This window comes from Polistes dominula, unplaced genomic scaffold (assembly GCF_049000335.1).
Source record: "Polistes dominula isolate Pdom_NZ unplaced genomic scaffold, Pdom_raw_medaka contig_20, whole genome shotgun sequence".
NCBI lineage: Eukaryota > Metazoa > Arthropoda > Insecta > Hymenoptera > Vespidae > Polistes > Polistes dominula.
The window spans coordinates 7,108,550-7,252,728 of record NW_028301147.1 but is presented as its reverse complement, the minus strand read 5'-3'; the positions used below and the strand labels follow the sequence as shown (position 1 = coordinate 7,252,728).

The 144,179-nt window shown below is 30.7% G+C and overlaps 4 protein-coding genes across 9 annotated transcripts; all 4 read right to left on the bottom strand.

Annotated features, from left to right (window-relative positions):
* Positions 1-33,470: 33,470 nt before the first annotated feature.
* On the bottom strand, positions 33,471-39,953 carry LOC107074093 (very long chain fatty acid elongase 1). 3 transcript variants are annotated; one of them, XM_015335150.2, is made up of 7 exons: positions 39,813-39,953; positions 37,398-37,446; positions 36,751-36,941; positions 35,791-35,871; positions 35,416-35,578; positions 35,031-35,170; positions 33,471-34,427 (listed from the first exon to the last, which is right to left on the bottom strand). In XM_015335150.2, the coding sequence occupies exons 1-7, from the start codon at positions 39,876-39,878 to the stop codon at positions 34,263-34,265; spliced, it is 855 nt and encodes a 284-aa protein (XP_015190636.1). In that variant the 5' UTR covers positions 39,879-39,953; the 3' UTR covers positions 33,471-34,262. The 3 variants fall into 3 exon arrangements, with proteins under 3 accessions (XP_015190636.1, XP_089033436.1, XP_089033437.1); XM_089177310.1 differs by having other exon boundaries at positions 36,751-36,869; XM_089177311.1 differs by lacking the exon at positions 37,398-37,446 and having other exon boundaries at positions 39,813-39,937.
* Positions 39,403-48,372, bottom strand: LOC107074091 (cysteine sulfinic acid decarboxylase). The gene is made up of 6 exons (XM_015335145.2): positions 47,930-48,372; positions 47,610-47,853; positions 47,336-47,534; positions 46,882-47,258; positions 42,420-42,611; positions 39,403-41,940 (listed from the first exon to the last, which is right to left on the bottom strand). The coding sequence occupies exons 1-6, from the start codon at positions 48,199-48,201 to the stop codon at positions 41,767-41,769; spliced, it is 1,458 nt and encodes a 485-aa protein (XP_015190631.1). The 5' UTR covers positions 48,202-48,372; the 3' UTR covers positions 39,403-41,766.
* Positions 48,373-48,522: 150 nt separating this feature from the next.
* On the bottom strand, positions 48,523-49,529 carry Uxt (Uxt prefoldin-like subunit). Its single transcript, XM_015335152.2, has 2 exons — positions 49,266-49,529; positions 48,523-49,094 (listed from the first exon to the last, which is right to left on the bottom strand). Exon 2 carries the CDS (start codon positions 49,087-49,089, stop codon positions 48,658-48,660), a length of 432 nt encoding a protein of 143 aa, XP_015190638.1. The 5' UTR covers positions 49,090-49,094; positions 49,266-49,529; the 3' UTR covers positions 48,523-48,657.
* Positions 49,530-51,884: 2,355 nt separating this feature from the next.
* On the bottom strand, positions 51,885-130,012 carry dsx (transcription factor doublesex). 4 transcript variants are annotated; one of them, XM_089177306.1, is made up of 9 exons: positions 129,936-130,011; positions 128,128-128,190; positions 120,463-121,003; positions 120,006-120,237; positions 113,323-113,585; positions 113,041-113,227; positions 93,081-93,224; positions 70,890-92,999; positions 51,885-55,158 (listed from the first exon to the last, which is right to left on the bottom strand). In XM_089177306.1, exons 3-8 carry the CDS (start codon positions 120,706-120,708, stop codon positions 92,845-92,847), a joined length of 1,227 nt encoding a protein of 408 aa, XP_089033432.1. In that variant the 5' UTR covers positions 120,709-121,003; positions 128,128-128,190; positions 129,936-130,011; the 3' UTR covers positions 51,885-55,158; positions 70,890-92,844. The 4 variants fall into 4 exon arrangements, with proteins under 4 accessions (XP_089033432.1, XP_089033434.1, XP_089033433.1 ...); XM_089177308.1 differs by having other exon boundaries at positions 120,463-121,013; positions 129,936-129,952; XM_089177307.1 differs by lacking the exon at positions 129,936-130,011 and adding an exon at positions 129,532-129,917.
* Positions 130,013-144,179: the final 14,167 nt, after the last annotated feature.

Below are 144,179 nucleotides of genomic sequence, written 5' to 3'. Positions count from 1 at the left end.
ATATATATTTCAGTAATTTTAAATTCTACATCAATCTTATTATAAATAGGTACACAAGTTATAAAAAATAATAAAATTGAGATCTTATCGATCACGCACGCACGCACGCACGCGCACACACACACACATTTCCATGCTAAGAAGATATTAAATTTAATACAAATCGAATATACAATGTAACTATTGCATGGCCATCCTGCTCAATCACATATCGAAAGCTATCTTTATTATCGAATATCGATTAATTCGTAATTACAGAAAAGCCAAGTATAAACTATTAATAGATATACGTACAATTGAACAACGCATTCTAATAATCCTTCTCATATTCATTAATAATTATAGAAAAGAAAAGATGCGAGCACGGCTACTTGCATGCGCAATTATTCGTATTGAGCGCATTTTCGCTGATTTTATCGTTTGCACGCTGGACTAGGACTGTGGACCCGCATTATTAGCTCGGCAAATAATCCCTGCGGATTTCCCAGTGACAAATTATCTAGGACGCGAAGCAGTTTATTCGAATAGGTACACCATGTCCTATGTGTTATTTGCATACACGTTATTCTCCTCCTCCTCCCCCCTTACCACCCTCTTCTCTATTTCCCCTGATCTCTATATAACGATCAACTAGAATTCCAATTCACCATCGAAAATCTTTATCCGTTGATATACAATGTTCTAAAAGAGAATCAAACATGATTCTTTCTTTAAAATTCCCCACTATCAAAGTATCTCTCTTGCGAAGTTTGTATAAACCACATTTTATTATACATTTATGTAGGGAAATTTATTTAGGGTGAGAGGTGCGAGGTGAACATACACCCAGTTTAATCCTATTAATAAGATTTATTTAAAACAGGTATTAGAAAAAGTACAATAATAGTTTCACAATCTTACGGTTACAACTTAGATGAGCGACTGCATTCTTACAACTGATAACGACTTATAATACAACTGCGACTGTTACGACTGATGACTAACTACGGCTACGACTGCTACTGCTCTACTTCTACGACTGAGACTGCTTTACTTTTACGACTGAGGCTACTTATTTCTTTCCACGTCTTTTATATCAGAAATGACCTACACCCCTTTTGAGAGGGAAGAAGCTTACAAATCTTACTGACCAATAGCATAAGGATCCACCCCATAGTCCACCGACAAGTACAGCCTATGGTTTTCGGTAGTGTACTTCGGTAGAATTTTACCCCTTTTATGGTATCGCATATGTTTACACAGGTATCTGAAATTCTTCAAAAGGTCCCGACACTGCACACATGGTTTTTTATTGCACCAATAAATCCTGATAATCCTTAAGGTTCGTTTATTGTTTTATGGCCTACCTGATCTTTTCTTTTAATCTGAATAGAGTTTTCCTTTTCAATAAAATAAGGTATACAGAAAGGACTGAATACTAGTTTTTTTTGTCTACAACTGTTACACTTAAAACTCTCCTATATTTATTTAACTATACATTTTCTTGAATAATAACTCAACCAAAGATAATACAGATATCTAGAACCGGTTTTGGGCTTACATTTAAACGTAAGACGTATTCCAAGCCTTAGGGCTCAATGACTTTGGGACGATAACATTGTAAAAAAAGTAATACCATGAAAGATAACCGGAAAGTCGAAGTATCAATGATACGAGCATTGATCCCCAAGCGAATTAGCCTGGGCCCCATAATAATCTCGAGCCGGGTCTGATGATCTATCTCTTAAGAGTCTCATTATCGAGCTAATTAATTGTCCACTGTAAACTTTTTGTTCATGTTAAAAGACATTGAGCAACATCTCCTCTCAAACCTATACTTGCCAATATGCTTGCTATTTTTCGATGAATACGTGTAAATAAGTTGGTCCAGAATCTCTCAGTAGGTTCGAGAACTTTACCAGCCTATCCCTCCTTCTCTTCTCCTTCTTTCCTCTTTCTCCTTTCATCCATTTATTTGTCTTCGTCTTCGTTGTCTGCTCGCCTCAACAAGTCTCATTAATTATGGCAAACAGGCACCGATTAATTAAAGTGTCACTACAGGCTTTACCTTGATCCTGCACACTGTTGTCACTATATCTACTAGGATAATTTTGCCTGCAGATGCGCCATCGCGTTTTATCAAAAAAAAAGCTCATTACAAAGAGCTTTCCTCTTTTTTTGTTTTGCATTATAAAACTTCAAAGTACATAAATAATCATTTAAGTTAGTAAAAAGTAATTTGTTATATAAGAAATTTATAAAATTGAACAATGAATCTAACTAAGCACATTATCTATTTATACTAATTCTGGAACATCAAACATGTACTTCGTATATATTTTCGTTTTAATCGGTCACGATAATGCTAGCACTACAATGAAAATCCTGTCAGCCGATGGATAATTGCAGTTATTAAACAGTAATAATTAGCGTCACATTTAGTAGCTCATTACGCAAAGTATATTCGCATGCTATATTTAGCTCATTTAACTATCGTTAAAACAAGCGTGCATTTTCATTTTAAATTAATAAATACTATGTCAAATATTCGAACCGATTCTTTAAAATTTTCATTCAGGAAAATGCATTTACAGGTCTCCCTCCAACAACACGGTAGATAGGTTCCTAGAAAAAATGCCATGTTATTTAAAACTGTGTTGTTTGAGACCCAGAGCCAATGCAAAAAGGGGCGTTACGTTCCGAAAACTTTTTTAAAATAAATATTTTTTGTTTTTTTTCTTAAATAAACAACTTAATTTTTATTAAAAATATAAATGTATGAACAATACAAAACAAAAAATATTATCCTAATTTAACGTAACTTTAATTTAATTTATTTCTTCGTCGTCACTGCTCAATTTAATCAACCGAGAACGTTTTTTTTGGTGAAATGATATCGACTTCACTTTAAAAACGTTTTTTTTTTTTCATTTAAAGTTCTTGCATTTTCTTCCCTCTTTAAAAAATTTGTAATTTTACTTTGCATGTTGTTTATTACCAGGTCATTGTAAATTTCTCGGTATGAAGCTAGACAGTTTTGATGTTCCCTTTTAAATTTTCGGCTCCTTTCTTTGGAAGGATCTGTATTCAAGAAAAATGACTCGAGATTTTCAGCTAAGTTTAGGCCTTCTTGTAATATTTTTAATGTTAACTTATTAACAATACAATCTTCATCAGTGCTAGTGTCCTTAGGATCAATTTGATTTACAGTTTCGGATACCATTTCCATCAAATCCGCTTCGTCAACTTCTTCTTCCACTAATAAACCTTGAACGTCCAAAATAGCCATATCCACAAAACTTTCGCCTCCGATTGATTTAGCAAGTTCTAATATACCATCAATTTCATTTTGTGACGATTTACGCACGTTTTAAGAAGAGAGCCATATCTTCTTCTAACACGCATTTAACGTTGATGTTTTCAGTTCACACAGCGTGAGACACTTTTGTTTTCAAGTCATGGAGATGAAAAGAAATACTTTCCGCAATACTGTATCTTTAAGACGGTAAGCCTCGCCGTGGCTGTAGAGAAATACAGTGTTGTAAAAACGTTTTTTGTAAGAAAACCGTTTTATAGGATGCCGTATTGTAGGAGTTTTCCCGCAATTATGAATCGTGTTATAGCAAAACCGTGTCATGAGATACCGTGTTGTTGGAGGATTTGCCGCAATTTGTGAATCTTATTATAGCGAAATCGTGTTAGGAGAAACCATGGTATTGAAGGGATACCTGTACTTTTATATAAGTGGGAACAAGAAAGAACGAAGATAAGTTATTAAACTTTTATGTTACAAAAATAAAAATATCATAATCACATTATTATCATTTGTAATTAAGCTTTTGTGAGAAATAAAAAATTAGAAAAAGTAAAACATATCGTGTCCGGAAATGAGGTGGTTGACAGATTAAAACTTTATTTATGACGTTCTTTGGAAAAACTCGTGGCAATTTAAGTAAGATCGGAATTACATATCGTTCTACTAATTCCAATTTAATGCTATCGTAAAGGTGGAAATCCCCTACGGTCTTAGACTCATAAAACTGTCCTCCTTTCTCCCTCCTATTCCTCTCCTCTTTTCTCCCTTCCTCCAAATAATTAACGATCAACGAGAAAGACGATTTAAACGTGGTACACCAAGTCGATCTACCACGGGGAAATCGAACGAAAAGTGATCAATGAACTAATATTTCTTGCTCTTTATCACTTTGATCAATAAACCCGATTATGTATATATATGTATATGATTTTCTCTTGATTTATACAAATTTTTTAATAGTTAAAGTATGAGAAAGAAAGAGATAGAGGAAATGATTAAATATTTTTATCATACTTTTTTTTCTATTTATTACTTTTTAGAACGAAAAAAAGAAAACAGAACAATTTGTATTCAATCGTTCCTTCTCTACATATTTTCGTATTATTTTTAATTTAATTCAAATGTAGGTGAAATAAGTAAGTATATTCGTTTCAAATGTAACCAATTCTCTTTTTTATAATACTTATTAACGTTAGCATTTGAAATAATAAAATCTGAAAGGGCTACGATAGGATTTCAAAAAAGAGAGTAAAAGTTTCGAGTAGCCATGAAAATGGTAGATTCAATGATAAAATACGAGAAAATGACGTGTATGAAATAGAAGAAAAAACCAAGAAAATAAGAAAATTGTATCGCGGAGAACTGTCATACGACAACTCGTGCTATCCATCCACTTCGTCTCATCTCGTCTAGTCTTTACTGGTGACAGTAGATACGTTTATAAACGATATATATAACATCCTATAACATATATATATATATATATATATATATATATATATATATATATATATATATATATATATATATGTTATCTCTTTCTATAAATCTTTTTTCACTATCTATTTTCATCGTCACGTTTCTTTCTTTCTTTCAAGTCGACATCGACACACGAATTTTTACGAGAAAAGAAAACGGATATTTTTTGGTATTAAGCAACGAGAATTCTACTAACATTTCGGGCTTTCTTTTAGCTTTCTTTCTTCTCTTTGTATCCTTTTTTTCTTTTTTTAGATGAAGAAAAAAGAGGTTTTCACATCGGTAAAAGAAACAAAACAAAGGTAGAAGAGGATACCGGTTTACTGCCAGACAAAATTACGACTACTTTGAGAGATGGACTTACGTTTACAAAGAAGGAACAGTAACAATGACCAAACCCAAAGAAACGGATGTATACGTCTATGCACACTGCTTTCTGTAAATTATAACGAGAGGACAATCTTCGAAGCTTGTTAAATCCTTTGTGATACTAGAAAAGGGATAAAGTACGTCAATGTACGATGCTGCGTTCTTTTTCTGTCCTTCTTCCTTCTCTCTCTCTCTCCTTGTTTTCTTGGTTTCTCTTATCCGCTAAGAAAGTAAATCTCGGAGATAGAAATTATTATATCGTTCTCTCGAGTTCCGTTTTGCAACGAGTCGTTCGTGTTTCATAAATCACAGATTATTATTAACAACGACGTGAAATTTACAGTACTAGGTAAATACCAAAAATTGAGGGAAAACAAAAAATATTTTTCTCTTGTAGGTAATATTACTTGAATATAAAAGGAATTGTTTCGTAATTAAAAAATTTTTTAAATTTGTAGTACGATCGAAGGATCCTTGAAATCGTTATTGATGAAAAACATATACACCTAAATTTACGAACTTTTATACATGGTTAACATTGTAAGAGCTCATTAATTTATAATTGAAAAAGTTGTTCTCGTAGATAGAGAATATTTAGCGTATGGATCCTACAACGATATGAAACATCATTATATAAAACAATTACAATATTACATTATATAGTAATATTTTCTTTACCGAAAATTTTAAACGAGATTATAGCCATAGTTTAACATTTAAATATGTGACATTAAGATATGTTGAAACTAATTATCTATTAATGTCGTGATTTACCTTTATAATATCTCTATAAATCGAGAATTCATATGAAACTTTATTATATACGCAAATAATAAGTATTATGAAGATTTTTTAATTTTTACGGTATGTAACATGAGATAAAATAAAAAAAAAACTATATAAAATAGAGGAAAAATTCAACAAGAGTAATTTCAACGATATCATCCATAAGTTATCGCCATGTATCAATAAAATTGCGGTCGATCGTGAAACGGTAAAGACTCAAAGGCTGAACGATCGTCTATATGCCTATATGAAATTGTTGAAAGTATCGAGAAAATCGTTAGCCGTATTGGAAGAGCCATAGGAAAGGTAGTCTCGCGATATTTAATATAGGACTGCTCGAATTTTAATTTTGAGAGCAACTTTTCAACGACACTGAACCCTCCAAACGAAATCCCCCGAGCTAGCTGGCTAGCTAGCAAACTGTCTACCCCTTCTCCGGGCTGTTGTCATTTGTCGCCTCAGCCAACCCTATAACCTACTCACACTCCTACCTACTCCCTTCTTTCTCCTCCAGTTTCCCCTTCTAGTTGGTTTATGTTTATGCTTTATGGAAGTTTCATATTAAATTTATGACGGCACTCTTCCAACGGAGTTTTATGATTCCATGGCTGTAAACGCTCCGACAGATTTATGCTCGAAATTGGAATTAAAATTGGCGCTGTGGTGATTCCTGCTCGGCCATTGGACCGTACCGTTCTACATACTACGGTTAACGTATACGAGAATATAAGACGGATCTCACGAATCTGCCGAAGCCGTATTATCGTTCGTTCGTTCGTTCGAAAGTAAATCGCTTTTATAGAGTTAGCTTACGTTTTTTAACACGAAATACGAGAAAACTGTTAAAGAAATCCAAGATTTCTTGCTATTTTCTTTTCAACTTTCTTTTCTAGTTTCTTCTTTACTTGTTTCAGTTTATTTTTCTTTATTTTCTTTTAGAAAGATATGATACTAACGAAATAAAAAGGAAAAGATAACTTCGTCCAATATAAGCTTGCTCAACAAAAATAATTAAAAAAAAAGAAGAAAAATCGTTAAGTAAAGTGCGTGATCGTGTTCTATCTAACTGTACCTTTTTATCGTTTCGTAGGGAATCGTTTAGCCGAGCGTTAACATTGTTGTTTTGACTACACACCAGGGAAAAGCAGCGGCTATCAGGTATTTAAAACGAATTTAACCAAGGGAGGGGGGAGAAGGGAGTAGGAGTCGTTCATTAGTGCGGCCGCTTGGACTAAAACGAACAAGCCACGACCGCAATGGACGAGCAGTCCAGAATGATGGTGATGAGTTTTAAAATGCTCCAATTACCGTCCGCTTCGCGAAGTATCTCTTTCTTCTGTTCTTGCCGAGCAAAATACGACAACTCATTTGTTTCATTACCATCGTCCTCCTATCTTTCTTTATATATATATATAAAGTATCGATAACTCTTCTCGAATTCGGTTATGATAGATATGAAATATTTTATTGAAATGAAAACTTCTTTAGAATGGCAGTGATTGAAAACTATGAGACGCTATAACGAAAAATGCAACGAGACACTTCGAAAGAGAGACAAACATATAGAATTTAATCTGCGAGAGAATAAGATAGAAGACAGTATGTATTTGTTTCTAATTATCTAGGTCTCTTCCTTATGCGGTGTTTCATAGTCCCCACTCCTGGCTACTAAATGTTGTATATGTGTGTATTTGTGTGCGACTGCATGCTATGAAGCATAAACTCATATTATTAAAATACACACAATTAAAAATATAAGTTAGTTATTCGACTGGCCACTAGACTATCCACGTTTCTCACAAGCAAAGCTGTTTCATAGTCTCTACATAAGACTCCAGCATTAAAAAAATTTAAGATCTTTATTTACTGGATCATATCTATAATATATCTCAGCGTAGGGCTAAGTCGGTGCAACTACGATGAAGAGTTGCAGCACTCTTTTATAACAATAACAACAATTTAGAATGTTATTAGTAAACTGATGGGTCATTCGCACCTTTTACTTAATAAGGGGGAGCTAGGAGAAGATGAGCTTTAACAGTAGATATTAAAAGAACAATTAAACTTAAATACATTTTCAATAATTAATATTATTGAATTATAACGTGTTTTATAACTCGATGAAACTAAAAAATACGACCAAAATTGTTTCGATCTTTGTCAAGTATCTAAAGGAATTAGTTGCAACAAAAAAAAACTTGGATTTTCAAATCGTTAACAAATCATCCCGATTTTAAAGAAGTTTTCACTTCAAAAATCAATTAAAAAGGAGGATCGATCGATAAATGAAACCATTGCAGAGGAAGCATCTGCATTCTGCATCGAAAAATATTATAGTTCGGTTTCGAATATTCCTTAGATTTTGTCTCTATATATTTCCATTATATTTCCATCTCTATTCATCTTATTCGCTAAAATTGCAGAGGACGATCTTCAGACTCTTCTTAGAAGAAGAAGGAAGAAACGAACGAGAACAAACGAATTCGTTATTGTTTCGTTCGTACGTTCAGGATAGCGCAATATCCGGTCTGTAGTAAGCATTGTGTTCGAAAGGTTCGTCGACGACGATGCCGATCAGAGCCTTGCAAGTACCTACCTATTCGTCCTTGGCTTAATGAACCAGCATGGGGAAAAACAAAAGACTTCCTTCATCGTCTACTCACGGTTAAAGGTTGCGTAATCTTTTGAATTTTCTCTCATTGTCAGACTTCCTCTTCCGTTTTCATTTATTTTACCGTCTATTTAAATTAGATTTTTTACTATTTATTTTTCTTCCACCATGCATCGAGAGAAGCTTTGCTCCGCGCATTTACTTTAACCTTAATTTTATTAAAACCGTTCGCCGTTGAAATCAACAACTCTCAACGAAGTTCGATGAGCTTTTATTTTCCTTCTTTTTTGTTTTTTTCTTTTCTCTAATTCCGTTATTCTTCTTCATCTTATTTTTATTCGCGAGATACTAATTAAAATTCTCCATGACACAAACTAAGAAAAATAAAGATAAAAACGTATTGTTAATATCATTAAGACTCGTTATCTCGAGAATGAAAATTGGAAATAATTATAAATAACAACTTGAATACTTATGATATTACGATACTGAAATGATCCGTTCGAATAGAAAAATGATATGATGTTATAATATCGATCGATTATGAAAGTTTTTATTTGTAATAATATAATACAATTGTGAAGTTATTAACCTTTAAAAAGTTAATATTACGTTTATGGTTAATATAACGTATATTAAATTGTAGAAGAAAAACTGATTAGGCTGTTCACTTCTTTATCATTTCTCTTTTTCTAATTCTTTGAGAGATGATTTTCTACATGAAAGCTTTTTAAATTTGCACACGTGTAGGTTAGTAGATAGGTAGGTAGGTCGGTACATTCGTTCGCACAAGTATGCAATCTCTTCATCCGAGCCCGGTCGGTACTATCAAACGGTTGGGTAAATCCGTGGCTACTGATAACACCACGGGTTTTAAGCCAATCGCGAGGCGAGAACGGATTAACTCGAGATTAAATATCTCACCCACCATTTCAACCACGCATGTAATCCTACTGGTAATACCGCGAATATCTCGTACGGTTTCGACCATGGCATTCCTAGACCGCGATTCTTCTTCCTTCGGCCGAACTTAATAATCGCAGAAGTAATCCTGGTTATTTACGTGGCAATGAAGACTTCTTTTACACCTATGATATTATTAGTATAAATTCCCGGGTATATATATATTTCAACTTGTTTTTCTCCTATCTAATAATAATTTTTTTTTAAATATTAAAACTACCTTTTATAAATAAAAAGGCAAAAAATTCACCTTTCTAATTAGTCGTACGAAATATATTAAAAAGTGCAAAAAAAATAAAATAAAACAACACATTTCACAGTTTCAACCGGTTTTATTCACGTTCAAATAAAAATTTAATAGTCACATTGTTAAATTAAAAGGTTTACTCGTAAAACAATATGTAATTAAACAAGACGAACAAATGAAAACAAAAATATAAAGAAAATAATATCATGAGTGCAGATCATACGTATTTAAAGTGAAACCTTCTTAAAACCAAGCTTCGAAAGAATGAGTCGATTGCAGAGTATCAGGAGTAAGATAATTGTAGGATTTATTTATTATGACATTTTTACCATATATATTAAAAGGCACCGGTATGATCTTGGAATGGGGGTAGCTGACAACAACTATCACTTTCTAAATTGTATCAATTAAGATAGAATGCCGAATGCGATAGCCATACATGGAACAATCATCTACATATACATGTAGGATTGGGTTTAGTGTAGAGGTGCGAGGTGAATGTATACCCAGTTTAATCCTACTGATAAAATCTATTTAAAATAGGTATTAGAAAAGACATAATAAAGGCTTCATAATCTTATGATAATAACTGATATACGAAACTGAACTTTTTTAACTGAATGACGACGAACAACGACTAATGACGACTGGCGACTCTCAACTACTCATGACGACTCAATACCCGCTCCTTTATATCCATCCATATCCATCTGCACGCGGTTCTCGAATTTTCCAAAACGTCCGGTCGATGCAATAAACAAAGCATCGGTATCGTTCGAGAACCTTCAGCTCACATAGCTTACACTACTTACACAACTTACAAAGACAGATCACACACCTTCTTTCTTTATTTCGACCGTCGGTTCGTTTCTACCTTATTCTTTTGTTGCCTACACGCTTATCTCTGTTTATTCTTCTACTATATCGCTCCTACATACAAACAGGTTTAGTATCGAGATGATTGAGTCCACGCTTCGTAGTATGCAGTCGCATACAAACACACACATATACAAAGCTTAATAGCCAGGAGTAGGGACTAGAAAGCAGCGCATAAAGAGGAAACCGAGAATAGGAAAAACTGTATAGCTATATTCTGTCTCATTATCTCGGCAGGCTCAATCCTATATGTTTGTCTCTTTTTCTCTTATTACTTCCGTTTCATCGCCACGTTATGCCACCGCTTGTCATAGCGTTATGCCGCGCCGTGTTTCATTTTTTCAAATCACCCCCATTCTAATGAAGTTTTCACTTCAAAAAGAGAAAATATATAAGAGAAAACCAATAGAATGAAATTATTTGAGAGAAGAAAGGATTCGAGTGGACAATCTTCGACGTTCAAGTAGATGAACATCTATGGTACATAAGCACGGTCCATTAATCAGCTAGCAAACGGCATTCCGCAATCTCTGAGCTTGCAACCTCAAGCTCTGGATATTGGATGACGCACCGAGTGTTCTTACTAAAAATTTATAGTTCGAGCGAATACCAACGTGGCATAGTTTTCTTGCAAGAGGAGCAATGTTTTTACTCCAGAAAGCAAAGCTCTCTCTTTCGTGCACGAGCGTAGAAGGCTTTCAATTTTTGATAATCAATGTCATTATAAAGTCGAAAGGAAAGGGTACCAAAGGAAATTTAAAAGGAATAATTTAATGTTTATCTTACTACTACTATAATAACTCATTCCTAGATAAAAAAAGAACAAAAAAAACACAAAAAAAAAAACATTGATACGATTAATTATTAAATTAAAATAAAAGTGTATAATAATTATCCAGTATCATATCAAATTTAATCTCTTTGAGTAACCGAAAATATTCTCGAAGAAATTAAATTTAATTTAGTAAATTTAATAAAAGCTAGTTTAATTCAGCATCGTGAATAAAATAAAAATGTAGAATTATTGTTATTATAATCGTACGAAAAGTTGACGGCGTGACGAACACCACTAGCATTAAATTAAAATTTCTTATCTACCGCTATAACACCAATATTCCTCGTACTGTTGGTGGCGGTGATAATAATATCCGCTAGAAAAAGATCCTAATTTCCTTATTCCCAGCCGAGCCAGACATCCCTCTCGTATGCATTACGCCGTATTACACCGAGCAATAAGGAAGTACCGTCGTCGTTTTCCAAGTCTCGCAATTCCCTCTTTCTCTTTCTCTTTCTCTCTTTCTCTCCCTCTTTCATCGTCTCATTCGCTTCCCTGCATAAAACCGCAATTTATTAGCCACCCAGTGATACCCCCGCTGCAATTCAGTTCTCTTTTCGGGCAGCTCGTTCGAACGCGAGTCTGCTACACTTTCTTCGAAAGGCGCGACCTGGAAGGAAAACGAGGTTGGTAGGGGTAAAACGTGTAAGCCAGGAAGAACGACCTCGGCAAAGCTTTTGCAGCAGTCGATTTACGCTCGTGGAAGAGCCACGAATTCTTCCAGAAGTAAACGAGGGATCCGTTGAAATTATACGGAGAAGGAGGAAACTATTTATTAAGAAGGAATAGTTGAGTAGACATTTTCTACCTAATCCACGGAGATGTGACAATGTAGAGAAGAGTCGAGAGAGAGAGAGAGAGATAAAGAGAAGCCCATGAGACCATTGTTATCGTCCTCGAAACTCTGAAATCCTCTCCTAAAATCCTCGTCTTTGTGTCCTTATCTTTTCGCTTTTATCTAGTTTTCCCCCTCTTTCTCTCTTTCTCTCTTTCAATCGTATATGCTTACCAATATGTCTGTTCCATCGTATTGTGTTTTCACAGAGAGCGAGGTCAATATGTTGAAATCTAGCGAGCTGTTCCGACAAGTACAATTTACCGATTCTTTATCTTTCTCTCTCTCTCTTTCTATTTTTCTTCAGACACGATGGTGAAATCCGAAAACACTGGCAGCATCATTGTGACGGTGCTTCGACTAAAGAGTACCTACTCCGTTCGAATCTTTGTATTGGCAGACTAAATGGGCCATTGTAAAACAGACGATTTCTCTCATTTTGCTTTTCCAAGCAGATATCCAGCTTTCGGTAGTCGAGGGATACGTAAACGGTACACCTGAATCCCGAAATTTCGGTCTTTTCTTGATAATGTATATACACTTACTAACAATGACCTTATATTTCGATATTTTCTGTTTCATCTCTCTAGTTCTTATTTTAAGAGCTTGTCACGTGTGATTACAGTTTATAACGTAGATAAGTAAATTGCAACGTTGGGTGTATATCATGAAAATGAAAAAAAAAGAAGCACAAGATACGAGTTACCTTTATGACAATCGCTCAATCATTTTTCTTATTTACGAAAGAAATAGGAAGGATAACGAAACGAGTCGTCAAGTTGAATCCAGTCAAAGATGATTTTAGAAATGTTGAAGGAACGATATAGCTGAGAGAATCGATGTAATCCCTAAAGTTTTTCAATTACCGTTGGGGAAGGAAGTTGATAAGAAGCGATAAATGGAGAGAAAGAGATGGAATCAAGTAAAGTGGGAGGAGGACAAGGGGTACATATATTTATAAAATAAAAGACGTTGACGAAGGAAAAAGGTAAGATAATCGTAAGAACGACGAAAACGGAATGGAATATAATGTATCGATCTAAAAGAAATGATGGATCGTTTGGTATACCTACGTTATGCCAAACCACTGAACTTGAGGCACCAATTACATCTTTATCGACCCGATCCATACCAACATTCGAACGCGATACATCATCGGTCACGAAACCTCATAACCGCAGGAAAGTCCAAGCCCGAGCTTAGATTTATGCCAGACCAAAGAAAGGTCAACCGAAACGATTTTCTCTCTTATCTTTTTATTCCTCTCGCTCCCCTCTTTTTCTTCTTTTTCTTCTTCTTCTTCTTTTTCTGCTTCTGCTTCTTCGATGCACGATCAAGTTACTCTTCGAGATATTGAAAACACACAATCTTCTCGCATGTATGTATGTATTTACTTCTCAAACAACCCAGACCTTTCGATTGTTCGAAGAAACTGTATACCATATCGTATATATGTCACTTGAGAAACGATTCGTCTCTCAAGTGGCATCGTTTGGTAAACGGACAGTTCCAATCGCGAATTCGACCTTATGGTAGCGTAGAGATAAAACGAATGGAAAGATTTTGATGTTCCTTTTTCACTTGAAAAAGATTCAAAGAGGCATATAGTCTGAAGAAAAAGAAATATTCGGTAAATAGTATGGAAAAGGTGAATTTTTCATTTTAATGTTAAAGTTGGAGGTATATAAACGCGACACTATATTAACATAAGATAGAAACTTTTTCAATTTTTCTGCTTGTATTTTTGTTTCTATACTGTACGCATTTAGAAAAAAATATATGTGCCCCCACGCGCAATAGAAATAAAATTCGTATTATCATATGGAAAATAATCAATTGATTTATATATACAGTGAGTTTCCCTTAAGGTCGTACACCATTACGCTTATTAGATTTTTTCTTAAAAACTATTGATAAAATGTGTTCAAGATAAATAAAACTTAGAAATAAAATAATTATAAATTTAGAATCAGTTTGTTAATTAAGCAAGAATAATGTAAACTATATTTGTTTAAAAATGAAATTTCTAATAATATACTGGAATATCAAATAATTTCGATCTAATATTTTATTAGATGAAAATTTTCAAAGTCATTACTGTCCAGGAACTTGTAAAAAAAATATATTTTAATTAAACAATCCTAAATATTAATGGAATATAGGACTGTAATAGATTTACCTTAATTGATTGTTAATTAATTGAAGGAAATGTATATTGTAATCTAAAAGCATAGAGAATAAATTCGAAGCACCGTCCTTTTCGAAATACAACAGTAGACTAATTCATCGTCATCTATGAAAGTCAGTTAAAATTCACTCATTGATTGTTGTTTATATGTTGTTATTATATCATACTTATATTTCCAAGAATTAATATGTGTAAAAAAAATAATATTTATAATGAATAAAATTTACTCTTTTAAAAATGTGTGAAGAGAGAGTGAGAGTGAGAGAGAGAGAGAGAGAAAGAGAGAGAGAGACACCATAACACTAAAACCTTCAATAATTTCATTCAACTGTGAATCTCACTCTCTTTCTTTCTCTCTCTCTCTCTCTCTCTCCCTCTTTTCATGCCGTTTCATAAAATTATATCATTACTCTCACTTAAGAAATTTCACTTAAAAAAATGTTTGAAGAAAAATAAGAAAAACCAGTTATAAAATAGTTTCAGGTTTCAACGTATTATATATGTTTAATCATCATGACCTTTTCATTAGAATACGAATTAATTATAAAACGAATACGCCACTTTTCAGGTATTGCGAAGGAAGCGAAAAAGATACCAATCCTTTTTTGACAATGAAAAATAACTATAACTATAACTGTGTTCCTCTGCGAGAACCGTCGTAATTTTCTAGCTTTCGTTTTGAATACAGCCAATATACTTGAAATGATGAGTAACTAGGAAAACTCCCGTTCTTTAATGCTCTTCTCAGTGCAAGGAAGTTGTAAGTTGCACCAAAGTAGAAGGGAATATTCGAAAGGTTCTTTAAAGTTCTGAGGTCGAGTAGAAACGGATAACACGAAGGGAGTGTAGATCAAACGAACAAGGAGACTATATCATTTTAGACTCGTCTAGGAACATGCATTTCAAATTATGTGCTCGACTCTGACGTTGGTAGCGGTAAACGTTGCTCAGAGGTGCTTCCGATTAGAAATCAGGCGGATGACATTTTGAGGACTTGGTTTCCTGCGAAGTCAACGTGCTTTACGGAGGTAGAATACTCGTGAGCACCCCTGAAGTAATCTAGACTCTATTGCCACTATCGGGAGCGGCGATCAGGGTTGCTTGCTTCCCTTTGAACCAACCGGGTCAACTGGCTGCAGTGTCAACACGTCGGAAGTATTCCTATAACGGACCCCTCTTCAAGAGTCTCAGATTTTGTTCTTCTTTTTTCTTTCTTCCTTTTTTTCTTTCCTCTCCTCTCATCTTCCATCAACCATTCTTTCTTCTTTCTCTTCTCCTAATTTTCTTCTCCACAATCCTCGCCAACTCTTTGCTCTGACAAATGGTCATCCACTGACGATCAGGAACGTGTAGATTCTTTTGTGTACTATTCCGTTTGAAGATGGAACATCGTAGATTATCAAAAAAAAAAAAAAAAGAATAAATTTTTGTTTATCAGGTTGTTTGTGTCGTAAAATAAATTATTAAGAAATGTACGTTACTTCCTTGATTAAAGACCTTTTTTTCTTATATATTTGCAGTTGAGAGATTAAGTGGAAGAAAACATAAGAAATGAAATGAAGCGCAAGCTAGTTCGAAAAGATAAGGGAGTATTTTTATCGTGTCTCTCCGCACTTTCAAAGTGAGTTCAACGAATGTGAAACTCGGTTTAACAACACCGGTAACCTGTGGCAAAATCGAGCTACTTGCTGCGAAGGAGCTCTCGCGACTATCTCGGAGGCCCACGGGAGCAACGATTTGACTCTCTCTCTCTCTCTCTCTCTCTCTCTCTCTCTCTCTTTCTCTGAAAGTAAATTCACCTAGCGAGTATCTAGAGTTTAGGTTAAAAAGAGCTTCGTGACCGAGCTTTTCGGCGTTATCGGTACTGCGATATAAGGACACGTCGTATTGTTACGTTACCAACGATAACGCTGATCTTTATTAAACCGGAAAAAGGAAAGGCAGGATAATATGAACGTACGAGGGAGAACGTTTGTACCTAACGAAATATCTTTTCTTTTTCATCAAGTGTATATTTTATACACGTAAGAGAACACATACCTATACAAATAATACCCCTAAACATTTTACTTATTTTAAACGTTCTGTTTTGAGTTAAATCCTTCAAAAGTAACTCATATCACTATTTTTTATTTAATATTTCCCTAAGTTAAATTATTTCTCGCTGCATTTCATTATGAAAAGAAGGGAACGCTATTACGAGAAAAAGTAGGAAGGTAGTCGCTTTGCGAGAGCAAAAGAAGACGGCGAGTAAAATACGAGAGAGAGAACCATTTCGTTAGAAAATAAAGAAAAAAGAAAAACTGAGCATACGAGTTATAAATGCATAATGCATGGAGGGCCTGCCTGCCGCGCTCGCACGCACGTGGGAGGTACCATAAGCAATTTACGAATATATAAACTTTACAAAGATAAATGCTTGAAATATTATTCAGACTCGGTGCACTGCGTTATATTGCCCGTTTAAATGTTTCTATGTGTGTTCTTGGCGATGTCGTGTTAGCGCGGACCCGAAAGCAACCACGTTCTTTTCCGGTACTAATTACGATGGAAAGGGTAAAGCATAAAAATTCTTAAGTAAATTTCAGATAGGATTTATAATTTCTAAAACCGATTTTCCAACTCAAACTTTTTCTTGTCCTTTGTAACGCGGTTTTCTAATATTTTATAATATCACATTTATTAGAGATCAAAGTTATCGTTAAAAATCCGACCCTTTTCTTTTTCTTTTCTTTTTTTATTTCAGTTACTTTTTGTTCCATTTATTCTCGCACTACCCTTTTAGTCTTAGAGTTCGTATGACTCTAAATCACCTTCCTTCCCTCGTTATACTCTATATCTTGACCTACCACAAAGTCTTTCCTCCAATCATGATAGTAGACTTTAGGAAAGACTCTTCGTTCTCGTCTGGTTATTCATGGAATGACTAATCTCGAGCAAACCGGACGATTCAATGTCTTATGTTTCTTTATCACTTGGTTTGTCCGGTCCACACTGCTAGTGCTCACCTAATCAGTGGAAAGAGCTTGTCGTATTTGCCATCTCTCTTTCTTCTTCCATTTGCTCCGTTTTATTTTCCATTTCCGTTGGAGACCGTTGAGCAGAAGCGTTGACCACGAGCTACCAAAGTAATTCTTGAGACTCGACTATCAGTCCAAGGAAAGAAAAAGAGAGAAAGAGAGAGAAAGAGATAAAGGAAGATGTAGAAAGAGAAAACTTCGATGCCCAGTTATAAGGAAGAGAGAAAAAAGACTGTGAATGAAATGGAGATCCCGCACGAGGAAGCTAGAACGAGTGACCCACGTTTGTATGGACTCGTTTTGAAAGAAAATGAAGCTAGCATTTTAATGAGACACTCCAAGACTCACGAGAGCTGCAAATAGATTCACTGATATCCATCTTTTTCCGAAAGACCTCCACCCGACGTTCAAATGCCTCGTTTTTCATAAGCGGTTGCGATTCGTTTGAATCATCTGTCCTGCTCCAACGCTATTGCCTTCTTCCTACTACTACTACTACTACTTCTCCTCCTCCTCTTCCTCCTCTTTTACTCTTCTTCCTTCTTCTCCTCTTCTTCTTCATCTCATCCTACTACTTCTCCACTGATATCATCCTTTTCTTTCTCCCTTTTCAGCAAGCTCGCATATCTTTTCTTTTTATTCACCTACGTCGTTCGCACGACCTTTTTCCAAGAAATTATTCCAGGAAAGCATCTTTTATAAAGCTTTTTAATATACATGAATCATTGATCAATGATGCTATTGATAATCCTTAATGAATAATGCGAAATAGGACACGGTATATGCTTTAACAAAATAAAATGATATTTTATTTTTATTGACAAAGCTAGTATTTTTAAATCTAGGAAATCTATTTTTCTTTTTGAAAAAAGTATGAACGATTTTTAAAAAGAATTGGGAAAAGAGGGAAAAGGGTATATTCCGTTTAGTGATCTCGGAACCAGCACGACAATTTATTTGATAAATCAATTGGGCGGATTCTAAATTGTTCGTTCGGTTCTATATAGGTGCCCGCGAACCAATTAAAATTCATGATTAACGACCAACTGTGTAACTCCAAGTGAAGTTTTGGATCGGCCGCAGTTTCATTCGCCGCCACAGAGACGTGCCCTATTCGCAAACCCTATAGGTAGAACTTATATGCCCCGTACTAACCTATACCAATTTAAATGGTATTATTGAAAATTCGAACACGAGGATGACTAACTTACTTCCTACGTTCTACCAATTCCACATTTTCTACTATCTCTTACGATATTACAGAAATATCCTAACAATAATTTAATTTATCATAACATTTCAAAAAAAGAAAAACAACAATTTATACCATTATTTATTTTTCAATTTATTTCAACACAAGAAAAAATTCGATTAATTGTGGGGTATAAGGATAATTTTTTGTACAATGTCTTTTGCGTCTAATGAAATAAATTCATGTAACCTGTTTGTTCCGGTTTAAATGTTACGTGATTGTTTTAATGGGTTCTAATTATTTGAGGATAGCGTTATGAAGTTGCTAACCATCCAAGAATGGTCGACAGTCGGCAATAGCAAAGAGCACTGTGCAAACTGAAAATGGATTAAGTTTGGAATTTCACGGTCTGGAAAGTACTCAGCTGACCGAGTAGAGTCACTGTAAATCTACGTAAAATACGATGAGATTCACTTTTGCTTAGCTACTGACCCTTAACGAGCTTTCTGTTTACAATAACAGTATTCATTATTTTCAAAGGAAAATGTTATTTGGATTTTCAATATATAATTTTCTATTTTCTATAAAAAGAAAAAAAACTAATCTTATATATTCTTCGTCAAAATAAACATATCTAAATATATATTAAATACATTTGAAATAACAATCGTATAAATTCGTTTAATATAATATTACAGAGAAAAAAGAAAGTTTTTGTGATGCTTGGAAAACACACACATCCATAAATCTATAGATCATTTTGAGAAGCGAACGACTTTAGAAAATCTCGACAATGTGTTTGATCGCACGATATTAGACTTTCTAGGAATAAGTTTCAGAATCGATACCCGTTCTCGAAAAACTAACGTGGCTGACTCGGGCGACAAGAGTTTCGCAAATACGCTTTTGAAAGAGCTCTAAGAATCTTGATCTTTTTCACACTTCGACCTTTTACCACCCTACCTCTAAGTCTCTTATCTATCGTTTTTTCCTTCGCAAAATTCTTGCTCCATTCTATCTTCGAATCATAATTCGAGGTCTGAAGTTAAATACGCGTCCCTTTGCAGATGGAATAAAGATGGAGAAGACATTAAGCAAACACTTTCTCGTCTCCCCATACTCGTTCGCAAGTTTCTATAACTTCCCTTTTCCTAGGTTCAACTCGGGAAAGGCAAACGTACTGATATCTCCATCTCTGTTAACTAACCATTAAAGGTGTACGTCTCTTCATTCTTGCTTATTAAACGACCACATCTTCGCCCTTTTCTAATCTTTCATCCTCATCTCCGCTTAGCCTGGAAATGTCTAGGAAAAATAAATAAAGAAAGAAAGAGTAAGTGGGAGAGACAGAAAAAGAAAAATATAATAATGTTGGCTTACCGAATGATGGATGATTTATTTCAAACACACCTTTCCCATGTATACGTAAGTGTAACAATATTCGATGATGAAATAGAAATGGTTCAGCGAAGAAAGAACAAAAATGATTTAGTTGAAAGTTAAGAGAGAAGTAAAGATAGTGAAAGAGGGGGATGAGGGTAAAGGAAGAGTATTAGTTCATAGCTCGATGCAGTTTACTTTAAATCTCACGGATGGTTTCTCGTCCGCCTTCCTGGTTTAAGATAAGCTACAAAGTCCGTCCGGAAAACGGAAGTAATGGCTTACCAGATATTACCAACTACTGCACGAGGCTTCCTCGTAAAGGGATATAAAGAGGTAGAAAGAGAAAAAGTGAGACAGACGCTTGGTATCTCTACATCACTTTTAAGGTATTATTGTACTGAAACTAACAAGCATCGTAAATTTTATCCTATGGTTTGTCGCGTTACGTGCTAGAATGTATATTATGGAAAATTCGATCCCACGAGACTCGAAATGTACAATACGAAACAATAATGTTGTCTGGTACTTTCTTTCATTTTTTTACAAGTCCCCATTTCCACACAGTCAGAAATGCGGAATATTCTAAGAAACGTGAAAAATTAAAAGAATACATTTTTTGTTAAAGCATCTAAAAGAAATATAAACATAGAATCTTAGGAAAGTTTGTATTCGAAGATTTATTAACAAATGAATATATACATTTTATAGATTTGCTTGTATCTCTAATATGTGAATATATGTATTCAGTTTCCTTTTCCTACGTGCGAATATATGCATTTTGTGGACTTGGTTGTTTTATATGTTTAATGTAGTATATACTCTGTAGTATGTACTCTGTAGATTTAGTTGTCTTATATAGATTGTTTAAATATTGTATTTTCAGAGTACACTTCCACTAAGGGATGGATAATATCCGAAACTATTTATTGTAATAACGTAGAAATTCACGACATCGCGAATAACGTGATTATTAAATTTCATTCCTTAATTTTGTTGTATCAGTTTTCGATATACTACTAAAGAAAAAGAAGAAAAACAAGGAACTTCTCTGCAAGATTGAAGTTATTTTTACGCTATTAAAATTTCATTTGGAACTCGTCAACGAATAGCCTTAATGCTTTCACCTTACAATTTGCTTTATCTTGTTATAAAAGATTCACGATCCCTATCACGTCAAATAAAGGTATCCTTTGTTTCACTGTTCGTCCGTCTATTCGTTTCTCTCATTATCTGTTCGATAGCAGGCTAGTTAGGTTGTAAAAGGTGATGGGAAGTGAGTACAGAAACGTTGATATTCTTTTTTAAGAAATCGAATCACTGATTCGTAACACTGATTTGTTTAATATTATCCTTTTTACTATTAAGCGAATACTATCATTTTTCGTTTAATAGTATTTCTGTAACATCGTAAATACTCCTTTCGAAATGAAATGGAGGTCCTAAAATGAAATCAAGTAAATACTCTCATAATTAAATGATATCCAAATGAATGAAGCAATAATTAAAATTAGATTTTCGTTTAATCTTCTGTTACTCGACTCTTTTTGTATTTAAAAAAAATTGAATATATACGAAGGCGGATTGAAAAGTTTTTAACCTCGAAAAGAAAAAAGACTATTAATTTTTTTTTTAAATAAAAGACAGTTTGACCGAAAAAATTGTTTCTATGTTAAAATCAATACTTTTTTAACTTACCCGTGTGTAATTTAAACCTTATAGTTTTACTTATACAGTAGAACTTCCAGTACTTAAATTAATAGAGGGACATAGAAATGTTCAGATAATGGAATTCTCGCATAGTAGAATACTTGTTCTTATTATGAAAAAATATATCTAATAAAGATAAAATTATAACATATTTGTAATATAAATAGTAGTAAATGTAATATAAATAAATAAAAAAGATATAATATTATAAAAGGGTATATTACATCTATTTGTTTAATTAGTAGGTGACATAAGCAAGAAAATGTATTCCCAGTATTCAGATAATCAAGCATTTCGATAGTGGATTATAAAAACAATAAAACGTTCAATTACTAAATCGTTGAATAATATTACCGACCAATCCTTCTCACAAATGCCCGATAAGTTTGACATTAAGGCGCTCATCCCACAATTATAATTAATATAATAGATTACTATTAGTACTATTAGTATTAATATAGTACTCATATAATTATACTACACATTTTACTACTATATTTTAAAAGTATAAGTTATATTCATCAAACATTAACTAATAATACATTTTGTGATAAAAATATGAAAAAGCTGAAAAAAATACATGTACATAATGTGAGTTCTTTATGATTTTTTTATCCTGATAAATTATCCTTATACATTTTTTCTTTCACGAAAACATGATAATCCACAAAAAATACTATAACACAGAAAACTTTTGACCTGTAAGTTTGAACTATACATAAAGAATATCATCTAAGGATTCTATAAAAAATGAAAAAAAAATAGGTCGACATAGGCTTGCAAGAAATATTAACGAAAAAAGTTTTTATCCTTGGGGATTTACGAGGTCACCCTTCTGCCCCATTCAAACGAACGAAGAAAAGTATTATGCGAAATATCACACGAAATATGTATATATTTTACTGAGATAAGGTAACATTTATTGAAAAAACAAGCCCAGTAACCTCACAACGTTTGCGAATTCGTTTCGTCGGTAAATGTAATCAAAACATTTATTATCTGAATACATGCGTTCGTTTTGTATATTCATTTATTTTTAGAAGTATTACTAATACGTTATCATAATACAACAATGCTATATATTATATAGTTAGATATAAACAAATATTTGCTCAATTATTTCGATATATATTACGTTTTATATAAATAATATTAAATTAACAATATAATTATCCAATTGCTATAAAGTATAAATTTTTATCCTACAAATAGTCATATGTGAATTAAAATTTCGATCGAGTTTTAATTATCCGATACACATTGAATATAAAATAAACATTAAACGTTTCCATATATTCTTTCTTGTAATAAAACAAAGAAATTTTCTCTCCCTTTCGGTTGCATGATATACTCGATTGGAAATTAATACCAATTTAGTATACATATGTATATTTATGAATTCGAAACTTGAACTAGTCTGTACAAGTAAGGAAAACGAAAGGATTCAAGAAACGAGAGATAAGGGATTTAACATCGAAACAACAATGGAACGATATCTTCTCTCTCTCTCTCTCTCTCTTCCTATTTTCAGTTAAAGTTCATTATTTACATAACTAAACTATTCCAGGGTATGTTGTTTCTGTTTTCAATGGTACGAATGAACAAATGTTTCTTGAGCTTCGGTAACACATATGTGTACATACGCGAAGATGTATGTTGATATTCAAGAATATGTAGTATATATGCAGAAAGTTAACGGCTTATGCATTTACCCTCTGTTCTGTTATCATCTCTCTCTCTCTCTCTCTCTCTCTCTCTCTCTCTCTCTCTCTCTTTTCCTTTCTCTTATTATGAGAGCGAAGGAGCGAAATTTTGGATTATCATCCATGGCTAGATGCGTTTACAGCCTCCAGAAGCAAAACAATTTCCTCGGCTCAAGCCAGCGAAAAGCCGAGGATGCACTGCGTAGCAAGTGCTGGTGAAATAGGGAAAGAGGAGTAAAGAAAGTAAGAGAGGAGAAATAGAGATAGGAGATAAAGAGAGTAGCTAGTGGCAGTGTCCCGACATCACCAGGATATCCGGGCATCGCTCGAGCATAATCGTACCTTGGAAAACTGGCTATCCGCTTTCCAGCGGATAATTCTAAACCCTTCCTGCAGTCGAATCGTCGACTTTCTCGTTCGGTCAGTGAATTGGTGGACTTTAAAAGAACACACTACAGAATGAGAGTGAGAGAGAGAGAGAAAGAAAATAATGGAAAAGATAAAAATAAAATTTACAAGAGAAAACCCGGATATAGACCCCTCTTGACGATCATTGAAAAGAAATATAAATATAGGATACTAAGAGAACACAAAGATTTTCTATTATCTTTCTCTCTTTCTTTTTATCATTTTTTTTTTTTTTTGTACTTTTTGAAACTAGTAGAAAAATTTGCCTCGATGTCAGAGACACTATGATCGTAAAGTGCAGAAAGCGATTTACGCTGAAGTGACCACTACACATCTTACACAGACTCGTTTTAACGCTCATATTGTGCAGACGTTTTCTTTATATGAAACTTTTGAAGTAGTACTTAAATGTATGAAAATTTTGTTGTAGCGAACAAAAGTGAGAAAAATTCCGAGGATTAGAAGTAAGTATGCTTACCGTCGTGGTGATGTGAGCTTTCTGCAAGAAAAATCATGAAAAAAAAACAACGGGTAAAGCTTTGATCGCACGATCGACGACTCCGTGGTACCAGAAAGCCAGTAATTGGCTGTTACATTTTAAACAACCGGCAGAGCATGAACGCTTTAATTTACTTTTATTTCCGTCCGGGGAATTTTTCGTTGCACTCTTCTCACAGAGCTTTTTAACCAGAACTAACCAAGCCGCGTACATGGACAAACATATATACGTAAACGCACAAACATATATGTTTATATATATATATATATATATATATATATATATATATATATATATATATATATAAACGTGTAAACGCAAATACAAATACTATGTGCAGTGCTTGCACCGCGTGAGATGAAGAATAAAAATAAAAATAAAAAAAAATAAAAATACAGGAGGTAAAGAGAGAGAGAGAAAAAAAAGAAGAATCCTTCGTGCTTGCCTCCTCGTCCTTTTATTCTCAATTTGCCGGTGTTTCCGAGTTTTCTAATCGTCGTACTGGGAATTTAAAACAAGATCACGCACCAATATCTATTTCGTATGATTATTCGCGAGCATATTATAGCCTACGAATCGAAAGAAATATACGTATACGCTAGAAAAATCAAGAACTAGAAAATGTTTAATGAATTACGTTAAAAAAGGAAAACAATTGTTAATGTAATGTTTTATCTTCGATGAACTTTCTTTTTTGAGGCATACTTAACAGGTTGATTATTTTAACGTACGAGATCATCAAAGTATTTGTCAAATTATCACTTCTGCCAATGCAACTTTTTATTCAAATAGAAAAAACATGTTTTACTTTAAATAAATAGTTATATCATATGTTTATCAGATATAATTATTTCAATACATTCATAAGAACTTTCTTTTACTTTATATGAAGAGATGACATGTGTACACAGGATTAATTTTTTTTCAACTTTCTTCAGAAATATTTTTTTCGAGCTTTTCTATTATATTTACTAACACTTTCTCACTTTCTTTTACCAACTGCGTCAATTCGTTACCAAATCCCTTTGTCATTTTTTGCATAAACTAACTAATAAACGTAACGTTCATTCAATCGAATTACATACGTACGTAAACTCATATACATGCTATGGAAAAACCTACTCGTATATCGAACCTTACATTTTCGTGCAAAGTAATATTTTAGAAACGTATCTTGCCAATGAATTCTGTGTTTACTTTCATTAATTTCCCAAACCCGGGGATTCGTTCACGACTTCATTTTTCTTCCACTACAGATGCAATATCCATCAATATCGTTTTCTCGTACAGACTATACTGGTAATAGAAAAATCTTGTTAGCTAATGAAAAAGGTATCCATATAGTTTTAATACTGCTTATTGACCGAAGCGCTTTTGAAGGAAATATATCAAATAGGACCATATAAAAACATCCTAACTATTCGAATCATTTTAACGCTTTTGTTTTCGTACCTATTGAAAAATAGAAATAAAAAATGAAAAGAACGAGGAGATTTAAAGGCTCACTTTCATGATGAAATTGAAGCGATTGTCAAAACTTGAAAGCTTCTATCTCGATGATTCCCTTTAAAAACTTATCCAATTTTCGGAGGAACGTGTAGTCGGTAGAAATAGCTTGTATCCTTGGTAAATGCGGTCTCTGCAAATTCAGAGGGATAAAATAAAGGCGATAAAACGTGGGACTGATCGCGAAACGTAATTCATTTCCCCCTATACCCCTCCCCCTCCCGTTACGGCTGTCTATAAAGCTCTGTCGATCCTGCAGTTCGTTCATGTAACGCCAAAAGTTGCAGAGGGAAGGATACTAAATAAAGAGAGAGAGAGAGAGAGAGAGAGAGAGAAAGAAAGAAAGAGAAAGAAATGGGGATAAATAGATAAATAGGTAAATAGATAGATAGATATAAAAAGAGTGAGAAAGAAAAAAAGAAAGAAAAGGACAAAAGGAAATGGCAGCATTCCCATAAATATTAATTGAGTCCCCATCGGTGTCCTCTCCTCGTAGTACGAGAACGCGGAATTTTCCAACGACGGATCGTTCGGTTGAAAACGAAAATCCGCAGGCCGCAAGACCATAAATTTCCAAGTTTCTGCGGGTGTCTCCGGCAAGCCGCAGGATGACGAAGAGAACCCGAAGTGAACTAGATATCCGCGACCACCGTTATCCTTCCCCTCTTTTCCGGAAACTAACCCTCCATAACCAACCCTTACCATATCTTATCTTTCCATTCTTCCATTTTCTATTATATTATACGCGTGTTGATGAACTTCGATCATTTGTAATAATATTGATAGTATCCGACGTCAGATTTTTGTTTACGTCTAACTAAATTTCAATTTCTAAAAGAATTTATATTCACGCGATAATTAATAAGAAAATAAATAAGTTGTATTAACGTTCGATATTAAAGTCAGTCTCAATAATTTTCTATATAGAATGAAGATAAGAATTTTATTTTAGTTTCGAAATAAGAACTTGACCCAACCATCTTAGCTTAGTAGGAACTTCACAATGTTTTCTCATTCGACTTTAAGCTACGCGTTTAAGACATGGCTATAAAGGAATGCACTTGGGAAATTGAGTCTGGTATATTTCTTGCCGTAGATACAATAGGATGAACTTCAACTATACCTTCACATGCGTTCGAAAAAGAGAAATAATAGAAAAGAGAAAGGGTAAAAAAAGAATACCAATAGAGCCGCATTACCATTGCAAATGTCAGTCGTTTATTCGGTTGCTAACCTCTTAAAAAAATGTCCTAATACTTTTCTCGAATATGCAATTGGAAAAAAGGAATCTCTTAGAAAAGAACAACGATGATTGCAACATTTGTGTTGTGGAAGGAGCACAAGTTCAATGCTTGTGAAAAGATTTCGCAGTTTCTTTGATAGCTAGCAAAAGGACACTTGTTCCGTGTTAAGAATTTCACCAAACGATTTTTGTTTCAAATGCATTTACAACAGCACCGAAAATAGTAGATGCACTTAAACCTCTTTTCGTGCTTTCACTTAGTACCGTTATTTGTTTTCGTAAAACGTCACGTCGTTCGTTCTAATAGCGTCGCTTTATCTTATTGAAAAATTACTATTTGAACAAAAGCAAATAATGAATCTTTTGCATCCAGTCTTTGCTGAGTTTACAATGAAAATGAGTGGCCGACATTTAGAAAAGGATGATAGACTAGACGAGCTGGATTTTCGATGGTAATAAAACGCTATCTGGCTTCCACTTGGAGTCACTTAACGTCTGTGAGATCATTTAAAATTGTAGCTAGTGCGGTATAAGTTATAAAACACTACTTTAACACCACCGTCTCTAGATACTTATTATAACGACATTATCGCCCACATTCCTTCATTAGTTACTCCATCAACGATGTTCCCTTTCATGTTCTTCTTTCTCTCTCTGTCGCTCTTATTTTGCCTTTATTTCATTCTCTTTCATCCCTCTCTTTCATCCCTACTTTACTTTAGATATTAAGATAGAACCTTCTACTTTTTCTCCCTTTTTTTCCAAGCTACAGGGTAACTTGCTCATGAATCGATACTTGAATTACATGAAATGAGACTACTAACTCGATAGAAAAAATGTTTTAAATTAAAATTTCTGTAAAAGCAACAAGAATAATACCTGTTTTAAAGTTCAGATAGAATTTTTGCAAAAATCTCTGAAGTTTCGATCGGAAAACACCCGTAATGTAACAAAATAGGTCAGCTGACTTATCGCAAACTTTCTTCAGTCCACTTCGGTGATGAATATTCATGAGAAAATATGTAAAATTTCACAAACAAATAGCCGAGTTCTTGGAACCGAAAGGCCGAATTTTATAAGGGAAATCTATTTACCTATTTAATGCGGTCTCTATGATAAAAAAGAATGAAATTATTGCAATATAATTACAAAGAATATTTTCTCAAGTCTGTATTATTTTCTTTGGGTGAATTTAATAGGTACATCTTTTTAAATTACTTCATAAATTATTAATTCTTTCAAATAGTTATTCTGTATAGAAATTATTAATATTTTATTTTTATCTTTATTATACTAATTGTTATAATTATAAGACTCACAAGAATGAAAAATCAATCTTTTAGATATTTTTTTATAAATGCTTTCGCGATTCCTTTTACACACGTATTTTAAATAGAAAGTCAATCTCGAAATTCAATAAACCTTTGCCTTTCTTTTCTCATTCTTCTTTCGATTTCTCTGCATTTGTTATTTTTCCTTCTCTTTCTCTGTTTCTCTTTCTTTCCATCGTCGTACCTCGTGTTTGTTTAATGACGCCTGAATTTCATCGATATTCGCAAATAAATTTCAAAGGACAGCATGGGAACGTTCCTAATCTGAGTATTTCAAATTTGTCTGCCTTCCGTTCAGTTTTTTTTCTAAAAATAAGTCATTTTCACAAATTAAACAAAAGTATAAAATGCCCAGCATATTTCGAATTTTGTATTCTTTAAATTTTCTTGTTTACCTTTTATCTTTAAATATATAATACTAAACAGAAGAAAAATATGGAAAAAGGAAAAGATATATAAAAAAAAGGAGTGTTCAAAGTGAAAGAAGAAAGAAACAAGTTAGAAAAAGTTTTCGATATAAGCGAAGGTCCGGGAGGAACTCTCTTCGGACTCCGCGGAAACGATCTCACGGAATTCTCGAGAGGAACGAGCTGCGGTAGATTTCGAGCGTGGCACCTGTAACAACGATGATTTACACCCAAAGTAAATCATCCAAGATTACACGTGGCTCGAACTTCACTTGTCCCTTTCCTCTCTCTCTCTCTCTCTCTCTCTCTCTCTCTTTCTTTCTTTCTTTTTTCTTTCATGTTTTTTTTTCTTCTCCACTCACTCCCTTGAAATATTGAAACGCTGGTTTGACGAGCAAGAGTAGGAAAAATAGTACGGGAAATTCCACTCATCTCCTCCCTTTGCAAAAGATTTCATTTCGAAGGAAGAGATATCTCTGTCTTCTTTCTTTCTCACTTCCTTTTTTCTCCATGCTCCTTCTTTCGTTCTTCCTTTCTTTCGTTTTTTCCTTTTTTTTATCATTCTAACGCCAAAAGGGGGAGATGTCCTTTCCATCTCCTCGTTTTCCTCTTCTTACGCTCATTAATCTTCCGGGTCCACCATTTGCTTAAGTTCCATGTGCTAACGCGTTGCTTGAGAAATTGCAGATGCATTGTCCCACCGAGGGTGAATCGATCTTATGCAAGAGATAATCGTTTTGATAAATTTCCTCCTTCGTCGTGACGTCATCTACACGAGAATACTTTAGCATCAACGTGTAGAAGTAAGAAAATATAAAAGGAAATATTATAATACGTCTTGTGTCTAATAATATTCGTTCGAAACATTTAAAAATGTTCTTTTTTCTTCTTTAATAAAAGCAAAGCTAATTTTCTACTTCTTTTTTTTCTTTTTAAACTATTTCACGTAATTTCAGAATAAAAGGTTTTTATGTACAGGTATACGTGAATTACACAAGGAACTCTCAACTCATCACATCTTCTCTTTCTCTCTCTCTCTCTCTCTCTCTCTCTCTTATCCTTATTGCTTTAATCCGGATTTTAGGTGAATTTGTGCGATTCTATCTAAGAAAGAACGCATTTTCTTTCCATCTTGTTTCGTTCGTGGACGTACCGCCCTTTTAAACGTCCAATTCGGAAAACACACAGGACTCTGATAGAACACGGCCATCGTCGTCTGAGGATATACGGTGGGAGAAATTAAATTAAATTTAGATTAAGTTCAATTAATTAAGCCGCTTCCCCCGTGGGAACTCCACTTCTGTTCCTATTTACGGTCTCCGAAACTCAACTCCCGTGGTGAAAGGAGTACAGCGGCAGACAGAACGGTAAGTGATCCTTATCTAACACCGGATACGAAACTAATCTCTAAGACTTGTATTCAAATCTAACCTCCTTCTGGTATTTTCAACTAATAATCAATATTAAACTTATTTCCGTTTTATCTGAAGGCATATGCAAATAAATTTCATGTGGATCAAAGGGCTGGAATAAAATCTTAAATTGTCAACCGTTTTAATGACAAGAGAAATCCTAAAAGTTAATTTCTAACGATCGCAATAAATGGTAGGAATGAGAGAAATTCCAACAAAATATACGATTACGAGAGATAATCCAAAGGAGCTTTCGGATCGTTCTGTCGGTATCGTAGAAAAGAGTTGGTGGCTTTTGTACAATCGATGAGTTTTCGTGTTTTCCTGTTTTAGAATGAGCACAGAATACAGGGTGTCTCAGTGACATTGTTACAAAACGATATCTTACTTACTTTTAACGATACGAAGAAATTCCAAAATAATACGATATGTAATATTAATTGAAGAAGAAAAAAGCTTCAATAAAACAATTCAAAAATCTTTTTTAAAAGAGACAATAAGAAATAATAGGATTGACATCATAATGCGTATACTCTTTTGAATAAAACAATTAATTCCTTTAGTATTTAAAGGTATCGTTAAAAATAACGGTTATATCTCTGAGAAAAAAAATTATTGAGACACCCTGTATATACAGACACACACACACACATATGTAGCTAGGGCCTATACTGTATGCGTAAACTCTGCTATTTAAGCAAGCAATTATGTCGTATACCGTGCGATCGTAATGGAAGATCGTAATATGGCAATGGCGTCTGTGCCATTACCCCACCTTATAAATTTCAGGAAATTGGCCGAGCCGTTAATTCGAGAGTTACCGGCTACGCATAGCCGGCAATAATGAGACCGGATAGAGAATTAAAATTTTCGAAAAATAAGGGAACAAAAAGTTATTCCCTTTCTACGAGCCTCCTCTACACGGCCTCTTTCGAGGCACCACGCTCGAGTCCAACTAGTTTACGTTACCTTTGCCATTGCAATTTGCATAGGCCGCACACGCTTTGGTTCGATCGTTATTTTCGCGAGCACAGCAACCAGCAGCAGCCTTGCACGCGTTGATTGCTTTTCGGGTGCAACCAAGTGCAACCGAGTTTTGCACTACCTTTTCACGATCTACGATTTGATCGAGCTTTTATTGAAATTTTTGAGAAGTACACAGTTTTTTTTTACTCCCTCCTATTTAAACTCGTTTAGAATTTTATCGATATAAAAGGCGTATATTTGAATAGAAAATAAATAGTATCCATTTTCGGGTAGATTTTATATCTCGGTAAATTACGCCGAACGAAGTTTCATAATTCGAAAATCGCTTTTAGAAAATTTGAATTTAGGATCCCTCTTTGCTAACTTTTGATACCCGGTCTAATTTTTAATTAATGCTTTGCATCAGAAAACTTTCGAATTTAATTAAAAATAAAATCAATAATTCGATAATATATATATATATTATCATTTTTGATGATATTTGATGATATTATTTTGATGAGCTCTTAATTTTAATAGGAAGATCCTCCGCATCGCAGTTTTTTATTTTTTTCTCAGTCCAATAGAATAAAATTCATACCTCATCATTAATTGATTGTACAGAAAAATGTTCTGGAAGAATTTTGTAGGAAATTTAATGCTCTACAAGAAAGGTATCTTATATTTTTTCCGTAAACCTCACCATTTGAATGACATTGAAGATTTAAGTTTGATTATTTTAAGACAAATTTCATTTTTGTTTATAAATTTTATAACTCAAAAATAAATGACTATTAAAAAATGCGCAATACAAATTTTTGTAGGAAATTAACTGCTCTATAAAAATGATGTCTTATGTTTTGGTTAAATTAAGCGTTCAAAAAATATTCAGAGACAGAAATCAGTACACATGAAAGTTTGATGATGATGAAAGTTTGATATATATATCGTATTATAAATTGTATTTACTTATCTCTAATTTGTTAAACTATAGATTCAACCTGGTGAATTGAGTTTTTTCCTTTCCTTGAAAAACTCATTAAAATTTGTTTTAAATTATTTACGAAATATATTTTACTAACACAACCATTCGAATTTTTCATTTGAAGAAAGCATTAATAAGATCTTTCAATTTTACAAAATATATCTAACAAATACTATAAAGAATAAAAAAAAGAAGTATTATACAATATTTTAGAGTAAACATATGCAATCTTTTAAATGTATAACAATATGCTGATTTGATTTTTAAATAAAATACACTTCGCGAAACTTGATACGAAAGCAGTTTTATTTATTTAATTACACAAGACAATCTGTCTTGTATATTCATATAATGATTATACTTCGTTACTGTATCCAGAAATATGTTTAATATCGTTGACTCAAAAACGTATAAAAAAATATTTATTGAAAATTTTATTTCATAATTTATTACAAAAAGAATTTATTATCGCAAATTGAAATTTACCGTCTACGTAAAGGAGTCAAAACATGAGCGCGTTTAGATGATTCTGAAGGGAAGAGTGAAAAGAAAAGGACGAAGGGTGAAGAACTTAGAGGGGACTCGCGAAACCTCAAGGGTCGCGATAAATGCACGTTCACGTTAATAAAGTCTTATCGGTGGTAAACCATGCGTGTCGACTTAAACTACTGACACACTAATTTCGCTATGCTAATTTCAGGGTGTCAAAATGATAGAGCCCTATATAGTCCGCCGGCGCCCTTCTTCTTTAATTATTATACAAGTGAATACATCGAACATGCGCTTAAATAAAAAGCTATTCATTTAATAATCATAATATAATGTTGCTTGTCTGTTTCTCCATCATATACAAAATGTATTTAGATGGGAGGTAAAGCCGAAGAGGGAGGGAGTTATTGTAGTTATAACAAAATAAGTCGAAAAAGATGAGATCTAAGATCTCATTTTTAAAAAATCATATTTAAAAATTTGAAATTTTATAGCTTACAATTATAAAATTTATTATAGTCGTAGAAGGAATCGCACTTAATTAATCTCAAAATTATATTACTTTCTGTTTAATAATAATGATTTGAAATTCATTGATTATAATAATTAGCTGCTGCTGTTGTATCATTGTCATAATTCAACTTACTTAAAGATCGATTAAACATAAGAGAAATAAGTCGTATAGTTGAAGAAAAAAAACGCAAAAATTACAGGATAACAACGAATATAAACATGTAAACGAAAGAAAATGTTTTTATTTGATAAGTTATTGGAGAGATAGTTCAGTGTAAGCGAACTTCAAAGAATTTTCAAACAATGTTATTCCTTTTTAGTATTAATTTTTTTACATGTAAAATCACCCCTTTCCCCTCAACAGAATACATCCTGTATATCTGAGAATTTTCAAATATTTTTGCATTTACATAATCGCGCGTGTCAGAATATTTTTATTCATATATATTATATATAATTATCAATTCGTCTATCTTTATTAGCCTAATATTTGTTGAAAAAATATTTATTATGATTCGTATAAATTATTTTACACGATAAAAGAGAAGAATATGTTATTAATTATTTTCGATTCTTTTTTAAAGACTTATTATCAGTACAAGCTTACTTTTCTACAATTACATTTTTTTTAAGAGAACATTACATTTTTAAAAGAATAAAACTAATGTACGAAATAATATTGTCTCATTGTATAATAAGAAGACGAAATAATATAAAATAAAAAAATAAAAGAGAGAGAGAGAGAAGTATTTCAATAATTACAAGTACCATTAAGAAAATATAAAATTACTTTATATAAGAGATTCCTATTTTTTTTTTTAAGGTAAATAAGATGGAAAAGCTTAATTTCGCAAATTTAAATCGATATACATATATATATATATATATATATATATATATATATTGCGTACGCATGTGCAAAATATATTTATCCATTTATTATCTCACGCAAGAAACTTCTAATACCCTTTATATTTCATTCATTCGATTATTTTAATTAACACAAAGAATCTTTCACTCCAGCTTCTTCTTCGTATAAGTCTTTTTGTAAAAGCGGTAAAACATATAGAAAATTATGATCACTTGTAAAGCATACATCCATGCAAAATATTTCCTGTCTGGATCGCACGAGGGCAAGAATGCTTGAGCTATATGTATCAGTATAACGGTGAATTGTATCTGTAATCATATAAACGCAAATTAGGAATAACAAAAACAATAAAATATATATGACTTTATTAATTTTTGTTTAGTTTTTTTTTTAAACTATCTTGTATAATATTATAAAAATATTCATGAAATTCAATAAAAAAAAATTATAGGTAGATATAAAGTTAAAAAAAATAAAGTCAACCGCATAAGACATTCTTTTCGAAAATAGGAAGAAAGATAACGCGTGTAAAGTGCTCTTATCACCAACAATTTCTGCTTCGCCGAAAATACACGTTGCAATGCCTAAGTATTAGAACAAAGTGCAATATATGCATCTTCCAGCCCAATATTCAGCAAGAAAAACATACTAACTTTTTCGTAAACTTCGAATCCGATACAAAAGAAAAAAAAGAAGAAGAAGGTGAGAAGAAAGAGGTGGACAAAAAAGAGAAAAGAAATAGAAAAGAGTTGAGTACAAAGAATCTTGAAACCGGAAAATCGAATATCGTATTTTTTTAAACGAAAATATTAAGCACAACAATCTGTTTTTCCGTTTATGAAATCATTACATTGTTGAAAATAAAAAACTAATAAGAACAAGATAAAAGAAGATATTACATAAACTCATACCATTTGTAGTGTCGTGATATACTTTTTCACCGGATTGATAATTTCTCTTACTTTTGGTCCACAAGCAGCCAATAGATAATAAGTGTACATGATTACATGGACTATACAATTTGGAATAACTATAAAAGTCCACATGCCACCTGAGAATAAATATAATTACTTATTTGTGTATTTTCGTCTTACTGTTAAAAGAGGTATAATAGGGGTTTTTATTAAAATTAGTAAATAAACAGATTATATAAAAAAATATAATGATCGATCGTTAATATATTCGATTAGAACAAATTAATGTTCGATAAAAATATAATTTTCTAAATAGATAAATTTGTAAATAAAATATACAAAATATGTTGGCTTGAAATAAAATAATAATTATATCACATACCTGGAATATATTTACAATTAATCCATGCGAAACAAACCGTTGAAGAATGATGATAAACGTGAAGAATAGAAATCTGATTGGATTTCTTTCGAAGAACAAAAACAATTGTGTCGCTTAATTCGACTATTTTCATTATAAAGATCCACCAAATCCAATCTACCATCTATAAATCAATAAAGTATAATATTAACAATCGATAATTTGTTATGGAAAAATTCATATCTACTTTGCAATTAATTGATCGTTTTATTAATATTTGACTGTCACTAGACATCTGATATGTATTGTGAATTCATAGATATAATTAAATATTTACATTCTTTTGCCATTCAATCACGATACTATTATTATTACTAATTATATAATAATACTTACCCTAAGAGGTTCAGGTTCATAAGAAAGACGATAAGGTTCACATCCAAGGGAAAGATTTGTCGTGTAACCCGACGTGAGTACCTATAAAAAAAAATATTTCTTTTAATATACAAGGTGCAGCAATAATTCTATTTACATTGAATGCTACTTTAAAGATGTGGCATATAAACAGGTAATAAAAAACTTTTGTATGACGCAAATAATTGTAGACATTTGTAAGACATAATAATATACCTAACTATTGACAAATCTTTAATACATTTTTTAATACCGGCTTTCGCAAAACAGTAAAAAGAAAAAATACGTCATTTCATCTAACAAAATTAACACTTTACCGACCGCTAGAGTTCCAACAGCATATGCACGTTTGATCGACAGTTTAGCCGCAGTTCATGTAATTACAATGATCTTTATCGCAATGTCAACCAATTACTAAGTTTACGATAGGCGAAAAAAAGCTGACTAATAAATTTTTGTTCAGTAAGTGTCGGTAACAAAAAGCCTATTAATAAGCTAGCGGTCGTTAAGGTTTTAAGATAAGCTTGAAATATTCGCTGTACTTTACTAAAGAAATTAGCGTCATGATATGCTCGGTCCCCTCTATGCTACTTCATGCAAGTTCTCTATTAAACATTTTTTTGTATTATTACAAATAACAGAAATTTTAAAGGTGGACAGAGTAATTATATTTAGATGTGAATATTTCAAGAATAAATGATCAGAATGATATGGTCATGCAGATCATTTGTATTCGTTTTTAATACTCTACAAGAATATTGCAGGACAAAATATATATAATTATATTTAAGAAAACATTAATAATTTTGAAATCTCTTTAAAAAAATTCTATTCTTTCCAAAAATCTAAAATAAACCAAAAATTCTAAATATTTGATTTTGATAAAATTGTTATTATTATTCTTGTATTATAATCCTAAATAAAAAATATAACTTTGCTTACTCCATAACATGTGACTCCACTTGCAATTGCTAGCAGACCGTTATACAGAATCATAAAGCTGTTCAGTTTGTAAGGTTTCCGATTTTTCATATAACGAGGTCCGATATGAAGAACGAACCCTAGATAAGCAAGCAAGATCAATGTCACAGCGAAGGGATCTTTCATTAAAGGTAAATTCGCCACTCTGGGATCTAAAATAAACATTTACTATCATTAAACATTTAAAAATCGAAAAATCTTAATAAGATATTAATTATTTACTCTGTTTTCGGTCAACAATTATTCGACTTTTATTTTATTTTTAATATGTTACTTGTACATACATAATGTACGTATTATTTAAAATAAAATAAAAAATTTATATAAAGATATTTTCTATTAATTTATTTTATAAAAATAACTTCAAAATGTAAACATTCGAAATATTTAATATTCTTCGAATATGTTATGTTAGCTAAACTAATGAAAAATAATAAAGTTAGAAACAAATGTATTGTTTATATCGTCGAGTAGTAATTGTGAAAAAAAGCTTAGACTACCGATTTCGGATCAATCTATAGAAGCGAAAAATATTTCAAACAAAGGGTACACCATTAACGAACAAAGGAATCCCACATAGAAGAAAAATATTTAATGTGTTCGTTCACCTGCAATCTCCTCGAAGAGATAATGATAGGCCTTCGCGAAGTCCATGTCCTATCATCCAAGTTAGCCAGGAAGTAAGAGAACAAAATCCGGTGTGTCCACAGAACCAAGGAATAACAACAGTAAAAACATCAACACCAACCCAATAACGGTTGTTTGATTGTTCACGAATGTAAATAAAGAAAACACGAGTAGGTCAGTTAAAAAAGCAGGATACCGGTGCAACGGCGATGGTTGTCGATGGTAGCCAAGGAGAGAATGACAGAATAACGAACTAACATATACAGATAATACATTGCAAAGTCACGTATTTATTAAACGAAATTGGAGGGGAGGCAAGAAGAGGGAAGAGAAAGGGTAAAGCAACGTCACAAAACTTTTCATCTGTATTAAATCGATTTGAATAAATAATCTTAATTATACATATACATACATATACATACACACGTGCACTCACGCACACGCACACGCACATACACACATAACAAAGATCCTGATGGAAGATAAGAGAAAAATTATTTTACCATTTTAGTAATTTCCAATTTTAATTAAAAATTATTCATCGATTTTAGTTCAAAGGAAGGAAAAATATATTTAAAAACGAAAAAAAGAGAACAAAATAAAAGGAAAGGCTTGATGTAATTTATGATTTCGAAACGATTATTTCCTACGTAAATCTTTCTCCCGTATATAAACCGAGCCGGACAAAGACAATAAATGAAAAGTAATTACACACGTACATGTAATGTATAAAGTTTCTATGTACTTAAAAAAGAGTTGTGTGTTAATCGTTTTATTTGAAGTTTTTTGTTTCTATGAATCTTAACAAAAGTTAAAAGAAAATAGTTTTACCAGAATAGCTATTACATCTCCTACTAGAGTGACAAGACCGAGGACGTCGAAGCATACATATTGACAATGATAACTGACATTATTAAAATTTGTGCAAATTCACCAAAACAATTATCCGTTAAAGATAAACATTGTTCTAAAAATTACTTTATATGTTACACTCTGCATGTATAAGAACAAAAGCTAATACTTTATTGACGAAATCTTTCGTGATACCTACATATAAATATTATATTTGATCCTTGAAAATAACTAAAATAATAGAAATCCACGTAATGTTATCACGTGAAGTTACAATATAGCGTAATATAAAGAATTAAAAGATTCGAAATGTTACGAGATATTTCGATTATATCTTCTGACGTAACAAGGTAATATCTTCAATTCGTTACGTAACATGCTCCTTAAAATTCATTTTATAAAATAACTATTGCCATTATTTATGAATTCATGTGGTTAACAATCACATTATCCTAAATTATCTTCAAGAAAAATGCAAAGATGACCACATTTAAGCACAAGACTAACAATAAATTTCATTATAGTTATAATAATATATTTTTAACACGAATGCATAAGGAAAACAGAAAGTTTACTTAGTTATGTATCTTTATTTACAGTTATGTATCTAGATACGAAAAAAAATCAAAAAATAATAAAATATTTTAACCGTAATTTAATAACGATTTATGATTCTTCTACCATTCATCGACCATTTCAGCAAAGACTATAACGATTCAGAAATATAGATAGCTACTATTACAGAAGTAGTTCCTATCAAGAACGATATAGTATTCACTTAGAATAATTCAGAATATTATTAAATTTGTTATTCAATTTCTAATTCCTTAACTAGTTTGTAAAATATTTTAATATGGCGTTACATAGTATGATACGTAATACATTTGTATTACATAATAGAAATAATTATTAAAATTCCATAAGAAAAAAAATAAAACTATTTTTAAATACATTTAAATATCCGCAAGTAAAAATATTCCTTTATGTTAAATATAATTTATGAATAAGAATAAAGACAATAAAGTTGCTTGTATAGTTACAAATTACAATGGAAGAAGCACCTTATAAAATAGATAGAATAAATTAATGCGTAAAAATATTGAAGATTTTTGAGGAATAATAAAAACAAACATGTATTACGAAAAACGGATATCATCACTATTTTATTCATGACAATGTTTTATCCCAAAATTCGTCATTTAAAATACTTGTGTCCTTAAATCAATGTTAATATATCAAATTAACGCGCATATTAAATCTATTTATAATTATTTCAGAACGATTAAATTCGAGGTTGCGTCTGTTTTAGTTAACTGCAATCGATCGATGCCGTCCAATCTTAGTACACTGGGTCTTTAAATTCATCGAAAATTCTCGTGTAAAAGTAAAGATTATTGTTATATGTTAACAAAGCTACTGAAATTTGATCTAAAAACAAAATTCGGATGAAGAGATCATTTAACGATGATCTAGAAAGTCGACGATGTGCGCAGGTTTACAGGATAGAGGTAAACCAAAAGAAAAAATATATTTAAGTGACGCACCTGCGATCCGCAAGCCGGGAAACTTTCCGCATCTTGCGTTTCAAGTCTGTAAATATCCGATGACATTTAAACTATTATACGAAATATTTGACTTTCTATTCGCGTATGCCGACGTTATCGCCGTCTTTCAGGGCACTAGACTACTGTCCAACTTACGTTCATCTATAGGGCAAGCACCCCTAGTAGAGGCTTATGCTCAGGAGCGTAACAAACTGGTTCGATGCCATGTGATATACACGACTTCCAAATGATTTTAATTGAAATGTTTCTTTTCCTTTCTATCGCTACTCTATTTCATTATTATTATTTTATTATAGATTTAGTTCGATATTCGATAAGGTATCATTTTCTTTTATTCTATTTTGATTGCTTATAAAATTCGATCAAACGAATAACTGAACCGAAAATTATGAATATTAATTACACATTTGCTTATCCTTTATAAATTTTGACCAAGATAATATAATGTTTCATTAAAAAATGTTATTCTATGTTAAATCAGTATTATCAATCTTTGGAAATATGACTTATAATAATATTTGCTACTTCTTGTTATTCATAAATTAACTTTATCGTATAATAAATGTATAATTAAAAGTAGTATGAGATAGATAATTTAATTGGAACATCTGTTTTAACGCAAATCATAAGGGTTACTTATAATTGGCAATTGTGTCAAGGTTTTATATACAATTAATCTCTAAACGAGGCCAACGTATTCCATTTCATCTTCGTTAAATGATCACGTACTTCCCATACTAGAAATAATGCTTTTAATCTTTAACATTTATAATTACCGAATTATTCACGCGCATTTGTATGAGTTTAAAAATAATTAGTAATCCATCGTTTGTGAAAATCGAAAAAGATTCGACTTTCGAATATTTCACTTGTCCTAATAATTCTAATGTCGTTTTAAATAAAAAGACAACTATGTCAAAATAAGCAATTAGGCATAAATTAAATTCTGATAAAGAATCAAATAAATATTATTTGAGATATAACAACACTTTCATGAATTTTACTTGCAACAAGAACAAAATCATATTATTACTATAAATAAATTTATTAATATATTTAAAAAAAAATATTAGAAATTCGGATAGAACGTTTGTCCGAAAAAGGAGGTCGCAAATATATATACATATATATATATATATAAATTGGTACATCACTGCATTAATAAATCGTGCCAACAACAAAAATGAAGCAATTAATTGAAAGTAATATTATAAAATCCGTTTAAAACGGAACTCATCAAAGTTTATCGAAATGAATAATTGACCCAAAAGAATTCTTTCGTTTCTTGTAAATTAAATCGATTCACGAAGTTCACTGCAATTATGAAAAATGGGTCTTGCGAATTGATTATTTTGAAGCGAGTTATATTGCAATAGAAAAAATTATTTTAAACAAGAATAAAACAGAAAAGAAAAAAGAATATGAAAAAATGTTACTTCTTATTGGCACAATCTCCTTCTACGAGCACTCAGAGACCTACCATGATGTTGTACAGTCATGGAAAATCAGTACAGGCAAAGTAGTATGGATATATGGCTTCCCTGTGTGCTGTCAGTCGTATCAGGATTAGTCGGTTCATTCGCATACGATGTGGGGCCTCTAGGGCTGTAGGACAATCGCAATCACGAAATGACCTCTTACCTTGGTATCACGAATTTAATGTATGTACTATTAGCAGGACGTATAAGACTGATTCAGAATCATAATCATATATATATGTGAATAAATATATAATATGAAATGAATATGAATAAATATATAAGTAATAAAGTTTTGTCTTTGAATTATCTATCAAGATAACTTAAGAAAGTGTTTCTATAATATATTTCAAATCTAGTGTATATACCAAAAGCAGTAAGTGCATATAATAAAGAAAAAATCAAAAAAAAGCTAATTATAAAATATCTAAATATATATGACCTCATATTGGAATTCATAAGGACTCCCCAAGATTTTCGAGCTCTTCTAATACGTAATTAATATCTTGCATATCTGTTCCAGAATTTTGTACTACGAATCGAAAGAAATTTGGTTTCTCGCGTAATGGTTGATAGTTGATCATTAAACTACCTCTTTTTACCATTTTCCCCTTCAACTTAGGAGCTACCTAAAAAATAAGAAATTTATAAATAATATTTTTTTATTTCACTATAATTTTAATTAAATTTTTATTTTATAAATTTTTAGAATATATATACATATATATATATTAATCGATAAGTAATGGTATCTACTTGACCGACAGTTAACTTACAAATAAGTTTCCTTATTGACGTTTGAAGGTAACTAAATAAGAAATATTTACTGTAGATCATATACCGATTAAATCAATTATGCGTATGTTATATAGCAATAAATTTGTTTTTCTTATTTGTAAGTTATAATACCTAGCATTTTTAAATACAAAAAACAACTTATTAAATAGTATCATAATAAAACAAGAAAGTAAATTCTAAATTTTTAATTTTAAACTCTCTTAATATGTGCCATTAATAATTAATATACGTTTTAATCATAAGAAATAAAATAATTCAAAGTGACTAATATCTAAATTTCATTATAATGAAACAAGTAGTTAACTGTTACCTTATTCAATTCTTTCTCGTAATTACATATAGAATGCTTGTCTTTCAAGTGCGAAGGAATGAACCAAAAACACACATTGATAAAACATGGCTGTGTTACTAGCTCAAAGTTTTCTTTTTTCTCAATTTCGTCTTTAAAATAAGCTGACAGTGACATTAGATGATCAATGTGTTTTTCAAAGCCCAATGATCCCTGTAAAAAAAATTATATTAATAAAATACACAAATAATAAAAAAAACATCAATTGTGGGATTTAAAAAAAAATATATATATAAAAAATAAAAATTTTTGGCTTACGGTCTCGAGAGACCAGACCTCGCAACCGGCTATGCTCAACGTATAATTGCCTAAGTTACGTTTCTTGATCGAAAAGATCTTCAGGGTAGGATGATCAGTCAGTCCTACGCCGTCCCAAGATCATCGTGGCAATTTGCGAAGCCTTTTACCGGTAAAAACACAGAGCGCAAACGCTCTCATCCACGACGGAGCAGGCATGCTTTTTCGTTCGATGTCGGAGATCGGGACTCGAACCCGCGACTCCGGGTGGGAGTCGAGCGCTCTGCCGACTGAGCTATACCGTGCCCTTATATATATATATATATTATAACTGATAACTGACTGATACAGAAGAGTAACAAATAGACGAAAATTAACTAATTGTAAGACTTTAACAGACAGAGATTAACTTAATACAGACGGAGATTAACTTTTTAACTTCTCTACTTATTTTCACATATTTATATCAAAAGCAAGCTACGCCCTTCTAAAGAGGGACAGGGAACATATGAATCTTATTGGCCTCCAGTACCACTAGAGGTGGGGATGAAAATCGGAAAAAATCGCAAAAGGACTCTTTTCGGAAGCGGCAGTCTTTTATCGTCGGCATCGCTTTGTCTTGAATGTTATTGCTAACGGTTTCTCTTAAGTAAACGATACCTTTATACCCTCAATTCGCATCGGAAAGATCGCAAGGTTTTATTTAACTAAAATAAAGATCGCACTTCAAACAGGAAATAGGAAATTAAATAAATATTGAAGGAAAGGAAATAAATGTAAAAGGAAAGAAATAATATAAAAGGACAGGAAATCATATATAAGGCTTATCGTTTACAAAGGAAAAGAAAATTAAAATATGTAACATTATAAGACTTATTGCCTACACAATATAACTAAATTCAAATTATTATTATTATTATTGTTATTATTATTATTATTATTATTATTATTATTATTATTATTATTATTATTATTATTATTATTATTATTATTATTATTATTATTATTATTATTATTATTATTATTATTATTATTATTATTATTATTATTATTATTATTATTATTATTATTATTATTATTATTATTATTATTATTATTATTATTATTATTATTATTATTATTATTATTATTATTATTAATTGGCATTAGAAACTCGAAAGTTCATTGCCGCAAATACCACATTCTGGCTTTTCCCGTCCCTGAGCACGGGGCGGATCTCCGCCGCGGTACTCCCGCAGTACGGCGCTCTACACCGAAACAGTGCACGATGCACGCAACGTTCGAGCCGGTGTCGTAAGACTGATGATCGAGGCATTTGGTTTATTATTGAAGCCCGTAAAAAACAAATGATGCAAAACGAAAGACTCATGCGGCATGTTTAGAGTGAGATACTCTGTGCATAGCAACTGCAGGCGCTTATCATATATACAATTACGCGCATCTTTAGCGGGAGCGACTATAGCCGCTCGTAGTATCTCAGCGGCATCACATGGAAAGCGACTATAGTCGCCCGTAGTACCTGAGTGGCATCACATGGAGAGCGACTATAGTCGCTCGTAGTAGCGAAAGGGTTAAGATCCCTTCTAATATTGTCTTCCCATCTACGTCTCGGTCTATCTAATGGTCTTTTTCCGTTCGGTATACCGACCAGTATTTTACCGTTCGTTCCTCCCCCCACGCGCGTCACGTGACTAGCCCATCTTAATCGGCGTTATTTTACAACGTTAATTATGTCCGTTTTGTTGTACAGTCAATGTACTTCTACGTTATGGAGTTTTCTCCATTCCTCATCGCGTTTTGCAACGAAGATTTTACGAAGAACTTTGTTTCCGAAAACCTTAAATTTCTTTTCGTCCCGTAACGTAAAGCGTAACGTAAAGTTCGTAACGTAAGCGACCACGTTTCGCTATCATAAGACTACAGGTAGGATGATCGTCTTGTATATCCTGATTTTTAAGCGCCTAGACAGTAACCGCGAGCTGAGTAATTTATTGACCTAATAAAAGTATGCATTGCTTAGATTGATTCTTTTCTTAAGTTCTTCGTTAATTTCGTTCGTCTGGTTTATGATCGATCCTAGATATACCTAAAGTTGTTAACCTGTTCAAAAATTTTACCCCAGATGACCAAAGTTCCAGTATTAGGCACATTCTGAAATCTCTACTAAATTCAAATAAATGATATAAAAAGAAGTAAAAAATCATGCGTTTTGTCTTCATATACTTATTCAATAGAATATACATGAAATTTAATCCTATAATTTTTCAAGTCCTAAACTCACTTTTATATTTAGCTGATAATTAAATGAAAAAAAAAAGAGATTTTATAATATAAATTATTTACATAATTTAAATACATTCTATAATATAAAATTAGATCACTTTTAAAAGAAAATCAAAGAAAGCATTAAAATAACTATACCAGATACAGTAAAACCTGTTTTTGTGCGGTCCTTTTCTATGCAATCCTATTTTTGTGCGATTTGTTTTGTGTGATTTTTTTTGTATGCCGTATATGAATCTCAGCGGCGTTGGTACTAGGTTAATGTTTCCTATCAGTATACATATACATGTGTAGATAAACCCTGACTACGTGAACACTTTGACGATAATGGAGTCTTATACAACCATTGGATTAGGGCATAATCGCAAATTTTAAGAAACATTATGTCAAATTAACTTTTAGCTACATTCTAAAAAAAACTAGAGAACGTTGAATTAGGCCTGACTGAAGTTTGGAAAAAGTTCTCAATTTTAGACTGCATAAACCAATTGGTCAAATAAAACAACAAACATTAAATTCGTGCTGGAAAGCGATCTGGCCTGAATGTGTAATTAATCGAAATGTAATCGAAAACGCGTCCACGTTATTATCTAAAATTACACATAACATCAGCGGAGAGGGCTTTGATACTTTCGGCGAAAATGATCTGGACAAAATGATTGAGAACGAAATTGTCAATAATAGTGACATTATCAATAATTTGATAGATTATGAAGACGGACAAGAAGAACTGGAATCTATTACAGCCGATAAAATATATGCAGGAATCCAGATTTCTAAAAAATTGAAAACGCATTTTCTTAAAATATATTATATTAATTCCGAAAGAAGCTTAAAATTTTAAAAAGAGCTAAGATCATGCATTTCTTGTTATTGTGACATGTACAAGCAACTGACCAATCGACCGACGTCATAAAAAATAATCATTGACTTTATGGTGCCAAAATTAATTGAAATCGTATCTTCAAGCGACGAAAGCGATATTGAACCAATTCGTCACAAGAAGATGCGCGTTTTGGATTACGAGTAGCAGTGAGTATTTAATGTGACTTTTAAAAATTTCTCCATGTATACAATGAAAAATTAAATGTTTTTAAAATATTTCCAAGTCTAATTTATTTATTTAATTTGTTTGAAAGCATTTTCTGATTTATTTCGTAAATAATTGATGTATTTTGTAAGTGCGACTTTTTTTATACGGTCCCTATCCTCCGCATAAAAACAGGTTTGCCTGTATTCAACTATAGTAATTATATATATATATATATATATATATATATTATAGTATAATATATATTTTGAAAAAACAATGCATTACATTCCAATTATCATTAAGTTAAATTGATCGAGTTATTCACCAGTTTAATAGATTCTTACTAGCTTCTGCGAAAAGACTTCGAAAACTTATTTGACCAAAACTCCGCTATCGGCTAAACTTTTGAAAAATTCAGACACTTCTTTCGGAATCTTAAAAAGGCACTGAATGAATAAGGTATGGACAATTCTGAATCCCTACAGGGGAGATTAATATATGCATAAGTACACCGGCAAACACTTTATACAGAACATGCAAGCCTTTTACTTCAACGGAGTGCGCCTCAACCAGAACGGCTTAAATGTCAAAGTACAAGATCTACGCTTAAAAGAAGGCAGGGGAAAAAAGTGCTATGAAGGCTAGTTTTCTACATATTTGCATAAGTGGTTGCATTCAAAATCTAATACGGGGAAAGAGAGAAGCACTTCTCTGATATGCGTAAGTCTTAGCTTCGCATCGACAAAGATACTTCAAATATACCTCGAATATGATTCACATAATATACACTTATGACACTACTAGCAGCATTTAAAATATATTTTATAAAAAAAGATTTATAGATATGCATCAAACAAAACATTTAATTACCTTAGCCTGCCACATAAACCAAAATTTCAAAACATCTGCTCTGCGCCCACATTGTAGATACTTGTCCCCAGGGTCTAACTCTGCAGAGTAAAATTTATCCTTTTGAAACAAATAAGTAGCTCCCTTAGAATGTGCTTTAGTCAGAATATCATTATGCTTTGTCAAAAGTAAGGAACACTGTTGTGGAACAGCAAGTAACTTGTGAGGATTAAATAAAATAGAATCAGCTCTTTCTATTCCTCTTAAAAGACCACTGTGCTTTTTACTGAATATTAAGCCACCACCCCAGGCTGCATCGACGTGCAACCACATTTTTAAATCCTGACAAATATCTGCTATTTCGATCAATGGATCGAAAGCTCCTAATACTGTCGTTCCTAAGATTTCGAAAATTTAGTGGATGATAGTACATAGTTACTACATAATTTTATTTTTATTGTATAAGAATAATTACCAGCAGTGGCGAAGACCATAAACAAAGAACTGCCTTTTTCTTGTTCTTGTCGAATAGAAGTCTTCAAATCATCTACGCTCATTCGACCTAAATCATCCGTTTTCACAAAAACGACATTTACATTGCAAACGTTTGCCCATTTTGATACTGAATAGTGAGCATCTTCCGAGGCAAAGAGAATTGGCTTTTCCATCAAATCCTTATAAAAAATGATTAATTTTATATATCAATATACATATTTCTTTTATGCAATAAATGAAATCAGAATAATTACCTTGTTTTCACATCTAAAAGAAAATCGTCCCAAATTAATAGCCGTTCCATTCGCAAAAGATCCACCTGGACAAAACAATCCATCACCCAATTCAGATCCATTATCATTTTTATAAAACATAGACAATAATTTTTTAATCAAGGTTTTCTCCATTAAAGTTAGTACAGGTGCTACTTCGTATGTGTATACTGAAGCATTTAGGATATCAGTCAACCATTGTCCTGCCAAGCCATAAGGATCTAATCTACGCAAATAAATATAAAATAATTAATAATCATTTTTGTCATAGGTATAATATTAGAATCATAATTAAAACTCACCCAGAGAAGAGTTGATTCATAAAATATGGATGGCCAGTTTTAACGCTATATTTCAAGATCTTATTTGCTGCCAATAATAAATCATTTTGTGATTTTGGTTCTTCTAACAAATCAAAATTTAAAATTTCTTGCAAATAATTTGCATCTCTCCATCTTGAGACAGGATTATTTCGAGATACGCTTTTAAACGCAAAATCAATTAAATTAGAACTGAATTTCTCAAGAAATTCTCTATGCTTATTTTCAGAAGGTATACTTCGCCAATCAGACATGAATGATTTGTTGACTATCTCGAAAAAAATGAAAAATTATGTTGTACACAAGACCTTATAAACGTTGATAACCGAACAACGCAAAATACACTGGTTCATTTTTAACCAACCTCTGATATATATAAACTAACTACAAGGTCTTCATAAAGTTCCACAATTACACTTAACAAGGAAACAATGCAACATCTCTATACAATACTGAATCATTCAATGTCCCCAACATAATTAATTTGTACGGAAAATACAAAGTCTTTTAAATATGACTTTTTAATATAACTATATAATTTAATAATTACCAAAACAATAAATTATTACTATGAGTACTTGAAATATAAGTATCTATTTATTTTTAAAAATACATTTTATAAAGACTTAGGATTTTTAAGATATATGTATATCTTACAAGACCTAATTGAAAGTATAATCGCTAATTTGTACAATTTAGTAACACATATACTATCTTAATCCTTGTAAGTCTCTGATACCTATTAAAATTAACTTTATATGGGCATTAGTTCTTGCAATTTGTTTCCTAATATGAGTTATTTGTTTTTCAAAAAGTTTTATTCTAACATTGATTATAATTAAAGCTTCCTCTAAACTAAATTCAACATAGTGTCCTAAGCCAACATCTAATAGAATATTTGAAGCATCTTCAACATTAGCTTCAACATAAAAATTGTTTCCAATATCTACTTGAGTCTTAAAACCACTTTTATTAAAACCATTGGATTGTAAGGTAGTAATAATGGTCTTTAGCTGAATAAATTCAGCAATATCTGTATTTTTACTATTAAGTTTTTCTTCTAATTTAGCAAGATCAGTCTTCAGCACGTCATTTATAAAAGCTTCAAATTGTAGAATTTTCTTCTGTATATCTGGATTCATAGTTACTGAAATTAAATTATAAAGAATAAACAATAATCAAAATAGTACTACATGCATTGCAACAAAATAATATATAAAATTAAGCATAGATAATTATTAATTATAAATATGTTTAAAAAATGAAAAGCTTTATTGTGTATTCTTAGGTTAAAAATAAAATATATTATTATATTTACCAGTTAATAGTTTTATAAGTTGTATTAACAAATATATTACTAAATTATTTAGAGGTTAGAAAACACTTCACGGACTTGTTTTTAACAATGTAACGATAATTGTAAACGAGATTCACAATAAGAAATATATTCTTAAATTCTAATATTTTCTGTGTATTATATTAGTCACGTTAATTGCATTATAAAAAGAAACATATTAACATTTTTAAATTAAACTGGTTAGTATTAAATGTTATTAGATATTCACCGCGATCGAAGTTACACCTAGCGAAAATGATACGTAACTTGTATCTATGAACGCAGTCGATAAAAAAGATCTCTTACATTAATGATAAGCAAACTGGAGGTAATTTCAACTTTTCGTATTTACTTGTTTAAATATTTTAATTTAATAAAAAAAGAAATAAAATATGAAAATAGCACATATTATTTATTAGATATTTCTAGACAATATTAAATTTTTTACTTCTATATTATTCGCTTATACAATTTATCTTAACGTTTTACCCTATAACTAGTTTTCCTTATAAGTTTCGTCTCATAATCAACCAACTTTTACTTTTAATAGCAATTATTAAGTAAAATTGTTTTGTACAAATTTTTTTGATTAAGTAAGTATCAAATCGAAAATAACTCAAAAGTTATAGAAAAAAATACTATAAATAATGATGACTTCATAATCCAAAGAATTAATAACGAAATAAATAATTTATTAGAAATATTAAATATATCATTTTTAATCTTATATTAGTATAATAAACCAAATTATTCGAATTTTATTCTTAAAAAGAAAACACATACTTGCCTAAATACAATTGGTTTTGTTAAAACTCTGTAAATGATAGATCACATTGCAAACAATGATTCAATAGTCGAATGATGTATAGGTATATAAGTATTCTTGATGCAATGTTCTTGCTATTTTATAGTATGCTGAGTACTTCCCTTTGCTTAACAGAGTATATAATATTACTATTAAACTCGTTAGATAACAATTTAAATATATGCATTCGCGATCAATTTTAAATATTCATATTTAAAGTTTAACTTATTAACTTATTAAACTTTTTCCTACTATTGCAAAATATAAAAAAGGTCCATTTTGTAAAAAACACGTACTTACCAGTTTCACAAGTAAGATTCTGCCGATTTGCTCGAGGAAATTAATTAAATCACTGACGCCCACCAACGAGTTTGGCTGTTATCTGGCGTGTTAGACGTATCCATAATGATACCTTCACAGATTATGTAGATATTTTGCGATGTACTCGGTAACCTTGGGCTTTGGTCAATCAATGAAAGATACCGGATTGTATGACCATGCTAATTTAAAGCAACTGAGGGCTTGTAAACAACACCTTATTATAATTGGTTCTCTTATTTCATCTACACATTATACGATATAACAATAAATGCATCGAACTTTTGTATAAACTGTATCTTTTATTTTTTCCCTTCATTTTGTAATTTAAATCACATTGTATAAATTTACAAATTGATTATCATTTGTTACTTGAACGTAACATCTGGAAATACCATGTTTGATATACAAACTAAAGTATTATAATATATAACTGCATAATAGAAATTATTTATTGATAATGAGTAAGATCTCGTTGGAATAATTACTAAATTTTTTGCGACTTGAGTAGCAATAAGAGTGATTTGATATAAATCGAAGAGAATTATTGAAACAAGTTAGATGTAATGATTAGAATAAACGATCGTTGGAATATAAATCGTTGAGTTGACATAACCTTGTGTGATTTTTATTGTTAAAATATCTTCAAGTAAAAAACTCATACACATTGTAACCATAATTAGGTAGATACATTTTAACGTTATCAGATTTTTAATGCACGTGTATGTTGCCATAATTAGATTGCTTATCGGCCTGTAAAATTCATTCAGGAACGTGTAAATAATCGTTATGCAGAAACTACATGAAATAAGTAGAAATAAAGAATCTATTAATTAGAGAATAATTAAAATTACGCTCTCAGAGCATGACTATCAATCTTTCGCTGAATTTCTTGTAATTTTATACAACAACAAAATAATTTTAATAAAAAATATTCCATATACATAATACTTGCCTGTCGAGATGTTCGTGTACATAATAATAAAAGGTAGTTCATATGTTATCATGATCGTTGTGAGAAGTGGTCGCGTGCAGATGATGGCACAAGAAAGTAAGTTCAAATACATACATGCGATGAGAACCTTAATCCGTAGTGTTTCCAGTAAAGTCGCATCGCGTTTAATACTTACAAAAATTTTTTCTCCTAATATTGGAAGTCTCTAGATATTTTCTTTTTAAATTGTGTTACTCTCTTCATCCACCGACGAGGTATTAAATTACTATTATTACTATTATTGTAATTTTCCGAAGAACTATAAATTTCAGCTGTAATGTGAATGTGCAAAGAAAAAATGTTAGTAGGGTTATTTGCTATTGAACATTTTATAAAAAATCAAATATATGTTGAAATTTACTAAGAGATATAGTATTTTAATCAGCTGTAAAATGTTATGAAAAATCTTTATGCAATGGGCTTTTTATTTACATTTAACGAAGAGTAATAACATAGAGAAGGGTGTAAAAATTGAAAAATTAAATAAATTTCGCAACAATGTCAATTATTATACATAACAATAAACATAAGAAAAACTATTATCTATACTTATCTCAATTTTTGTAATTATTATAAGAGATACATTTAAAAGGTTCACATTAAGCACGCATGACACTATCAGCATTTATTTATACGCTATATAATATGTATAACAATTAAAATTACTCCAAGTAAAATCAATCTTTGAAGAACGATCAATACATGCCTCGTGATTCTATTTCTTTTTTCCATATTTATTTTCTGTCACATAAGTACATACCTATTTCAACATCTTTAGCATATTACTCTCTTTACCACGTGGCATGGATGATCTATCTCTGAAGATTTGTTGAATAAATAACTACAACGAACAAGAATGTAAGTACGAATACAGGTAGGTAAGATCGTATTAATTAGAGGTGCATGGATCGTACTTCTTTTCATTGAAATTACCATATTCTTTTCCAATTGGTTACAAGCTATAAAAAATAAAAACGGATACGGTTGTTTTACGATGTACAAAGTCCTTCTCTGGCACAACATTCATTTGCATTTCTTTCATGTTCGATGTACGTGCCGTGCAACACTTCGCTTATACATATATACTACACACGTTTCAGTGAAGAAATGAAAAACTTACCGAGCTGTATTATTACATGCCAAGGCTTTTCAAAGTATGGATCGCGATCCTATACATGAGGTCGTGTCACTAAATTTGGGAATCCTAAAAATTTGAGCAAAACTAACAAATTTCTGGATGCATAACGATTTCATATAAAACTAGTTTGACAATATTGCGCTCATAGTATGTTTGTGAATTTATGATAATAAAAGAGAAGATAATATAAAATTTATATCTCAGAGTCGCTCAAATAAAAATAATTAGTCAGTGAACAAATTTGAAAAACCCTGTTATACACTACTATCGATTCGAATTTTTTCACGATAATAATCAAATTGATAATCAAATTAATCAGTTAGACATAGATACGTTAAAATCACATTAATGTAACAATTAATTAATATTATTGTAAAAAAAATAAAGACAAAAATCATCCTTAATCTAGATTAATCCGTTTCGTGTAAGTATATATGTTATCGACAAATTCTCGTGCATATCTATTATCTCTTCGTATACAATGTATTACTTTTTTACTTTAATAACTATTATTATTTAATTTCTGTTCTGTTCTGTTCGCGCGCGTGTTTGTGTATGTATTTATATGTTGAAATATTTATTTAAAAAAAAACAAAAAGAAATTATATGTTGACTCGTGACATTATTCTATCTTCTCTTTAAAGTTTTGTTATCGGATCAATATTGATTAACGCAGAGAATTAAAAATCGTATCTAATGATAACGAAATAGAATATATATTATACATGTTTTGTATTATTCTTTAAGAGAGCTAATTCTTGCGTTAAAAGAATACGATCCTGTGGAAATATATTATATATACAGGTATGAAGAAATCTTTTGATGTAAGATTGAAACGGAAAGAAAAATTTTCTCTTGGAGAAATGTATACAGGTAACCCTTCTACAACGCTGCATCCTATAACACAATTTTGCTCTAACACAATACAAAAATTGCAAAAATCTTGGTACAGCACTGGATAACATAATTATTGCTTAATATATTTAAACACTAAATTACCTTACAAATAATGACACGAAGGAATAATGAACTTTAAATCTCATATAACACGGTTTCACTCAACACGGTATTTTCTAGGAACCTATCTACCATGTTATAAGAGGGTTACCTATACTAGTTGCAAATTGTAATCTATGATTAGGTATATTTGTCTCTATCATCCTTTTCACGTTAAAACATCATCCCCATTATTATTCAATGTTAATCCTAAACATTACTAAGAAATATTATTTTTGATGTTACACATTATTTCCTTCACAAAATTTTCATCAATAATTTTCAGAAAAAAGAGAGAGAAAAAAGAGAAAGATGGAAATCTAATTCTCATTCTTTTCGATCTTTCAATTCTTATTTCATTCTCTATAATCGTTACAAATAATCGTTATTTTTAGGCTCAATTATTTTTTTTCTGCTTTTTTATTTTAAATATTATTTTTTTTTCTTAAAACCGAATTTTCCTCGATATATGAACTTTCAGACAATAAGAAGGTGAAATTTATAATATGGATTAAATTGTTTAAAAAACGAATGTATATGGCAACGGTACACATGAGTTTATTATATATAAAATGAGACGAATGCAAGATTTACGAGACTTTATTTTTCTCAGTTTTGCGCTTCTCATTCAATTTTGCTTCTATATATGTATAGGAACATCAACTTTAAAGAATATTAACAAAATAAAGACTACTAAAAATTTTTCAAATTTAAAAATCATCAATTTTGTGAACGATAAATAATTATATAATCTATTAACATTTCAGTTATGTAGACTTTATTTAAGATTAAAAAAAAAAAGCTATATAATATCGAGTACTTGCTAAATAATAGCATTTTAGATCGAATCCATATTTTAAATTTTATTGAAATTCAGAAATTCCCAGGCATTCTTAGCATTCGTCTCTTACAATTATAAGTGTATTCCAGACATCACTTCTTGCAAACGCTCATGTAAGAGACTAACAAATTAAATTAATATTTCATGATTTTCTCGGACAATTTCGTTCCCCAACATACGGCGAAGGAAATAATTCGTTCTTAATAACTAACAGTCTCAAGACCGTGATTTTAAATTGGAGGACCCGTGAGAATCATCTCTCCGTCTGACATAACTACGCTTATACTATTAATGTATATACTACATGTATACTTATCGAATAATTTGACAAATTGCAGACAAATGCTACTTTCCTTACTATATCAGAGAAATAGAAAGAGAAAGAGAGAAAAAGAACAAATAGATCAATTAATAAGGACGTTGACGTCACTTATTATCAGAAAAAGATAACAGAAAGAAAATATCTTTTACATTAGTAACAAATATAAATTTCTCGTGTGTTACAGTTTATTTTATAACGGAATGAAAAAGAGAAATCACGCGAATCAACGATTAAAGAAAAAATTCATAAAATTTTCTTTTATAGAACATAAATCGTTCACTTTCCAATATGATAGCAATCGCGTGCATGGACATTTTCATTTTCTTGTTCTCTTGTTATCTTTTATCAAGATCACAGAGTCGAAATACATATTCTTTTGAACGAAATCATGTTGGAGGATCCTCTGGATTTGACTTTTTGTCTCCCATTGCTTCACCTTGCCGATTTAATCACCGATCAATCTGAAATGATCGAATTATAAAAATATGAAAATGTTTTTTTGTCAATGTACCCTATGCATGTATGTATTTATTTGCAATATCTATTATATTTATGGCAACAATGATTTTATTAATGTTTACCACTCAATGACAATTCAATGATCATTTGATGGCATCTGTATGATTAGAAGTATTAAAACGACGATAAAAATCCTATCTATCATGCAATGATCTAATTTCGAATCTAATTACGTTACCACGCAGTTCATTCTTCATCAATAGAACGATATATACATACAATGTTTAATAATAACTTATACAGTTTAAAATTTGTAGATGCAGCTCTTAATATAGCTAGTAAATACTTAATTGCAGTAATGCAAACAAATTGATCACACGTTTTCTTCTTACGCAATGTTTCTTTTGCGTAATTTGCCGGGCGTTTGCAAGTAGCCAGTTCATCTATAAAACGTTATTAAAAAGAACTGTGCTTTTTTAGTCGTGCAATAAAATATTAATCCTATTAATCTTGAATTTTATTTAAATTGGATAAGAAAATTTCTAAACTGTTAATATAATATATTAAATGCAAGATGTTATTGTTTTTAATTGACTGATGTGAGAGAGAAAGAAAAATAGGAAAAAATAGAGAGATAAGAAACATTTGTTTAAAAAATAATACGACATGAAAAGGCCAATGTTAGTTTACGTACGAGACAGGTGAAGGAAACGATGTCAAGAAGAGCGGGTTAGCTATCATCCTGACGTTATATTCGGACGGATATTAAATCCGGTTACGGGATGTATCTCATACGAAAAGTTTCGCGATGCTTCGCGAAATGTCTCAGGATGGATGCTCAAGAAAGGGTAGTGGTAGACGGTGTTGAGAAAACGAAGAAAAGTAAGAGGAAATATATAGACATGTGATAGAAAGAAAGGAAGAAAGAAGAGGAACAGAACATCGTAGAAAAGGACGTGAATGAAAGCTCTCAACTCGTTTTTCGTAAAAGTCCAAGAGAATGCTGGATGGAGAAACGAAATGGAGAGAGAAAAGAGAAGATGAAAGGGGAGGAAGAGAGGAAAAAGACTATAGGGGAGGAGAGGGGAGCGGTGGGGTATATTATGTTCGCTAAAGCAATGTTACCAACTCGAGAACTGGCGAACTAGCCGACAGTAAAATCCATTTTATGTCTCCCTCGTAAAGCCAGTCAAATGAAACCTGGACTTAGTTTTCATCCGTGCACCACCGACCGTCGCCGACGACGTCGTCGTCGTCGTCGTCGTCGTCGTCGTCATCGTTGCTGGCGACGTCGGCGACGGTAGCGTTTTCCTTGGCTTTCCTTTTACTATGTCTCTTTCAAGATACTTTTCTGTAGTTATAATGTTCAGTATTAGAGAATTTATTTTTCGAGGATCTAACAAAGATCCTTTTCAAGATTGAAACGTTTTTACGCTTAGCCAATCAAATGGTATCTAAGTTTATTCATTATTTCATATCCATCCATATACAATATATATACATATATTGTCTATTTGATGTGAGTAAAGTACTGTAAATAATTAAACTATTTGTATGTACATTCATCGTGCATCTTCTTTGTATATCGTGTATTTATAAATATGTAGATTATAATTCGAGATATAACAAATATACATTTTTTTTTTTACATAATGTTTTTCGTAAGATAAATTTATTATCCCTATATCACTCGTTAAATTCTATGAGATAGGAGAAAAGCTTGGAATTCGTGAATGCATAAAATCTAAAAGGGAAAAATTTCTCTTTTGCACTGTGCGAGCGATAACTTACAAATGAAGAGCAGAACGAGATAGGCCCTGAGGAGCTCGGCCAAGCGAAACCTCGTCCGGTACTAAAACGTGGGTGCATCGTAAAACATCGTAGACACGCGTGTCCCCGAAAGTATCGTCGAGATAAAGGCTGTATCCGCTTTAACGAAAGAAATCGACTTCGGAACGGATTTTTGCTATCGTTTAAAATTATTTTCTCTTATATAAGAGAAAAAGATAAAGAAAAGAAAAGAGAGATAACATTTGCTCGTTTACTTAAAACATTAAAATTGAATGTTGATTCTTTTTTTCAAGTTGATGGAATAAGTTGGAAGGAAAAAAAACAAAGTAAAATAAAAAGAAAGAAGAAACTAAATATCATATTGTTTTTCTCTCTATTTTAGCTAATGATAGACAATGTTAAATCGAAGATACAAATACAAATTGTCACTTCCTCAAACGACCCTTATCGTGATAACTTTATTGACGACCGTAAAAAGTATTCGCGCTTGGACGTAAAACGACAGGGATTGCTATTCACGGTCAGGCATTAATTCTATCCCAACCTTTTAACATACCTCTCGTTCGTTCTTCCGAATATTAATCTCTTAACAGGCTATTCGATCTCGGCTGCTGGTTGCTACCTTGAAAGACAGATAGGGAAACGGATGTCACACAGGTTATCCTATGAAAACGACAGACTTCGAAATTCCTCATAACATTTGGAACTTTAACGCAAAATTGGCCCATTAAAATGTTACACATATTTAACCCGTCAACATTGCCGAAAGTATTATTTCCTTGACAGTAAAACCGAACGATCAACGATTACTTTGATGCAAGGGTGGTAAAGACAAGAGCGTGCTTCTCTCTTAGTTTTATCGTTATACTCTCTTAGCAGTTATTACGAAAAATGAACTTCTTTAAAACGAACGATTAACGTATATAAGTAGATAGATGATATGCACAGATACATATTGGCTTTTCATTTTTCCTTTGATACAAATATTTAAATAATAATTGAAAATACTAAAAATAAGAAATAATTCTCTTTTTCTAATCCTCTCACTCACACAAAAATACAAATTTATCGTGCCTACATCATTGAAGAGAATTCTTTAAGTGGACTTCGGAGTTGAATTGACCGTCGTAATTACAAACTCGTAAAAGTCCGATCAATGTCTGGCGAACATTCGAAGCTCAAGAAAAGAAATGAAGGAAGGAAAATAGCGAGTAAGGTTTAGGAGAGAGAGGCAAGCATTGGTCCACAGTTCATGATCCACTCTTTCTCAAAGCTGTCCTGTTCTCCCGATTGACCATGGGATGCCTCATAAAAGTATAATTTACAACTATCCGCCTTGCAATCTCCTTAGCTACGTGATCTTTAAGATGTGCATTCTTTCTCTCTCTCTCTCTCTGTCTCTCTCTCTCTTTCTCTCTACCTCTTTCTCTTTCTATTTATTTCCATCTTATACTTCTAACTTGTTTTACCTGTTCACAAAAGTTCATCAATATTTTCCATTCTATTTTAATATCAAGATAGATCGTTGAATATTGTTTTATTAAACAGATTCACGACAAACCAAAGAAAAGAATAATGATTTATTATCGAGAAAAAGAGAAGGTCGTTAATAGAATACTAGGGAAAAATTTTAACTGGCAAATTTTCTCATTGGCCCCTATACATACACATATATCTTATTTACAACCATAAATACACGCGTTAGAACAGAGGATTTTCTTATCCTTTTTATTTCCTATAAAGATGACTATCAAGATAGGAATTATATAAATAATAAAAGTGAAGAATCTTGTGCACAGGAAGAATTCTGTGAGACTTCGATGGCGATACAGTCAAGAACATGCGTCTTTAGGTGTGTCTTTAAAAATACCGAAGCTTTACGATGTTTGGGTTTCCTTTTTATGCGTGGGCAACATTTTCGTCACCCGTCCCTACTGTCTTTACTTATATACAAATACATTTATATATTATCTATACATTATCCGTGTCGTCGTTGATTTTCTGTTTTTCTGTCTCCTTGGTTTTCTTTTCTGCAAGACCAGGCGCTGATGCAACATGTATTATAAACATGAAGAATTAAGATATCAATTTTTAACGTACAGCTTTTAGTAAAATTAATTCTTAAATTAAATTAAATTAAATTCTTTCATTAAAATCAATTTTTATTTTTTCGCGACAAACGTGAAGTTTCTATGAAAATGAAAAACAAATAAAAAGGTTAGAAGTAAAAAAAGGAAAGATAACATTTCAAATAGTAAGTTCAAAAGTATTGTATAGTACAATAGATGTTGCTGCCCACTTTTCCAGTGAATCTTTTCCTTTAGATGATCTAGGCGGCTTCTAGAACGCGCTCTGACTTCTCGAACGATCGTAAAGGAGGTCTAAGGAGAAAGGAAGAAAGAAAGAGACCGAAAAAGAAAAAGAGAATGAGAGACATATACAAGAACGTATCTAAAATGAAAACGGGCAGAACGTTTCCGGACGAGGTGGAGACGAAAGTGAAGGAGGTTTATCGTTTCTCGGTAAAGTGCTTCGCGGCTTCTAACACCTCTTTGGCACCTTTCCACCTCTCGCCCGAGGCTGAAGGGGTGGCTCGTAAAATCAACGTGGATACTTCGAGTAATGCCTTTCTATTCGAGAAAGAGTGAGTTAAATTTCCGATTGAGGGCGAGATACTTATTTAAAGACAATAACCAAATATTCTCAAGAAAAGAGAGATAAACAGGTTGAATTGAATAGACAAATTTATAGATAGTGTTACAATTACTTCGTTTATATTATTTTTTCAAAATTGTACGTATTTTTGAAAGATTTTATTTCTTTATAAAGTTTTAAAAAGACAATATCAAAAAGACCTTTAATTATTTCTCTTTTTCATTTAATACACGAATTATGAAGGAATGTGTATGTGTGAAAGCTCGGTATATGAAATAACTGATACAGCAATGTTCCGAAGGATTTGTTTATCGTTTACTTCATGAAATTAGTAAGAGTTTGAGAATTCCTTTTATTAACGAGACGCACGTATCTTGAGTAAAGATCCCGGTGGCTTCGTCGCTCGTCTAAGGTAGGTAGGTACGTCGTATTTCATAGAAACCGGGCTGTATTTTCGCGCGTATGACTTTAACTGTCGATGCGGACTTCGCTTGTATTTCTTCTCAAGTTTTACTGGCGCTAGGTCGACCGCACCGAGCCGTAAACGTCATTCTCTGCTAAAGTCCCTGTACGGTTGCCTCCTCGATTTCCACCCTCAGCTTCTTCTCACCCCACGACCCCCCTCCAGATCTCATCTCTCCCTCTCTCTTTACTCTGTTTCTCTTTCTCTCTTGAAGTCTTTCTTTACCTTCCTTTTTCCCTCCGTTTCTTTCTTCATCGATTTGACCGACGTCATTGTTAAACTATTCTCCAATATAAGTCTTACTTATTGTTCCTTATTGAAAAATGTGTTTTCGAATTGGACATATAGAAAATTTAACGTACATAATACATTTGAAGATTTTCGTGGTTTGAATTTAGAAAAATTACAAAATCAATGATGTTTTTTTCGGTTTTCGAGGAAGATGTATAAGATAAAGAAAGAAAAGAGAATGAAATCGCGGGGGTCGACCGGAAGACGGCGCCCGTATCGTCTTGAGGCTTCATTAAGGATGCAATATGGCGAATTTTTTGTCGGGTAAACGAAGGGAGCGGAATACGCGTGAGAGAACGGTCGGTCGCTTTTAAAAAAGTTATGACGAGGTTTATGGGGGTTTAATTGTAGCCCGTGACTGTGGTTAGAAAGTAGTAAAACTCCTTTTGCCAGAAGATTCCGGCCTGTTACTATGCTACTTAACGTTCAGCCGACTCTTGCCCGAGACATACGGAGAAAGAGAAGAATTACAACGAACGGAGCGACTAAGAAGACTGCGACGATGATGAAGCGAAAAAAGAAGAAGAAAAGGAAACTTAAACGAAAAAGAAGGAGAAGTAGAAGAGAAGATGAAGAAGAGGAAGAAGAAGAAGAAGAAGAAGAAGAAGAAAGAAGACGTCAACGAAGAAGAAGAAAAAAATAAGGAAAGGAGACATAAATGGAGAAGAAGAAGGAGAAGAAGAAGAAGAAAAAAAAGGAGACGTGACTGAAAAAGAAGAACACGAACGAGGATAAGAAAATAAGAAAAAGGAGTAGAAAAAGAAGAAAAATAAGTAACTATGGCGGCTCACGCACTTTGGTACTGCTAATTATTGCTTGGTCTCGAAAATTGCATCCTCGTGAAATAAAGCCGACGTTCGCTATCAAGGTCATAGATATTGTTTCACTCTTTTTCACCCTCTTCCTTCTACTTCTATTTTTTTTCTTTTTATTTAACTTTTTATATTTCTCCCAATATTTCTTGTAAATATATACTACAATTTAACTATCAAAAATAAACCCTTTTCTTTAAATATTCCATGTGTATTCCTTTTTTCATAAACAACAAATGATTTTGAAGTCTCCAGATCTGTAAAATAATTAAATTTAAAAATCATTCTAATATTTTGTTAAATATTTCTTTTTTGCTTTTAACTTTAAATATTTTATCTACTACCATCAAGTTAATTATGAAATAATCACAGTCAATTAATCCCTATTCTTTCCTCATTTAGTTTATTTGGTATTATATATGTATATTTAGAAATTTCTAAATATTTTTACAATTATGGATAATGATATAATAAAATTATCATAGAGTATTAATCATGCTACTGTATTAAAAGAATAAAATATTATAATTTCATTATTATCCTTATTTTCCAAGGATCGAAAAAAGTGTTTCCGGAAAGAACACTATTCTATATGTATCAGTCTATTTTTAGATTTCACATTCCATTACAGAGTGCGTGCATTTAGATTGTAAATCATAATAAGTACAGATAGGACTTTTTAAATAATACACGATGTGTAATGCTTGTACTTTTACAAATTATGCACTGTAATTAATAATAATTAGTCGGTTATCTAATTATAACACTGTCAAGTGATATTTCAAGTATATAAGATAATAATACATATAAAAAAGATTTAAGTTTCTTAAGTCCATCATTATTCTTTAAATATAATTTAAATATAAAGATTTAATTAATTTAAAATCGTTATATATTATCATTCACAATTCCTGTTACCTGTATTTAAATATAAACGATCTTTCTTATTTTCTATTATTTTTTTTATCCGATTCTTAGTAATAGACGATATAAATTATCGAGAATATTTTTTTTAAGTTTCATGTAAACGTCCCCGTTTATCACGATATTTTTCCAGTCTACATTGACTTTTAGTTTCTCTCGTTTAATATTCGTCGCGTAAAATCGATTAATTTATTGCAGGAGAAATAAAATAAAGCGAAAATAGTGAAAGGGAGGGATGGGAGACATTGTGATCGCGAGTATCTTTATGATAGTGGTAAGAGAAGAACGAAATAAAGGAGGGGATGAGATGACAAGAAGAAAGTGGAAGACAAGAAAAAAAGAAGAACGAAGAAAGAACGAAAAAAGAAAAGACGTTGAAAAATGTGCTGGTGTATCGCATTTACGAGCGTCGTTAAGTTAACTCTGAGCAGCCTATCTGATTACATTGATGCTACTTACCACATAGTCATAGTTGGAACCCTTTGACGATCCGTCAAAAACCGGTCGAACAATTGAGACGATGATTTTCGAGTGATAGTTCGGCCTACTTGAAAAAGAACTTACGAGAAAGTGTCAAATAATCATATGATTTTAATTAAATTACTCCTAATCGCGATGAATATTATTTTCCACATTATAAAATTAATAAATAATTAAAAAGAAAACAAAAAAAAACTGAGAATAAATTTAACGAATAAAATAAAAATTCCATGTGTAAAAAGGAAAGGAAGTCGAAAAGGAAAAAAAAAGATCATAGCCATTAATTTTCTTCTCATTGCGCATACTACACGATTGGAGAAAGAAAAAAAATTGAAAAGATATTTGGAATATTTATAATCGTCATCGTTAAAATGGTTTACAACAACAAGGTCCGAATAGTTAACCCTGAAACGGCTTAACGTCGTTAATTGTTTTATAGATTAATAGCCGAGCGTACAATTATTCGCTACCAGATTCCGGATCGTTAGAAGAGTCATCGAGTTGAAGATAATACACCTTAGAGGCTTAGAAAATATACTTTCGTAAGAATTCTCTAAGATATTCTCTCATAGGGAGAAAGAGGTTGTTGTACTGCGTATGGATGCTTTTTAAGATCGTCTTTCCTTTTTAACGACTCTAATCGCTCGTAAGCTTTTGCAATCTGTATTCAAGATAACTAAGAGTGAGCAAGATGCTTTTATTCGTCCTTTTCATTTTCATATCTTTTTATCTCTCTCTCTCTCTCTCTTTCCTTCTCTTTCTTTCTTTTTTCTTTCTTTCTTTCTTTTTTTCTTTCTTTCTTTCTTTCTTTCTTTCTTTCTTTCTTTCATTCGTTCATCCTTTCGTTCTTTCTACGGTCATAGTAGTACAGTCGCTTAGCGATTCCAAACATTTTTAGGCCGCTTTTACGAGCGCATTTGTACGACGGCGACGACGACGTAGACGACGATGACGACGCTTGATACCTCTTCGACTTCAACGACTTTTACTTGGACGGATATACGACCGATAAATTTTAATTTCGTGCTTGATCCGCGAATCGCACCCCTTTTTCCTTGTGATACATCCATGCCTTGTAAAAACAATCTACCTAGTCTTAACTTTAAACATTTCCTTTTCTTTTTATTACTATTCTCTTTTACCAAAAACAATATTGCACTGTTTCTTTTTTTTTAATCCTTATATGAGGGATTGAAAAAAACACGAACAAAAATATTTTTATTGTATCGACTTAAACAGAATGATAAAGATGATGATTTTTATGATGGATTATAATCTCACTCTTTAAGCATTATTTTCATTTATGCAAATTATACATTGTTTCTTTTTTATAATTTTCTTTTCTTGATTATATTCCTTTTCTGTGATATTATAGTAAAATAAATCACGTGTTTTCCCAGTACATGTTGACATTGTGTATAACTTGCTGAACTATAGAATTATTCTCTTTAAATAGAACATCAATTCCTTTTATGCATCGAATGAGATTGATCGATTTTGTCTTTGTATAGGAAAATCTTTCGATGTGTAGCGTAGTGAAAATTTTAGAAACTTTATCTTTCTTTCGAACATTCTTTTTAGTTTAGTATTTTGTTTAGAATTTAAAAGTCTTCGAAATAACATATAAGTATTTAACAAATATTTTCGAGTAGAGAGTCTATATTCAGTTAAAATTTTTCAGTTAACTTTTATTCTAATCTGATTGTGAGTTAACGTTCCATAAACAAATTTTTTAATTGAAAAAATTAGGTTTTGGAAAAATATGTTTTTTTTTGTAATTTTGTAGCAGTGTAGATAGTAAACTTTTCTTGGATATTTTATGAAATTATAAGCAACGTAAGTTACGTAGTTATAGTGATTTTTGGCTGAACTTAGACGAAATATTGGTTCACGTTAAAAACAAAACAGTATTTCTTCAAAAAGAAAATAATGTTTTTTAATTATTGTCTGTAATATAATAATAAAAATGATATCGATAATTTTGATTATTAAAAAGTAAGAAGATTAAGAGAAAAGAAAGATATAGAAATTGCAGTTTCTTTTAATCCGTTTAATGAGCCAAGTAGTCAACCATCGATATGAACAGAGATGGGTCGGAAGATGGACAGCACTCGTATATTCGATTCTTTATGCTTTGATGAAGTTCTATCTCAAAAATTATATCTCCCTTCCTCTGCCTAATGTTTTTTTCTCAATCTTTATATTGCGCAGTCCAATTGTCGTTGGGATAATGTTCCGATTAAGGGTTTATTCTGGTTTATCATTTTGAAAAAATCAATTTTTTTTTTTTTGCATTTTTCGAAAGTATACATATGAAGAATTATCATACAAAAATTTTAGAACTATCCGAACAGTTTAAGTATATTATTTTGCGATCCAAATACATAGAGATATTACAGATACAGGAGACAAACAATCTGCGGTTGGGTAAGTGGAAATGTCTCTGCATGAATATAGCAGCAAAAAACAAAAGGTTGATGTTGACCTGACAAAAACAGAATTACTTGAAAGATGTTTAGGTGGCCACACTCAAAATAATAATGAGTGCTTCAACAAATGCGTTTGGACTATAGTGCCTAAACACCTATTTAATGGTAAAAAAAATTGTTGAAATAGCTTGTAAATTGGCATCTTGTATATTCAACGAAGGTTTTGATCCAATACTGAAAATAATGCACGTTTTGGGAATAAAACTTGGCCCTATCGCAGTCAACTACGCTAGTAACTGCGACAACACGCGTGTGCGCTCAACCAATCGTTTGAGCGGAAAATCTTTGATAGAGGCCAGGACACAACGAAAAAAGACTAGAGTGGAAGATAATGAGTATTTTGAAGAAGTAGAAGGCATACTGTATGGGGCAGGCATCGCAGAATAAGGTAAAGTCAGACTTTTTAAAAATTTGTTAAAAAAACTTTAAACGCGTTTTTCTCGAAACAACGTTTTTTCGGTTGGCGGGCATGATATCTCTAAAACTACTCAACCGATCCTTCTAAAATTTTAACCACGTACTCTAAACATGAATGGCTATCTCGCATGCTATAACCAAGTAAAAATATTAATTTTTACTATATTTTCTTTACAAAAAAGTGCGAAAAAAATCAACGATTTTTTTATTTTTCGAAAAATGGCCGTCATTTTGTTTTGTTTTCATAAAAATTGATAGTTTTAGCATACCCGATAGCCATTGTAATACTGAATTTATAACCGTTTAATTTTTTTGTTTTAGATCAACCGTTCTCAAATTTCGATGCCCGCCAACAGCATACCTACTTTTGAAGGGTTCACGTTTGTCAGCCATTTTGAATGTCAAAATATGTTAAAAACAATAAAAAAAAATTTTTTTCTCGTACTTCTAGAGTGTATTTATCATACCCTACAACTTTCATATGTATATGTATCCTACAAAGCCTAAAAAAAAGTCGTGAAAATAGCCTTTTTTTCGGCGTAAGAACCAGAATGAACCCTTAAAAAAAAAATTCATTATTTTAAATTTGCTCGAAATTTAAGCATTACGTGTTCTTGTTTCTTCTATTTTTTCCCGGAAATTTATCTCGAGCATGGGAAAGAAAGAAAAACTTGAAAGGAAGTCGTGTGGGATCGTTAAAAAATTGAAAAAAAAGAAACACATCCCTGGTAGACTACAATAGATAATTACAAAAGTATCGGTGGAGCCTCAACGTTTTGAGACTGGGATTCAGTTTGTTGCTTCAAGCGCTACTATGGTCTGACTACTTCTAGGAAAGAGGGCCATTTTATTGGTTAGAATCTGTTTAACGAGCACCAGATTTGCGATTACTATTTCGACCACGTACTTCGTCTCAAACAAAAGAAGAATACTTTAATTTGGATAATGAAAAAATAAGAAAGAGAAATACAGAGAGAAAGAAAGATAACATCTTTAAAAACAGTAATTGCACAGTTAAGAAAATCACCGTTTGATGATTTTTATAGCTTTGTGCATATAACTAAATACGAAGTATAGATATATTGCACTTTCAATCATTTGTTATAAAATAACAGATATCTGCCCATTAAACTACAGTATAATGCTATGACAAGCGTCACAAGAAACTGTTTCTAAGCAAGTGATTGATGTAGTTAGTATAACTTATTGATAATTAAATAACTTATTGAACTTACAAAGAGATTTCTATTCTAATATCTATCTACATTTATTTTAAAATTATGATCTCCGTAGATACGAGATGGTGCTCCGTATTGAGTTTCAATTTTATCGGTGTAGCGTATACGCAATTTCCGTACCAATCAACATAGTATACATGAGCCGCTTATTTTGAAAGTGGCCTACCTCCATTTATGTTCGAATCGAAATACTGAAGGGTTTGTGTTTCAATGCAATGAAAAATATACGTACAAGATACTAACGAGTTATACTGCTTAAGTGTATCTAAAGGCTTTGTTTATATTTCCTATTAAAATAGTGGCAATTATTAAGCAAATAATATGCGTTTTCTAACCACGAATGGAGTTAGGCCATTGTCAATATCAACAATTTGATTTGTTATGAAATTTCGAAGGGACTTAACTTCATTCAACATAATTTAAGATGCTTCAAATTGAAAAAAACAATACTCAATTTATTTATCATACCTTTAAAACACTTTAAAAACATAATTTATACGATTCAAAAAATTTTTTTACTACATAACGTACAAAATAACAAACATAACCTACAAAACTATTTACTACTCATTAACATTTTGTGTGTGTGAAAAGGATTTGAAGAAATCATGATGTTCCGGTGGTATATATCATTATAAGTCAATTATGTCCTTGAATTTTGCTATTGTAATTTGTCTGATATTTTATATAGTGGTATCAATACAATATTTTCGAATTTTATTGGTTTACCCCGACGTGGTAATAATTTCAGGACTTAAAAATTTTCTTTCTCATTCATTGATGTCTTATAGAAAATTTTATACGGTTCATTTCTGACAAAACGCATCCAACATATTTTTATCAGTTTATTGATTCTTCATCAGAATTCTTTACCCTTTTAAAAATTTCGTCTTCTAATAATTTTGTTTATACAAAATTTTCTTTTCTCCTTTTATTTACAATTAAGTATTATCATATTTACTCGAAATATAGCAACCTCAAATGTTTTATTAATACATTGCATGAAGTTGTACAATAACCTGATGCAACCGGAAAATAATAATTGACGAATGGAGTTATGCCACTTTTACAATAAACTTTTCATCATTTTGTTGATCGGCAAATTTTCTTATTACAATATCTTCATGATTTTAAATACGTATATATTTGTAACAAATTGCTTCAGAATGAAAGGATCATGTAAAAATGTAACTATTACGGTAGCTAACTCGATGTTTTTAGAAAATGAAGTTAGGTTACTTTCAAAATAAGCGGTCCATATAACAAAAACTAATATTAAACTCATAAAAAATATTTTCAATTGTCTTGCAACGAAATTGAACCATTTATAATGTTTTATGAATTTATTTGGAGATAAAGTTTTTTTGCGATGCAAATAGTTAGATGTCATCGTATACGTAACACAAAAATAATAAATTTTTTTAATTAATTATATAAATTTCATTATCTGATCGACATAAATTATGAATTGATAAATATAACTAATAAATTTATAATAGTATAAAATTAAAATTAAAATCTCTTTTAATTTTCTTTAAATTTTGTGACACTTTCTATAATAGCGCAAAATCATTTAAATAATCTTCTTTGTCGTAGATTTAATTTGTTTCAACTAACATTTCCGATATCATAAAATCGTGTCGTCAGATGAAAGAAGGATACAGATGTTCCTTCGGAATATCCTTGAAAGAATTTCAATTCGGATGAAAAAAAGTCTCGTGAAGGGAGACAGAAGCACGCGATTCCACTTTCGAAGAAACGTAAAAATCACATAAAATGTGATATAATAACCAATTCGGCGCGGCGTTTTTGATCATGTTCGTTCCATTGACAGATATCACACCTATTAAATGTTTAAAGCTACGGAGCAATCGTTTTTGTCGTTGATAGACTTTTTTTTACTATTATTATCTTCGATGAATATTACTAAAAAATATTTTTATAGGTATATCCTTAGAAAAGAAATAGGACGTCCCACCATGATGTCTCGATAAAAAAAAAGGGTAGACATTTCAAATTTATGACTCTCAAGTATTTTTTATTAATTTGAACAAAGAACCATTTTAGACATGTTTAGTAAAAATATTGTTCTCTCTAACTTTTATATTATCTGTAGAATTTAATTTATATGCCGATAAAAGAATAACTTTGCATTAGAAATATTGATTAGAAATATTGATGCAAATGAATTCTTATTAAAAAAAATATAGAAATATTTACCTTTCGATTAATAAAATAAAAAAATAATTAATGTGTGGCCTCCTCCTTGCGATAAAAGTGAATCTCATATTATCACATGGGAACTATTTTTCATTTCAATTGATTCACATATACAGTCATGAGTTTTCCTTAAAATTATACATCGTGTAATGCTTATTAGATTTTTTCTGGAGAACTATTATTATGATGTGTTTAGGTCGAAGAAAATTTCATATATGACAATGAGCCAGTCTAAAGGTGAATTTTTAAAAGAATAGGACGTCGATATTATACTCCGTGTATTATTATACTCTGTGCTTTGAATAATCATTCAAGCTATGTCACATATGTCATAACTATTGATACACATACACCACACACTAACAGTAAACAAGACTCCTAATGACAATATAAAATCATATAAATTTTAAAGAATGACAAAAAAATATTTAGTAGAAATGATGAATCAAAATGTATGGTAAAAAAAACATCGTTTTTGAGAGATCATAAAATCAGCTATGTAAATTAATCCTCTATGGGCCAAATTTTTTTTTCAATACAAAAAAATTGAGGAAACGAAGAATCAGCAATTATAAACATATATATGCAAATGAAAAAAAAAATTTTTTGTTTAAACAATTTTATTGCAGTATATTTACTATGTGACTTTCAGGTAACAACGGCCTATAATATTCGCACTTCTGTGTATGAAAACTTAAGCGTAAAACTCAACGAAACAGTTTTCACTTGACGTTACACATAAATAAATATAAATATACTTCATCTTTTCGCACGTTTTTTGATGGAAGTATTGTACTTGGTCTTCTTTTTATATTCTTTATAATTTTTTATCTACATTGGTGGAAAAAAGACGTCCTCTTTTTTTACGGATTTTTTTGTACTCCTGACATAGACAGGATGCACACAATTTTAATTTTAAATGTTATTAAGTTATATTGATTCCTGGGTCCAACAGAATGCAATGAACAGTTTTGCTTATATAACAGCTAAGCATTGACCACCGGTCTAAATTATCTATTTTTTTCGTAAAAATTTATCTTTTTAGAATCTTCGAATCTTTCCTCAAATAAAACTGATAAAAATGGTCAAGAATTGTTTGCTGCAACGAATTCTTCAACTATTTCCAACATTCGATAGAACAAAAAAGCGTGATCCTAAATATACAGAAGATTCCTTTATAGGCCAATGTTACTTCAAAGTAACAGAATTTTATCATGAAAAAAAATTTTTTAAATGATATTTGGAATGCGAAAAAATTAATTTTTATGGATTTTCAAACTCAGAACTACTATATACATAATTTTTTATTCGATAAACAGCGACTAAAACAAAAATAGTATCAATGAAAAAAAAAGGTTTCGCTTGCTTCTACTACAGACAGTTGGCACAATATTTATTTTGTTATTTTATGTTAATTATGCTAGCAACCGTCATGAATATGGTATTAGTTGTTTAAAAAAACTAAAATTGCTTAATAAAATGCTGAAAAATGAATTTGTTACTTGACAGTAACACAGGCCCATAGAGGGATAATTCAATATTAAAAATAAATAAATCTTTATTTGGTTTATGTATATGAATGTAATAATGAATTGCGAGATAAACAAAAAATAAATTTAAGTTTTAAAAAGAGAAATTATATTTTAGATTTCCTTGATTATTTTCTAAGAAAAATAAAATAAGCTTCGCGTATAGTGGTGCAAATAACAGGAAAGAAATTTTCATAATTTGTATAGAAAAGAAAAAAGAATATAAATATATAATTCATAAATGTTCATTTCAACTTGTCAAGTTTATTGTTTTTTTAAGTTTAGTTTAATTATTAAAGTCAAGTTTAATTATTAAAATAATTAAAAAGAAATGTTAGTTACGTAGACTATTATTATAATAAATAAGTTTAATAGGTGTTAAAAAAAGGGAAAAATGAGGAAAGAGAAAATTAGATAAACTTACCAGGACTACTTGGTATAATGTTCCGAAGAGTTATTGTTTGTCGGTATGCGAGTGTTTTCGAGGTCCGGTATTAACGTGAAGTGTTCAGTAGCTTGAGAGGTTGGATCTCCAATGAATGGTGCCTCACCTTCGTAGGTTGGTGCATCAGTGATATCTGTCTTCGGTATGTATTCAGGAAAGTAGGACATTTTGTCGTTCCAAATGTTTTTCACCATGTTAAAGATTTCCAAGCTTTCTATTTCCTTTTTTGCTGTTTCAAACAAATTATATTTAATATATCTCCGAAATGTTTTGATATAGCTGTTAATAAAATGAAATAATACAATTAACAAATTTCAACATTTTCATAGAGTATTTGTTATACAGTCATAGATTAATAATATAAAGTATCTATACGTATTCAATCTAAAAGAAGAAAATTTGGACATTTGCTTATTCAAACATTGAGATATTAAGTATTTTACGAGTGGTTTGAGTTATTCAATTTTTATTCAAGGACTTATAGAGGTAAATCGAGAAAAATCATTACTTAAAGATGCCCCGATTTCCTATTTACTCCAATATAAACGGACAATATATATTTTTCACGTGTTGTGAAAAAATGTTTAACTCGAATAAAACAAAGATAGCAAATTTTGTATATACTGTTTAACTTGCTGCTGTTCAAGGAGAGAGTCCTCGTGAGTCAAACAAGTGAAATAGCCTGAATTCGCGCGAAGATATAGCCAATGGGAATTCGTCTGTTCTCGAATCAAAATGGCCGACCTTTTAAGGCGTGGTTTTCACATGACTTGCATATAAACGATAGTTGGTCGAGCGTCCTAAGAGCAACTCTTTAGACTTATTCGGTTGCCACTCAATCGCTAATAGACTCAATTAAGTTATCACTCTTTCAGTTCTATTTTTCTTTAATTGTCTGTCGATTAAATTTTCGTTGCTACTGTTTAATTCACGCATCGCACTGGTTTGCAAAAAAAAATTTTTTTTCTCCTCATTGTTTTCATGCATGATAACATCATATTTAGTGCTCTAAACACGAAATTTAACATGCAAATAAATACAGCACATAGATTTTAAATACAATGTTTATTTAATTAAAAAACGATATTATCAAAGTAACAACAATCACAAAAAAGTGAAAAAAGACTACGGTCTAAGTTTTACAGCGAAAAATGCTAATTTTACAGTCACAAGTTATAGAAATATCAGTATATTTATCTCATTATGGTAATATAATTCAAGTTATTTTGTAGTTTTTTTTCTTTTCATCGTTTCCATCGAAGTTTCTCGACGAATCGACCAACAAAAATCAGTAAGCATTTCTGCTGACCATTTTCCATTGTAGCGTCTTTCAATATGCATAATATCTTGATGAAACCTTTCACCATGCTCATCTGATACGCCACCGAGATTTTCCGGAAAGAAATCTACATGCGAGTCCAAAAAATAAATTTTGAGTGACATATTGCATCCTAAGCTTTATAAGCAGAAAGAAGCTCTCGAATGATTTGTCGGTAATTATCAGTTTTTGTATTACCAAGAAAATTATGACACACTTTTACAAAAGCCACCCAAGCTTTTTTTTCAGCTTCGTTCAACTTCGAATTGAAAACTTCATCCGTTATAAGCTCTCGTATTTGCGGACCTACAAAAATCCCTTCTTTCAATTTTGCGTCACTGATTCGAGGAAATTTTGTTTTGAGATATTGAAAGCCTGTACCATCTTTGTTCATAGCTTTCACTAAGTTTTTCATGAGTCCCAACTTTATATGAAGTGGTGGCAGAAAAATTTTGTCACTTGGCACTAGAGGTTCTTGAGATACATTTTTAAGTCCACGTGTCAAGCTTTTTCTTTGTGGTCAAATTTTCACTTTGTAATGTTTGTCTCTCGCGCAACTGTCCCACTCACATAAAAAACAGCAAAACTTGGTGTATCCTCCTTGTAATCCAGTAAGTATAGCGACAACTTTTAAGTCAGCACAAATATTCCATAGGTATTGAGAATATTTTATTTTTTCAAGTAATACCTCCAAATTTGTATAATCGGGAACAGATTCAGAGCATCAAAATCTTCATATTTATGACATAATATTTTGAAGGATTTTGTTGCAGACCAGTGTCGTTATTGTCGTTGAAAATTTCTTCTTTTTTAATCAAGTATGTATTCTATTTTTATAAGAAAAAACTTTTTGTTGCGTTTCATTAAATTCTTGAAGATTCTTTTTATCCTCTATTTTTGATAACAATACTCTTATTCAAATCGAAGGTAACATTTCCCTCGATTCGTTACCTTAGCAGAAAAACAGATACCAATACATACTGTAAAATAATATATATGAAAAATATATAAATAACAATTACGAATTAATCATGAAATATAGTAACATTTACTTAACTATAAATTCATAATCGCAGACATTAAGAGGTAATACTGGTGTAAATTTTTCAAAAAATAATTGAAGTGAAAACTTCTTCAGAATGGGAGTGATTTGAAAAAATGAAACGCGGCAATGTAGTGGGAAAAGGAAACCGGTGAAGTAAAGAATGCGAGAGAATGACACAGAATATAGCTATACAGTTCTTCCTATTTTCGGTCTCCTCTATGCGCTGCTTTCTAGTCCCTACTCCTGGCTATTAAGCTTTGTATATGTGTGTGTTTGTATGAGACTGCATACTACGAAGCGTGAACTCAATCATCTCGATACTAAACCTGTTTGTATGTAGGAGCGATATAGTAGAAGAATAAACAGAGATAAGCGTGTAGGCAACAAAAGAATAAGGTAGAAACGAACCGACGGTCGAAATAAAGAAAGAAGGTGTGTGATCTGTCTTTGTAAGTTGTGTAAGTAGTGTAAGCTATGTGAGCTGGAAGGTTCTCGAACGATACCGATGCTTTGTTTATTGCATCAGACCGGACGTTTTGGTAAATTCGAGAACCGCGTGCAGATGGATATGGATGGATATAAAGGAGCGGGTATTGAGTCGTCATGAGTAGTTGAGAGTCGCCAGTCGTCATTAGTCGTTGTTCGTCGTCATTCAGTTGAAAAAGTTCAGTTTCGTATATCAGTTATTATCATAAGATTATGAAGCCTTTATTATGTCTTTTCTAATACCTATTTTAAATAGATTTTATCAGTAGGATTAAACTGGGTATACATTCACCTCGCACCTCTACACTAAACCCAATCCTACATGTATATGTAGATGATTGTTCCATGTATGGCTATCGCATTCGGCATTCTATCTTAATTGATACAATTTAGAAAGTGATAGTTTTTGTCAGCTACCCCCATCCCAAGATCATACCGGTGCCCTTTAATATATATGGTAAAAATATTATAATAAATAAATCCTGCAATTATCTTACTCTTGATACTCTGCTTTCGTCTTATTCTCTCGAAACTTAGTTTTTTGAAGGTTTCACTTCTAACACGTGTGATCTGCACACATGATTTTTTTTTCATTTTCATTTTTTATTTAAAATATACTTTAAGATTTCAAAAATCAAATGCTATTAACAGAATAATCAAAAATTGATCATTTTCAAAATTTATAGGCTCCAGCACCAATTGTTTCTCACATATATTATATAGTACTAATCGAAACTTTATACGCGTTTATTTTAAAACTATATTTTCCAAATTTGCAAACAGTGTAACTAAAATAATTTGTGAATTATTCACCTCAAATTTAAATAATATTCTGGAAACTATATTTTTGAAATAAATATGTAGGATCTTTTTTATAAGTTAAATTTCTTGTTAGTTACAGCCAATTTTATTGAAATTTTTAACGGCAAAGCGATTTACATAGGTGTTACCCTTTTAACGTACCTGTAGGGAAAATAAAGAATACATTATAAATATAGTAAAAAGTGAGTAAAATATCCATATTTCCCTGGCAATATACAAAGCTTTAAAATTTATAAATATTAGCTATTTTACTAAAAATTGATAATATATTGTAAGATTGCTCAAATCGTATTTCATAAGAAAAATGCATATAAAAGTATAAAATTTTATATATAAATAAGAAATTTTTATATTTTTTATATTATAACTTCATTTACTATTGATTTCATTTTTTTTAATGAAATTCGCTTTGAATATGATTTTAATACGTGAGTAAAATAAAAATATTAAAGGTACGCTTTCAACAGATTTAAGGGGTACCACTAAAATGAAATTTTGAAAAAATAAAATTTTTTTTGCATATTTTGATAATCTATACTTGTAGTTCCCAAACTTTTTTGTCCTATCGCCCTCTTACCTGAAAAAATATTACCTTTCGTTCCCTTGAACCCTTGACAATCTTTTTTTTGCTAACTGCGAAAAAATTTATTGCACTCCTGACCTTTTTTTTATTGCACACTTAAAGTTCCAGTTTACCTGTGGTTATGTCAATCGTGTCCCACCAGGGCCCACCAGGCCCACCAGCGCTTTCTTAGATAACGTTTTCAAAATAAGATTTTCAAGTTCTAAACGTACTTATACAAAAAAGCCTAGATAATCATTGCTATTGACGTAGTATCGATATACTGGAGTTGTTGTGTAGCGTAGTATAGCAACGCGGGACGGCCTCTGCTGACGTTTTTTTTCTTTTAGTTATTCATTTCCCCTACCCCCAAAGTTCACCTGTGGTCGTCATCGCCCCCCTGGACCACTTCATCGCCCACCAGGGGGCTATATCGCCCACTTTGGGAACCACTGGTCTGTATCTTTAAAAATAACATACTAAAATTTCAAGTACATATCTCAAATAGTTTTTGAGTTACAGTCATCTAATATTTCTTGATTTATAACGATGAAATCAGTAACTTAAACTTTAAACGCGTTTTTCTCGAAACTACATTTTCTAAATTTGCTACAATTATAACTCGAAGATAAAACATCCGATCGATTTGATTCTTGTTGCAGCTTCTTTTATAAATATTTCTGCATACCATGAACCTCCAGTTTTCCGATCAAATAAAAAATGGAATTTTAACAGGCCAAAAATCATTAAATTTTCGCACGAAATTTTAAACTTTTTAAAACTTTTTTTGTTAAATTTTAATTCGACTGAGGTTCATGGTACGAGAAATTCCTTGTAGTTTAATAAACTTTATGGTTTTTTTGATTTCATGCACTGTGAAGGTCACTATAACTGCAGTATTGGGGGACTTTTCTTTTGGCCTTGGGAGATTGCGAATAACTCGCTTAATTTTCAATTTTTTGGTCCAAAAATTTTGTCTTATATTCATAACATATCTACAAATATCTCCTTAACCATTTAACCTACACGCTAACTTCACGGTGGCGGTGCCTTGCGCTACACTTTAACCAGCGCTACAGTGTCCCATTTTCACACTTCGCTTCGCTTCGAAGCGCTCGACGTACGGTATACGTCGCTTTCAGTTTTGAGACAGAAACATCACGACGTATGGTATACGTCATAGTAGGTCAAATGGTTAAAAAATTATAACATTCCATGCAGTAGTTTTCTTTAAAAAAAATTCTGAAATATCACCTTTTTTTCAAGCGGTCACACTAGTGGTGCCCCTTTAGCAATCTTATTTTATTTTCTAGTTACTCATGCCTTTTCTATATCAATAAAAAAATTATTTAAAACTCACAGAGTATAATCTAAATGTATACTTTGTTGTACTTAACAACTTTATTTTTAATTTTTCATTTACAATATAATCGTTTGTTGTGTTCGAGAACTCGGAAAAGATGTCAGATTAGCAAACACCAACAAAAAAATATTTCTTTAGATTGTTGTAAATCTCTGTAAGAAATAATAAAAGATAGCTGCATAGTTTATGAATTCTCTGGTTAAGAGTATCTTTTATTACTTAACTTCATGATATTTACGATTAGAAAATTTTAAAGCAGTGTTGTCATCGAGAATGTGTTTTTTCGATCATAAGCAACGAGCAAAGCAATTATTTCTTCCTTGCACTTCCGAACAGGTTTATACAAGCTCATTAAATGGAACTAGCACGACAGGGAGAAGAAAAGAGAAGTCTTCCTGAGGTTTATATTTAGCGTTGTTTCGCTCGTAAGTGCGATTTTCTTGCTCTTTCATCGACCATAAACATTCTCATATTCATCTTTTCAAAACATTGTATTTGAATATACAATATTAAATATTGTTTTCTTTATAAATTTTAAGTATTAATTCTTATGTAATTAAAGTTGAACTTTACGTTCAACAATACGAACTATTTCTTCATTACTGGATAATATATTTTATAATCAATTTTAGTATTCTTCTTGTTTATAATTATGATGTGCTTCATAATTAATATTTATAAACCAATAAAAATTTGTAATTTATTATAGAAGTATATATACAATATTATAAGTAAAATATATTAATAATTAATAAGTATATATAATACTTATAGTATAGTATATATTATTTTGAAATAATTAAGTTTTTCACAAAGTAATTAGGAGTACTTGGTAAAATATATAAAAAGAATTTTATTAATAAAGCACCAAGTCTAGTTGTTTTACGAAATAACTAGGTAATATATTAATTTACGAGAACCAAAAAGTTAAAATATGAAATTGTAATTTAATCCCTAATATAAGAAAAATATTCTTCTATTTCGTTTTAATACTTGCCGCCTATATTGAACTGTTATAAATCCGAAGACAAAAAAATTTTTGGTTTTTTGTTTTAAAACCTTTAAGCGAAGGTTATCTTCAGACTACAAAGTCTAAATTTCATCTTGGATTGTATTTAACTCGAGTAACAATTTTTAGAAAATAAAAATATAAGCGAAAATTCTCTCTCTTCAAGTATTTCGGGTATGATTTGTCGCGACGAGCATACTTGTTTCTCTGAAACAAGTCAGTATTCTGTTGTCTCGATCCAAAGCACCGTCCCGAATTTAGACCTCTGATAACACTGGTCTGTAACAAAATCCTCCTTCAAAAAATTATGTTATAAATATGAAGATTTTGATGCTCTGAATCTGTTCCCGATGGCTGATTTTTTACCGGTAGTAAATTAGTGTGGTTCCTTATTCATTATACTTTAAAGAAATATTATTGAAAAAAATTTTTAAGTGGATTTTTTTCGGTAAAATACAACGTATTCTTCGCTTAATTTATATGTAATCTATTCTTTAAATTTTGTAATATTAAACAGTAAAATATATATATAAATTGATATATTTAATTGCTTGTGCTGACTAATAAATTTGGATATTTTTTCCATAGAAAAGAAATTATATATATATACAGAATAATTAATTCGACAGATTAATTTAACATATGTTGCATTTAATGATTATGAGCTTTCTTTTACTTGCAATTTATGAGCTTTATTTTATAATTATTTTTAATATTAGTTGTATAACTAATCCTATTATAAGAAAATGGGCAATAGAATTTGAAGAAACAAAAATCAAAATTAAACAGAGCAGTTTGCATTGCGAATATTATAACTAATTGCAAGAAGAGTATTAAGATCGACTAAACGATTACAGAAATAGTATTTGCAGCTGTACAACGTCTCCCCTAGTGTACGACTTACTTCAATTACCGCAACATCCGTTTCTCTTACAAAAGTATAAAGTTACGTCCAGTCTTTTCAACGCAAAACATTTTTATTAGTATAATGCAATTAAGAAATATCAAATTGTACTATTTTCTATATAGTACATATCTATTTGAGTTGGTTTTGAAACGAGAAACTTTATAAGAAATAGTATTTTATTATCAATTTTTCGTAAAAATGAATGATCTCGGTAAATCAATTTTGTTTTATCAATATTTTTTACATGCAAACTTTTGCTTTCTATGCAAGCTCAAAATATTCGAGAATATTTATTAAATGTTATTTCTTAAAGCCAACAATATGTTTTTCTGTTAACAAATGATGGAATTCTTTTTTAGTAAATAAATTTCATTCTTCCATAAATAGATCGTATTTTTTTTATTACTCATGTGGGATAAGTAGTATCTTAGCTCCCGCTTTTGCGGTTGAAAAATAGCTAATTACCCATTTTACAATTACAACATGAGTTTTAAGTAAATCAAACGTTTATTGTGTGCGATAAGTTTACTTGTTGCCTTAGTTCGCAACTTATTTTTTTTCGATTGCAACTTATCGCACTAGTTGCACAATATACTATTAAGAGCGTATAATTACAATTAATATATTTTTTTATTTTCAGATGTTCTTTTATCACTATTGGCCACTGTTTTTTTCACATACAACTAAACGTTTTTTTTTCTCTTATTACTAACGCGTATTTAAGTAAATTTTAAATAAACGAATATTTACGCATTTCACATTCATATCTCTCTTAATGTATTTACATCTCAGTTTTTGATGTATGGAAAGCTAGTCTGACTTTTTTAATGACATTAGAAAGTATATCCATTACTTATGAGGATACTGATGAGTACGTGGTATGTTTAACGAAAGTTTGTTTTCGTTATATGACTTTTGTTTTTCTAATATGTTTCTATTTGTCTTTTCGCAAATAAAAGAAACAACACATGTGAGGACAATCTTGCATTATTACATTCGGGGGTCTTTCAAAGTAAATATCGAATGGTCGAACATTTTACGACGGCAAAGCAGCAATGGGAAACTAAGACGAACAATGGCCATAGTACCAGTGGTTATACATATCGTAAAGCTATGCACGAGCTAAGGAGCGAGTATAAATCGGTTGCCCTGCTGTTATGTCTCCTGCGTCCAAAGATCCGTTTACCATTTTATGCTCATGGTGCCTTCAAGCTTCAGCTCTCCTCTGACCCCCCTCCTCTTCACAACGTCCTTCTCTCTCTCTCTCTCTCTTCTGCTTTCTACCTGTCTACTTATATTTATTATTTTCTTTCTTTGCAAGACCTTGAAAAAAGAACTTTAGGAAACCCTGATTCTTCTTTGGAGAGCCTAAAGGAACGCAAACAGGCTTATTCTGTCAGTATCGATCCTTTCATTATGTTTTTTTTTATTAATTACTCATAAAATATTGATTTTGTTGGTAATAGTAAATAAATAAAATCAAATGTTGTTATATATTATTATATTTGATTAAAATTAATTCTTTGATTTATTTACTAGCTAAATACCATGCATAATTCTAATATCCAGTATAAGGTTGGAAAAAGTTTTTTTTTGTTTTTGTTTAAATTTCTTTTCAAATGTAATTCAAAGTTATTCGACTTAAATCGAGTAGATTGCAACAAATATTGTGACAAAAAATCAGCGAGTTTTTTTTATATGAAATTGAATAAAAAGAACAACCTTTTTCGTGTTAATCTCGAACATCAATAAGATCTAACTTTCTCTACTTATCGGTTGATTTAAAAAGTATAAAAGGACAGCTCAAGATACGATTAAAAAATGAACGGTGAAGGAATTCTCTTTTGAAACATACTTATACAATAAATGACTGTTTATATTTAATTTTGATATAATAATCCTTCAGAATACAATTGCAATTCGCAAATAATTATTTATTTTATAATAATTATTCGTACTGTAAAAAATTACGAGGAATATAGAATATATTGCATAAGCTTATGACATTTTTTTCTTGATATTATTCGATTTTAAAAGATAAGGAAAACTAAAGTTATATTAAATACAGATGCAAATGAATTTAATATTATTCAATAATAAACCTTGCATTATTAGAGTGCCAAATGTAGCACAAGGGGAAAGCTTTAGAAACTAAGTCAACCAGAAATACGTGTTTTCCCTGATAGCACAAAAAATTAAAAAAAGAATTAAAGAGTACATTACAAAAATGTACTATTCAACAATGTTTAAACTACAGTTACCCAATAAAATTATCTTGAACTTTATATTAAAATTCTTTTTTCTAAATTTATAACTATAATTTCTAAGCAATTTATGCTAGTCCTTTTCTTGAATGTCTAATGTCCAATCCGTTTCTCTTTAAACCGATTAAAAATATAATACGTGTTTTATCAAGTTTATGAGTCACTTAACATGCCAATTAATTTCATTATAGTCAACATAATTATCTGTTGTATTGATAATAATATAGATCATTATACAGACGATGTTATAACTAAATTTAATAGACCTTAAACTAATTATAAAACTTTCCGAAATAGGATAATATCTTTAAATGGTAATGAATAGAAGTTCAAAGATAATCAATGCAATAGATTTGCTCGCTATTCATCTCAAAAGCCAATGCATCGATTGAGGGAAAACCGGTTTTTAACCTGTAATGAATATGCCATGGGGCTCATGTAACAAAGTAGTAGCCACTCTCTCGTTAGATTATGTTCCTATCACTATGCTTGCTAATCATTTGCGGTATCTTGATAAAAAAGTGAATTAATCAAATTATAAAATTATTCGACAAATAATTGTATTATTGAAAAAACATTTTATAAATATAAACATTCGATTTTGTATTAAAATTTAATTTGGACTGTGGACTTATAAACTTCTTCCATTATCGGTAATGAATTTAAAATAATAACAAAAATTATGAAAAATTAAATTTAGAAATATTCAGTTTATGTATCGAAGTTTAAAATAATTGTTCATTAAATAAATTTGATTAAATAAAAAAGATTCTTTTATATCTCCGAACGAATTTTGTCTTTTAAATTATGATCGATACGAATACGTCCCTGCATCGAATGCATTCCACCCGTCCCTACCCGTATAAAATTTTTTTTCTTGTTATTTTTTATCACCCCATTTTTTTCCGTCTATCTCTCTCTCTTTTTCTGCCTTTGCAATCTTCATCGCGATATTGCATGTTAAACCATGATGTATTGTCAATGTGCACCATCGATCTCTATTTATATATTAAACAGTCTTACTTGTTGCACGATCGAGAGAACTGCCTGCATCGTGCGTGTACAGGGCCGCAGTCATCGAAAAATATATTTTTGCTATAGAACTTTCACGATTTATGCATGATGAAACGTAGGAGAGTTGGAATGAGGAAACAGAATGAGTGTATATTTTTGTGCTCGCATGTGTATTTTACGCCAGTTGTATTAGCATCGTAAGTAGTTTTAACTTCTCCTGGCGTAGTTACAAAACCGCGACATCCCTGGCCAACGATGGAAAACACGAATGTCAAGAGATAATCTTGATACTTATTAACGGAATAGAGAAAGAAAAAAAATAAGAAAGAAAGCGAAAGGGAGAGAAAAGCAGACAGATAGCCGAGAAAATAGAAACAAGTGGAAATGAAGAGACAAAATGAAGCTAGCCTCACGAATGTCGTACTCAAAATATTTAAAGCAGATGCTACAATGATGCGAAAATTTGTAGCATCTGGCATGTAATTCATTTCAAATAAATTCGTCAAGTTTCCGTACTGCGTCTTCTCTAATTCTTTCCTCTCTCTCTCTCTCTCTCTCTCTCTCTCTCTTTCTCTCTCTCTCTCTCTCTCTCTCTATCTATCTCTATCTCTATCTCTATCTCTCTGTCTCCTTCGAAGTCGTTCGTATTTCGAATGAAAATTGAATGTAAGAAAAATGATAATTAAATTTAAAGATGAAAGAAACTGTAAATGATCGAATTACAAAATTGGAATTTACAGTGACACGTGAATCCTTTGAACGTAAACGCGGAAATTGAAAAATATGTAATTGTATCTTATTTTATTTCTTTTTCATAGAAAAGATAAGAATCCAAACCATCCATAAATTTCTAGCTACGACACATGCAACGTTTATGTATATTATTATTGACGGATCAATCTATCGCCTTCGTTCCTGTAACGTGTAATTGCATTAACTTACGAGTCGACCGTTTACTTTCTATCTCTTTTTAGTCAATAACTTTTTTTCGTTTATTCCACTCTACCCGTTTCTTTTTCCACTTCTTTTTTTACTAACCGCCTTCAAGGTGTTCTCTCTTAACAACATTTACTTACGCATCCACACGACCACATTCCATTTGCCTTTATTTAAGAATTTACTGGTACGTTTCTACCTTATTCCTTTGTTTTTTACTTTTCTATCTCTTCCTCTCGATCTTACTCACTTTTTCTTTCTTTTTCTCATCTCTTCCATTCTCACTTTTGACCTTTTGCAGGGAAGCATTAAGGTAAATGCACTTATTGTTGATAAACTGCAAGTTATTTTATACATTTATTAAAATTTTACGATCAAAAATCTAATCAGGGAAAATAATATAAATATATACGTTATAACTAGTTAAATTATTACCTACTTCAATTAAATTGTCAATAATATATAAATTTATAAGAAAACGGTTAATCTCAAAGGAATAATTTGGTACATACAGTATGTGTGATTTCAACAATTGTCATAAAAAAAAAAAATTGAAAATCCAAATATGAAAATAAAAAAATTATAAATTTTTGACTTGAAAAACTTAAATGTTTTTTTTTTTTTGAAAAATCTAAATAAAAGAAAAGTAAAAATAAATTGTAAATTGAATTTTTTTTAAAGTATGGCTGCGTTCCTATATTCTTGTAATTTTCCTCAGTCGGACTATCTACCACGCATCTTTGACTGTTTATAGCACGAATGGCCACGCGGCACACCAGCGGTTTACAACATTGTGCACAAGTTGCAAGTGCCACTCATCAGATAGTTCTATATAAAATACAAGAAGAGGATCCAGAAAGCGAATAGCGGAGTACAGTCCACTGAGAAAGTCACAAGCTAGTCTAATTCTTTTCGTGACTGATCTCAAGATAAATGAGAATCGCTAAGGACCACGTTTAAAGAGGGAAAAAATAGTTAGGTAATCCCTCCAATACAAATTGGAAATAAAAAATATACCTTACATGTACTTTAATTACATATCATTTAAAAGGGGAAAGTTTTTGATTTATGACGAAAGTACATAACTTTATGCAAATGCCAATGCTTCATGTTTTTTTTATCTCATATGATTAAGTAACCTTGCATACATTTTTGGGTCATTATTTATTTTGGTCGATGTTAAAATTATTCGTATAAGTTGATATTTGTCCTTCTTGTAATATATAAAATCATTACTTTTTAATGAACGAGTATTGAAACGTATTATATAATTTTGTTTTATTTTAATATCAAGAAATCGAACTATTTACGTATAATACATTCAATTTTTCTACGCATAAAAGTATATTAAATTAATTAAGGTGTGTAATATCAAATGAATAATTTACTTGATCTTTTGTAAACGTATTTACTTAAATGACTCGTACGATTACATATTTCGAAATAAGGATAAAATATTCTATACGTCAACGGTGCACCTAAATACATGCGCACGTATAGACATGACACGCAAATAAACATAAGAATACAAAGAAAAGTGCAAAAAGTGTAGCAGAAGAGCGAAGAAAAAGAATATTTATGATTATTGCGAAACAGTTTACCACATTGATAATAATTGATCTCATTTAATATTTATTTAATTTTTCTTTAAGCGAACACTTGCCTTTCCTCTTTTTATCTACCTTTCAACTGTTTAAATGGAAATTATGTTAAATGATTAGTATGTATTTATTGATCGAAAGATCCTTCCTAAACTATAATTTATTGTGGACAGAGGTATATATAAAAAAGTGTAAAATGTAAAATACATATCAAAATGATTTCTTTTAGCAATAATTAATCGTGGATTTGTTTATGGTTAATTACGAAGTAGTCATTATTATTTTATTTTATTAAACGTTCTTGATCTTGACTTTGTGCCTATAACGTAGCGATTTCTTTATTTTATTTCTTGTTATCAACAGGAACGACGCACTATAACTATGATAATGAAAAACCTTTGGTTGAATCATTATTTCTAGTAACGTAACAACGTTTAATTGCGTTAAGATTATTTTTCACTATTACATAAGCACATAGTAACAAAAAAGTCTCGCCTGTACAAAGTTTTTTTTCATAGTATAAATAATTCAAGTAATTTTCCACAAGACGTATCGACTTTATAGCTAATTACTCTATATTATTATTATTATTTTTATCATTATTATCTTTATTCAATTTGTATCTAATGCAGTAACTCCGAGAAAAATGTAAAGATAAATGTTTAATAGAATTTTTATTGGAAAATCATTAAGAACTGATTATTAATTTTGTAAATAAAACCCAAAGAAAACTCTGACATCTTAGGTTATCTTAAATTTTATTGCAAGTATTCGTACATGTAAAAAGTGTGATACATTTTTAAACAGATCGTCGCTATAAATGAAAGGAATGAAAAAATATAAAAACAAAAATGAAAATGAATGAAAGGATGATAGAAATACAAAAAGAAAAATAAAAAGATGAAACAAAAAACAAAAAGAATGTAAGAGAATATGAGGTGCGAAATTAGTCGGAGAGCTTTCGATTATACGGTAGGTCTTCTTACAATGTGAGCCACTTTCTCGGTGTAAACAGGTTTCTTGCTCTGACGTTAATGCGTACTTCCGTTCAATGAGGTTTTCGTGCGGTTATGCACGAAAGATCTTACGTCAGGGAAGAAAAAAAGAAATAAAAAAAAGCACGGTCGATCTTTTCATCGGAAACGTCAAACACGTTGATGGCTGATGTAAGAACGCGATGGTCCAGTATCTTTGGATATCTCCTTGATACGAAGAAATAAGAAGAATAAAAAAGGAAAAAGTTCAAGAATGAGAAAAGGACAACGACGATGAGAAAAAAACGAACAAAACGTACAAATTTACGCAACATCAAGTTTCACGAGGGTTGCTACTAGTCATCTTTAAGTCTGTTTCAAGGACAAACCCGTGTAAGTGACTTGACTCGATAATCAAACGATTCGTTCCTTTGTTTTTACATTTAAAAAAAAAGGCTACATAGAAGATCGTAGTAGATGTGATCTCGATCGATCTTCTTTTTATTCTTTTTTCATTTCGATATCCCTAGAATTTTTTTGGAAACTTGTTTTAATGTTCTTCTGTTTGAATTCTTGTAGTTAAGAAGAGACCTTAAACTTTGAATGATTATAGTTACTGAATTCCTAATGAAAGGGACTATTATTGTAGGAGTTTAAAGAAGGATTGTTCTATTAAAAAAAAAAAAAAATAAAATAACCTTAAGGAAAATAACCAAAAGGATATTTTAAAAAAATATATTATAAAAAAATTTATTTTTACTATCGTGCAAGCCCCATTGAACCATTCAACTTAATATATACGTATAATATAAAGTTAATAAAAATTCAACTTTATATATAAATTAATATTTTAGCTGAAGAATTTTTTACTTTTAGAATATATCTGATCGTAGCTTTCGAAGTGTGAGTTATTTATTAGATATTAAATATTTTCTAATTAACTTGCATTTAACGACACTTACACCTCTTTCGCTGTGTACACCCGCTAATGCAAAAAATAAAAAATAAAAATAGAGAGGAAAAAGGGATGGAACGGATGAAACAAAGAACTAGATTCTTTATCTCTCTCACACACTCTCTTTTTATTAATCTCATTTTTTCTATTGAAATAACTCACGTTTCTTTACTTTATATCTACTGGATAATGACTGTGTATTCATTCTCCCAAGCCATTATTACCAACGCTAATTAGGATGCTGACGAACATTTATCGTACATAATGCATCGTGATATTTCAGTCTAGGAAGACGGATAAATATATGTAAATCGATGAACAATTTTTATTTAATTCAAACACGTTCACGTGAATTTCATGTTTCGTGACAAAGTTATTTCTATGTAAAACATCAATAACACGTCGTATGCTATTCCTGACAAACATGCCATGTATGTGAATTACAATTACGATGTTTTACCTTAATTAATGAGCCCATGGAATGATGGCAAAACCATTTAAGATGCTTATAGATTAAGAGAAATTGTTGTAAAAAAGTTACAACACTGACGAGAAATATTTCAAATATTCATATCATATATAAGATACTATTAAAACCGTTTAATCACATAGAGCAACGAAGAAGTTCTTCAAAATAATTATTGTACAACTTTATAGTTTACGTATTGGTCACCGAGAGAGAATGCATTGGCAAATTTCGTAATAGTTTTTTTTTTCAAACAGGTATAAATAAAACGAAAAATCATGGCATTGATTTAAATTGCATTTTTTGTATATAGATTGAAGTATTAGTTAGGCTCTATTTAATTCATTGAATTTACAATATTTCTCCAGGGTAAATGAGATATTACGTAAGTTATAAAATTACTTGCAAAAATAATCATATTTATTATAGTTGCTCAGGTAATCGATTGATTATGTCTAACAAAAAAAAAAAAAAACATTGAAAAACCGGTTTAATTCTATCGCTGGAAACGTTTGTTGTCTCGACAATGTGAAATTAAATACGAAAAAGTATTTTAAAAAGAAAAAAAGAAAGGAAAAAAAAATTTTGTTAATTAAAAGATACGGTAAAAAATATACGACTAAATCACGTGGGAACTGTAATAAAAAAAGAAAATATACATTAAAAAAAAAACTTCGTTGCTTACAAGCAAAGATAAGTAGTCTCATTTTAGATACTAATGTAAGTAATTTGACCAAATTATCCTTAGAGCCATCGCCTGAGGGAACATGGTTTCGTGGTTTAGCTGCATCAATAAATTCCTAGATCCCATGCAACAAAACCCTGATTCTCGTTATTAAGATCATTATTTTCTTCCATAAATTGTTCGTAAACTCTTCCATCATCTTGCCTCTCTATCATTGACACAATCTCGGTCACACAAAAACGTATATTTTTGCCTAATTTATTAACTGATGCTTTAGTCCGAATACTTTGTCGCGTTTCACCTTACGTTCGTAAATCTCGCGTGGCTAGGACTACGCATCTCAATATATTTTAGCATTTAGAGGCTATTAGTCTCTACGAAGAATATCGACCATCGTTTTTAAGCTTTTAACCTACAAATTTTGCTACAATTTGCTTCACTTAAAAGTTTATTTTTTACTTTCATTGAATTTCATCGAATTTCATTGAAATAGAATTAGTACGCATTGAGGATTCATTTTTAAAACGATTAAATACACTTGACAAACTATTTTTCAATCAATATTGATCGTACGCAAAAATAAAGAGCAATTTTGATGATATTTTATTAAAATAACTCAAAATATGTTCGATATTTTTCAATAATAATCGATGATAAATATTTTTTATTTAAACAAAATTTTATATTATAATATTATCCGTCAGTTTGATCAATAACTTTATCCGAAACGAAGAATTTACAATTTAAATTATTCATAATTACTTACAAGTGTATTGTAAGTATTAGACATGAGATATTTGTAAAATAAATTTAAAATTTTATTATCAATAAAATTAGTTTATCTTAAAAATGTATAGAATAAAACTTAATAAATTACTATTAATTAATTCAAACAATATTATCAGCCCGATATCATTTGAAATTGTTGCCTCTGTTCTATTTGATTGAAATTTATTTGAAAGATTGGAAAAGTATTAAAATTTTGATCGTCGAAGTAAATTAATTTGATTAAAAAATGTATTTGTCCCTTCCACATTTAAAGATCAATTGTATCCCGAAATATTTCTATTTTCTCTTGAGATATTTTTTTTTCTAACAATAATTCTCCACTATTTTACGTATTGCGTATGCAAAGAAACTAATAAACGGCGAATACGTATTAGATAATCATTTTTTTTGTATGACACGTCGATAAAACAACCACTCAAATACTCATTATTTTATAAATTATTATCCGGAAGAAAAGAATATTATAATATTTTCTATTATATATAATTAATTGTGTTAACTAACCGTGCTACCTAAAAACAGTATTTTCATTTATAAAATAATGTATAAGATATTAATTATAATATTAGATTTTTTATTACAGAAGAGTTCTATAAATTGTAATATAATATAAAACAATATATTACGTGGATGCAATTATTTTCAAAAAATAACCTACAATGTTCCTTTTTTATCCTCGTTTAATAAAACAATTACTCAAGAGCGGTATTTAATGATCGATTAAATTTTAGCATTAGCTAGCAGCTAACATTCACCCAGCTGTCCAAACGAATTACCCAACTATCTTCTTTATATTCTTTTAATTCTTCCTCACACGTTAATTCAGCCGATAAATAACTAATAGAGTTCGATTTTTTAATAATTCATCGTTATACTACCAATAAATTGCTTTGCATTGAATCATCAACAATTAATATTACATCATTAATTTAAATTTATTTAAAATGTATTTTTATGATAATACGCTTCAACGTCTATTTTCTCCTTCAAATAAAATTGTAAAATTGATATTAATAATGTTATACATTTTATTTCCAACACAAGAATTATTAGAACTAACAATAAGTATTCCGTTATAAAAAAAGGAATTATATAATCGTAACGTTACGAATGAAATATTATTTTTATTACGGTTATCAAAAAAAGTTATGTTTTAATGTTTTATTTGATAAGTAAAATCTCACATTGAACTTAAAATGAGTACATTGCAAAATAAATCTTTAATTCATTATTAAGATTCAACGATATATAAGCCGAGAGAAAACGGTACTAAAAATTTTGAAAAAATATAAATTATTATATAATTCGATAAACTTACAACAAAATCGAATTGAATTGATCGAATGTCATTAAAATTAAAATAAAAACAGCAAAAGAGTAAATAAATTGCTCACTTGCTCATTTGATGGTTCCAAATGTTTTTTAAATATTCGATATCAACATTTATCACTTTATCTTATAAATTAAAAAAATAATAGTTTTAGTGAAATATTTTAATTTCTTTATTCGCGCATCATATAATTTCTTTTAATCCTTAATTTTCTCCCGAAGGAGGAACTACAATAGTAATCAATAACTTTCACAGCTAATGAATCATATAATCCTGCAATCATATAAACCGTACACGTTATGGATCTTGCATTTTTGAAACAACTAATACACTTTATTTTATCAAGAATCTTTTTTTGTGCATTAGTTAAAGACGTGATATCTAATTCGCGTATCGTTAGTGCAGATATTATAAATTTAGTGATAATATTTTATGGATTTAGAATATAACCAATGCCTGATTAAATTATATGGATAAGTAAAAGAAGAAAATTAGTAAGGAGCAAAACCAAAGAACAGCAATATCATAAAAAAGGACACGGAAAGATTAAATTAGTATTAAGATAAAGATAGAGAGAAGATAGAGGTATAATATAAAGAGATGAATGAGGGTCAAGGCAGAACAATGTAAACCAAGTCACTCTACATGGCTGTACAGCTGGGAAATAAAGATGTACATATTTTCAAATTTCATTATTCTGATTTGCCACGTGAATTTACTTTCACTCAATAAAATTAATACCGCGATATGATCATTCCGATCGATGATCAAAATTCTTATTCCTATTATAAAAATTATAAAACTCAAATGACAAATTTTTATCGGGAATTATTTCTTTTATTTAATTTTGTTTGAAATTTTGCATAAATGTATATATATTTATAGCCTTTTCTTGATTATTGTAATAAACTGATTAACAAAAAATTACGAACAGTCTACTATTACGAAAAAGTTATTATTCAATTTTGATTGGATTCCTGGAAATACTCAATATCAAATGGCATTACTTTCAATAAAATATTTTAACATTTAAAATGAATTAAAAGATCGAAATGTGATCCTATTGAAATTTTATTAAAAAGCTTCTATAGAATATGAGCAATTACGTTAGATGTTATGTAAAATTAGTAAAAATGTCGTTTCAATTAAAAAAGTTATAAATTGATGTATCATATAAATCTCAATCGTATTAAATTAATACGAACATGTATGTGTGTGTGTCAATGTGTTAAAATTATTAAATTTAAATAAAATTACGAAATGGAGAGAAAGGTTTAAGTTATAAATACTGCTTTTTTTAAAATAATGAAAAGAACATTTTCTTCAAGATTCTTCATCGGAGATAGTAGACGAAGCATACTGGTAAAATATAATAATAAGTGCCAAGTAAAAAAAAAAAAAAATTTATTCGAAAATAAATATCGGCATTGCGATCATACCTGGATCCCAATGTTAACCAATGTTAAAAACCTAGTTCTTTGGTATCCACAATCTTCAAGTGTTGAAAGTTAACGATTTATGGACATATATTATAAATAGTTGATAACGAAATGCAGGTCCTTACGATGAACGAAGTAGCAGTAATTATACAAATTTATACAAAAAGAATAGAAACAATCTAATAGAAATAAATAAAATCTTCTTATAATCGAGTCTCTTCAGTGATGACAAACCCAAGTGATCAATCTTGATCGTGAATTAATCTTGGATCAATCTTGGATCAATTTTCGATCAACGTCGATCTTCAGTAGAAGATAAATCTTTAAAAATACTGATTCTTCGTCGAATTTAAAAAAAAAAGAAAAAACGAATCCGCAAAATCGACAAACGAATAAAAAGATAATGTCGTTCTCGTTTCATTTCAGTTGGCAAAGTTATAAATTGATGTAACATATAAATCTCAACTATATTGAGGTTGGCAAAGATTTATGACTAAAGATTATGACAAAATACGATAGGCTTTCTGAATTCGATCATTGTTTGTTCAATAAACAATAATTAAATATTTATAAAAAAAATAAACACTTTTACAATGTTTGTTCGTTCGTTTACAAATAGTGAAAAATGAAGAAATTGAATGTACTTTATAAATTCTTTATTGATTTAATTGTTAGCCTCATTTACGGTGACACATGTTATTTTAAATAATAGAAAGTATAGTTTATCAAATAAATTTTTTTACACGCGAAAGAACGAGCATAATGCATAATTATCGTGTAAATAACATCTTTGAATATGTTCTATTGCATATTTTCATGTACATAAATGAATAAGTCTAAACGATCAAATAAATAATGCATTTTGGTAAAATCATAGTCAATCAATCATTTTAGTAAATAGACTTGGCTCATATATTTATTATTATTTGTCGACAAATCCTCGTGAAATTCTCGCGGTGAAATTTGATATTAAATATTTGGTATTACGTTTCATGTAAAACATATAAAATATTGTCTTTTAATGATAATATAATTAAATATTATCTAACGATAGCTTTTAATTTATGAATCTATATCTCTAATCGTTTGCTTACGTTTTTATATTTTACTGCTTCTGTTAGCAATCCATGAATATGAACGATATGAAAATATAAACGAAAAAATAAATAAAAACATATTTTACATAAATGCATATAAATGTTTGTTTGTCATATTATAGATAATTGCTTATTATAATCGTAAGATATGTCATTTACATGAATCAAATCTATAAAAGCTGTTCAGTAATTATACCTTTTTATTAGCGTATATATGAAAGCGTTATTTTTTATTAACGTTAACTTACTGACTTCAATGTCTACAGACGGAATATCATAAAAACAAAGATCACGATTAAGATTATAACTAAAATCTCAAGGTGTATTTATTTATTTATATAGGAACACGACGGTTAAGATAATGAGTTTCAATGATTTAAATTATACCTTCCTTAATGCGTTTTATAAATATGATTATATTTCATACTTGATTACGTACATTAATTCAATGTTATTTTTAATGTGACAAACATGATCGTTCAAACCAGGTGAACTATTCTTTCGAAGCACAAATACGAGTTCAGAGAGAATAGTATCATTGTACGTACATGAAGATAGTTTATTATTATATACTAACGTGCATTATTAAATTTAGCCGAATAGCAAAAATGCTTATACTTCTACGCGAGTCTTTGCCAACTTCAACGACAGTTGTAATATTCTCTACTTTTAAATAATGCGATAATAAGCTAATGAAATATTATTTTATATTTTTTCAATTACTCGATTTCTTGTGTGTGATAAATTTATATACTTATTTGAATTTTAACTTTTCGAGTGAAAGTTAATTTACTTTCTATATCGTTAATTATAAACAAATTATTAAATATAAATGGTTCTTCTTAAAAATGATTTATAAATTATTTAAAACATTAGGAAAATATCACATTCCAAGTTATGATTAAATTTTGAATTAATTTAAGAGAGATTAGTATATATAATATAAAATTTATATATAAAACAAATAAAATATACTTCTTTATATATCTTTCTAGCATAGAGTGAACGTCCACTGTCCACTGTTCGACTGTCAAAGTTATTAAAATTATTCTAATTTATAGAAATTCACATTTTTCAAAATATAATCAATAAATAAAGTATATCTCACCTTCATAGATACGTTTAACAGCCTCGTAGACATTCGCACCGGCATACTTCACAGTAACATATATTAATGTTAGTATATCCCAAGGATTTTGGAATTGTTGCAGAAGAGTCATGCTGCGTGCTAATATAATTTCGACGTTGAAGCCTTAAAACAAAAACAAAGATTATTAAATTTATATCTCTTGAAAATAGTTTTACCTATACAAATAACATTTCTTATAAATAATTATTCGTTAATTCTTATTTAAAAGAAAAAAAAGAATACAAATATACATATTTGCATACAAATTTTCACTGTCAGAGACAGAAATCAGTACACATGAAAGTTTGATGATGAATATCTTTTGAACGCTTAATTTAATCGCCAAAACATAGGACACCATTTTTATAGAGGAGTTAATTTCCTACAAAAATTTGTATTGTGCACTTTTTAATAGTCATTTATTATCGAGTTATAAAATTCATAAACAAAAATGAAATTTGTCTTAAAATAATCAAACTTAAATCTTCAATATCATTCAAATGGTGAGGTTTACGGAAAAAATATATAAGATACCTTTTTTGTAGAGCATTAAATTTCCTACAAGATTCTTCCAGAACATTTTTCTGTACAATCAATTAATGATGAGGTATGAATTTTATTCTATTGGACTGAGAAAAAATTAAAAAACTGCGATGCGGAGGATCTTCCTATTAAAATTAAGAACTCATATTTGGTGAGAAGTTTTTGAAGGTGTCTGGCAACCCATTTTTCCGTGTTACTTGTAAAAAAAAAATAATTTATTTTTTCGACCCACCCTAATGTTACATATCACAATAAATTCTATGTTAAATTCGGTAAAACAGCAATAAAGGTGTTATAGTAAAAAAATACAGAGGTCGTATATTTACACCTTTCAAGTATATTGATGGATTTGTGAGAGCGTATATATACGCCTTTAGCAGTCAAGAGATTAAATCCAGGATAAACTAGAGGAAAATGATACCATTGAATTAATTTAACAACATTTATATAAAAAATCAAAAAATTTATCGCAGAGAAATAATAAAATTTACAATTACAGAATAATTTGAAGTTAAAATTTAAAAATTGTCTTTTGACAACGCTTAGTAGAAGTAGTATTAAACAGTTAAAACCCTAGTCAAGGTTTTGCGAAATTGCAATGAATATTTAAACAAAAGTAGAATAGAACGCGTTACTTGAATAGAAAGAGAATTGATAAGAAATAGAACTTAAAATAATTATATGGCTTATCGTTAGACTACGGTCTAACGTAACTTTTATTCTCCAATGACCAACCTTCCATACGAAAGGCTAAACAAACGAAACAGAAAAAAAGTAAAGCGTATATGTCACTATATCACACATTGTCAGGCGACATTTGACAATAGACAATTATTTGAATATTTTCAAGCAAAAAAAAAAGAAATAAAAGAACGAAATTTATACAGTAGACCAAGTTCTTCGTAGAACAAATACCACGTGGATTATAAAGGAGAAAGGCGTGTACTCGTCAGACGTGTCAACCTTTCCTGCGCGCGCAACTCTATTATATTCAAACTTTTACCTCTTTTTAAATAACTATAGATATACCGACCCAAGTAGTACTCACGTATCAACCTACCTATAAAGACAATTATTTTATTTGCTAATAATAATACAAAATAAAAAAGAAAACAAAAATGGAAAGGGCCAACAGAGAAAAAAGATGGAAATGGAAAACGAAAAAAAAAAAAGAAATAAAATCGAAAAAAAAGGAGACAAATAAAGTCATAGAGAGAGAAAGAGAGAGAAAGAGAGAGAGGGAATGATAGCAACAATTCTTCGATCGTTATGACATGATATATTAAATATGAGGTCGACCAATGAACAAGTAGCGTGGTGGCGTGGCTCCGCCTACGTTCATGCTCTTGCTAACCTTTCGAAAAGGCGGAAATGTTGTACTTACTCGTCGTTGGTACCACATCGAGGGGCGTCGTATAAATGACGGCGTTGCGCCAGAACGATCTTTCCCGCCCTTTTCTCTCTCTCTCTCTCTCTCTCTCTCTTTCCCCCGTTTTATATGTATCTCTCTTATTGGCTTTAAACCCCTACTCCATGTCCTTTTCATTTAGTAGGTGGAAATCTCTCTATTTCTCCCTCCTTCTCCGTCACTATTTAATCTAATTGTAAGTTTCTTAGATCCATTATCTTCCTTTCAGATAGTAAAAAGAAGAGAGATGAGAGAGAATTTACAGAGAAGGGAGCAGCAGGTAGAGAAGGGATTGGGGAGGGGAAAAGACAACATGGAGGAGACAACGAAAAGACACGAGTTTGCAGTGCGTGTATCCATTATTTCAGTATCCTCCTCTATATACTTGCTTTCTTACTCCCTCCTCTTTCTTTTACTCCTTCTTCCAAGTGTTTTACCAGTTTCTCCCCTGTCATTTCAACTACGACTTTACATTTTACGCTATGGCACGTTTCTTATTTCGCCGTTTTATTTTAACGCCTGGTGATATTTTTTAAACGTGACATCACTGGCATCGAACGAACTGTCAATATTAATTAATAAACACCGAATAAAAAAATGTAAGAGAGATACTTTATTATTCGACAATGTTGTATGTCATTAAATATATTCGATCAATTGTTCTTATAGTTTTACTATTGTATATCTCAACTTTATATAAACATTTGTCAAATAATAAGAAGGAGAGAAAGAGGGAGAGAGAGAGAGAGAGAGAGAGTAAGACTCTACTAATTCTTTCTCAAATTTGACCAAAAAGGGTAGATATTGGTAGGATAAATATTGATGAATATTAGCAATACAGTCACGAATCACATTATAAGTATGTTGATTTTCTGAAAAAATTTGAAAAAAAGAAATGAACAACAGGTGGTCATTAAAACATATTTAATATTCTTACTATGAAATTCGCCAAGTTCGAATTAAAGATGCAAAAGTCGGTGTCATTTTCTCTGCAGAGAGTTTCAGCCCCTGCAGCATTATTTGACACCTTTCTGTTTTGTAATTACGGTGTATTATGACAGTTCTCCGATATAAAAAGGCATTTTTTAAGCAGACACGACGTGCGAGTACCTTTCAAGTTAACGATACCTTTCGTCACGAAACCCGACTAACAAGAAAATATTTATCAGCATTTCGTGACTTTTGTTCCGGAATTGTTGTTTCATCTTCCTGTTTTTTTTTTCTCTAAAGATAATTTTGTACTTTTATAGTGGTACACACATATATAGATGAAATTAATGTTGAAATAACGTTGCCGCGATTTACTTTCTTGAAAAATGTTTACATCGTTTCTTTTATTTCCTATATTTTTATTCGTCCTGTCCTTCTGACTGCCATTTATTTGCTTTAGTTATAATCTACTTCTTTTTTGCTATTACATGTTTCTAAATTGGGCATGCTTTTAAAAACAACAACTAAATATGTTAAAAAGTAACTACGAACAAATACATTCGTGTCACGTTTACACAGCACGCTGACTTTATCATACATGTCGTACATAAGATCGTCACTTGCCGAACACGTTATTAACTCTATTACCGATACGAACCGATATATCAGCTTTTTCTTATTATTCCGCACCAGGTAACATTATCTTGCCGGTACTAAAGTAACAGCATATTGCATCGATAGTCAACATTTTAAACTATAAACAAAATTTAACTTAATACCCTGGCTAGAATAAAACTTGAAATGCATTTTGATTTTTATGACATAGATGCGCTTAACCGATAAGTAAATATTTTTTTCTAATTCTAGAGTGTAGGATATACTTTCAAATTATATATTCTTTAAATGATATATCGAACACAACAACAAAAAGTGAACTAATTTAATAATATTGTTCTTTTACTCTCAATTTTAGGAGGTCAAATCACTTTTTTAAGCTTATTTAATACTACCAAAGAAGTCGCGTCTTTTTCCTGCCTCTCTGGGGTCAAACAACATGTGAAATTCTTCTTTTGTTTCTATGAATGGTCTTTTATCCATGTTACTAGCAATGCTCACCTTGTTTTAACTTTAGTGATTTGCCAGAAACTAGTAATATAATGTAACTAAACCGTTGATTACCTAGTTTAATAATGTATAATATTATGGGAAAAAATACAGTTTAGTTTTCCAATGATCATTCGTATATATTGTATAGGTCAAAAGATTAAAATCATTTCGAAAAAATGTTACCATTTTTGTATACACACGTAAGACGAGCCAGTCACATTATTTGAGTATACACGCTACCTACCCTCTTTTTGCATTTCGTGTTAGGAATTTTATACCCCATACTTATTACACATTTCCTTAAACATGCAACACGAGGTGCTCACGCTGCTGTTGCCTACTTGAATACTGGTCGCTCATTATTTATAACCACGTTACGTCTCTCTCGCGTGCACGCCTCTTTCTTCTTTCGTATTTTTCGCATTATTAGTTTCATAGGCCGAACATTATTTTCTCTTTGTGCAATCCGTAAATCAACCCTCCGTCGTTTAACTTACAATAGTAATCCGTGTTTTAACCCCTTTGCAGAACATTCGTCTCTATAGAATATTCTACTACTACGCGATAACTCTCGGAAAATTTTCTAGCTATAATTCTTTTCTCTCTCTCTCTCTCTCTTCCTCTTTCTCTTTCTCTTTGCGATTACTATTTTTATTTATTTTTCCGTTTTTTATTTTTTATTTCTAAACGAAGCAACTTTATCGAAGAAAATTCTTCTATAGATCTTTAATTAGTCGAGCACACATTAATCTCAGAATATAAACATTGATTTTCTTTCCTATCGTGAAAAAAAAGAGGGCTTTGGAAAGTTTATTCTATTGCTCGTCATAAAAGTTTTAAAAGACGAACGATAAATATACCTTTTCTCCGAAGGTAAATTAAGAATCGCGTGACACCCTAGAACGATTAACTGGAAAAAAGTTTCGACGATAAATATTAAAGACTGTGAGGGTACGAGAATGTTTATAAAATACAATTGTGTCATTTATTCGATGCTTACTTTCCCAAGAAGATTATAATAAATCAATCGCATACGTTGCTGCGTTCGTTTACGAAAGATTTCTGATATGAAGATACATTAAGATAAAATCCGAGCTTGCTCCTCTTATTTCATATAGTATGATCGTGACTAAAAAAATAAATGGGACGGTATATGCATAGATATACGTATTTATGTACACATGTATGCTTAAAAAATTATTATAATAAGCTATGTGAAAATAAGCAACTATAAACCAAACGCAATCAAACAAAATTTCTAAAATAAACAGTAGGATAACTTTTAAATACTATATTTAATAATTAATATATATTATAAGGAAACCACATACCATATGTAGGAATTAAAAAATATTGAAAAAACAACGTGCATTTGTTCTGTTCACGCGCGAATAATGTTTAAGATATAAACTTTACAATTGTAAGATGATGTAATGACTCGAATAACTCAATAAAAAAATACGTTTTAACGAAGTTAAAAAAAATCGTTTTCAAGATTTGTAGATGAAACTACTCATCAAAATTTCTTAGAAATAGATAGAATAGATTTCTTAGATTATCGTTTGATTATTTTATTTCACATTTCATAATAAGAAAATGTTAGCAAAGCTTTGCAGTTAGCTTTGAATTAATTTACTGATGCAGTATGAGACATTTAAAGTATCGAAATAAAATTATTGTAATATAATGAAATTATATATTCTACAAGAATTATATGACTTAAGAAGTTTCTTAGAAAGTTCTTTCTGCATAAATACGACATAACGGAAGTGAACGGACACGCATGCTCTCACCCACCTGCCCGCGTCAGAGTCATATGTATTTACACGTTAAACTGATCGCATCGTGTTACTTTTGTTTCTGAATTGCTATGCCAAATAACTCTTGTTACTAACATAAAACTTGCTACTCGTATATTTTTTCGATAGTACATATTCCATTTAAAAAGAAAAAAAAAGAAATTTGAACAATATTTAATAAACGCTCACGGTGACCAAAAGAAATAAAATATGTATATCGACTTCAATGTGGGTCTTTTCGATACAACGGAGTGAAGTAAAACGTTTTACTCGACGAAAGGTGTCCGATAACCAAAACTACGATAAGTCACGTGAAACCGGAAGTTGGGATTTGTTTGTAATCAAAATAACAACTGAATAAAAATTAACTTTTAAAGGACATGACCTGCTGGAGAGAAAAGAATTAAATATGCTATACTATAGTGCTAAAGATCAATTATTGCTTCTATTAAAGTATATTAAACGCGTAACGTAAGAATTACATTTCTATCGGTTGCAATAAAATCATTATTATCAAGAGTTAGACGTTATTCCTTCGTATAAATTTAGATGATTATTAGAGTAAAAACAAACGAATTGGAATCGATATGCTTGAAAATATCATTGTTATTTCATTTCGCGTACAATATTTTACGATCACGTCTCATGATGTTTTTCCAACGATTATCAAGATTAAAGTTACAAAGAATAAATAATGGAATATTAAGACGAATCGTATTACATTGAAAATCAAATTAATAACGCTTTTGGTATTACATTTTAAACAGAGTTATGGGGATACTATAATACAAGATCTGGCTGCAAGATTAGTGTACCTATCGAATTTTTGCTAGAAACCTAATTTTTACTTATATTTATGATTAGGAGAATATATATCTACCAGATTTTCTATCAAAATGTGGCCGCTAGTATTTTTAATTAAATTATTGTTAATTAATTTTTGAAAAAAAATTCACTTCAACTGAAAAGCTGCGACATTATTATTCTAACCACGCTGTTTTGAAGCTACTGTTTGCACCAGTGGTTGAGAACATTAGCAATCGACGCATGCGCAGGGGCTTTAAAGTGTCGTGCGGCTGACAATCGCTATCCTCGTCTGACAAGTGATGTTGCGCAATAACTCTCTCTCATTCTACCTTTAATTTTTACCATTTTTAACAGCCGGCAAGCCTTATTTGCGGCCAGATTTAATTAGGAAATCGTATATCATAATAAACAGAAAAAAATTATCTTTAATTTGATATATAAATAATAAATGTTCGTTATGAACGTATAAATATATGAAAATCATACCTGTTTACACCTGACTGCGAAGAGGTGCGGTCAAGTGCGCAACGGCAATCGTGATTTTTCAAAGTCTTTACATATATTGCCGTGACGTGGATGATATTTTATTTAAAAACCAAGTGAGTGAATTTTTTCTCAAAAATCAATTAACAATAATTTAATTAAAAATACTAGCGGCCACATTTTGATAGAAAATCTGGTAGATATATATTCTCCTAATCATAAATATACGTAAAAATTAGGTTTTTAGCAAAAATTCGATAGGTACACTAATCTTGCAGCCAGATCTCGTATTAATAATACAAAGAAGGTTAAAGAACTTGACACGCATGTTTCTACAGTTGAGTGCACAAGATGGAGATTGCTTGTTAACATGATAGCATCGCTTGCAACCTGATTGATATACAACTTCGACTTTGTTAGGTCCTCGTTAAATGACATAACCTTTGACCTAATGATACGTAACACTTTGGTACATTAAGGGTACACTCGTAAAGGGAAAGTTCTTTAAGATTATAAGATTTATTTTTCGACCTCGGAAAATTAATATAAAGTATACAAATTTAAGATAGCCAATCATCCAAAACGTAATTTCATTTATACTATAGTGCTAAAGATCGATTATTGCTTCTATTAAAGTATATTAAACGTATTAATTCATATTATCCAAAAAGTAATTTCATTTTATATTTATATATATAATTTACAAATAAACAATGCGTCAAATTCACGAGATTACATTTTTTTTTATAAAAAAAATTAGTCTTACATATGAAATAGATTTTCTATTTTTGATTTTTCAATCAAATGTATATCTATATATAAAGATCATAGTATTTTCGTGTCTAATAGCAAATGTAATAGAATCGTATGAGAAGAGGCTGAAGTATGGGGAAAATCAGTTCCTAGTAGTACATAAAAACGTACACTCTTGGTAACGCAGAAACGTATTAAGGATCGCAGAAAAATTCGTAAAAAAGAGGGACATAAAAATAAAAGGAGTAGGAAAAAATGAGAGAGAGAGAGAGAGAGAGAGAGAGAGAGAGAAAAGAGAAAAAGAGAAAAAGAGAAAAAGAAAGAGAGAACTATTTTCCGAGGCTGGTTGAGGAAGGTGCTCGTATTGCACGAGATAAACGTAGCCAGAGACTGTGTGCCCCCTGACCCTCGCAACACTCTCCTACCTACCACGAATCTGTTCGAACAGTCTGCGAATTGCGTTATGCTAGGACAGAGGATGGATGGATGACTGTGCTTGGAGGCAGTGCTTTGTATCAATGATACTGTTGTGTACTCGAGTAATCGGAGCCTTCTTGCCTGGTTGAAGGTAGGAGAGGGATCGTTTCGATGACAGAGAAAGAGGGAGAGGAGGGAAAAGTATTCGAGAGAATGTCCCGTCATTCGCTTGCAACGAAAATTAATACAGATTAGGAAATATTTGGATTTTTTGAATTATATTCTTATACTTTTAGTCTTCGTTGTAATTAATTTATCATTACTATTTATTATAATGAAAAATAAATGATGTGTGAATGTAATACTTATATTTTTTCTACGCACCATAAGTCGTTTTAAATATTTTGAAATTTATTTTTATATGACACATAAAAATAAAAAAATTATATATATAGTAAGTACACATATATACATATATAACACTTGTGTTAGTATAAGAAACTGCAAGTAATGATGATTCTTTTAAAACAACAATTCTTTTTGGATCATAAAAATAGTCAATGTAAAATCGAAATAAGTTTCCACGGAAGTGGCTGACGAATATAGGAACGGTTGTGAAGTGTGGCCCGGTTTTTATGAGACACAACATTTCGGATGTAGTAAAATTCTATCCTGTCAAGCGTTCCCATAAAATCCTTGCTTGCTTGCTTGCTAGCCAGCAAGCAAAGCGACGCTTCATGCATGAAAACACGACGTGCAAGCTTACATATGTGTACGTCTGTGAAAAAAGGAGATGGAAAGAAAAATATACTACGTAGGTGGTCAGCAATGTGTAAGATAATATATTTTTTTTACTTATTTTCTTCCGATAACGAACTTGCTGTCAATGTGATTGCATGTATTACCGAGATAGCACTTTTATCGTTAAAAAAAAAAATGAAATAAAATGAACAGATGAAAAAAATATAAAAGAGAAGAGAAGAGACGAAACGAGACGAGACGTATCGGACCAGTCATCAGAAGCATGCATCGATTGTAACATAAAACGTTGATAAAAGTTTGAAAGGGGTTGGACGGTGATTCGATTGTGATTTGATTCGAAGGACCATCGTGAAACCCATGGAGGTTAGTACAGTATGTTGAACACGTTGGATGTTCAAGAAGAGACTTTGTTGAAAACGTGTTTTCTCTGTAATATGAATCTCCGGTCTAGAAAAAAAAAACGATGGCGTCACGCACTCTCTCTTTCTCTCTCTATCTAAATACAATTCTTCGTATTCTTGGACATGTGCATTCATGTGTCTTTATAATGAGGTAAGATGAGAGAAAAAGATAGAGAAAAATAAGCAGATAAATAGAAAGACAAAAGACTATTAACACCCCTGATCATTACTCGAGATGCCAAAGGGATCATTGCCCTTGAAGAAATTGCGAGGGAGAAAAAAAACGAATAAGTAATAAAGATTTTCAAGAACGCGAGAATAAAAGAAAAAATCTTTTTGTGGTCATGCTTAAAGATACTCAATTTAACAAGAATTTCTTTCAACTTGTTCGATAATATAAATAGTGCAATTATTTACTAGTATCCTCTTCTCTAATATTAAACATAGCAAATTTAATTATCATGTCGCCGTGATAAAATGTCAACGGTCTAGTCACGTTGGATTACTTGCACCCGTGGACAAAGTTAGTAAAATGGATGAGTGACCCGTTCAGAAAAACAAAAACCGTGTACCATTGACTCCAGAAGGACGATAAAAAGACGCGACCTCTTTAATACTATTAGATAAATATGAGAAGGTGTTCGTAGATAAGTTACTCGAGTTTGTAAAAGGAAAAGAGTAGAAACATCTCACTTTTCCGATAAAAAAATTCATTCATTTAGATGAGACAATATTACAATACGTTAACAAAAAGTACGTCAACAATAATTATTATGAGCAAATGCCGAATGTCAATATTTTATGACATTTTTGTGATAGTAATAAGTTCGTCAAAGTAGAAAGGATAAAACGAGGGGAAGAAAAATGACACATCATTTAACCCAGTGCATCGTAAAAATGAAAAAAAGAAGGACAAAGAGAGAAAGGAGCAATTTGCTAGACCATGGGGCCCCATCTTACTATTAATCCCCGAAGAACTTCTACCCCTTCTATTTGGTCTCCCTTTATTCCTTCCTCTCTTGACCTCGCTCGGTGTCGCGTAGTTGACTCACCTCTGAGATTACCTGCTTTCGTGGAAACGATTCACAACGAACATAACGAACACAACGAGAGAATTTATCTTCTGTTAAATCAACTCGAAGTTAATTTGTAATTTTATTTTTTCCTTATTTTGTATTTTTTTTTCTTTTCTTAAAAACGAAGACTAACGCGAAGATCTGCTTGTTGCGTGTCAAGAAAACGTGTAGAGAAAAAAGGTCCATCTCTCGTGATAAGTTCGAAAAGAAAATATGTATACACATCTTGTAGAAATCTCAAACAGACTATATCGAAAGTAATAACGATCCCTGGAACCAATTTTTCATTGCCTTTCGTGTAGATAGGATTGCCAATTGGAATAATTTCAACGTAAACAATTAAAAGGGAGGTCCTGATTGTATACACAGAATTTCAATATTATAGTATGGTATAAAATAACTAAATATAATATAATATAATAGTGAGTAAAAAAATATAATATAATTGATAATAATAGTATATATACATATATATGTATACACTAAAATGATTCACACTGACATAAACGTATTCAACTATCTTTGAATAAATTCTATTTAAAATCTCTTCATATATTGGATTGGAAAGAAAGTATCCGCGGAATTTGCCAATAGATAGTTCTAGCGCCGAAATCTCGGTTTGTAGGATTTGTATCAGGTTATACTATACGCCGTTTGAAAAATGATATTTCAAGTTACATTCTCTATGAAGACAGTTTCGCAATTCGTCGTGCGTGTCAAAAGTTATATTCCATTGAAACTGAGTAAAATTTCCGAAGAAATACGCTATGTGATGCTTTATTACTATAAAAAAGGCAAAAACGCTGCAAAAACATGCCGAAAAATTTGTACGGTTTACGGTGAGGATGCTGTAAGTGATCGTCACACACAGGAATGGTTTGCTCGATTCCGTTCTCGAAATTTTGATGTCAAAGATGCACGACACTCTGGTCGGCCAATCGTCGAAAATGTTGATAAAGTCATGGAATTAATTGAAGTAGACCGTCATGTGAGCACTCGATCGATAGCCCAGGAACTAAATACCACTCATACAACCGTTTTGAACCATTTGAGTAAGGCTGGATACAAAAAAAAGCTGGATGTTTGGGTGCCATACGACTTAACGCAAAAAAGCCTTTTTAATCGAATCAATGCATGCGATACACTGCTGAATCGCAATAAAATCGACCCATTTCTGAAGCGGATAGTGACTGGTGATGAAAAGTGGATCACATACGACAATGTAAAGCGTAAAAGATCGTGGACGAAGGCCGGCGAAGCATCCCAAACGGCGGCCAAGCCCGGATTGACGGCCAAGAAGGTTTTACTGTGTGTTTGGTGGGATTGGAAGGGAATCATCTACTATGAGCTGCTGCCCTATGGCCAAACACTCAATTCGGACATATCCAGTCAACAACTGACCAGATTGAAGCAGGCGCTTGACCAGAAACTGCCATAATTGGTGAATAGAAAGGGTGTTGTGTTCCATCAGGACAACGCTAGACCGCACACATCTTTGACGACCCAGCAGAGACTCCGGGAGCTTGGATGGGAGGTTATATCGCACCAGCCGTATAGTCCGGACTTGGCACCAAGTGATTACCACCTTTTCCGGTCCATGCAAAATGCTCTTGGCAGTACTAAACTGCCCTCAAAAGAGGCTTGTGAAAATTGGTTATCTCACTTTTTTGCCAATAGGGATGAGGGCTCCTATGAGAGAGGCATAATGAAATCAGACACATGAAAGTTTGTCTCTGAATATCTTTTGAACGCTTAATTTAATCGCCAAAACATAAGATACCATTTTTATATAGTAGTTAATTTCCTACAAAAATTTGTATTGTGCACTTTTTAATAGTCATTTATTGTCGAGTTATAAAATTCATAAGCAAAAATGAGATTTGTCTAAAAATCATCAAATTTAAATCTTCAATATCATTGAAATGGTGAGGTTTACGGAAAAAATATATAAGATACCTTTTTTGTAGAGCATTAAATTTCCTACAAAATTCGTCTAGAACATTTTTCTGCACAATCAATAAATAATGAGGTATGAATTTTAATCTATTAGACTGAAAAAAAAAGAAATAAAAAACTGCGATGCGGAGGATCTTCCTATTAAAATTAAGAGCTCATATTGGGTGAGAATTCTTTTAAAGTGTCTAGGAACCCATTTTTGCGTGGCACTTGAAAAAAAAAATGTCATTTTATTGACCAACCCTAATATATATATGTATATATATGTGTGTGTGTAATAAATAAATACTTTTTACGTGTATAATATTGTTAATTTGATCAAAAAGAAAAAAAGAAAAGAAAAGAAAACCATATGACAAGAGTTAAAAACGATGCTGCTGCGGTAGGTAAAAAGTAAGAAACATTGACGTCCCCGATCAGGATGTAAATCAAAAAACAAATAAAAATAAAAATAAAAAGAACGAAAGAAAAGGAAAGGTCACATCATCGTTTTCGTCATTATCATTTCCGTCGTCATCGTCTCGTGGTGTTATTCGTTATTCCGTTAAAAGCCGTGAATTTTCTTTACGTCTCGCGAATTGTATCGCACTATGCTCTGAAGGATCGTAACTTACGCATCAGTGCTAACGCCGGCGTCATCTTCTTCGTTCTCGATGCCGATGGCAAACCAGACAAAGGGTAACTCGCGGAAAAGGAAGAGAGAAAGGGAGAGAGAGAGAGAGAAGCAAAAAGAGTAAGAAAGAGAAAAATAGCTGAAGAAGAAAGACTCGTCCCGTCCCGTCCCGTCCCGTCCCGGCCCGGCCCGGCTCGGCCCGGCTGAGTGACTAACCCAACGGATTCGCATAACTACTTCGAAGCAACGTCGTAAAATTGAAAAAGAAACCTCAACGCAGGCTACGACCGTGTCTCTCACGCTCGACTGAACGATCCTGAACTATCTTACGCTTCCAAGCGAAGATACGACGCGTCTTGAAAATAAACAGACGATATTTCTAAAGACCAAAGAGAATCCAATTGATGTCTCATAGACGAATGACATTCTTCTAAAAAATATCTATTTTTAAATTATCATTACTATCGTAGACCCCCATCACGTAAGCGTTTTCGATTGATTTAAATGAACAAAAAATTAAATAAATTTAATAAATGATAAAAATAATATTATTATGTATTGTTATTATATATTGTTATTATTATTATAATAATTATTGAATAAATTATAATAATATTATTATATTTATTGAATAATTACATTACGTATGGGATAGGTTTATTAATACTTTTTAAAAATAGTTTATTACTCATTTTATTCACTTATTAGGCTTCATTGTTTCTATTTTATGAGATATAAATTATCGGTGTGGCATCTCGATTTCGTTTGAAAGCCGACGTTTGTTGAATGAAAAGGTAGATACATAAATTTAGCAAACGCGCTCAGTAAGATCGCTATTTGATCTTAAACTAAGGTTAAGCAATTTCGTTTCGGTGAACGAAAATAAGAGAGATAAATTGGAGAAAACTATTCATTAGAAAAGGAACGGAGATGATAGAATAGAAAAGACAGAGAGAGAAAAAAAGAAAGAGTAAAAAAGGAGGTGGAGCACGAAAGATAAAGAAACAGATAGAGTAAGATTTAATAAAACTTAGTGGAGTCAGCAGTTATAAACTGAATTTCTGGGATAAACCAAGTCAGAGAAGCCGAATCGTTTCACCATCGTATTGGTGAAGAGTGCTATATTAAATGCCACCGCGGCAACCAAATTCTTGTATAAATAATAACTAAAGATGAGATAGACATATTTATGTTAAACACTATGACTAGATTTATACTTTGTTATTACAAATCATAGCCAATTTTTTTTATCAGTCTAAGTTTTTTGTAAGATGTTTTTTACTTATGTTATGTATGTTAAAAAGAGTTTGAAATAAAAATATACTTTTTCAAACAAAAACAAAAAACAAATTAGTGAGGAGCAAAATCCGAGAGAAGAGGAAAACGAGAGTAACGCAATAAACTTGCCGAAGAATTCGAACGATCGTATGAGCACGACATAAAAGTCGTATACTTATATATTTATACACAAACATACGAACTAATGTATGCATATACTTATGTAGAAATAAAGGAATCTTATAATTTTTTTGTTCTTACAATTTTATCCGTGCAATCAAAGAAGATATAAATACGATAAAACGGTAAGAATTTGTATTTTGAACGGAAAAATACGATTAAAACAAATTTAAACGAACGTAGTTATTATTCATAAAAATTTTTATTTCACAAAATATATTGACATTATTTATTGTAATAAGAAAACAAGAAATTTATCGAGAAATATTTTTATTTTTTTGTTAATGATTCAAACGTCAGCTCACTTATCGCGTAACTTAGAAAAATATGATGATACTCGAAAGGATGTAGGTACTTTTTGAAAAAAATATTACATTTTTGTTTATTACATTTTTCCAAAGCCAAAACAACATTGAACAACTTACATATTATTGGTTTTGATTTTATTACAGTTCAATGAAATATTTTTACATTGTAAGATATAAAAGTCATTTGACCAGAACGATAACCTAAGGGTTTCATCTTTTAAGATCTTGACCTACCCACGAACAAACTCGTGAACTCTTTGTACAGTTCATCCCTAATTCAAGAAGACCATAAATAATACCCCATGTTATCCTGTGATTTCAAAAACGTTAGGCTATCGTATCGTATAGTACTAAATGCACTTAATTTTTTTACACTCTCTCCCTATTTTTATTTCTTTTTAGACTTTTTCTTTTTTATTCACAGAAAGTATAGTATAAAACGAACAAGAAATTTCGAAAGTTAACCGTCTGTCAACGAGAAGCTATAGACTCGATAATCAAACTGGGGGAAAAAGGAAGCCGATTATGAAATTTGTAGTGATTTACGAGCGAGCCTTTTTTGAAAACCGACGAATGAAAAGAGTGTTCGGTTATTGTACAAATTTCCATGATATTTTAAAGAAAAAAAGTGAAAAACGAATTCAACCATTTCTCTGATTTAACTACTAAATAATCTCGATATTATTACTTAAACAATTGAATGTAATTAAGCAAACAAATGTTATTCGTACTTTTATTTCTTTTACTAATAAGAAAGTTAAACATGATATGTTTTCGAAATACGTACGTATTTCTAAGAAAACATATAAGAGATGAACACATTGGAAAGTGGTAACGATAAACTTTGTCTGTCGAATAGGCACAACGTGTGATACAATATATTAAAAGAAAATTGTTAGCTGCGTATAAACGCGTAAAAAAGGAAAGAAATAAGAGATATCTAATCTATAAAAGAAAGAAAAAGAAATATAATAAAATGAAAACTTTCTTGGCATAAACGATTATCTCACGATGAGAATAGTAAAAAATGTAAAAAAAAAGAAAAACATGTGTGCAGATCACACGTGTTAGAAGTGAAACCTTCAAAAATCTAAGTTTCGAGAGAATGAGACGAATGCACAGTTTCAAAAGTAAGATAATTGTAGGATTTATTTATTATAATATTATTACCATATATAATAAAGGTCACCGGTATGGTCTCTGTGTGGAATAGCTGATAAAAAGTGCACTTTTCCAAATTCAAGCAATAAAAATGGAATGCTGAATGCGATAGTTATAAATAAACACCAAAATCGTAGGATGTTTATCAAAGGAAATATAATTCGTCAGAAATTAAGTAAATATAAATAATCCTTTTTTTGAAACTCAGGTATAAAATTTTTTTTGTTAGTACGCTTTTCAATTTCTCGTTTTCATCTAAATTCTTGCGCTGTATAACAAACATTTTAGGATAGACGAAATAAAGACTTTACAAAAAACATATGGAAAATACTGCTGGACTGAACGAAGGTTCTGGTAAAATGCAATGAGAGATCTAATAGAGATATTCTCTAGAAATGTTTTTTCAACTCTATAGCCTGCCACACTTCGAGACCCTTATTAATTATAACATATCTTGTCTTTATTCTTTGGACCACAAACTTATCTTTCTAAATACTCTCGTCTAAATAAAGACCTAAACAACGAAAAATCTAAAAAATGCATTGAATCGTATCGCTCTCTTAGCTTATCGAGCGTGTGTACACTACGAGTTTCAAATTTCAGCCCCGGTGGTAAGCTCCACCGATTCACGCTGGGCGTTCAAAATCTTGAAAATGTTTTTATTTTATTGAAAAGTTTGTATAAGTTGCTTAAATACGCAAATATCACAATTAATAATTTAATTTTCTTATATGCATGGGTCAGTACATGTCTTTGGATATTTTTTATAAAAACATATAAAAATCAAATTTAATAGACATGTTTATCTTTAGGTATCAAATATATTTTATTAAGAAGCAAAATAAAAATGTGACAGTAATTTACTTGCTTTTGAATGGAATTTGTCATCTGCTCCTAATGTATCCTACAGTGTTCTCTAATTCTTTTTCTCTGATGTATCTTGTAATCATTTTTTTTTTTTGTAAAAAATTCCAGACAATACAATTATTATATTCTTTAAATTTCATAATTATTAATGATAATATTTGCGAAATAAAGAATTTTATATAAATTTTTTAATAAAATAGAAACATTTTTAAATAGAAATAGAAAAATAGAATAGAAAAATAGAAAAGAAATGACACGTATATATATACCTTCCAGACTCATACAGGACTTACACACTTATACAACTTACAAAGACAGACTTCACACCTTTTTTCTTTGTTTCGACCGTCGGTTCGTTTGGACCTTATATTTTTGTCGCATACCTACGTGCTTATCTCTGTTTATTCTTCTACCCTTCTATCGCTCCTACCTACAAACAGGTATAGTATCGAAATTATTCTATATGTGTCTATGCTTCGTAGTATGCAGTCGCACACAACACACACACATATACAACCAGGAGCGATAACTACGAAGCAGAGCATAAAGAAGAGACCGAGAATAGGAAAAACTATATAGCTATATTCTGTCTTATTCTCTCGCAGGCTTAATCCTATATGTTTGTCTCTATTTCTCTTCTTACTAAATATCGTGGCCGTTGCATAGCGGCCCGTCGCTCCGTTGCCTATCCGTATACCACTCCGTTGCCTCACCATTTACCGCTTCGTTGCCTGAATCACCCATTCTTTTCAAATCACTCCCAATTCTAAAGAAGTTTTCACTTCAAAAATTCTGCGATACTTATCGAGCACTCGACAGATTAGTATCAATACACAAACATGAGTAACATTTTCGCGAAAGCGACACTCTTCGCATAATAATGAACGACTCTTGCATTATTAACCCTTTCGCTACGGGACGGATCTCCGTCGAGGTACTCCCGCAGTACGGCGCGCTACACCGAAACAGTGCACGGTGCACGCAACGTTCGAGCCGGTGTCGTAAGACTTATGATCGAGGCATTTGGTTTATTATTGAAGCCCGTAAAAAACAAATGATGCAAAACGAAAGACTCATGCGGCATGTTTAGAGTGAGATACTCTGTGCATAGCAACTGCAGGCGCTTATCATATATACAATTACGCGACATCTTTAGCGGGAGCGACTATAGTCGCCCGTAGTACCTGAGCGGCATCACATGGAAAGCGACTATAGTCGCCCGTAGTACCTGAGTGGCATCACATGGAGAGCGACTATAGTCGCTCGTAGTAGCGAAAGGGTTAAAAGCGCCTACTCGATGCCTCGAAATGTAAGCTCGTAAATGGAAACTTTACAGTCCCATATACTTTCTCGTAATCACCCCTCGCGCGCTCAAATTCTCTCATCTCCTCTGCGACGACACCCTTCTAACACTAGCAAGCGTTCATATTTAACTCTACCCCATATACACACAAACATTCAATTATTACACATATAAAACCAGCACACTTCAAAGTAACAATGTTCCTTTTCTTTCTGTTTCACCTTTCAACGTATTATCGACGTTCATGTAACTTTTCCTATTAATATTATTACTATTGCTACTATTAGTACTTCACCTACATCTACGTTTGCCCGACGATGTCAAAAACGGAGACATCGTGACCTCACATTAATTTCATCATCGTGAATCTGTGGAAATGCGTCGACTGTAAATCAATTAGCCATTTACGAGGGTTCATACGAACAGCTATCATAAAATCTCTTCCGATACTTAATTTAAAGACCAAAAACAAACCAGACGGAAAAAATCTGAAAATATTTTGCTTAAGTATAACGTTGAATGATCCTCTCTTACTTCATTAGTATATACAAGGTAAACTGATATATTTTCATTTGCAAATGCTTAAAACTTAAAAGATGAATCTATGAAATGTTCATTTCTTAAATTCAACTTTGTTTAACAAGTTTTTATTCAATTGGTCATATTACTTTTAATAAAATCTTGAATATGTGACAAGAAGATTTATGAAACATGCTTGGTAATTTCTAATTATTAAGAAGAAAGGAGGATATTCATGGAAGGACACTTAATCCATCGAAAGAATCTTTTTGAAATGAAGATTCCATGACATCGTGACGAAGCCACCATCCTATACGGGTTCCACGCTTGCTACTTCTTCGAGAGGTCATTTATATGTCCGTGAACAAACTATTTCAACCGAGAACGAGCAAAATAACGATAACTTTTAAAAACGAGCCTGCTCGTAAAAGTAAAAATCGAGACTCCTAGGTTTCGGCTTTGGTTATAAGTTCGTATTATATTAGCCGGCTTCGAACGACTCCACAGCCAATGAAGACGCTCGTAAAAGCAGGGTTAACATTCGGTTGGGTTGTCAAGTGAAAGAGTGGCTTGAATTTCGTTGGGATCACTGTGAACGACGTTATAAGTGTGCACCCTCCCTCCTCAGCAAACTCGCACGAATGGAGCACGGTTTGGAACTTCCGCACGAATTAAAACCGATTGTTCACTCTTCAGAATCTCTATTTATAAAAACATATCTTCAATTTCTCAATCTTCTCGATTATTTAAGGTATTTAATTTACTTGTTAAGCTTCGTAGCTCTATTTTCAAAATATATATTTTTGCTTTATAATAAAAAAATTAAGAGATTAATGTACTTGTCAGGCACAGAATATGTATGTGCAATTGTTGTAGAATTAAATTATATTTATTTAATGAATGGAACATGAAAAGAAACAAAAACTTTGTAATATTTGGCATATACTATTAATAATATTTGGAATGAAATTTCAAGACAAAATTCGAGAAATTCCAAATACAAAACAGAACAAGACACAAATCCTTTTAATTTGTTGTTATCGCAAATACTTTAAAATTTTGCAATTGATTAATATTCCTTAGATTTCATTAAAATATCAAAAAGTAGTTTTCTTTTCGTATGACAAGTATACTCGTCATAACAAAAATTAAAAATTTATCTCTTGATGAAAAGTATACACATTAAAAGTGTTAACAGATTACTAGCAAATAAACAATGTTTCTTAGGGCAAAAAAGTAATAATAAAAAATTAAAAAAATCAACTTACTAGGTTCTGATTGAATCGAATCGATCAAAGGAGGTATTATTCGATCAACTGGCACCTTTCTCGGAGTCGGAGTACTAATTAAATGGTTAATGCCATCACCAACATAATTGCCTTCGACGCTCCACGGTGGTTGTGAAACAGGTGGTATATAATTTATTTGTTGCGGAGGCATTGTCGTCTTCACTAGCTAAGTCAACAAATAAACAATGTACACTTTAAACGTACATTTTAATAGAAATAAAATTGAATATAGATAAAAAAACGAATCAATACGTTACTTACCTCACGGATGTTGTCCATATATTTTTTGTCTTGGGCAGCTGCCCTTTTATCTGCGGTATTTTTCGCCGATTCTTTCCGTTTTTTACGGGTATTATAACAAGATTTACATTGACATGTTCTAAAATAGCAAAACCTCTTGTGATCCTTAACAGAACTGACAACACCGTGATTGCGGCAGAGTGTGCACCTCTGTACGGTACGCCAGTTGGTACTACTGGTGTTCGAATCCGAAGATGCATTCAAAAATACATTAGAATCCGTCCCTGAATTAAATGTCATCGATATAAATCTATTTTATTTCTATCAACATTATCAACTTACTATATATAATTTTTACTTAACAATATTCGAAAAAAATTTAAATAATACAAAAGAAAATGTACAGCCTTGCAACTAAAATTTTCGAGGAGGATAATTTTCTATTAATTATTAGATGTAACAATTAATTTGATATTAAATTTATTGTATTCAAATCGCTATCTTCTTTACGTCAAGAAATTTGTTAGTTGCCTGAAAAATGAACCGAAATCATCGAAAACAATTGATCGTGGTGAGACTATTTCGAAGAATAAGAGATATATGATTACTTTATAAATAAATACTAAATTTGGTAAAAAGACACCGATTGAATTGCTGCAAAATTGATACAAAGTTTCACTTTATACATAATATATTTTTATGCAATTTACTAATTATGTTAATTTATATAAATTAGGTGTGTTTAGTTGTAAAGATCCTTGATTAACTTAATTATACTAATAATAATAATTATGACGATAAACGTTAATTGTTAATCTTATTTAATTTATATGCTATGAGAAAACGATTTCAAAAGATTGAGGAAAATGATAAATGTCTTTCGTCATGTGGCGAATATGAGTGTAAGACAGAATCATTTTTATTCTACAGGAACTAAATCATTCATCGTACGACTACTGCGAATAATAATATTTTCCTTTCTTAAGACTCAAAGACGATTGAAATAAATTAAGAAAATAGCTAATTAAAATGTGAAGAAAATGAGGAAAAAACGAAGCCGAGTTCATATTTGAATGAGGACAAACAAGACGTCGTTGTTCATTGAATAATAATGATCTTTCAGTTGAGATCGTTCAACATTACAGGATATTTTGTATATAGCAATTCACTAAAGATATGGGTATTTATAAAATGGGCACGTTTTACTTGATACTTGCAAATATCGATATATGAGTTGAATGAGTTACATCTTATGATGTTGAGTTATACGATAATAGTTATATATCACAGAGATGTAATTTATGCATCCGCACTCATCTAAAATTCCTTTTATCAATACAATTAATAGAAAAAGTTGATAAAATTGAGTGAAACAATTTATGAGCATCGTATATAACGAAGAATTTGCATGCAAGTTATGAAATCTTTTTAACTAAAATAAGATTCTTTGAATACTATCCTTTGTTCTTAATTGGTTTATAATGAAAGAAATTTCACTATCTTTATCATTATAATTTATTCAGTAATTATTTGACCTCATTACTTTTCAGTACAGCGAAATGATTTGCTGACAAATTTTTTTACCGAAAAATCCATTTTAATGATTATTAAATACGAACATTAAATCTGAAAAAAAATTTATTTTCATTGTAATCTTTACGAAAAGATGAATAATAACAATCGATCAAATAATGTTATTATCTAATAAATATTATAATAAATCTAAAACATTTCAAACTATGTCAATTTACTGGTTACATATTATCATATTTTAAATTTCAAAAATCTTATAAAAAATAAATAGAGTTTTTCTAAAATGATATAAAACTTGATAACAATCATTATACTGAGATATCTTCTTTACGCCAGCACAAATTGCATCTCATAAATAGTTGAAAAGTCTCTACACTATCTTTTAAGAAATGCAGAATTAATGTACAAAAAGCAAAAGAAACAACAAGGAATAAGACATGGAAGAAAAACAAAGATGAATAACAGATATCTTGTACACTGGTATATAATATTATTTCTGTCATTAATATAAAAGTCGTGGGAAGCTTCGATAAATTGTCGACAATTTGAATTGGTTAGTATTGTAAGAACAAATTGTACATCGAAAAAATAATTATAATGATAGGGTAACACTTCCAAAAGATAAAAAAAATAAGAAAAATATAAGAACTCATTATTCCTATAATCAGCTTAGTTTATGTTACAAGGATGAACATAATAATTTCTGATTTTGATATCGGCTAACCTCTGGCTCCTCGAAAGCTAAATCCGCTAGTGTTCAATATCAGACATACAAGAAAGTTGTTCATAGTGAGAACGCGTGCACTTGATTCAATGTATTCCATTGGTCACGGCGACTTGAAAGTCAGCTGTGAATCGTTCGTAGTTATCGCAACTAAATATGTAAAATCATACATTCTCTTAAATCTAATAGTCGCTTATAATTTTCATCAACAATGCAAAACATACTTAAAGGTATTTTCACGGCAAATGATTAAACGATTGACAGATAGAAGTTGTTATAAAATTTTTAATGTAGAATCAATCACTTCGCTTTTCTACGACAGAATTACTATCGACATACTAGTCAACAGTTACATGGAATGGCAAACGACAGCAACAAATTGTCTGATTTGTAATCAAACTGACTCCGAGTAGAATATTATTTTCAATTTCACCAATCGTACTGGATGGTTGATTGAGAAAAGTATTACTTTTTTTCGGTCAGTTTTACTTCATAAGAACAACATCCAAGAAAGTGTTTAGTTATTGCCTATTTGTATTAATTTATAAAACTTTTAAACAACCCAATAAAATTAGTTGCCACTTCAGTTGTTTGATCGACAACCAATCGTTGTGATAAATCGATCGTTAGGTGTGAAAGAACTTTAATACCATTCTACTATTATCGTAATAAATCGGAATTTTGATAAAGTCGGTAAAAGAAAGAATATGAAAAAGATAAAAAAGAAAAGGATAAAAGATTATTAAAACGAAAAGTCTTCGTCCGTTTCTAATCGCTAACGAAACTGGCAAAATGAAAATATTAAAAGAGAAATAAAAAAATAAGTGGAAATGAAGAATGACAAGTTTGATAGAAAAAAAAAGGTATAGAGACAGAGAAAGAGATAAGCGGTTAAAGAAGAACGTTAGAAAGAGAAAAGGAAATCTATATATTTTATATATATGTATATTATAGGGTGGGTCAAAAAAATGACTTTTTTTTTCAAGTGCCACGCAAAAATGGGTTGCTAGAAACCTTAAAAAAATTCTCACCAAAAATGAACTCTTAATTTTAATAGGAAGATCCTCCACATCGTAGTTTTTTATTTTTTTCTCAGTCTAATAGGATAAAATTCATACCTCATCATTAATTGATTGTACAGAAAAATGTTCTGGAAGAATTTTGTAGGAAATTAACTGCTCTATAAAAATGGTGTCTTATGTTTTGGCGATTAAATTAAGCGTTCAAAAGATATTCATCATCAAACTTTCATGTGTACTGATTTTAAAAGTTTTTGATTAGATATTCAAAAAATTTCAATTTAAATTGAATTTATAAGTTTTGAGAAAATTTACACGAATTTTAGTTGTTATCAACTGAGAAACTGCAAAATATTTTTCAAGTTTTTTTTTATGTGTAAGTATCTCTGTCTACATTTAAAAAAATAAATTGTACATTATTTATCAAAAGTTTTTTATTTCAATTTTCAACTGAGTTATTAATTTTCAAACAATTTTTTGTTGCAAGTAGGGTAATTTTTTTGATGCTCTCTAACAAAAAAGTTTGATGATGAATATCTTTTGTACGCTTAATTTAATCGCCAAAACATAGGACACCATTTTTATAGAGCAGTTAATTTCCTACAAAAATTTGTATTGGACCTTTTATAATAGTCATTTATTGTCGAGTTATAAAATTCATAAACAAAAATGAAATTTGTCTTAAAATAATTAAACTTAAATCTTCAATATCATTGAAATGGTGAGGTTTACGGAAAAAATATATAATATACCTTTTTTGTAGAGCATTAAATTTCCTACAAGATTCTTCCAGAACATTTTTCTGTACAATCAATTAATGATGAGGTATGAATTTTATTCTATTGGACTGAGAAAAAAAATAAAAAACTGCGATGCGGAGGATCTTCCTATTAAAATTAAGAGCTCATATTTGGTGAGAATTTTTTTAAGGTGTCTAGCAACCCATTTTTCCGTGTTACTTGTAAGAAAAAAAAATAATTTATTTTTTTGACCCACCCTAATGTATATATATATATATATATATATATTGTATTTTAATAAGAAGGATGAGAATATGTAGTTTTTACCAACGGAATTATGCAGCTCAACGATACGAATGGACATATATCCGTAACGCTCGCTTAATTCTTTTTCTTTTAATCTTTCTCTAACTTTCTAATTTCTTTTGAATTTTTTTCACAACAGTAAATAAAAGTTTTATTTATTGTCAGTAAAATAATGACTGATTAAAACTATCGAGACATTTGTGTGAATCAACGAATCTACATTTGTCACTTGTTTCAATATTTTGATTATTAAAAATTTATCAATACTTTTTCCTAAGCTCATATTTGACAGAGAAAAATATAAAAATATTATAAGAAAATTGCATAAGTAACAGAGTATGCATACACGGAAAAACTCTTATCCAATGAGGTATAAATTTGCTAATATTCTTAGATATTCTTTCTATTCATAATTATGTTTTTGACGTGTCTTTAAATTTATATCCAACGAATCGTACGCATTGCTCGTAATTTTACTTCACTACAGAATAATTACAGAGAACGTACATAAAATCAGAACGATTGCCGTGCAAACTGTGTAGATCGTTGAAAAGATTAAATCTTGTTACAAATTATAATAATCATAGTACAACCATTTAAACATATGAAAGTATCCAACTAGAAGAAAAACCACTAATTCTTAATCTAATACATCATCGATCAATGTTTGGAAAAATATTTAAAGTTGTTTCTAATATATTTAGAGAAATAAGATGTTAAGGATTTAGAATATTATAATTTTTTTTCTTTCCTATTTCTCATGAAAAGATCATTAACGTAGGTTGAAATAAAAATTAAAACTGATAAGAGGGGAAAAAATAGAAGAAAAGATCTTTGGTTCAAGGTAAATTTAAACCCAAACAAAGAGAAATAAGCCGAGAAACAAGCTAAACGAGGAAGAAGAGCAAATAGATGAATCAGAGCGTGCAACAGGTAGGTAAACTTGCTTCGCAACCTATATATGTATATTCATCGATAAGCAGGTGCATGGTAATAAACGGATGAGAGGAGAAATTAAACATATCTGCCATGTTATGGCGAGCATATGAATTCAAAAGTTAATTAAGGAAGTAACGCTCAAAAACAGTCTGAAATTGGGATGCAAATTCTTGAGTTATTACATGCCGTTCGCTGTGTTATTATCCAATATGAGATGGTGTTTATTTTCTACTATACTACTATCTTACTATATTTTTTTTTTGGGCAAAGAAAATGAAAAAGTATTTCTTTAATAAAGAAAATATGTAGTTACATATAAAAGAGTCATAAATCAATATTAAAGATAAAGAAAGAAAGAAAAATAGATTTGAAAAAATGTGATATTATTTGAAAAATACAAGACTAATAAGCAGAACCGAAAGAAATAAAAAATAACATGACAGTATAATTTATCGCGCGAAAAAAAATAAATAAACATAGAGAAGCAGGGTGAAAGTAACGTAGCAAAATAGTAGACAATATTATTAATTGCTAATCGTTCATGCGTTACTGGCAAAAAGCCAGTTGGCCAATCTAAAACAATCGAGAATCGACACTTTAAACTTGTCCACCATTAACCTTCAAATGTTTTTATCAATAATTACTTATTTTGTAATCATGATGGTGTCATGAGTGATTGCAAATCAACATGTTAAATCTAAAATCATGATAAAATCATGATCCGAAAAAAAATTAAACATGGTTAAATTAATGGGAAAAAATAAGTATAGAAAAAAGATTCAAGAGATGAATAACACGACTGAGACGCTGTACGAAATAACATTGTTACAATGTTACAGTAGTCTAATGAAGATCTATCGTATCAATTCGCACGATAAAACGAAATTTTGACCTCTTGCAAGAATGTCCAAGTTTTCATTCAATGATCGGTTAAATATAAGGATGTCTATAATGAAACGTTCAAATTTTATTATTAAATACCTAAATATTAAGGAGATTTCATTGCAGATATTTTATTATTTGCGTAACAATTCAACCAAACATTTAAATAATAAGACTATTTTTAACATTTCTTCCCGCCTGTTCTTTGCGTTCGGGATCTAATGTAGTTCATAATTTTCTATTATTCCTCACTTTAAGGAAGATAAGATAAAATATAATTTGTTTTTAAAATGCATATCAATTGATTTTGGTTAGACCGAAATGTAGAAGGGAGAACAATATTAAGAGGGATCTTAAGGAAATAGGCTACGAAGACCGCGAATAGAGGGGTCGCGCTCAGGGATGGGAACACTGGCGGAATTTAATATTTGCGGCAATGAACTTTCGAATTCCTAACACTAATTAATAATAATAATAATAATAATAATAATAATAATAATAATAATAATAATCAATAGATTTAGAATCGATAAAGAAAATAAAGATTTTAACTGAACTCACAGTTTCGCCATTGCAGCCAGGATTTTGTCGCTGAAAGCAACTGATTTGAAGATACTGAATTCATTGAGGGACTAATTCTAGTAACATCATTGTTCCCGTCTTGAGTTTCGTTGTTTTCATGATTGCTGACCGACAAGTCGCCGCTGTTGCTGTCGTAATTTCCATTGAGATTCTTCACGGATTGTGGCCCCGAACCGAGAAAGGACATGTCTACTGAGAGTGACGTTGAATCCTGTCAATGAAAAAAAGAACTCTTCATTGATTTGATCATAAAATCATAAAACAGGGACAACAATTTTTACGAATTGTTTTTAACTGCTTGTAATTTAAATACTTTTTACAATTTTATGTTAGAATGATTTGACAAATTATGACATTCGAGAATTATTATTTAAAGACGAGATAGCAACGATAATTCCTAGGATAGAAAGAAGTTGATAAAAATGATTTTCCTTACCTTTTCTTGAGTGAGAGTTCTTACTCGATTACGTCTTGACTTCGTGCTCTGTCGATTTGAAAAAAGTTTACAACGTTTGCAAGGACAATTGCGGTATATACAGACACTCTTATGGCCCTTCTGAGGAACTATTAATCCATGATTTTGACATCGCGAGCATTTTCTCATTACTTGCGAGTTTGTAGTCCTGTTCGGAGACACGTTATTTTCCATAAGGTTAGTTATAGCTTGGTTCGCGTGATCCATTTTTAAACTGACCGTGAATCACAGGGTAATACCTGGACTCATCGATTCCTATTGCCAGTCACATTCTTTTCTTGATATTCGTATTTATTATTCTCGTTGCATTTTCTATTTATTCTTCCTCCCTTTTTTTCATAACTTTCTTTTTTTCTGTTTAACTTAACCGATAACTTCCGAATTGAAAACTAACTAAGAACTTTTAGGCGAACTTTATTGTCATTCATAAGCACTCTGTAATTAATATTGTATTTCCAAACGTGCATAAAACATCAGTGATCCTTACGATCTTTTTTTAGATCTGAAACAAACTCGTAAAGAATCTTAAATAATCCATCCATTATCGTCGATATCTTGTAACTAATCACCGATTCTTATATAATTCTTTCTTGTAAAAATTTTAGAACTAGTTCGATAGACTAATTTTACTTTCAAACCTTATCGAATAATAACTTTTATGAGATAAACATTGAAATAAAAAAATATGACGCGACTCGATATTATTATTACTGATTTGTTATGTCGATCAATATTGAAACATATTCGAAAAACAAGTTGTTATCGTCGGTTCTATAAAAAAAAATAAAACTCTGATAAATTTTGTCGATCCATCTGTTGCATATGTGATATTAGAATCATGCCGAAGATTTGTCAATATTCTCATACATATGCCTATATATTTATATGTTTCTAAACTGTTCATTTTATTTCAAAAAGTATATTTCTAAAAGAAAATAAAAGTAATAACCATCTAAAAATGAGCAGAATGAGAAGTATGATTTATGAATATATTTGTTAAGTGCATACATACGTTCATTTTTCGTGCCTTGAATCATTCATAATAAGAACGCAAATCAAAACAAATTTGCAGCATTAAATGAAGTATTATAAGTAAAAGAGATATTATCATCAACTGTAATAAAGTTGTAAAGAAACAATAGTTACTTCTAAAAAGATCATTTCAAATGAATCATTGGCATTTAATGACCATGTTTGACTCTTTACCTCATAAGATTAAATTCATACATTAGCTGCAGTATCCGTCAACAATTTTCGTACCATGCAATTCAGATGTAAATAATGAACTGGTCTTATTCTTAGTAAATACTTTGTAATTTCGTTAGACGTTGAGTAACGATCATTTTATTCGCCATGAACGATCATTCTTTCTTGATGGTCGATATTTAACGAGAATAATTTTAAAAAGAAAAAGAAATACACGTACAATAAAAATAAGAGGATAAGAATACATCGGGATTGCTTTTCCCTTAATAACGTACCGAATTTACGATTAATTTGTTTTTTTTTTTAATGTTTTTTTTTCTATTTGAAAATAAAGTAAAAGAATAAAAAAGTATTAATTGTACAAGAGTGTGGCATTTAAGGGATTCCAAGAGCGTAACATTCAAGGAAGGAAGACATACGAATTGTAAGTTATTTATAAATTTTATTCGTAAGCAAAGAAAGAAATAGAGAGAGGGAAGTAGAATGTATTACTTAGCCGAAGAAACCGACACAAAGTTAGGGTGGTTTAAATGCTTTCTCTGAAGGCAGCATGTAAAACGCAATTATCCAACACAAATGCTACATTAACTTCACTTACGATGCAAACACAACAGTGAGACGGCAACATCCTACGTCCTGCAAAACGCTATCGATTGATCGATCCATACTTCGTCTTCGGACAATGTTCCCATGGTAATATGTTATTCACGAGAAATCGATACAAACAAACAGCGACATAAGTAATTACTTTTTTTACTGATTTCCACATAATAGATGTGAAAATGTTAAGTTATGGAGTATTATCAATCTACAATTAAAATCGAAGAAATGAAAAGTAAAACATGTTAAAGGATCGGCATATTTTCCAAATAATAATATTTAAATTCAATTTTTTTACTTATTATTAAAACTTTACTTATTGTTATTGTTGAATTATTTAAATTATTGTGCCGAGACGGTTTTCAATAAATTTAATTTTTATTTTTTATTTTTAATAATTTTTATGCATAAAAATATATTTAAATTTTGTTGAAAATTTGTTACATAATGGAGTTTTTATGTGGTTGCATTAAAAAACAAAAGAAAAATATGTAAATTTCGACTAAATGATTTTCCTTGTAAAGTGTATTTTTCCTTCTTTTTTTTAAAAGGGAATATTTTATTCCATCCTTCAAAGACACGATGAATGAGATAAAAAATCATGTCTGAACAAAACGAACTGGTAAACCAAATGTACGATACATAATATAAGAAAGAAGTGTGTGTGTGTCAATAGAAATTATACATATATGTATATGTATTACAAGGTTTTTATTCTACTTGATCTTTGCATATAAAACTACATAAATATATATCTCTCCCATAATGTTTTATATTAGAGCTTATAGTCATGTAATATATAAAACGTAAGCATATGATTTGTGTTTTATAAATTAAAATTGAGTGAATTAACGTATCTGTGCAGTTTGAATAGATAAATTTAAATGTAATTTATGCACTCATATATTAAGCAATTCTAGTAGTATATTTATCTAGCATTTTCAACGTAAAAGATATAAAGGCGAATATTATAATAACATTGTGTGATCATCGTTTACATTAACAAAGCATCAATGACTGCATAATTTTCGAACTTTGTACTCTCGGTTACTGTCGATCAATTTTACTGAAAAATTTTCATTTTCTTACATTAGTTCGCACACAATTCAAATCATTACAATGTCATATTTCCTTGGCCTTTAGACCTACAAGCAACGTATAGATGTATTATCTGTTTTCGAATCTAATACATTACAACATTTTAATGCATTAACTACTACGTCAACCGTGACATTTATCAAGAAAACTAGCCAATTAATCTGTTAAAGTTGAATACAAGCAAGTAAAAAATGCTAAATAACGCAAATAATTGTAGATAATAATTTCAAATAAAAAGTTTAATCCTCGATTGATTGACATTACTTTGATCTGGCTAGTAGATTTTTTCTATTCAAGCGTAAATTTTTCATTTATTTGAAATACTTCAAGTTGACGAAGAACACAAAAGGTTTTCGTAGATATTGTAGAGATAAATAGCAGGTCGAACTGATAAAAAGTAACGTTAGTACGTATCCCTACTGTTCACCATTTATTATGCGTGTATAATTTCCCTATAATAACATCGCTGATATTATGAGGAGCGGCTGCTCTGGCACTCATTATTTTCGATTATTATAATCTCATTGGGAAGTGTACAATAAAAGTATACCACGTTTATCCCTCAGATCTTATCAATTTTACGAAATTATTACATGCACGATATGATATGGTATAATTAGTGGTCTATTGAAATCAAATATTTCATGCGAATCACTAATTACATACGTAAAAAAAACAACATTATTCGCGGCTTGCAATAATTACAAATAAAATAATTTCAAACATTTATACATTATGCTTACATTTTAAATATAATACGAGCGAATGAATAATCAATTTGCAAGGAAAATCTAATAATAAGTAAAAAATAAAAAGAAAAATGATATTGTGATTAAATGTCTTTCGGTCGTTATTTTACCAAGACGATTAGATTTCTATAATAGAAAAGTATCATTTTTCAAATTTTCATTAAGTTCGCTTTACAATTATTTTGTCATCGAGTGAAATAAACAAAAGAAGAAGGGAATTATAATTACTGAAATTCATGTTAAATATATTATTTTGCTGATCATGAAGAGTAGATTCTATTATACAAAATAGGGATATATTCTAACATCAAAAGGAATAAAATCACTATAGTTGGAGTGAAATATGTCACTCCATATTAAAAAGCAAGTGATTTCGTTTAATTATAAATGAACTTCATTTTATTTACTAAACGAGAAATTCTTTCTAAGTAGCTGTATCTATTCTGTTATCGATTGCTCTTATTTTATCTTTTACTTAACCTTAATCAAATCAAAGAATCCCTTTTTCTCATATTTTATCGCTCCCAAAAATATTCATTGTAACAAATCGATCTTTCATTAAAAGCTAAACGCCAAATGATACCTTTCTCCTCAAAAATTTTCCATTTCGATCATTTATTAATACTTGAAATTTGTTTAACCTTACAAGTATTTAAGCTCTGTGCTTTGAAAGATTAAAAAACGAAATATTTGGAAAAAATTCTAAATATTTGTCTCGTACAATAAAATATTTTATTTAATTACGACAAGATAGTAGATAAACAAGCTAATAATTTTAAAATTTATGAACAAAGTATCAGTTTAAAGAGAATATATAAAATAATCGTAAGTGAATGTTTCTTATTAAAAAAAAAAATTGTGAGTAATTGTTTCGTTTTATTTAATCGTATCGAGCTTTTGTCAAAATTATTTATCATTATAATAAAAAATGTGTAAACGGTTTATCACTACCTGCAGATAAAAGTAAAATTCGATAGCGTATCCGTTGATTATTAAATATCAAATTAACTTAGGATGCACGAACTTTATCATTTACCGTTTTACTCATTAACATTGCATCAGTTAAAATTCATTCTAGTAAACTCCACAATATTTACACCATCGTATTCGACAATTTAAGTAATACCGAATAAATGATTTGTTACTATTGAAAATAAATTCCGTTAATGCTTTGAACCGTTAAATCTTGACGATGTTGTTCTATCGAGTTCGCGTTAAAAACTTTTCAATTATTCACGTGACTTTAAAAAATAAAACTTGACCAAGCCGATAATCACGTAGTACTTTAAGGCAGGATTCTACTTTAGTCGCTCGAAAAAAAATGGTATTTTTGTCAATTTTTTATTAGAAAACTAAGAAAGATATTGATGTAGGGTTTGTTGTGCTTAATAAATATACTCTTAAAGTACATTAAAAAATTTTATTTTATACGCTCTATATATATTGGAAAGGCCCATGAACAGAACGCCTAAAAATAGTCTAGCCTCTACGATGTTGATAAAATCTTGAGATCAGATTATATGAAATGAAAAACTCGAATAGTTTTATGTTCACAAAGACTACAGCAACAGCTGGTAGCAGATTTTTTCATTTACAAGCAAAAATAACAAAATAGCGTCAGTTGCAAAAAAATGATCAAAAAGTCTCTTTTTTTTTCTTATTTTTTGCAAAAAAAAATAGTAAAAATGAAAATTTTTTTATAAATCTGCTACCAGCGGTTAGTATATGTGGTAAAAATTTCAGACGAATCAAATATCTAGTTTTGGAGATTTTATAAACACGCGGTATAAAAACGTGATTCCGAGAAAAACGCATTTAAAGTTTTTTTAAGTAAAAAATCACGAAAAACGTTAACTTACGCTTAATCAGCGATACCTACACCATATACTATGCCTTCTGAAGCGCACGGGTAGATTCGAAGGACAGAAAAGTACAGTTAGGATTCTCTGATCTTTTTGAAATTTTCAGAGAGTATTCTTAAATATATTTACTTACGAATAATCAAAAAAAAAAAAAATTACAAAGTAGAATCCTGCCTTAACGAGACATTTAAAACACAACTTTCGAAACTACGACTTTTCTCAATGGCGGATATGGCAGTTTGTTGCAGTTATAAAGTAACGTTGATGATGAAACGTAACCAACTATTGCGTAAAAATCTATGTCATAAGGTTTTGTAGTTTAGTTTATCGTAACCAAATAGATAGAAGAGAGAGAGAAAGAGAGAGAAAGAAAGCGAGATATATTATAGAAAGAAAAACGAAGAAACCAATACATACAGACATACTACAAGAGAGATAAGAAGGCAAAAAAAGAACAAGAAGAAACTCAAGAATAATAAAAAGATAAATTGTTCAGAAATTTTTTCAAATGAATAAGAAAATTGAGTGATTTAAGATATTCTGATATTCAAGCAATTTCCATCAAAGGCTCGAAAGGTCAACGAGTCCCAAACATAAAGAAGAAAGACCTTTTTCTTCAAACAGATACAGAAAAAAAATAGAAGAGGGACAGAAAATCAAATCAAAAGCAAAAGTTCAAGAGAGAGAGTCATCGTTTTTGAGATCGTGACACGAACGAATCGATAAAAGAGCAAATTTGAAACCCATGCGATAGAATCGATCTAAAGAATTGCAGTAAAATTCTCGCTAATAAAAGAAAAATAGAGAAAGAAAGAGAGAAGCATACTCTTTGATTATGTTTTTACTAGATTATATTCTCTGTGTAGTTCTTATCTTTCAACGTGTAAGAGTATACATATAGGTAAACTTTCCTTCTTTTCGAAAAATCTCCGTTAAGAGCACCTAGTAACTAAGTATCATTGTTCGACATTTCTTCTTATCATAGGTCAACAATAAGTTTTTTTCCAAAATATTCTTTTTAATTTTTATTTATTTTTAATCTCTCCGAAGATATATAATATTACATTAAACATAGATTATGATGCAATAATACCTAGTACGATTATTGCAACGCGGTGAGATATAATAAAAATAAAAATAAAGAAAAAAAATGTATATCAAAATAATATTAAAGTTAAAAGTATTAGCAATTAATTATGATAATAGTAAGAAAACTTATTAACGAGCAAAAAATAATAAGAATATTAACATAAATTGACATCATCAAGGTTACTTCATTATAAAAATGATCTTTTTTGTTATAAATATGCTAATGTTACAATATTTTAATGAAGTTATGATAACTTATATGATAATAACGATGAGAAAATTTAATAAATGAAATATGTATGCAAATTACTTAAATAAGACGTATTGAATCTATGAAAACGTATAAATAAATTTTCTCATAAAAGAATTTAAAATTTTCTTACGAACAAGACAAAAAAACAAGCAAACACATAGATAATTACAAAAAAAAAAAGAAAGAAGAAGAAAAATGATACTTTAGCGAATACATTTTATATACGATACAATGTTCTTAACCTTCAGCCGGACTCGAATGTCTCTTTTAAGGATGTAAGATTTATGTAGCACGTGAGCTCCATTCTCGTGGTATTGTGCGCGCGCATCCAACGGAAAGCGCACGCAACAACCGAAGACACACACAAAATATTTGAAAATGATTGAACTTCTATTAGAAAATAACTAACACGTACTATTTAACAAATCTTCCTATTTACGTTACTTAGATTATTTGTATTGACTCGTTCACACGACTGACTTTATATTCAAAATGAAACGTATATACTTCCAAACAATTCATAAATCCACTTGATATATTCCATTCTTTGATTAGAAAACTCGATGCAAAAAAAAATCTACTAAGACTTGATAATGGATAACGTACAAGTTTCACGATTAATAATAAATCAAATAAAAATCCTCAATACGTGATACGAACAAATACGATGATATACGATGATATACGACGATATACGACGATATACAACGGATATATGAATAGGTGATTAGTTTATCTAACTGCAACAGTATTTAGTAATTACACTTACCAACTTTTGCGTAGCAATATACGTAGTATGAGCAGGAAAATTGGGTATGACTAAAATATCCTCCTGTAAATAATTTTATAAATCGGAAGAATATAAAAGAAGAGAAAAAAAGGAAAGTAGATATATTTGCATATTTGTGTGCGAGAAAGAGCGAGAAAGAAAGAGAGAAAGAGAGGGAGGGAGAAAGAACGCACGCACATTCGCATCTTTAGTTATTTTGCTATTGTAACAAAAAAATAAGGAATAGAATGTTTCTCGACGTCCCCGCGCTCGTTTTAACACCTTGAGTGCTAACCTAGAAAATTTGCATAATGAAAGGACACGTATTATTTTAATTGTGATCGTCCGTGCTATTCTTAAAAATATATATATATATATATATATATATTATAGTTATCGACGGCGCTGATTCATATTATCGTCAAAGACTGGCAATGTATCGACATGCCTAAGGAAAAAGCTGAGTAACGCGGACACCTGATTTGAAAAGGTATCTTTGCATACGCTGAAATCCTGATTATTAAATTGATATATCGAAAAAAAACACTTCACTTTACCGATAGCCATATTTGAGTTTGCGTTGTTACTTAAAAACATTATTTAATCTCTCTCATATATTTAGACTTATATAAGACCGTGTTAGAGCGATCAGTTAGTTTGTTGAAACTTGTACAATTAGAAATAATTCAATTATTAGTATTGTTTACATTTGTATAATCATTAATTAGTATCGTTTATTAATATTTTGAATAAGTATATGGTCTCCTATATGTAAATAATAATTTATATAATTTATTATTTACATATAGGATTTTGATGAATCACATCGTTTATATTTGACAAGAATAGCAATAAACTCATAATCAATTAATATTAATAAAAACAGTATTGAACTTATTGATCCATAATTATAACAATTTTTTACATTATTTAAATCAAAGAAATAAACTTTATTTTGTCAATTGGCGGAAATTCAAAAAGAGTAACGCATTATAGTTCAGCCAAGAACGAATTTAAGATGCATGCGAGACTAAACGCGCGACGAACACGAAACACGAACGAAAGAGAGGGAAATGCATTATAACGGAAACTTAAAAATTCGTCAAATCACTTAAAAACTTTGACTAAAAAAAAAACTATAGAAGAACCTTGTTCGTTTTGCTGGAAACCAAAAAATAAAATATAATAAAATTAAATAACGACGAATAAACAAGAGGAACACGTTCGTTGGGGTCACAAATAAAATTTTATTCCCGACGTAAACCAAATGTTTTGCTATAACTGTGAAAAAACACGACACACGGCACGTTTTCGTACTGTCACATGGCAGGTTGTATGCTGCGACAGATAGGTCATACGAATCAAGACCGTTTTTGCAATTAGAAAACGACGAGATAATCAAACCTCAGATTGCTGCTAGTAATGGCACGAAAGTAATTCGCTTCACGCAACACGTTTCACATAAGAGACACTCCATGTAAAGAATAGATAAGACACTAATAAAAAGTGAGAGTGTATGTATGTGAGAGATAAATAGATGGATAAATAAATGGATAGAAAAAGACAGGCAGACAGATAGACATAAATAGACACTCAGATAGGAAAACAAAGTAAGAAGAAAAAAAAAGTTTGATAAGCCAATCATGGCATGCGAGAAAAATTGATTTATTGATTATGATAAATAATATTATGCAAATGTAAGAATAAGGAAAATGAAGATTAGGAAAGAAGAAGGCACAAATACGAGAATAGAATATTTGTGGGTCAAATGTAAGCAAGAAGGAAGATATGAAAGAGAAAATACTAACAAAACGATACACATCTTCGCACGGTTCGTAACTTACTGGTAAGAATCAGTGGTAGGCAGTGCTGTCAGATCGTGGGTAAATTTTACCCTCTCCCGTGCCACTGGGATTGCACACAATGAAAGTTTTCCATGTCCGTGTGTTTGGGATGTCGAGGAAAGCCGAGTGTAACCGAAGTTGGCGGGCACGCCGGAGTGGTACACTATGAAAGCGACTCGTGTCGTCCGAACACATGGACATGAGTCGCTTTCATAGTGTACCACTCCGGCGTGCCCGCCAACTTCGGTTACACTCGGCTTTCCTCGACATCCCAACACACGGACATGGAAAACTTTCATTGTGTGCAATCCCAGTGGCACAGGGAGAGGGTAAGATTTACCCACGATCTGACAGCACTACTGGTAGCTGTGGCACGTCGACGAAGTGCATGACGAGCTAGTAAGGATCGAGTATCAGTAGTGGGGGAGCCTTCTACGGGTGGTGGGAACTCAATGAACATACAAGAAGGGGAACGTAGCATAGCGTGCGCGTCAGCAACGCTGCTAGTGCCACCGCCAGAGGTGTTCGCCGAAGGTGGTCTATTTTCTTGATATTATGAGAGACTCTTTTATTTCATACATTCTATAATTGGATAGATGTTTATTCACAAAAGATCATTATACACAATGATAATCTTACTATACGTTGCATTGTAAGATTAATTATTGAAGAATACCATAATCATTTGTATTTATTTAGATAAAGGATCTAATGAACACGTTACAAGAGTGAAATCCATTAATTCATGAAAAAACTAGTTGTTGTTTTATACTGAGTAGTTGAAGTATGAAATATTGTAGGATTATTTATTTTAAACAAGGTAATATATGAATTCATGAGAGGCAAGTTATAAAATCAAATTGACATTTGCTCAGTAGATTTAATTCGATAAAACAGCACGATTAATAAAACATTTATTTTCAAGGTGCAGTAAGAAATATAAATGGATAACTATGAACATTATTGTAGAAAGAAAAACAGATTTTAAGAAAAAATCTAATTTCAATTGCATACTTTACTTATCATTTTCTCGTGAATTTATATATTACTTAGTTATTTTATAAAATACTTATTGTTAGTTAAAATGTATAGTAAAATTCTGTTCAACTATGTGCTTTCTCTAAAACGAGTAGTTATTTCAAGTAACACCCAGTTATTTCATGAATTACTTAACTGTGAACTATACACTTTAATATTAACATATACATATTTTTCGTTATACTCGCTCCAAAAGTTCAACTTTTGAGCGCTGGGTGGCGTCCATAAAAGGAACTCTTTTCTAGAGACTCTATCATACTGTCTTTTTTTTACGGCCTAGGCCTTGAAGTTTACCTCCCCCCTTTTTTACGTACTTTTCGTATACACCTAGACGGAATTGAGAGAGATTATAAAAAAAAGTCACATTCTAGTGTACCGACCGATGATTTTGAGTAAATTTTAAACTTAGTTACTATTGAGTGGCGCTAATTATTTCTCTGCTGGCAGTTTATTACGAAGCGGACCTAATGTTAATAAAATAACAACTACGCATGTATATAATACTCCTATATTGCTAGCGGCCGTAAGTGGAAGTGTCACCGACGAAGTGAGACAGCAAATGACTACTTCTATCTCTTTTTTATATTTTGAGCGTCGTGCGCAAGCGTTGCGTCTGTAATGGCAAGTGGAGAAGGGCAAGCCGCCTCCCTTTCGCAGCTTAAAATTTATTTATCATTACTAAATTTGTGTATGATTTGTTCGTGATTTGTGCATTCACGATCATGCGCACTAGACTCAACTTGTGATAAGTGAGACAGACGCAAATATGTCTGCACCGTAATGTTTACTGTAACTCTCCCTATCCCGCTAGCAATATAAGAGTATTACATATATGCAATCACGCCATTTTATTAACAATAAATACACGATACAAGTGAATAATTAGCGTATTTTTTAAAACAAGTAATACAACATAGTGAATTATTTGTTTAAGAAATATCTATATTTACCTACAAGTGATTGATTGAAAAAAATTAGTTTTTTTGTCCTTATGAAACTTCATAAAATTTAAATATGTCATTATTTGCCTCCTATCCCTCAAAAGTTAAACTTATGGAGCGATAATGACAAAAAATATTGTATGTCATTTGGCTGTTTAGTGGCGATTTTGACAACGACTTTTTTTCGAAAACGAGCGTAAATTTCCGTCCAAAGTGAAGTCGAGGACGTTAAAATTACGCCCGTTTCGAACCTTCCCGCCACAAACCTTAAGCTCATATCGAAATATCGTCGCTGTCAGAAAACCGCCACTTTACGGACTTATGACATAAATATCTATTAAGAAAATTGATTAGGTATTTGAAGTAGTCTCATTTGAACTCGAAGTCTTACATTTATTCCTTAAAATTGACATATTTTAGTAAGTGAGAATCTATTTACTAGGATAACAAAAATATATTTTATTTTCTAAATCTGAGACGTTAGAGTACCTTTCGAATAAATATAAGTCTAAATAAGACACCCATTCTATAAACATTAGTCATTCAGGATAATATTCGACAGAGATTTATTAAGAGCTGAGACTAAAGAGTCAGTGCCCGCCTTAACGTTCTAGTCATCTAGATAAAGTTTGAAAAAACAACAGTCATTATCTCATCTTGGAAAAGATGCTTATATATATATATTGTAAATATCTATAAACATACGTGAAAGTATAAATTATAGATTGAAAAGAATTTAATGACTAGTCTATTAATTTTGTTCAAATATACGAGACAGTTAAACAAAGTAATTGTGTGATACAACAAATAGTACGATCGTTACAAAGTATTAAATATAAATGCAAGTATAAAATACAATATTTGATACAAATTAGACGATTAATTTCATTTAAACTTGCTCCTATTATTGTATTAATTAAAATGTATTCATATACGTGTTATTTGTATGATTGAATTCTTGAATGATTGAAATTCGTATCATGTTCAAAGTTAATCGTTCTTAAGATGTTTTTTTATAACCATTTTGACGTCAATAGTTAAACGTTTTCGAAGAACTTTTGCATAATGTACCGAGTTGTTGTGTACTGTGTCGCGACAAATGCGTAACATAGACACATTTGGCACGACATGTCGTTTTATGATCGTACGTGAGAATGCGAAAGAAAGAACGATTGGTACGTTAAAGTTAATATTAACGTTAAAAGATACGTTAAGAGAAACATAGAACGTAGTATAGATAAAGGGAAGAAAGATTCTACCGTAAACACGTACGTGCTTGCGTATACAAAAACTACCTGAGGGCTCGTAAAGCGCGTATGAAACGCTTTAGCAGTTTTCGTTATTCTAAATAAAATCCGTCAATATCTTCATTTCAAAATAACTACATATAGAAATTCTTCATATAATCCAACGATATATAACAATTCTTATATTCGAAATTATTAAAACGAGAATCATTTAAGAACAAATATTATAGATTCCTTCATTTATTATTACAATTTTATTCAAAATTGTATACTTAAAACTGCTTTAGACTATTATTACTATTGTCATTATAAGATGTTATAATATTTACGTAATATCTATGTTTAGGCCATGTTAGAATACTAATTCTTATCACTACAGTCAAGCAATATGGACAATAGTTATTAAAATGGATGGGTAACCTATTCAGAAAAACACAAATCGTGTGCTATTAACTCCCAAAAAAGCGAATTAAAAGACGCGAAATCTTTGATGCTAGGTGTAAGAAAGAGATGTTCGTAGACAAGTAATTCAGAACTTGTAAAAGGAGAAGTAAAAGGACACAATTATAACTATATCCTATGTTAAACTTAACTAATTGATTTTTGAATAAATCTGCGCGTGTTGACCAGAAATCGATTCCTTTCATAAATTCCTAAGTTTCCCTGACGTATCAAGAAAATAGCGGAGTTTCATGAGGGAGTATCGCGAAGTTAGGTTAGTTCGTTGAGAGAGGAGTAAAATCGTAAATGGTCGTAAAAGTGGATTCGCAAGATAAAGGTGCATATATGATATTGATACTTCTTTTGGAAGTTACTTTGCTTGTAGATCAATATGCCGGTTGAAGAGGTTCTTACTATCTTTCTCTTTTCCTTTTACTTTTTTTGCTTTCGCTATTTAATTTCTGTAATTAAAACAAAATCTACGTCATTTTCAAATGCTAACGAAACAAATATTATAGAAAGACAATAAGTTATTCAAAAATATTATGTTATCGCATGATATTGGTTTAAGAGGTATCATAAATATCATAATTTGGTATTAGATATAATGAGAACAGATATTTCTCTCTTCTCTGCACTGCAATCATTGATGAAGACAGCGGGGAAATCACGAAGATAAAGCAACAGAGTGAGAAAGTACAAAGGAAGCTATATATTACTTGGTCAATAATTAATGCTAATTTGAATCGAATAATTTGTAAACTACTTTACATAAGTAGTGTTGATACAAATCTAACAGAAATTTTTCTGAATGTAGCCATTTTCTAAAAAAAATGATTTAATTAAAATTTCATGAAATTTTAGAAACAATGTCTAATAATAATGATATATATATAATATAGAATAACATCGGTCGCAAACAATGATGTAATTGCAAAATGTTATTTCAAAAAAAAAGATCGTAAAATATAAAAAATATTGTTTTTGATTAATAGTTGTACGTTAATTCAATAATGAAAATTCCATTAAACGACGAAAATCAAAGTTGATTGCAATTCAGAGACATTCAGGGAAAAATAAAGAGATTCTACCGATCGTAAATTTAATACATCTGTTCCACAGCATATAAAATATTTATTGTCCACATCGAACATACATTTTATTGATTCGTCGTATAATAAAACGTGTTTTTTAACGCTTGTTTCTTTTAAAGAAGCTTCCTCTTGAGAGCAACCAAGTTAAATACCTCGTATATATTCGTTTTCTCATACGTTAAATTCATGTTTAACCAGTACAAAATTCACGTAGGTTAACAATTCGTTGAACATCGATTTAATATGAACTTATGCATTATATCTTGGTTGAAAATTCATTTAATGAACATAAAACAAAACTTCTCGTATCCGGTTCACTCATATTCTGGTTTTCCTTGATTCTTTGTAAAAATCCGTGTTACTGTGAAATCAAATACAACAAAAAAATATTCCACATATTACTTCGACTAGTATCAATGTTACTTTTTTAAATTAAATCTTGAAAGTGTTTCTATATATTTAAATAGAAACTATCTTGTAGAATTTAAATTGCCTCTCGAGATATACATAGTTATAAGAAAATCTGCTTAAGAATTATGAAAACCGAACCGACCCGACATGGATATATCAAACGAGATTATTCAAAATAAAAGATTCCACCAATGTGCGAAAGTCCTTAGATAAAAAGTTCTGTATACGAATTGTTTTCTAAAAACGATGATAAAAGTAACAATTTCAATCTACTCGGCAGAAAAATAATGACTTAATATCGATTTGTTAAATGGCTCTAAGTTTGCATATCTCAATCTTTTTTTCACCTTTTATTTTGTAGACGGTTTTAACAATGAGCATTAAATGATTCAAGTTTTTAAGTAGGATCGCAATAGATGATTCAATATTGACTTCAGTAAATTAAGATAAATCGATAAGTTATACATAGACAAAATTGTTATGAAACAAATCATGATAATATATAATATTATTTTCGAATTAGATAGCAAAAAATTATAATTAACAATTTTCTCAGTTATTTATCATAGTCAATCGCGCAATTCTTGTAAGATTTGTCAATCTTGAATTAAATTAAAAATTCTTTTCTTTTTTTTCTTGATTTACCTGAAGAAAAAATCGAGAATTTGAATATATCGCTTGAATCGTTATTAATTATGCACGCATGTTCTCTGATGGACGTCGACTTTTAAGAACTTGCTCGAATATTCAATGTCATGGCATTAAGATGAAAAAGAAGAAGAAAGAAAGAAAAAGAGAAGGAAAAAGATGAAAATATTTAAGAAAGTTAATCAACATGTCCATTATGAAATTAATTACTTACAAGTATATTTGTGAATTCTTTTGTCATTGACCTAAACAAAATAAGTACATTTTGTTTTATACATATTTCACATTTTTCACTAATGCAAAATAATATTTTTTATCATATTCCTTATTTATACTTAAAAATATAAAATTTATCTCGCGCGATGCAATTAAGTTTGATTAAATTCAATAGAAAACAAAAAAAGAAGAAAGAGAGAAAGGGGAAAGTGGGAGTGGTAAGAAGCAGAATCCAAGTTCAATAAGTTAAGTGAACATATAGTTACAGTAATCGTGGCGGTTTCATCGATATGAGTAAAATGTATTTTTTGTGGCTTTTGGTCAATGTTCATCGAATGGCCTTATAGCTGACTTCTACCTAAAGAAGTTAGCACAGTCTCAGAAAGATTTTGTCGCAGAATGTACCGGCAGAAATAGCGAGTCGCTGGCCGATCGGATCGTATCTGATCTCGTCTCACCGAGGCTCGTAGCTTATACCACACGTATGTTCATCCTACCGATGCGTTTAATATGTGTATTCTAACACAATATAACTTAAAGAGTAGCAAAACTAGCCTTATATACTATACGGTAGCCTGGTAAAAGATATATTTAGATACTTTGCACGATTTCCAACAATCTTCAAGACTATCTATGTAGACAAGAATTAGTTTTCTCTAATCTCCATTTAATTATTTTATACAACATATATGCAATCGATATTAATAATAATTACATTTTCGATTTTGTTAATTGAATATATCGGTAATAAATAATCAATGACTATATTGAAATACGTTGCTAATACTCATAATTACGTTTTAATAAACTATATAGTTTTATCTCAGTTTAACATATGTATTAAATCAAGATGAAAATTTACATAATTACCACTAGCTAATGTTATTGATTTTAATATATTGATTTCATGTGAATTAATCTATAAATTACAACTCATGTATAGGTAAAACAATGATTTCTTCGAAGAAATCTTCTTATTTTTTATGTAATTTTTGGCTTATTAAAGTCAAATAATAACATTTCTGATGATTGATCAATGTCCAATAAAGGAGATAATGTTTAACACTTTGAACACAATGTGACGCTCGCATTTTTTGTCTTATGAAAAAATAGATATTAACTTCTAAATTAATTTTTAAAAGAGTGATTGTAGTTCTGATTATGCACAAAACATTATCTATGTTTTGTTAGAAATTAGACAAATTCAGAAAAAAATAAACAATAACACAAGAAGAATATATTAACATTTAAAACATATTTAAATATTGTAAAAAAAGAATCCCGCAATAACGTAGAACCGCTATTGAATGTATTAACATCAAATAGAATTTTAAAAATAAAAAAATGCTTAATAATTCTGATTTGTTGTTAATATTAAGCATTGTTTTATGCATCATCATTAAAACAAATTTCAATATTTTTCCTTTTTCTTTTTTAATTTTTTTTTTCACTAATCGAAGAAAATTGAAGCAACAGTTAAGAAAGGGTAAAAAATACTTAATGCACTATCCCCAGCGGGTTTGCGTGTAAGGGTCCATATGAAATTATTGGAAGAAGAGGAAGCTAACAAATTACTTGGCTGATAGGTTCGCGGAAATACAAGATCTTGAGCCATATAGTGTGAAAGAACAAATGGTGAATACTCGTACTCCATCTTTGTAAATATTTCATTTTATAGAATGAATAATTATATTTTAAGTTCAAATAAGAATTTCACAAAAGTGAATAATGCCGTTAAATAAATTACTTCGTATTAAATATCCTTTGTGATAAGGATATTCAAAAATAACCAAAAACCCTTACAATTAAATACTTCACTTTATTTATGAAAAATACCAAGTACTTTAGTTCTTAAAATCATTTTGCTGAAGTATTTAAAAATAGTAAATAAGTAAAAATATAAAATATATCCTTGTCAAACATTATTATAGCATTTCACGATACCTAGAATGTGCAAACTATAACATTTTACAAGACAGGTAATTATTCTGGGGCACATACAGCACAAATATTATACATAAAAACAATTTCGCGTCGAGACTCTCTCATTATCATCTTTAAAACGAAAATGCAACGTCAAAATGATGGTTGGGTTTGAAAGAAAGTAGAGAAGAATACGTTAAATGTATTTTAGCAAGGATGCGTGTTTCACGCATGAGAGAACGATGACGCACCATGATCGGTTCAGACGCTACGTCACTTATCCAAGTTTCTTGGAGCCATTGGATAGCCGACATACGTCCGCCTCCTTGGTACAGGACCACGAAGCCATACTTTTGCGATTTCGTGATTGCAAATGTGGAAAGGGAGAAAAAAAAAGAGGAGTGAGAAACAGAGAGTGGTTGACTACAAATTGCTTCGTGCACTAAAACAAAAGCAACATACCGTTACCAAGTCAATGCTTTATAACTTTATGTGCTTCTCCACGAAGAACAGCTCGTTCGATGAGGATTTTCTCATATGCGTTGATACAGCATCTTAAGTTACCAATTCTTTCTCTTTCTTTCTTTCTCTTACAAGAACACGAAAGAGGTGGAGAGAAAGAGAGAGAGAGACAGACAGACCGACAGATAGAGCAATCGTTTTTTTCTCTCTTACTCTCACGTATACACCTAACCGGTCACCAACTCTCTCCTTTCTTACTCTTCCCTCTTCTTACTTTTACTTTTTTTTCTTTTCTTTTTTTTTCTTTCCTTCTCTCCATAAGCAGCCTACCGTTTCAATCGTTCCATCGACCGATACAAATCAAGTTTTCTTAGTCCTCTCAAAACTAGGTCAGTTTCTGACGTTTTTCTGTACAAGTATACATGTACGTTCAAGAAGAGATACTCTTTATAAATTTGAAAAAAATTTCTTTGTTTTATCAAATATGATTATTGTTAGATGCTCGAAGAAAGCAGAAGTATTCAAAAGTTTATTATCTGGGTATCTAATCGAAAATAAATAATGAGGAGAAAAGAAATGAAAAAAACAAAGTCTTCAGTGGCGTCCTTTACTGTATGTCGACTTTATGCAGAAAATAATCAATGACATTACGACAGGACAACTTGTCAAGCTCGGTGGAAAGATTTTAATAAAACGAACAAGCAGTAGCACATGGCACAAATCTTATGTACAGGACCGTGCCCGACAAAGGAAAAAAATAGCGAAGATTTTTCGGTCGAGTAAGATTGGAAAAAAAAAGATATATACTCGATCCAACCCTTTTACGGTTGACCATGTTTTCTTGAGATCGACCTTTCTTAAGTAGATACGCGGTGTGTTGTGTAAACAGGCTCGGGCAACTTCTCAAATTTTTCGTAATAAGAACTCTTTAACAAAATCAATAGAAATTATATTCATTTATCTTAAACATCGTGCTGTATCGTTTATAATTTAAATAAATTCTCTTTTACATTCGTTAAATTGACTTATTTTCTACGACGCATAATGGAATTACGATCATTTATTCGTTGTTTCTCTTTAATTACAGACTCGTTGATTTCCAGTTTTATAATGTGTAAAATTATTTAAACATATTTTCTCTTCAATATAACTTGATTTTCCAAATTAATAAGCATTTGTTAATAAAGTTTCGAAATGTATCCTTACTATACTATAGACCTTTTGAACATTTTTATATTCTAAAATAAATCGTTATTAAAATAAATCATTCTATTGGATAATAGAAATCTGATTTAATTATTCACTTATGTAAATATGCCAAAAAAATAGAAAGTTTGGTATTGTAAAACTATGAATAATTAATTAAAAAAAAAAATATATATTTTTTCTTTTTAAAGGAAAGTAGAAAAATGCATAATCATAGACATAATAAATGGTTACGCCAATGGAACCAACTCACAGAATGATTCCGGTGCGCGCATTCTCGTGGAAGTTTCTTGGCACAGCACGGTGTGGCAATGCTTCTCGAGAACATTTTTGCGTTCGCATAATTTCGTTCTTCTGGCGTTGCACCGACAGTGAATCTCGCGCGTCGTACATCTCTCTGAGCTCATACAAAGTAAAGACTCCTCTTCCTCGATCATCCATCTTTCCCGAGGCCGAATTTGCCATGGGCGTAGGATAATTCTTTACTTCCTTTCTTGACTATAGCAATGAACGATACTAATTGGATCACGCATTTGTTTGAAATATTCATTTTATGGGATACTCAACTTCATAATTTCCTATTCGTTGCTTTTTATCTTAACACAACATAAATAAATGCTATAAATTATGTAATATAATATGCAAAATATATTGGGTGTTCAGAAAAAACCATTCGACATTTATACAGTGCATAGAACTAACAATACTAATATGAGATAAAAAGTCTTAATAAACATAGGTCGTAAGATTCTATTTCTGACATATCTGACAAGCGTGAATGAAAATATTAGGACATGTAAAAATATAAACTTTATTTAAAATATTATAAAGATATTAGTTTTTACAAATGAAGTAGAAAATTAAAAAAAATAAAAACGTGTGAGTGATTTGAAATTAAAAAATGGTATGATACTAGAATAGGAGTTCAAAATAGGGATAGATTGTACTGTATCATATAAGTATTCTGTTTTTTTTAAATCAAATATCACGTAAAACAAAATTCTTTAAATATTCAATTTATCTTTAAAAACAATTATTTAAGTTGATTGATGAAAAAAAATAAATCACTTCTATTCGCAATACGTACTAAAAATTATTAATGAGCAAAAGAATAATAAAATAAAATATAGAATAACTAAGGAGTCATTCTCAAAAAAACCGAACATAATGTTAAATCTTAAAAAATTACTTATGTCAGTAACCTTTAGTTGCTCTCTTGAGCCGTAATTACTTGGGGGCCTCTTTTTTTGCTTCGTGACCTACTGCATTCGGATATTTGGTACGTGTGAGCGTGAAAAGAGTCTCCGATTAAAAACGTCATACGTTCAAAAAAATACTCTCAGAATTTGACATATGGGGCATTTCACGTAAAACAGACAATGAAAAAAATGTGAGGTCGTGGATTTTGTTAATAATTAGCTTGATTGTACTTCTATGGGACCTCAATAATTGTACATCATTATTTTTTTTTTACTTTAGTTACCAATTTATGGGGCTTCAAAGAATTGACAAAATATGAGGAATAGATTTTTCGAATACTATTAAAAGAGTCAATCTAATGGATTATATAAGAAATAAATCGTGTTTATTAGAGAATATAAATTAATTTTCTTGGAAGTAAATAAAAATTTGAAATTGAACTTTTTTTTGCCTTAGTAAACCAGAAGTTAAAATTAAAAATGTGAATTTATTAAACTTCGCAGATTTTTATTTTTTTATTTTTACTTTAAAAAATAGCTTGTAATGTAGAAATATTATGCAAAAAAATTATAATGGTATCTCGATTCGTTTAGAAGATATGAACTAAATAGTACGAAGGTGCTGTATGGCGCGCTGACTCTAATGTGAAAATAATAATAAACTATATAATAATGTGAAAATAATAAATGATCAGTGAAAAATAACACTGACTCTATCTCGCGTTTGATTTTAATTTGGTTTACGTCCGATCCGTGATTCTGCAACTGCATTGCACGCAGTCAATTGATACGAACAAATTTCACACTTTTTCACAATTTTAAATCTTCAATGATGCACTGACTAGTTAAATTTTACATGGAAATAAAAAAATTACAAAAATCAGAACGTTAGAATCTTTTTTTTTTTTATATAAACAATTTTAATCTCTAAAGAGAGATTATTTTGTGTAGTTTATTGAAAAAAGAAGATATACAAGTACATTACTTTATAATCGCATGCCTACAAGTTAAGATTACAGTCTTCGAGGTAATTACAGAAACTATTACAAATATACCTTGTAGGAGAATGGAGCAAAACAAAAGATGCTAGAGGTTGGGCTAGTTTAACTTTGTGAAGCCTCTTTTTAAACTTATTTCGTTGTTCCTCATACAGAGGACACTGCCAAAGTATGTGGTCAAGAGTTTGTTGTTGGTAACCACAATTACAAGACGGATCATTAATGACATTGATTTTTGTTAACGATGCATTTAAACTATAATGGCCAGATCTACATCTATTAATTGTAGCTATAAATTTACGTGGTAATTTTTTATTTTTGAACCAAAGTTTAGCTTTAGTGTTATGATACTTTTGGAAAAATTCAAAACCTTTTGTACGTCCTTCTTCAATAATTATGTTATTAGTGGCCGTAAAAGCTTTTTTTTTGCTAGTTCTTTGAAATCAGTATACGGAATTTTAACATGAGTTGAGAAGGGTTTTCCAGATACTAATTTAGCTTTAGCATCAGCCTCTTCATTACCTTTGATACCTCTATGGGACGGTACCCAGACAAGCTTAATTTTACAATTTTCATTGCGCTTTTTGTTTGATGCAAGGAGTTTCTTTTTGATTTCGTATATATAAGGGTTTGTATGTACACTATTTTTACAATTTTTTAATGAAACTAAAGTGCTTAAAGAATCAGTAAAAATTAAAAAGTTACAGTGTGGACGATTCAAAGTAATGTCGATTGCATTCGATAAGGCTATGCATTCAGCAGTAAATATTGAAGCATGTTTGTTGGTGCTAGTCAGAATACTTATATTTAATTTCGGACAGATGCAAGGGCTACCAACAGAGTTAGAATTTTCTGATTTACTTCCATCAGTATATATTGCATACGTATTTCTGTCTTTAGTAAGTTCGTCCACCAGCAAGTTAGGATCATTAAAACTTTTTAATTTTTTACCAAATTCGAAATCGATATTTATATCACCTATTATTATATCATATGCATGCTTGTAACAGGTATAGTAATCGCTTTTGAATATAAGAGAGTCTACTTGATTGATATTTTTTATGCAATTCACAAAAATACGTTTATTATTTACAAACAAATGTTCTTTACATTCTATCTGTTTTTTAAAATCAAAAACATTTTCATATACGTTTAAACTAGTATTTGAGGCAATCTTGTACAAGTAACTATTGCATAAATATATAGTACGTTCTTGTATAAAGGTTAGTTTTGATTCGGAGATAAGAATATTAGTTGGGGTGCTGATTCTGTAACCTAAGGCTAGTCTTATAGCCATATATTGTAATTTTTCTAGTTTTTCTATTTGAGTTTTTTGTATAGGAAAGTAGACAAAGCTAGCGTAATCAATGATTGATCGTACAAAACTTTTATACATAATAATTAGAGTTTCAGGATCTGCACCCCATTTAGTACCTCGCAAGAATTTAATGATATTATTGCTTTTGTACATTTGTTCAATACTTTATTTACATGTTCTTTAAATGTTAATTTATAGTCAAATAAAACTCCAAGAAATCGTGCGTGGTTACTAAATTTTATGATCGTATTGTTAATATTTATTTTAGTTTCGCCAGGCCTAATGTTGCGATTGTTAAAATGTATAAAAATGGTTTTTGACTCGTTTAAAGAGAGCCCCAGTTCACAAAGATTTTCGAACATTTGTTTTAACGCTTTTTCAAGCAGTCTTTTACTTGTTTCAAAAGAACCTCTATTGCAGTAAAGTGCAATGTCATCTGCAAATTGTGATATCTTTACACTTTTTGGAATCCTATCAATAACGTTAGAAACATATATACAGTATAGTAGGGGACTAAGCACACCACCTTGAGGCACTCCTTTATAAACTTTTCTAGCTTCATTACCTGTTTTATCAGTGTATATTGATCTTTCGAATGTAATAAATTTTATAAATTTAGTCAATTCTTGTGGACAGCCTATTTGTGTGAGTTTAAGTAATAGAATTTCAATGTTAACATTGTCAAATGCTCCACTGACATCAAGAGAAGCAGCTAAAATGTCTTTTTTGTTAATAAATGATTCTTCTACCTGAAGGGCTAGACTTAATAGATTATCTGATGTTGATTGCCCTTTTCTAAATCCGATTTGGCTTTTTGGAAGAATTTTTTTCTCAACCCACCATTGCAAACGATTTTTTATTAACGTTTCAAAGAGTTTACATAGACACTGCGTTAGACTTATTGGTCTCATGCTTGTACCATCTTGTTTTTTGACGAAATGTACATATACGTCTGTCCAAGAAACAGGGTAGTTATTAGTACTATACATTTCATTGAATATGTCTAATAGGATAAGTTTATATTTTACAGGTAGTTTTTTTAGCACTTCGTAGTCTATTTCATCCA

Bases quoted from the DNA above. Each gene is read 5' to 3' on its own strand.
- LOC107074093 (XM_015335150.2), bottom strand. From the start codon at position 39,878: ATGTCATCGGATATTTACAGACTTGAAACGCAAGATGCGGAAAGTTTC. The intron at 36,942-37,397 runs GTGAACGAACAC...TGTTTATTTTAG, and splicing joins TCTCTTCGAGGAGATTGCAG to ATCCCAGAGTGGCGAATTTA. The intron at 35,171-35,415 runs GTATGTGATATA...ATTTATTCTCAG, and splicing joins TAATTGTAAATATATTCCAG to GTGGCATGTGGACTTTTATA.
- LOC107074091 (XM_015335145.2), bottom strand. From the start codon at position 48,201: ATGTCTGATTGGCGAAGTATACCTTCTGAAAATAAGCATAGAGAATTT. The intron at 47,854-47,929 runs GTGAGTTTTAAT...TTATTTGCGTAG, and splicing joins ATGAATCAACTCTTCTCTGG to ATTAGATCCTTATGGCTTGG. The intron at 47,535-47,609 runs GTAATTATTCTG...ATTTTTTATAAG, and splicing joins CTTTTAGATGTGAAAACAAG to GATTTGATGGAAAAGCCAAT.
- Uxt (XM_015335152.2), bottom strand. From the start codon at position 49,089: ATGAATCCAGATATACAGAAGAAAATTCTACAATTTGAAGCTTTTATA.
- dsx (XM_089177306.1), bottom strand. From the start codon at position 120,708: ATGGATCACGCGAACCAAGCTATAACTAACCTTATGGAAAATAACGTG. The intron at 93,225-113,040 runs GTAAGTTGATTT...TTTTGTTTTAAG, and splicing joins TTCGATTCAATCAGAACCTA to GCTTCAACGTCGAAATTATA. The intron at 93,000-93,080 runs GTGAGATATACT...TAACTTTGACAG, and splicing joins TGTTAAACGTATCTATGAAG to TCGAACAGTGGACAGTGGAC.